Here is a 144,179-nt window from a genome sequence, read left to right on the forward strand (position 1 = left end):
CCCAGATGTGGGTCCTGTGTACACTGTGTTACTGGGACCAAACTGTACCTGGCTGATGAGCCCATAAATAGGGCAAAACCAGTCCTGGGTTGCTGGATTAAACTGATGTAGCATGGTGTGCAAAATGTGATGGATTGGGATGCGGCCTGAGTAAATACCAGTGTCTGAGTTCAATTCAAGCATTCCACCCATCACTGTTTTGTATACTTATTACACAAACTCAGCAACATGCACAAGATAAATTAAAAGAATAGTAGTAGAAAAAATAAAACATGCTAGCACCCAGAAATGTCAGACATGTGCTTGCATTAACAAAATAAAAAAAATTAAACAAACTGCAAATAAGATTTGGAGAATACTAAGGAGAATGTTTGGTATAGAAACAATGTCTTGGTATGCACCATTGACATCTCCTATATTCTTGCCAATTGACCAATGGGATCGAGTGGTGCATATATGGGGGCAAAAAGGACTAAGGCTGGTGGGGGGTTTCTATAGCGATGGCTGTTTGAAATCCTTTGAGCAACTTCATGGACAATACCAACCTCCAAGGGAGAATTTTGCGAAGTACTTGCATATTAGGAATTTTCTGTCTCAGAAAGGAATAATTTTTTAAGCTAACCCCTTGATAGAAGATAACATAAAAGCTGCAAAGATAGGAGTGTTATATAGTCGCATGTTAGGCACTAAGGTGAATGATTTAGAGCAACAAAATTCTAAATGGGGGAATAAATTGGGGAGGCAGGATATACGGTTAGAAATTTCTCTGGAGATGGCCATAAATTTATTTCTGTCTGCAAAGTTATCGGCACAGCATTTCAAAACAATTTTTAATCTATATTATACACCCGATAAAATCTCCAAATGGCAGGGGGATATTATAGGGAAATGTTTTCGGTGTGGATATCCATCTGCGGATGACCTTCATATTTTTTTTGGGTGTCCGCGACTGACATCTCTATTAACACAGGTGGAGAAATGCTTATCGGCCATTGTGGGTATCCCAGTACAACTAAGTACTACGCAGATATTATTAGGGGTAGAAATGGGGCCGGTAGCGCCAGGTTTATTACAACAACATGTAAAGCTGATATTCTTAGTTACAGCTGTATATCGGCTTGTAATTGCCTCCTGGTGGTTGCAGCAGGAACCGCCTTCTTTTGAATTATGGAGGGCACGTTTTTTTGCAGTATATAATATGGAGTATAGTTTATATGCCCTTAAGGGGCATAGGAAAAAGAAGCTGGGTCAACAAATTTGGGGTAGTGTTACTAATTATTTAGAGTCTGCAATTTGATTATTTGTTTCATTCTATGCTCTTTCGTGCAGTTTTATTGTCATCTATTGCATTTAGGACTAGTCAATATCATGGCTAATTCAAATTTCTTTTCATTTTTTTTTATGGCATATGTATGTTGTACTGCAACTGGTTTACCAGTGCTGAATTTACTTTGCTCCTGGTCTATCTTTGCTAAGATTTTTATCAGTGTATATGTGTTGTGTAATTATGACTCTTTACCGACTAACTCATGTATTTTGCACACAAAAAAAAAATAATTAAACAAAGCGGCAAGTGACTGTATTGCAATGGTACTGTACATAGCGTATTGTTATTTTATAGTTCTATCTGACTGCCACTTTAGAACCAACATGTTGGCCATCTTGAAGTGGTAAAAATAAAACCCTGTGGACAATATCCTTCCATGGTGTTCAGGTGTTTTAGTTGCTGTGGCTGTACATGTTGCAGTACATTGCAGATGAGTGAATAGCAAGAAAACAGCCAGTTAACACTGTCTTTGCAGGTGCAGCATGCTTTAATCATCAAAATAAAAAGAGCAAAATGAAAAAGTGAATGGGGACCTGTCACTATAAAGTGGAAAACTTAAGTACTAGCCCACCAGTATTGGCACTGCTGTGCACTCCTTTTCGGGTGGCTGGATACATGTGATCAGACAAATGTCACTCACAGTATGAGATAGTCAATGACTGAAGTCGTATATACATTACTGGTTTATATAACATTGGTATATATGTTGTTTATTACAGAGTCTTGGCAAAAACTAAGCCCGTCAGGCCTTTCGAAAAGATTCTTGGAAGAATATTGCAGTCCAAATCCTATACCCCTAATGTTTTCCAAAGGGGTAAACACAAAATATTACTTACCTAAAAACTAATCTGTGAGATTTCAAGTAACAAAATATGTCTGCAGCCTTTAACAGGGTGTAATAACAATCTACCCTTGAAGACCTATTGGCTTTATCAGTTCTGTTTTATAATAAAACATAATAAAAAAAATCAGGTGTAACGCCTGTGGCAGAATTTGACATAGCGATCAGACCTATGAAATCATTTTTCCAAATCAACCAATCAGATCTGTAGCTTTGTGATTGGCTCTTCACTTTAATAGTGGCAGGTACAACTGCATTGGGCACACACTTTCCTACAGGCCACATTCAATAAAATTACAAAATACATACAATGTTATGGTTGTCTCAAAAAATCCCCCCTAAGAAGGCCTAACAAAGGTTATCATAGTGCAAATATACAATCTCCTAAATTTGTTGAGGACAGTCAGCAGCACCAAATCCATTGCCTTCAATGGTAATCTGTGAAATTCCCTGTAAGTAAATGCCTGGCTACAGGCTTTTGCACAGTAGTATAGCAATCCCGCATTATAGGCCTATTGCTTTAACAAATGATTTTCACAACAATCATGCCATGCCTACTGTCTTCTGAGTCAGTTAGTCAATAAACTTTATTCAGCCTATTAATATTAAAGCCACAAAAGCACACAATAAAAAGCATCAATCATCAGCATAAATCATAAAACTTTACAGTCACCTGCAAAATCTAAAAACTAATCATAAGAAGTTGTATAGTATAATAAATAATACACCAGGAGATCAAAATACAGAATGATTTAAATTGTCCCACATCTGTTTCTGATTTCTAAGGCACAATGAACACAATTTGCCACAGCAACACTCAGATCCATATTACACAATTGTTGCAAGAAGACTAAGGGGACCATATGAGATTTAATTTAAGATGAGCATCTTATAGGGATCAGAAAACATACGCAAAAAAAAAGAAAAGGTGCAGGGACAGCAGTTCGTGAGAGGAGCATCGTCCGTTGGGTATCGCTCGACTGAAGTGAGTGTCACCTACAGCAAATCCTTACGGATTGCTCTGGCAAGATTACTTCATTTGGCTTGGAAATTCAGCCATCATTCCGGTGTTAGCTACCTGGAAGTTTTTAATCTTTGTGATTCGCCTGGTTCACAAACGTATTGATTGACCAGCCATAAGGGTAAATTATAACTCTTTAGTCATCGTCCTGAAGATGGTCTAACGGACATTTTTGCCACCAGAACCGAAACGTCGGCCAGCTTATCTACTTCAACAGTGATTCATTTTCTTAGGAATTGTTTCTCAACTTTTGTACAACATCTAGCTACCTCAGTCATTGTGTGTTGTTATATTGCTTTGCACCCTTTTTATTTGTTCACATTAAATAGCTTTATTTGTTGAAAAAAGCACACAGTGTTTACATTGTTCATTTTAGATTCATAATGATATGAATGAGCCAATTTGAGTATTGATTGTTCATCAGTTAGCCACCTTTAGGGGCCTGACAACAGAGTTAATCAGTGCATTGGTGCATAGGCAGATGTGCGTGAACCAGCACAGTCACAGAGCAGGAATGCACCTTCCAATGTTAAATATGGCACATTCCTGTCCTCTCCATTTCTCGCAGTGCAGCATAGCAAGGTGCTATGTTGCATTGCGTGAATAGTTGATAAATATAGCTTATAATTTGGTCCATCCCGACCACAAAAAGTCAGTGTTCTTGACTATAAAGAAATAGGAAAATGATACTTCTCTATTTAACCTATCCTTTACTTTGGATAGAAGACCCTGAACAGAGAATTACCTAAGTAATAGGACTGTGAGGATTCATTATACTGATTATTTTTGAAGCTATTAAAATCTGCAACTGTGAAAAAAAGGTTTTGAATCAAACTTTAACTTAGGAGCCAACCCACCAGATGGTACCCTACAGACCTGGGCCCTGGCACCACTGCACCTGCTGCACAATTTCTAGTCATGTCTCACTTTAAAACAAGAGAAGTTCCAGCAGTGAAAATACAGAGACCAGTCCGCTGGTGGGTTTTAAAACTATTAAGTCCAAAAAGGATGGCTCTTATTTAGTTACAAAGTTTCAACCTTGGGTATGTTACTAGTGGTTGACACCTGAATGGTGAAAATGTGCTACAACTACCAAATTATGTTAATGTCTGAGAACTGCCACAATTCCTGAAGCATATTGCAGATTGGACTCTTGGCTGCAGTGAAAGCTTTGGGGCTGTTCTCCTGCGGCTTCAAGACTGTCCTTCAACTCAGGTGTTTATACTTCCTAGAATAGCATTTTTAAAGACAAAAACATGTCTTTAAAATTTCATTTAGCAGTACAGCTTCATCCCCATGGCAGCATTTTAAAGGCACCAATTAAGCATCTTATACAGGGAGATATATTTTGTGGTGGGCTGCGCTTGGAGGTCTCTGCGCAGAGAGAAACCTAAGTATGCGCACAGTTTGGAGGGAACTAAATCTTGCACACCTCTGGGTGATTCAAAGACTACAATATTGGCAAAAATATATAAGACATGATACAAAGACTAGCCCTTACAAATAAAAACCAGTTGGATCACTCCTCACTAGATTTACAGGACTAGCCCACCAGATTTACTGGATTTACCTCAGGCATTCTCTATGGAGATCTCAAACTGCGTGATGTCCTTGACCAAGACATAGTGACTGACAAAACTGGGACCCTTTCTCTATTGTCCGTCAATATACGGAAGGCTCTACAACTTTGATGCATACATCATAGTGTCTATGTAGTAGTGTAGTAAAGCATGGGATGCATGTATTGTGCATGCACCTTAGGTTTTACTGTTTCTGTAGAAATATAGAGTGAACATTCTGTGTGACTGTTGTCATGTTACTAAGTGTGCCCATAGAATGGTTTAGTGTTCTGAGAATGTTGTGCCTTGAAATTAGATTATACTGTTGTTCATGAGTTGTTGTTGTTAGAGGTTAGATTAGCTGTGTGCCTCCACAACCATGTAGCATTGGGAGTAAAACGTACCTGAATAAATGCTTTGCCTTCTGAGTTTTTACTATAAAATTTGTGGTGACAATTTGGCTACATGGTAAAACCTTAGGCATTCTGATTCCAGGTGCCTGTGGATGCCCTGTTGCCCCGGGTTCCTGTACCCAGCTGCAGCAGAAGTTTCTTTGTGTGGTTTTGTGCTGGGTTTGCTGTTGTCAGATATCTTGAAGGTAGACCGCAGTGACTGAATGTTATGGTCTAGTCGCTGAGACTGCCATCTTGGATGTAGCGCCTGACCATAATCAGTCATGCGTCCGATGCTCAATGGCAATTTCAAGGAGGCATCATCCGTTTCCTTTCCAGCGTTGAATGACCGCCATCTTAGATGTAGGTGTCAGGACCGATGTCGGAGACACAATCAATGTAATGCAGCCATTTTAATGGAAAGCCGCTGTTGTTTTATCTACAGATGCTCGACACGCTATCAGCTATTCCAGTGCTTGTGTGGCTGTCTATACAGTTTCACAATTAATTAAGGGCTCAGTTGGATGTGTGCATCAACTATTTGTGTTTTACACTGAATAGACCACAATGATATGCACACTGTGTAATTTTACTTGGAGATGTTTCCCGCTCTTCATTGAGTTGGGGTGTAGTATTCCAACATTTTGCTTCTTTATCCTTCCACTGCAAATGCATTAATGGTGATACACACACCTATTGCACACTTGTGATGTGCACACCATCTAATGCTAATTATACAGCATTTAATTTGTGCAACTTGGTTTAGCTTTCATCTTCTATCAGAGTATATTTCTTTTATTTTTGTTGCCTGACACTCTGTGGTGCGAACACCATTTTAAAACAGTGCACACTTAGTTGACTATAACTTTAACACAATTTTTTTTCTATAGGATTTTTTACGTGTGCTCATATAGGGCCCAATGTAGGTAGGACTTATTTACCGATTTTTAATTACCGAATTTTACCGATTCGGTAATTAAGAATCGGTAAATAAGAAGGGGGGGTATGTAGGAACATCCAGATGTTCCATTTACCGAATCGATAAATATCTGTATTTACCGACCGGTAATGCTCCATTCATTCCTATGGGCTTTGAAGCCCATAGGAATGAATGGGGCATTACCGGTCGGTATTTACCGAATCGGTAAATACCGATTTTGACAAGGGTGCAGGGGGTGTCACTTTGACACCCTCTAGCACCCCCAAAAAAGGTTCGGGGGCCATGTGGCAGGCATACCTGCCCTAAGGGCAGGTCTGCCTGTCATATGGCACAGGTGTGCATGCACACATGTGCATGCACACCTGAATCGGTATTTTAACATCAAATTGAATTTGATGCTAAAATACCGAATCGGTAAGGCTTGTGGGACTCAGAAGAGTCCCACCTACATACCAAATTTACCTAATCGGTAGAAATACCGATTCGGTATTTTACAGAATCGGTAAATTTACCGATCGGTAAATTTACCGATTCTGTAAAATATGTGTCCCTACATACCAAAGCTCAAATACCGGTCGGTAACGGCCGAAAATACCGATTTTAGGCCGTTACCGACCGACCTACATCGGGCCCATAGTGTTCTAGGTTAATAGATACATTGCATATTGTAAGGCTATACTGTAAGAGTTTTTTTGTCAACATTTGTGTATGTTGGACTATATGCTGTACTGGTTATACATTTGCAAACAACATGTTTACCAAGAAAGCTGTGTACCCCCTCCTCCTTTTTTACATACCTCAGGTAGGACATTTGATTCAAAGCATTTGTAACTGATATGGTAGCTTTGAAATTTGCCACAGAGAGGAAGAAATGATTGCTTCTTAATTTGATGGGGTTCAAGGGGAGGTCCATAGTCAAACATTTGCTAGAGTTACCTTACAGGATGCAGATAATGCTGATGAGTATCGGGAAACTATTTAAACTTAAGAACAGATTCGACAAACAGTCTAGTTTTAGGGTTTTGAAAACTATGTTTTTCAAGAGGAAGCATGTTGAAGGGGAGATGTACATATCAGTATTATGCAGGTTAACAACTGATTGTCAGTTCAAATGATTCACTGATCAATTGATCAGAGACCAATTGGTGTCATTGTGAAGATTAACAAATTAGGTACAAATGATTGAGTATGGAGAATCCAATGTTGGAGGAGAACAAAAAAGCAGCCAAGAACATTCAGATCTATTAAGTCTCCTTAAAGGAGCTAAAGCGCCAAGCAGTGTGGTAATGCTCCGCATGCTGGGGGGGAGGATGTACTGCAGCTAATGTTAAGTGAAACCATCGCTAAGAGTGGGACATTAGCCAAAGTCTGTTTAATAAAAGTTCTTACAAGAAACCTGTAGCGTGTGCATGAAGTCAGTATGGAGTCAGAGGCAGAGTGAGACACTGAGGTTATTTCGGCAGTGGGGGATGAACAGGGACTTAAGGTGGTGGGAACTCCAATAACAAACCCATAGTGGGTGACCCATCATGTTGTGTAGACCCCATAGCAGAAGTGAGTGTGGGAGGTAAAGCTCTGAAACTGTTGGTGGATTTGGGTGATAGGATCATTATGATAACACAACAATTGTTTGTAGAGACATTGGTGATAGACATTTGTTGCCTGACTGTTCCCCGGTCTCGTATCAAGGTCGCAAGATTGAACTGTTTGGCTATATAGAGGAAGAAATGTGTTCAAGGGAAGAAAGATCAAAGGCAATATCTATGTGGTTGTTAAGTTCCTTAACATCCTGGGGTGGTTTCACCAAGGGCTCTTTAGTATGCTAATAAGGTCGGGTGCCAGAGAGCAGGTCTTAGCAGTTGATGACGTGGGGCAAAAAAAAAGTTTCCCTTCTGTGTTTAGTGATGGATTGGGCAACATTTGTAGCTTTAAATACAAGATCATAATAAAGAAGGGTGTGGTCCTTATAAAGCATAAACTCAGGGGGGATGCCTTTTAGTTTGAGGGATGTCCTTCAAGAGGAGTTCAAGCGTCTGTGTGACAAGGCCATCATACAGCTGACTGAATCCTCTTTGTCTCCATTTCCTTTGTGGTTGCAGTTATGAGTCTTTGTGGACCTGGGGTCATTGAATAAGGAAATGTTGGTTGATTGGACCATTGGCAAAGATTAATGATTTTTTTGCCTGCATCAGATGGGATAACGTTTTTCCAAACTTGATTTGGCCAGCACCTACCATCAGACGGAACTGCATCCTGAGTCACAACATTTTACTGCATTTAGTTCAGCTCTCTGTATCTTTCAATACAGTTGCATGCCTTTTGGCCTGGCCTCTGCAGCCTCGGTATTTCACAGAATGGTGTACAACTTGCTTAAGGAGGAAGAGGTTGTCTTGGTGTTTCAAGATGATGTGTTAATTTTTGCCAAGGATGCCACATCCTATATAATATTCTCCATAGATTACTAGGCCTACCCATATACAAACGGTAGTCTTGAAGATAGAAAAATATACGTTCTTGCGAAGTGCATTTGAATTCCTAGGTCATATGATCTTGCAGAAAGGGATCAGACCTCGATCTGGTCTGATGGAAGTAATTTTGAATGCTTCACCCCACCTACTGATCAGATTGGTGTGAAGTCGCTTCTAGCTTTGTGTGAGTATTATTCTAGGTTCATCTCTGATTTAGCTACCAAGGTGCGTCCTATTACCAATTTACTAAATAAGGGTGTCAAATAGTTGTGGTGTGAGGAATGCATTACAGCTTTTGGTCAGATCAAGTTGATGTTGGGGAGAAGCAATGTTCTTAAGCCTTTTGATCCATGTTTTTTGTGTTGTATTACAGGTGATGCCAGCCAGGTGGCGCTGCGTGCTACACAGATGCAAGGAGTTGGTGAGGTTGAAAATACTGAGGTGTTTGTATCCAGAGTTTTGAGGGAAGCAGAGCTCCAGTACTTGCTTTGTGGGCCATCAAGAAATTTTGACCATATGTATGGGTAAGACATTTCATGTTACAAATGGATTACAAGGCCCTAGTTAGTATTCTGGGGAGTTGGGGGAGCAATTGTTGAGGTCCAAGGATTTTGAGTATGGTCACCAAGCTATAACATTTTCCAGTTTGATGTCAATCATAATTTGGGTGGTAAGAATGGTAGAACAGAATTCCTTTCCCACTTTCCATGCAACATGGATGACTACGAAGATATAAAATTTTTTGATCTATTTGATGACGATTGTTTGGTTGCAGCCTTGAACATACCTGAGTTGAGGACGTGTCCTGAAGATGAATGGATGGCTCCTTTGAGGTGTGACCAGTTGTTACAACTGGTGCATGAACATGCGAGAAAGGGTTGACCCAGTAAAAGGTCTTAACTCTGTTATTGTAACCTTAATATAAGGTTGAGAATTAAATCTCCATTGAAGATGGTATGCTGCTGCGGTCTGACAAGCGCATTCCACCTCATACTGTTTGGAGCAATATTATCAGACATTTAGGGTCATCTCTCACCAAGCGCTATATTCGGAAGATCTTTTGGTGGCCAGGTATGGATGCGGCGATTGATGAGGAGGTGGGTAGTTGTTGTGTGTGTGGTTCTGCTGATAAAAGTCTTAAGGTTGTAACGCCTTCCCTCATGCCTATTGAGTGTCCCGCTGGTCCATGTGTTAAGTTAGGTATTGCCGTCATGGGGCGTTACGATTCCCTACCTGGTGGCACCAGATACATCTTGTTACTTATGGACTATGCATCAAAATGGCTGTAGATCAAGATGGTAAGGGAGCTGAATGGCAGAAACGTTGTGGAAATTCTGAGAGAAGTCTGTATGAGAGTAGTGTTCCTCAGGGTTTTGGACCACAAATACGCAATTCATAAGTGGTTAATTACAAACTAATGGCCTTGTGGAGAGAATGAACTCTGTGGAGGGTGAGTGTGACAAGTGGGCCAAAGCTGGGAACCATGATGTTGCTAAGTCTTTGAGAAGTATGATATGGTTCTACATAACAACACCTCATTCATCCGCGAGTTGTCTCCATATCAACTTTTGAGAGGAAAAGGGGACACACTACTTTTACACTTGGGAGGATGGCAATGTGGCTAAAATCACACTCTGATGTGACTAAATTGATATCTATGAGAAAAGAAAACATGGCCCTGACACAGGAAAACCAAAATGTTTGGTGTGATTAGAAAACGGGTGTAAAAGTGGTTCAACTTGTGGTTGGAGACATGGTTCGAATAAAATCTCCTGTACATTTCAAGAAGGGAAAGAACAAGTTTGGAGAGGTGATCATAGTGGAGAAGATCAGAGGTAACGCTGTTCAAGTGGAAGGGGGCCATTGGTGGAATTTTGCCACTGTTGTGAAAGTTAGGGTGAGTCCTGATGACAACTGTGTGAGGCTCAAAGTAGGCAAGAAACCCCTGTCAACTAAAATCTACTGGGATAACTCAATGACAAAAAATGGACGAGATGAATGATCAAGAGAAAATCAGTTTAGTATGTGAGGGAAAAACACAGTTAAAAATAATTTTTACCTCTAAATATCAATCAAGAGGAAGACGTGATATCCTGAACAGAGGTATTATCATCCAACATCTGCAGGCAGTGCCCTCCCAAATGGAAACTACCTCAGCTGACATAGATTTGATTGAATTTATCGAACCATCAGATAAAAAGACTCCTGAATCACCCTTGTCACTTGGGCACGTAGCGCTACAGCTAAAATGGTACTTCAGGTAAAAGATCATTTACAGTCCAGGGGTATCCAAGACAAAATGGTCCCTCTTCCTGCTTATCAAGCACCATTTGCTTCCATAAAGACGGTACAAATGAAAAAAAATAACTTGAATGTCAGACAACCTTACTCAATGTTGACAAATCCGGTGGAGACTACCTAAAGCATTTTATTCCTGCATCAAAAAACTAAGATAACATCAGATAAAATGGGGAAGATAAAATAATGTATAGGTTGGAGAACTGATGCCCTGCATGGGAACAGTGGTTCATGATACCACAAGGCCATCGAATTAGAAGGATCTAAAATTGCTAATGAAAAAGGTGTTTTAATAATTTGCTCTTGGAATATCAAAATGGATTACCCAAAAATCATGAAAGTAATTTTATGCAACTACTGGAAAATAATCATATAATATGCCTTCAAGAAACTTGGACATTACAATCATTTCCAATCAAAGGCTACGTCGGTATTTTGAATAGAACCAATTAATACGTATGATGAAAACATCTTAATAATAAAGATCACAGAGTTGCTAAAAGATGCAAAAAAATCCTCTTTTTCTGGAAAATTTCTCTCTGTCATCAAGTTCAAGGACAAGGTCACCAATGCTTACTGAGCTACAGAAAATAATTCTTGAAAGCCTCCAGATAATCTAATAACAGAGGATTTCAATATGAACTTATTAAAATCATTTCCACAAGATGAGCAGATAACCCAGCAGGACTATATGTGAACAGTATCTACACAGGTCACGAGACACACAAACAAACGTGTGATTCAATCATGTGATTCAAAGGCAATTTCACACATAAAAGACTTAGAATCCCATGGCCTACAAATTCTCATCAGGAGATATCAGCAAGATTCCCCTCCAGAATGGACTCATTACACCACGTCCTGGAACTCCATCCTAGATTAGACGTTAGTAACCCTTTCACTTTCGCCCATTGTTTAGAATTCTGAAGACAACCAAAAGCAATCATGGTCAACAGATAATAGAAATGTGTGTCAAAACCATTTTCATTGGAAAGCCCATCTTTACCTGGAGAACAAACAACAATCAACTACCGGAAGCTGATATGGTCAGAACACACACAATTAGGAACAGAAGATATAGCCGAAACTATAGCAAACAATTGTTTTAGTAAAGATTGGTTAAAACCAATAGTAAAGTGGTCTCATTTCATTAAAAAAATAACTGACAATCATTAGATTGCCAAGTGTGCAACCCAAACAAACCCAACTCGTTCGAACAAAGGAAAATTAAAATATCGGCATGCTGTCGTGTAATCAGAATTGAGTGCAATCGCTTGAGGAGAATAATTAAGATATTTCCAGGAAATCAAGAGCTTCACCTTACTTTCAGTACCATAAACAAAAGTTACAGAAGAAGAGTGCAGGAAGAAAAATCAAAGGTAAAACAATTTTCTGGTGCAAAAGTCGTATTTCTCGCCAATAAAAAAACCTCAAGAGACTTCTAGCAATTAGTTAATGGCTTAAATCGAGTACCAGCCCCAATAATGAGAGCGGATCTAACTGAAGAGACTTCTTAAAAACTCTCTGTTAAACCAACCACAATGTATTCACAATTACTGAATCTACTTCTTACAAACTTACTTCTGTCAACTGAGAAAGGGGAGACCTCTTTTTTGCCCATGCAGAAGCTTGCAAGAAGGAGTTCTAGAGTTAATGTCTCTCCAAGAAGGTAACATACATAACTTTGTTATTGCTGGAAGGGCAATTACTAGTGATTTTCTTGCTGAGTTCTTGTGTTTTTTTTAATGCTTTTTGGTTGTTGCTTTGTTTTTTTTGGAAGAAAGGAAGATGTTCAATAGTGTAGTAAAGTGTGGGATACATATATTGTGCATCAACCTTATGTTTTCCGGTCTAGTAAAATTATAGAGTGAACATTCTTTTTGAGTGTTCTCATGTCGCTAAGGGCCCAATTACAATGACAACAGCCTGTCAGTGGCGATCTCACTAACATTGTTTGTATGTTTTCCACCTGCCATATTATAGTGACGGGCAGAAGGATGGTGGTTGGTCTTCTGACCGCCACGCATTCGATTGGTTCCTTGAGCCCGGCGGTGTGGTGGAGGGCCTCGCATTCCCTACAATGCTGGCAGTGCCAACCAGGCACTGCAATAGAATTTACAATGTCCCTTTTTGCACGCCTGTTCATGGCGGTTCACCAGCCATGACAAGGTTGCCAGAAAGGGACATTGGGGGCCCGCAGTGGGACCTAATTTCCCCTTCAACCTTGAATTTGATATCCCTGCACCATGTGGCAGCCACTGCATGGTGCCTGCCACGTAGAACAGGGATAGGACCATGGTACATTTTTTGCATTGTGGCGGGTGCTGCAGCCAGCAGCACCCACCGCACTGCAAAGAATGCACACTGCGACCACCTTGCAGGCAGTTGCATCATAATCCCTCTGACGGGAACACCGACGGCTGGTCAGTCGGTCCCGGATTACGATAGGGTGGCGGGCGGACGAAGTCGGCCCACCATCCAAATCAGTCCCTTAGTGTGCCCATTGAATGGTTTAGTATTCTGAGAATGTTGTGCTTTAAAATACTATTGTTCTTCATGAGTTGTTTCTAGTTGAGGTAACGTAAGCCACATGCCTCCACAACTGTGTAGCCTCAGGAATAAAACATACCTGAATAAATGGTTTGCCTCCAGTTTTTTTTTACTACAGTCTACTTGTTTAATAGAAGTCCAGACTGCAGATATTTGAAGAGAGGTAAAATATATAAGGATTCTCATCTCCATGTATTATAACAGAATGGATGAAGACTCAAAGAGTCCCTACAGTGAAAAGCAACTCACACCTACAATTGACTGGGAGAAGAAGATGTGAAATATACATTGAAAGAGCAATTGTCTGGTAGAGCGAACAGAGAAGGAAAATGTAAAGTTCTTTAAAATACTTGAGAAGGAGGAAGAAGGTATTCAATTGCATGTCCTTGAAATCTCTAGATAGTAAACTATTGCAGGAAACTAAACTCAACCTTGAAAAAATCAGAAAAGGGACTGGGTAGCTACTCTTTAACAAATGCTTATTGGACAAGGTGTAGAAAACCAAGATGATGCAGAATTATGATATGCTCTTAATAACAAGAACATTTATGACATAAAATTCCATCTGTTCCCTAAAAAGGAATAACACAGCTGTCTTCACTATGTTTTATGGAAATGGACAGACTGCTGATTGTTACCCTGACCCTGATTCATGACCCTTACACAAGTTCTACTCCATTACATTGCTCCAAAAACAGCACGCAGGCAATTTTAAACCTTCTCTGAAAGACAAGACAAGATAATGTTAAAAAAAAGGTGGAGCTCTCTATGGATACAGACACATCGTTTAATCACATTGTCTATTTAGAATGCTAGAAACTAAAGTCATAGGTAATAATTCCACTATTAAAGATAAGCTTCTGTACTGTCTACAAAATAAATTGCGAGACCTGCAATCAAAACCATTCAATAACTAAAAAGGTAGAAGACATGGTCGCTTAATATTCCCACTGCTTTTCAGAAGAGAAAAGAACCATTGCACACAGCCAATAGCTACAGTGCCTCGATCACGGTTATTGACACTAAATTGGAGGAATTGAAGAACAAGAATCGTAAGGATTACATAATTCACAATTTACAAGACCTATAAGCATTTATCCCAGAACCTAGTAGAACCATAGTGCAATCATTCAAATGGTCAGGTTATGTGGTTGACATTGAAATAAAACCTGCACAAGGAGCCAACTATGAGGAAAGAATTAATTTATCATCTAACGCCCCTCATGAAATCTTCTGGATAGCGAAGCATCTTTTACAACTACCTGTCTCTGATGCTCCCCATGAGGGCTCTCCCCTCTATTGTAATGAACTGGCAGAGTTTTTTTACAACAAATTTCAAGATATTTACAATACCTTCTCTCATTCTACCTTCTCTAATAACCCCCTTCTAAGAAGGCTACCCGGTCCAGCAAGCATTCCCTTGAGGAAATTCTCCCGATGGATCTGGACACTTTAGTAAAGATCCTTGCCTCTGTAAAAGTAGGCTCTCCCAGGGATCCCACATCGCCTCAATCTCTGAGTATGGCTGGGGAAATAGTCCTTCCTGCGATATTGAAGCTGATCAACTCATCCATTTCCACTGGACTAGTGCCACCACCACCATGGAAACACGCCATGGTGAAGGCACTGTTGAGAAAACCCAACCTAAATCTTGATATCCTGGGGAAACTACCATTCCATCTCCCTTCTTGCTGGGATCAGTAAAATATTAGAAAAACATATTAGTTAGGTTCTCTTTACAGTCCTGGAATCCCACAATGTACTACATCCCTCGCAAACCGGATTCTGCCCCCAACATGGGAAAGAAACTGCCTTACTGGCAGTAGTAGAAGAGTCTTGACTAAGAAGTAAAGGCAGTTATCATCCTCCTGGACCTCAGTGCCACCTTTGACACCATTAACTATGACATCCTGATCAGCAGGCTGAGGGATGTCGGAATCTCGGGTGGTGTCATCACCTGGCTACAGTCCATCCTGGAGGGTAGGACCTTCCAGGTTTTTGAAGGAGGTAACATTTCAAAATGTATGTCACTCAGTTGTGGCATCCCTCACGGCTCGTCTCTGAGTTCAACACGATTTAATGTTTATTTGAGTCCCCTGGCATAGATTGTCATTCCTTTTGGTATTGAGATAGTCGTGTACGCCGATGACACCAAACTAGTCGTGGCCTTAAACCAGGCGGGAAACTCCTCGCCCTGCCTAGGTTCCTGTTTCGAACAAATAGTTTAATGTATGGAATCCTCCTACCTTAAACGTACTGAAGTGAAAACAGAGCTTATGTTGTTGGGTAATCCACCCGTCTCTAATTTTGGATTAATATGGCCACGCTGTCTCGCCCCCCCCACCGGTGTCAAAAAAACTGGTCAAATGTCTGGGCATGTTGGATCTGTCACTCAAATTTGATTATCAGGCAACGAAACAGGCTTCTTGCTGCTACGGCATTCTACGAATGATCCTCAAAATCCTTCTGCCACTTCCCTTTTCGGAAAGAAGACTCATGATCCAGACACTAACCCTCTTCTGTCTCGACTATGGAAACGCTCTATATCTAGGAGCCCCTCAGACATACACATACAAACTGCAGATTATTCAGAATTGCGCAGCATGTATGCTTCTTAAGATCCCAAACAGCCAATCTGCAAGGCCTGCATTGAAGACCTTGCACTGGCTCCCCATCATGTAAAGAATAAAATTGAAGTCCTCATGTATGGCTCACAAGTCCTTCAAGAAGAAAGGACCTCCCATCATCTGGACCATCATCTCCCTGTATCGTTCAAACAGATGCCTCCGATCTACCAACCTCTACCTAGCATCCGTCCCCTCAGTTAAAAGGGCGAGAAGTGGCGGTCTGTCCTTCCACTGCAACGCTGCCAAGTTGTGGAATGTTCTCCCCCTTCATCTGTGCTCAGAACCTAAAGTCCTGCCCTACCGTAAACTTCTGAATACATGGCTCTTCCAAAATCCCACTCAGCTGCTCTCAACTGTCTGTTTCCTCCATTAGCGCTTGGACACATACCGGTAACTATGTGCTTTGTAAATATTCCTAACATAACATAATATAACATAACATGATTGAACATGGGGATGAACGAGGTGCTAACTAAGACAAATGGTATTAACAATAGGGCCCTGAACTTCTACCGAATCACGTGAATTTGAAAAACAAGAAACTGCATCAGCACTTACTTTAGCATGGGCTTTGAAAATAGAATACTAGGGCAACCTAAAACTTCATCTGGAAAACATGTTGAGTGATCCATTATAATGGTTCCAATAACTTTTCCCTTAGGTGTAGAGTTTTAAACACATTTTGGAACACTGCAATTTACTGTAGGTGCTTCAGAAATGAAGGAATTACACATAGGCACACACACAAATATATATGTCAACATTGTAATGAATGTCTGGAAAGAAAGAAAACCAAGAATTAAAACCTTAATTAATATATAAATGCCATGGCCAAAAGGTGCTAAAGGCCACAACAAAATGTCACAATTGGCATGTCTATTTTTAAATCTGTAGCTAGTCTAATCTAACTCACCCTTAGGAAACACCAGGCAGATGGCATGTTAGGATTCAACATTTTGTACAACAAGGAAAGTAATATTCATGACCAAAAACTAGGATATTCACCCCAGGCTGCTATAGCATTCCTCACAAGACAAACCTAGAATCAACAGGTTACTGAAAGTTGGAGCCTCTTTATGAAAGAACTCAGGATTTTTCAATCTAAGTAAGAACAATGCTTGGCCATAAGTGGTCATCAATGGCAATCCAAATGGATTTCCAAGTAAGCAATATTTTAAATGATACTCAATATATTAGGTTTGAAAAGCCCATTCCTGCAAAGCACTCATTGCATACTATATTAGGTTAGCAGTATGTGGCTAAATAGACACCGTTTATATTCACGTTATGCAACCCACTGAGTATTATCCCTTCAATGTGCAGGCTTCAGTTTGCTAGTATGACTCCATTTTGTATTGAGTAATCCCTATTAGACTGTGCCTGAACTAGGCCTCATTACTCGTATTGCTTGCCTCAGCAGAACACTGTATTCGTTATTATTTTCTCTTCTGTTCAAGGCTGTTTCTCGACTTACTAATGATTATGCCATTCTGCCCTCGCATACTTATCTGAGTGTGTAGTTCTGCTCCCACTTTAGAGACGCTAAGGCTCAGCGCAGTAAGCTTGAGTTGCCGATACCATGTACCCATCTGGCAGGTGGTAACTCATCCCTCTGCGCCCTCTTTTTTCATGTTCAGCCCAGGTCTGTAACTTTCCACTGTGGGCGTAGTTGGAGGCTTTTGGCAATAATCATTACGTATTGTAGACTGTTGGGGGTCAGTCCCTTGGCAGACATTTTAGGATTTAGGTCAGATTGGACTCCTCTGCAGAGTATTGCTATTAAAAATATGGTTGTTTTCCCTACTGTCTAATCGACTCTTCAGTACTTGGGAAGGCATAGCAGGTGGTTGTAAGTAACCTGGGTGGCCCCTAAGGGCCATTTCCCTCAGTTGGCGCCCAAACAATGGACCCTACAAGGTGACCTGACTCACCCGAAAATGGGTTGCGGGGTCAGGGTTGCCTCCGATCGGACGGGTGGATTGGGGTACCCCACACGATCAATCTTGAATCTCGCAGCTTCCCCGCCCGTCTGATTGAGCAACGCCTCGTCTAGTGGTTACCAGCTGGGGTCCTGAGAGGCGGAACCTTGGAAGAGTCGGCAGTGGAGAATAATTTGACACTCGATCTGAGTACACCAGGTGAGTGATTTGATTCTTGGAAAAATGGTGCCATTTTTGAATGGCAAGAGCCTGCAGGCTGTGTCTTGATACCGTCTCCTGACTGTGTTGGTGCAGTTTTCGAACTTCCTTGCTTGAACAGCACGAGCTGATGAGCTGTGTCTTGGTACGGTCTTTTGGGCTGTCTTGGTCTGAACTTGGTGAGTTTGGGAACCTTTTAAAAGACACACAGTGTTTGCAAACAATTTGCCAGGCCAGCTGGTAATTTGGTCTTCTCTCGAAAAGGTCTGGGTCTAGAGCCTGTCTTCTTGAACTTGGTATAGTCTCCGGACTGCAGTGGGCGATTTTTGGACCATTTTGGTTTCGGTTTTGAACAATTTTTCTCTTCTTTATTCTTCCTATTATTATTTTTGTTGGTGTTATACTTGTCTGTTGGAGACAGCGTATATGTCTTATATTAAGATGACTTGTTTATGTAAGTTAGGGTGCTTTGGATGTTGAAGTTGTTTCACTGATGCTCGTTTGGAAGAGAGCCAGCCTGCGCCTCCTGAGGGTTCCCCAAATTTTGACTTATACATCAAGCACGACATTGGCCCTATTATGTTAAGCATGTTGTGGCATAAAAATATGAGGGACAAGGCTGATTTACAGTTGCCACTTACTGGCTTATTTGATGAACAAAAATTGAATTTCTTGCAGGACAAATTGTTCGCCAAAAAGAGCAGGCAGTCGATGTTTGATTCTCTAAGAGTGTGGCATAATGCAGCAAAGCATTGGTGTATGAGAGCAGAGAAAGAGGCCCGGAAAATACAGACGCAAATGATACCGCAGAAAGCAGTGGCCTATGAAAGGGAAAAGATAGAGAGAGGCATAGAATGTGCAGATAGGAAGTTCCAATTACATAATGAAAAATGGTATGTCGCCAGAGAGGAGGAAGATGTTTTGTTGAAGAGTTATTAGATTCTCGCCCCCACCTCCTTAAGCCCCTGAACAGATATACCTGACAGTTAAAACGTCCCAGTCTTTGTCCCCTTGTGCCGCTCTCTCTAGTGTTTCTGTTTCTAGCACAACTGACTCATCCCCGGCCCCACTTGCTTCTCATCTACCCGCGACAGCCACAGGTACAGGAACTGTTAGTTCTCCTGTCCTGTCTATTGGTTCTGTTTCGACTGCTACGCCCCCTTTCACCCCTACAACACTGTCTCCCTACATGATATTACCTGTTTCTGCATCTGCTCTATCCCCCTTGAGCGTGACATCTCAAACACTGTCAAATGCGAATCGCCTGAGCAAGGGATGCATGAAGCGAATTGGGCAGCAGCGTGAGACCGTATGGAGAGAGTGTTGTTGCTTTCTGCTGTGGGTGATGAGGAAAAGCAAATGGTTGCAAATCAAGCAGCCCAATGGGCCCGGAATGCGATCTACAGTGTGGGAGATGTGTAGAGTGTGATGAAAGATCATGAGCATTTCATACAGCAGCATGCTCTTAAGCACATTTTGGCCACGCTAATAGGACTGTGGGAACAGTGTTTTCAGGGTGTTGCGCTGGCGATTATCTATGATTCAGAAAAGGGGGTGGTGATGAACAGAGTGTCTGAATTAAGCAGACCACTCTTACCCAGTCCAAAGATCAGGGCTTGATCCATCACCGTTTTTTAGCTCACTGCACCATCCCAGCTCAGAACCTGGCTATATGCAAATTAGTCTGTTCCTGTCCCAGTGCATGATGGGAACAGGGCAAACCAAACTACCAAGCTAATTCTTATACTGGGAAGGAAACAAGCTTTCGGGGACCGGTTTCTGGCATTTCAGCCGTCGTTGGCCCGACTTGCTTGAATCCTGATGGTGCAATGAGCAAGGGACTCACATCTGAGTATACCCTTCCACGCTTATGGTGGACAAAATGATTCAGAAAAGGGGGTGGTGATGAACAGAGTGTCTGAATTAAGCAGACCACTCTTACCCAGTCCAAAGATCAGGGCTTGATCCATCACCGTTTTTTAGCTCACTGCACCATCCCGGCTCAGAACCTGGCTATATGCAAATTAGTCTGTTCCTGTCCCAGTGCATGATGGGAACAGGGCAAACCAAACTACCAAGCCAATTCTTATACTGGGAAGGAAACAAGCTTCCGGGGACCGGTTTCTGGCATTTCAGCCGTCGTCGGCCCGGCTTGCTTGAATCCTGATGGTGCAATGAGCAAGGGACTCACATCTGAGTATACCCTTCCACGCTTATGGTGGAAAAAATGATTCAGACAAGGGGGTGGTGATGAACAGAGTGTCTGAATTAAGCAGACCACTCTTACCCAGTCCAAAGATCAGGGCTTGATCCATCACCGTTTTTTAGCTCACTGCACCATCCCAGCTCAGAACCTGGCTATATGCAAATTAGTCTGTTCCTGTCCCAGTGCATGATGGGAACAGGGCAAACCAAACTACCAAGCCAATTCTTATACTGGGAAGGAAACAAGCTTCCGGGGACCGGTTTCTAGCATTTAAGCCGTCTTCGGCCCGGCTTGCTTGAATCCTGATGGTGCAATGAGCAAGGGACTCACATCTGAGTATACCCTTCCACGCTTATGGTGGACAAAATGATTCAGAAAAGGGGGTGGGGATGAACAGAGTGTCTGAATTAAGCAGACCACTCTTACCCAGTCCAAAGATCAGGGCTTGATCCATCACCGTTTTTTAGCTCACTGCACCATCCCAGCTCAGAACCTGGCTATATGCAAATTAGTCTGTTCCTGTCCCAGTGCATGATGGGAACAGGGCAAACCAAACTACCAAGCCAATTCTTATACTGGGAAGGAAACAAGCTTCCGGGGACCGGTTTCTGGCATTTCAGCCGTCGTCGGCCCGGCTTGCTTGAATCCTGATGGTGCAATGAGCAAGGGACTCACATCTGAGTATACCCTTCCACGCTTATGGTGGACAAAATGATTCAGAAAAGGGGGTGGTGATGAACAGAGTGTCTGAATTAAGCAGACCACTCTTACCCAGTCCAAAGATCAGGGCTTGATCCATCACCGTTTTTTAGCTCACTGCACCATCCCGGCTCAGAACCTGGCTATATGCAAATTAGTCTGTTCCTGTCCCAGTGCATGATGGGAACAGGGCAAACCAAACTACCAAGCCAATTCTTATACTGGGAAGGAAACAAGCTTCCGGGGACCGGTTTCTGGCATTTCAGCCGTCCTCGGCCCGGCTTGCTTGAATCCTGATGGTGCAATGAGCAAGGGACTCACATCTGAGTATACCCTTCCACGCTTATGGTGGAAAAAATGATTCAGACAAGGGGGTGGTGATGAACAGAGTGTCTGAATTAAGCAGACCACTCTTACCCAGTCCAAAGATCAGGGCTTGATCCATCACCGTTTTTTAGCTCACTGCACCATCCGAGCTCAGAACCTGGCTATATGCAAATTAGTCTGTTCCTGTCCCAGTGCATGATGGGAACAGGGCAAACCAAACTACCAAGCCAATTCTTATACTGGGAAGGAAACAAGCTTCCGGGGACCGGTTTCTAGCATTTCAGCCGTCTTCGGCCCGGCTTGCTTGAATCCTGATGGTGCAATGAGCAAGGGACTCACATCTGAGTATACCCTTCCACGCTTATGGTGGACAAAATGATTCAGAAAAGGGGGTGGTGATGAACAGAGTGTCTGAATTAAGCAGACCACTCTTACCCAGTCCAAAGATCAGGGCTTGATCCATCACCGTTTTTTAGCTCACTGCACCATCCCAGCTCAGAACCTGGCTATATGCAAATTAGTCTGTTCCTGTCCCAGTGCATGATGGGAACAGGGCAAACCAAACTACCAAGCCAATTCTTATACTGGGAAGGAAACAAGCTTCCGGGGACCGGTTTCTGGCATTTCAGCCATCGTCGGCCCGGCTTGCTTGAATCCTGATGGTGCAATGAGCAAGGGACTCACATCTGAGTATACCCTTCCACGCTTATGGTGGACAAAATGATTCAGAAAAGGGGGTGGTGATGAACAGAGTGTCTGAATTAAGCAGACCACTCTTACCCAGTCCAAAGATCAGGGCTTGATCCATCACCGTTTTTTAGCTCACTGCACCATCCCGGCTCAGAACCTGGCTATATGCAAATTAGTCTGTTCCTGTCCCAGTGCATGATGGGAACAGGGCAAACCAAACTACCAAGCCAATTCTTATACTGGGAAGGAAACAAGCTTCCGGGGACCGGTTTCTGGCATTTCAGCCGTCGTCGGCCCGGCTTGCTTGAATCCTGATGGTGCAATGAGCAAGGGACTCACATCTGAGTATACCCTTCCACGCTTATGGTGGAAAAAATGATTCAGACAAGGGGGTGGTGATGAACAGAGTGTCTGAATTAAGCAGACCACTCTTACCCAGTCCAAAGATCAGGGCTTGATCCATCACCGTTTTTTAGCTCACTGCACCATCCCAGCTCAGAACCTGGCTATATGCAAATTAGTCTGTTCCTGTCCCAGTGCATGATGGGAACAGGGCAAACCAAACTACCAAGCCAATTCTTATACTGGGAAGGAAACAAGCTTCCGGGGACCGGTTTCTAGCATTTCAGCCGTCTTCGGCCCGGCTTGCTTGAATCCTGATGGTGCAATGAGCAAGGGACTCACTTCTGAGTATACCCTTCCACGCTTATGGTGGACAAAATGATTCAGACAAGGGGGTGGTGATGAACAGAGTGTCTGAATTAAGCAGACCACTCTCACCCAGTCCAAAGATCAGGGCTTGATCCATCACCGTTTTTTAGCTCACTGCACCATCCCAGCTCAGAACCTGGCTATATGCAAATTAGTCTGTTCCTGTCCCAGTGCATGATGGGAACAGGGCAAACCAAACTACCAAGCCAATTCTTATACTGGGAAGGAAACAAGCTTCCGGGGACCGGTTTCTAGCATTTCAGCCGTCTTCGGCCCGGCTTGCTTGAATCCTGATGGTGCAATGAGCAAGGGACTCACATCTGAGTATACCCTTCCACGCTTATGGTGGACAAAATGATTCAGAAAAGGGGGTGGTGATGAACAGAGTGTCTGAATTAAGCAGACCACTCTTACCCAGTCCAAAGATCAGGGCTTGATCCATCACCGTTTTTTAGCTCACTGCACCATCCCAGCTCAGAACCTGGCTATATGCAAATTAGTCTGTTCCTGTCCCAGTGCATGATGGGAACAGGGCAAACCAAACTACCAAGCCAATTCTTATACTGGGAAGGAAACAAGCTTCCGGGGACCGGTTTCTGGCATTTCAGCCGTCGTCGGCCCGGCTTGCTTGAATCCTGATGGTGCAATGAGCAAGGGACTCACATCTGAGTATACCCTTCCACGCTTATGGTGGACAAAATGATTCAGACAAGGGGGTGGTGATGAACAGAGTGTCTGAATTAAGCAGACCACTCTTACCCAGTCCAAAGATCAGGGCTTGATCCATCACCGTTTTTTAGCTCACTGCACCATCCCAGCTCAGAACCTGGCTATATGCAAATTAGTCTGTTCCTGTCCCAGTGCATGATGGGAACAGGGCAAACCAAACTACCAAGCCAATTCTTATACTGGGAAGGAAACAAGCTTCCGGGGACCGGTTTCTAGCATTTCAGCCGTCTTCGGCCCGGCTTGCTTGAATCCTGATGGTGCAATGAGCAAGGGACTCACATCTGAGTATACCCTTCCACGCTTATGGTGGACAAAATGATTCAGAAAAGGGGGTGGTGATGAACAGAGTGTCTGAATTAAGCAGACCACTCTTACCCAGTCCAAAGATCAGGGCTTGATCCATCACCGTTTTTTAGCTCACTGCACCATCCCAGCTCAGAACCTGGCTATATGCAAATTAGTCTGTTCCTGTCCCAGTGCATGATGGGAACAGGGCAAACCAAACTACCAAGCTAATTCTTATACTGGGAAGGAAACAAGCTTCCGGGGACCGGTTTCTGGCATTTCAGCCGTCGTCGGCCCGGCTTGCTTGAATCCTGATGGTGCAATGAGCAAGGGACTCACATCTGAGTATACCCTTCCACGCTTATGGTGGACAAAATGATTCAGACAAGGGGGTGGTGATGAACAGAGTGTCTGAATTAAGCAGACCACTCTCACCCAGTCCAAAGATCAGGGCTTGATCCATCACCGTTTTTTAGCTCACTGCACCATCCCAGCTCAGAACCTGGCTATATGCAAATTAGTCTGTTCCTGTCCCAGTGCATGATGGGAACAGGGCAAACCAAACTACCAAGCCAATTCTTATACTGGGAAGGAAACAAGCTTCCGGGGACCGGTTTCCAGCATTTCAGCCGTCGTCGGCCCGGCTTGCTTGAATCCTGATGGTGCAATGAGCAAGGGAGTCACATCTGAATATACCCTTCCACGCTTATGGTGGACAAAATGATTCAGAAAAGGGGGTGGTGATGAACAGAGTGTCTGAATTAAGCAGACCACTCTTACCCAGTCCAAAGATCAGGGCTTGATCCATCACCATTTTTTAGCTCACTGCACCATCCCAGCTCAGAACCTGGCTATAGGCGATTATCTATGACATATGGGACAGGGTATACACTAAGGGCCCGATTCACAGAACTTAGACAAAATCCTAAACTTACTACCATTTTGGTATTCACAGAAGGCACTTACTCATTTCAGTATTCACAGAAGTTAGGAGTCCTAACTTTAGGACTCCTAAATGCCTTCTGTGAACATCAAAAGTCTTAAAGTTAGGATTTTTCTCAGTTTAGGAGTCGTAAAGTTAGGACTCCTAAACTGAGAAAAATCCTAACTTTTAGACTTTTGGTTTTTACAGAAGGCATTTAGGAGTCAGTCAGTCAGTCAATTGAGCTTTATTTCGATTTAAAATATAAATCATAAAAAGCATACACCAATCAATTACATCAAGTTTGAAATATATAAAAATCTATATATACAGTTTAAAAAATAGCAGATCCAACCTCACAAGTATATAGCTCAATTGTAAATAGGAAACATTTCTTTTTCCCTTTTAAAGTCAGCATAAAAAGCTTTTCCTATTACATCTTTATTTTACTTTATAGAAACATGTTTATAGAGTGGTAAGAAAAGCTAAACAGTGTTTATCTATAGTTAGTTTAAAATAAATTAAAAGATCGTAAAATAGCAATAACTTTTATAGGATGATAAATTAATTTAAGGTCAATCGATGTCTGACAATGCATTTAAGAAAATTCGCTATTAGATAGACTATCTTCTCTCCCTCCAATAACTGCAAAAAGAGGAAAGCTGGACGAAATTGTCTATAACCAATTTGCTGTAACAATGGAGCTAACCACTTTTTACTGAAACCATGGTAAAATTTACAAAAAAGAATGATGTGTAGGGTAGATTGCGAAGAAGAGTCATCACAAGGACAGAGCGGAAGATCTTTAGCCCAGTTGTTTCGGGTGGGGAATGTGACCAAACGATGAAAGAAATTCATCCTAAACCTTACCAGGAGGTACCTCTCATAACTTGTGATCTTGAATGTAAGGTAGGGTTGAATTGTAGCTACAGTCTGTATTAGCAGACTGTGGGCTACAGTTGGTTTCGTAGCCTCATTTGTTAGTCTCAATTCCTCAAAGTGGGCTAGGCATTTGACTTTTAATGTCTTCCTTGATACCTCGCAAATTAGGGAGGGATCATGAAAGTATCTCTCCCAACCCAAATCTTGCAAAGACTTTTTGATATAACACAACCACCTGGAATTGAGGGCATTATCCAAAGCTAGGCAATCGGAGAGGATGGACTGGGTGAGAGTAGCTTTATCAGAAGTCCAGATTCTACGCCATAATAAGATGGGTTCAACCTTCGCTAAATCCGTTACATATGATAGACCCAACTCCATGTGGCAAGCCATGGTACCCGTACTCCTAGGAACCGCCAAGAGGTACCTCAGAAAGGAGTTTTCCACTGTTTGTATTTCTTCTCTGGGCACAAAACCCCAAAGCCCTGCCCCATACAGGGCCACAGATAGACATTTGGCGTTATAAATTTTAAGAAGTTCAAGGGGGGCTCTCTTACTCAACTTTCTGGAAAAATTAACAAGAGCTGCAGTAGTTCTTAAGAAAAGTAGTTTTCTGGTTTCTACAGTCGGTTTCCAGGATAGTTTGTGATCTATCGCTATGCCCAGATAGGAATAGTTTTGTGTGGTCGCTAGTTTTTGCTCGTCTAAACAGATATCCCTCATTCTCGTTTATGGCAGGAACCTGCCCTCGTCACAAAAGTTTTGCTGGTGTTAATTTTCAGGTCGAGACCTGCCATGAAGGTGGAATATCTGTTCAGGCTCTTTTGGAGTTCTAGGGGGGTACGAGCTAATATGACGGCATCATCTGCCTAGAGCAGCGCCGGTATTGGCCGTTCATTTACCATAGGAAGGTCCCGGCATCCCTTGATCATCACTCCCTCCAGACCATTGGTGTATAAAGTGAAGAGCAAGGGTGCCAGGACACAACCCTGCCTGACCCCTTTTTCTACTGCAAATTCCCCCGTCAGCTCCCCCCCACCCCATAGCGAACCCTAGCTGTGGCATTGGAATAGAGCGCCCTCAGAAACTTAATCAGGTTCGTTGGTACTCCCATGTCCCCCAGTAAGGTCCAAAGTTTTGAGTGGGAGACACAATCGAAAGCGGACGAAAGGTTCAGGTAAACCATATACAAATCACCCCTTTTAAAGTGCACATACTTGTCTATTAAGAGTGTCAAATTAAGTGCCTGCTCAGTGGTCCCCAACCCTTGACGAAACCCATACTGGAGGTCTGAGATAATCCTGCCATCGTCCGCCCAGTCCTGTAATTGCTCAAGAATAAGTCGACCCGCCACCTTTCCCAGCGAGTCCAGGAGTGAGATAGGGCGATAGCAGGTTACCAACCCCCTTTCCCCCTTTGGTACTAGTATGGATTTGGACCAAGAGTCCAATAGGCCTATATTGCATGTTGCATTCAACACTCTGGTTAGAAGGGGAGTCCAAATGTCCGTCTGTGCTTTAAAGAGATCGATGGGGACACCATCTGGGCCCGGTGCCTTACCACTTTTACTTGCACGCAAGGCCAGGTCCACTTGGTTCAGTGAGAACTGAAGGTCGATGGGGAAAGGGCCTTCAGATCTATCACTGATAATGGCATTCTGGGGGATATCGTCATGAGATATAGGGTCCTCTGAGGAGGACTTAAAGATCTTAGAAAAGTGATGGACCCAGTCCTTTTCCTCTATCACTACGTCTAGTTTTGGGTGGTCAGTGTTATTTGCTAGAAAAGGAGACTTGACCACTTGCCAGAAAGCGGCAGAGTTTTTATGGGCACAGCTTTCTTGAAGTTGGGCCCAAAGGTGGCTCTTTAGTTCTTTTTTCCTATTCTTTAAGGTGGTATTATATTTTTTCCTCAGAGTTCTTATTTCGAGTAGAATCCTATCCGCTTTCCTTAATGCAGATTTTAAATTTAGGTAAGCGGTCGTGCATTCATGATTAAACCATCCCTTCCTCGGTTTGGGTTTGTGTTTAATTTCTATCTATAAAGCTTTGTTTATGGTTTTAATAATCCTACCAAAATTAGAAATAAGTTCCTCATCTGCCGTGTCAAGGTCGAGGCATTTCATGATAGAAGGGAGAGCCCCTGTTATCACTGCCTTTGTTGTTACCATTGGGTCGACTTTCCCCCATTTCAGCGCATATCCGTTTAGTCTGTTCAACGTCAAATTATTTTGATCTAGGATGGAACCAAGATTATTTTTTAGATTACAGGATAATGGGAGAGAAATGCTCAGTGGATAGTGGTCACTCAGCGCGATTGAATGCTTGGAAAATAATGTTTCCCTTATCCTTTCCCCATTTGATACCAAGATGTAATCTATTGTTGTTTGATGACCCTGTCCATGAAATGTAGGGGCCAGTGATGATGCCTTGTTTTCCAGATTGTTTGCTTGGACAAGATCTAATTCAAACAAAATTTCGTTTAAATGGCTTCCAAGAATGGAATGTCTAAAATGAGAGATTGGGTTATCCCTTTCGTCAAGGATGCCGCAGATGTTATTATTGCCAGCTGGGCAGGGACCCAAGTTGAAATCCCCCCCCAAATTATTACTTCTTCTTTTGTGGATTTCCTTGAATATGATGACAGGATAGAGCGGATCGAAGATACCAGGTTTGCTGCCTCTTTCTCTGGGAGATTGTTATAATAGTTCACTATGAGGAAATTGTCCCTGTTATTTAGAGTTAGGCCAAGAATCTTGAAATTAGGCTCTAGTTTTATAATGACTACTTCCATTGCTTTCAGGAGGTTGGAGACGTAGATGGTCAGACCTCCCTTAGCTCTACCTGAGGTCGACGGTTGGGCTGGTGAAAAGTAGGTTTTAAACCCTTCTATGTGTATTGCGTCGAGTAACCATGTCTCCTGGAGGGCTATGACATCGAAGTTGGAAATGAAAGTCATCCACTCTTCAATTGTAACTTTTGAACGTTGCCCTGCTATGTTCCAGAACAAAGCAAAAATGGAAGGCCTGGTTCCCCTCTCTTTAGATCCCCCAGTCCCTATGTTTATTGCATTGATGTTTGAGTCCTGTACAGGAACAAAAACGGAAAGAGGTTGATCGGGCCCAGTAGTTCTGGCCACCAAGTCAGTGAGTGTAACCTGGGACTCGATGTGTTTTAACTGGGGCTCGAGGGAATTGTGGATACGATTTGACTCAGTGTTTTTAACGGACACGGCCGACATACTGCCGACAGTGTTGTATGATGTGGAGTTATAATGGAGTCAATCCACTCCCTCCAGACCCGAAAGAGCCGCATAACAGTTTTGAAGGGGTATAAAGTGATTAACCTGAGAGTAAAGTTTGGCCCTAGGATTGGGTGTAGGAACCAATAAAGATCTAGGATAAAAATAGGTCAATTCACAGGCTGTGATGGAATTATTACCATTTTCTGGGAACCAGTTTAGGATATAACTAACTGCTCTGTGATCCCTGAAATTGATGACAATTATATCTCCCTTTTTATCCTTTATTCTACTTCCAAGCCATGAAAGACGGCGGTTTTGAGGTCCTGACTGGACTTTTTCTGACCTGCTTATTTTGTGCAGTTCCTGAGTCGGGTAGTTTTTCTCCCATCTGTGCCTCCCTAGCAGTATATTGTTTAGTTTGATGCGTTAGCTTGTGAGTAACTATCCTTGGGGATTTTGGTTTATTTGACTCAGGGATTTTTAGTTCTTTTTGGGCAGTGATGTTTAAAGATGGTACCATGGGCGGAGTTGCCAGTACAGGCGTCACGGTGTATTTAGTTAGCCCTGTATTTGTAGCTAATGCCTCCTCTAAAAATCTAAGCCGATCTTCTATTCTTGTCAGTCTCTCTATTAACAGCAATGTCAAGGATCTAATTAGTTGTTCCATTATTCCCGTTAAATCCATACCAGGAGTTTCTAATATCGAACGTTGTGGTGGAGTTCCTGGAACTGGTATAGTGGTTGTATTTGATAAGGGGCCTTTGGAAGATTTACCAAAGTCAGTGTGGCTAATCTTTTTTCTCTGGGGTTCAATCCCTCTTTTCCTTCTTTTTCTTGGCGGTGAACCTTGTACTCGGGGTTGCTTTACATTTCTAGACTTTTTTCGCGTAACCACTACCACTGGTAAGGGCGTGTCAGGTATAACTTCTATTTCTGGTAACGATTTGCAAGGAGAAGGTAAAGCTAGTCCATGCAGTACGTTAACCGTATCAGGAGTAGAAGTTACATCGCGCAGGAGGATTGGAATGCTATTATTTGTTGTATCAGGGTCCTCATTATCAACGGGATAACTGATGTGTAGTGAGGTGTCTAACTGTGACCGACCAAGGGAGGAGTGTTTGTTTTTAATCGATTCCACTGAGCGTCGTCGCTCGGCACGTCGCTCTGCAAGTATGCTTTCCCTTTCGGTATCAGAAGTGATCCTAATTACATAGTTGTCCAATGTTCCTTTATTAGCGCCACCTGCCAATGGCAGTAAACCTTTCGTAGTGCTCGAACTCATGGTGCGTTACAATTTTTATCAGAAACAATATTAAGCACACCCGGGTGTAGAAGTGAATTTAAGGTAATAGGAGCACAACCAAGGAATCTGGCAGGTCTTTAACTACAATATGAGGAATATAGACTTACTAACATACAAAACAGTTTATCTTGGGTGAGATGTCAACAAATAGGCCCAGCCCGGCCTCCTTCGGCTCCTGAGGGCTACGGAGGGCCCGCCCTTTGCCCGGGCTTCGCCCGGCGTCCCGCGAGGCGGGGCTGATGCAGTTTTTATGCGCCTCCTGGCGCGGTTTCCTATGTCGCTGCCCGCATGGGCTGATGGGATTCGTAGTTCCCGCTCTCCACTCGGCGGCAACACTCGAAAGATGCGAGTGGGCGGCGGGAGGCAGGCAACTCCGGCGACTAGCTGGCGCACAAACGGGTAGTTCCCAAAGTCAGTTCAAAGTCAAACGGTGTGGCAGCTCGGCAATTTCAATAAGGCAAAGGTTTCCCCATTTAGGAGTCTTAAAGTTAGGAGTCCAAACTTTGCTACTCCTAAAATTAGGACTCCTAACTTTTGTGAATATCGGAATGAGTAAATGCCTTCTGTGAATACCAAAATGAGTAAGTGCCTTCTGTGAATACCAAAATGATAGAAAGTTTAGGGTTTTATCTTAAGTTTGTTCTGTGAACCGGGCCCTACAGGTATGGCTTTCAATGAGGTTTTTGGCAATGTAATGACATTAGTGGGTTATCAAGGCAGATTGCTCCAAAAGGTCCCGCCGAAAGGGACACAGCACCCCATGAGGGAGATCCATCCCATTTACCTTCCTGAATTACCAGAACGGCGTGACTGCACAAACACAGTAATGAGGCCATGATTCGACGCTCGGTTTCAGGAACAGTGGGTCTATACTCCTTGGAAGAGGAGTGAGGTCCTATCCTAAAGAGACAGCTGCCAGACCCTCGGAAAAACCCTACTGCATAATATGAAGAATTGACAAGGGCGGCCACCTCCACAGTGATGACATTAGCAGATATTGAGTTGTGCTTTTGGCTGCTGGTACCGGTGGATATATGGAGGCAGGTTCATACGCAGGATAATGCACTGGAGTTGGGTGGCACGTGGGATGAGATCAAAGCTTGAGATAAAGAGCGAGAAGCAAAAGGCAGTGCTCCTAGCTTTGCCGGGGCATATTATCACTTACATGCACTTCCTTATCCCGTCGAGGAGAGTGACTTGGGATAACTTGACTGTGTGTCTTCAGAAGAAGGATGAAAGTTTGTCTGATTTCTTTACTAGATTTGAAGGGGCGTTTTTAGTCTTTATTGGTCAGGACTTGTCACAAGACGGTAGTGTTGTTTGTTTGTTAACAGGTTTGTCACTAACTTGCTTCCAGAGATTGCAAATAGGTTGGGCGCTTCCGAAAGTACTTGGACAATATCATCTCCAGCAGTGATTTTGAGTATGGCACAGTACTACAAGCATAGAGAGAATGAGGACAAAGACAAGATGGAGAAAAAGTCAAAGGATTTGAAGACGAGGGTATTGATGCAGCAAGTTGCGAAGGGGAGAGGCAGAGGTTTGGGTTGGGCCCAGCGGCTACCGCGGTCTAATAGGGGTGGTGCTCCATGTGCGCCCATTGGGCTTAACCAATGCTTTGCAAAAGATGCTCCTCTCACCGTGGAGTTCAAGAACGTGCCACACACATTATGGGCTACAGGGGACATGGATGTGGGGTTGCTCCAGATCCCCAGTACAAGATCTCGCAGGCAGGAGAAAAGGCTTTATTGCAAATAATTCAGGATTTGATTAAGTCTGGTGTGGTTAAAGAGACAGTGGCAAATGTGTGTCATAGCCCTAGTCTACCTTTTCTTGAAAGGACACCCATGGATTCTTCTGATGCCCACCCTGATGTTTACTGCTTTGTAATTCACCTTAGAGATAAACAAAGTGGGTGGTTCCCCAGCCCCCTGTGGTTCCAGACATTACCACGATCTTGACAATGATTCCCCCAATGATTTTCGTGAATGATCTGAAGAATGCTTTCTTCAGCATACCAATCAAGATAGCATATAGCTTTTTGGATTTACAATAGCCGGTCGGAGCTTTAGATTCTGCTGTGCTCCACAAGGATATACAGAAAGTCCTAGTCCTTATAGCCAAGCTTTGAAAGCTCAATTGGGTTCTTTGGCGCTTACTTCCCGTGGTAATGTGCTGTTGGAGTACGTTGATGACATCCTTGTGGCATTGGACACTGAGGATGGTTGCAAATAAGCCACAGTTAAATTATTGTTGCATTTAGCATACCATGGACACAAGGTGTCATTTTCTAAATTTCAATATTATCGACAGGAGGTCACCTATTTAGGACACCTACTGTGGAAGAAGGGTCGCAGTCTAACACCTGAATGCATAGCTGCTATTACTAATATGCCTGCTCCTAAGACTGAACGCGAGGTGCGCACTTTCATTGGCATAGCTTTGTATTGTCGCCACTGGATCCCTAACTATTCCCTACTTACAAAACCCCTTCTTTACCTCACTACCAAAGATGTTCATGAACCCCTGCCTTGGACATCTGCATGCAAGCAAGCTTTAGAGCAATTAAAGGTTGCGCTTTGCTCTGCTCCTGTGCTTGGTACTCCTGATTACCAGAAGCCTTTTGTGCTCTATGTACATGAGGTGGATGGTTGCGCGCTTTCTGTCCTAACACAGGGTTTCGGTGGTAAACAGATACCCTGTGTTTATTTCACTGCCATTCTTGATAACGTCACCAGAGCTCTCCCGAGCTGCCTGAGAGCTGCTGCAGTGGTGGCAGTTTCTATCAGACAATCAGCAGGGCTCATCCTTGATACTGATTTCACAGTAATAGTACCTCATGCGATGGATACACTATTGAATAATACAAAGACACAGCACCTTACTAGTACGCATCTGACTGGATATGAATTACCTTGTTTGCTTTGCATATTACCATCAAACTATGTGCCACTCTGAACCCAGCCACATTACTACACATCCCTTCTGAAGAAAAGGACAATGATGTCCATGATTGTTTATTTTGTACTGAGGAAGAAACGAAAGGAAGGGGTAGACCTGACTGATGTTCCCTTATCTGACCCCCAAGGGGAACTATATGTCGATGGCTCTTGTTTCAAACTACCGGATGGCACTACCACTGCAGCTTATGTAATCACAACGTTACACACTGTAGTTGAGACATCCTATACCAATTGGCTCAAGCTGCAGAGTTGGTTGCCCTCCTTAGGGCTTGAGAGTTGAGTGAGGGACTGGGTGTTCATGTCTACACTGATAGCCAGTATGCCTTTGGGGTGGCTTAAAATTTTGAGAGCCTCTGGGTGGAGAGAGGGTTCTTGACTTCGCATTGACTGCGAATACAAAACAGCCCATTGATACATAGATTGCTGGCCATATTGACACACCCGATAAGTTAGCAATAATAAAATGTAGCGCTCACAAAGCCATCACAGACGATGTTGGGAGGGGAAATGCGTTCGCAGACCAGACAGCTAAGGAGACAGCTCGATCAAAGATGAAAAAGATGTTTGTGGCAGGTCCCGCTAGGTGGGTCCCAGAGAATGGCATGTTCGAGGGTACATTGGAAAATGTCAGGGAAATTCAGGGTGAGGCAACCCTAGATGAATTGGCAAAGTGGGAGGAGAGTACAGGGTGTTTGGACAAGGATGGGTGCTGGACTGACTAGTCTGGGAAACAGAGATGTTTGTTGCCCAATGCTTACGTGCTCCCTGTTGTTACCATGGTCCACGGTCCAGCACACATTAGTGCCAAAGGAATATGTAAGCTACTGGACCCAGAATGGCAAAACGATAATATCTCTAAGGTAGCCACACACCTAGTGAAGCATTGTATCATATGTTTGAAGTATAATCCTGGGAAAGGTACTCTTACACCCGCAGGTAACTTTGCACCGCCTTCCTTTCCTTTCGAGGTTCTCCAGATGGATTTCATTGAAATGGAACGAGTTAACAATTTGAAGTATGTGCTTGTAGTTATTCGTGCATTCAGCAAATGGATTGATGCGTATACCACCAAAGAGAATACAGCTATGGCGACAGCGAAGCCACTCTTAAAAGAGTTCTTCCCGCGCTATGGATTGACACGTGTGATTTGGAGTGACAACGGAAGTCATTTCAATTCAAAAGTCATTGAATTGGTGTGCAAAGGCTTGCATATTAGGCAGAAGTTCCATGCAGCGAATCACCCACAGTCAGCAGGCTTGGTTGAGAAGTACAATGATACTCTCAAACTGAAGCTAGCAAAGATTCAAGAAAGCAAAGGATTGCGATGGCCAGATGCGTTACATTTGGCTTTATTATCTACCAGAGCATCAGCGCATTCTAGAACAGGTTTGTCCCTGTATGAGGTGGTCTTTGGATGCCCCGCCAACGTCTGGGGTGTCCCAAGACCCAAGTGCTTCTCTGACATAGACTATTGGTATGAGTTAACTAAAGATCTCCGTTCTATCCACCAACAGATTCACGCCATGCTGCAACCAGTGCCAGTGTGGCCATGGCATCAGCTACAGACAAGAGACTTTGTTTTGGTCAAACAACCCCTAAGGGCCACATCCTTCCAATATGAACTTTACATGAATTACCAACAGCCTTCAAAACAGAAGATGTTTAGTTATAGAAATATGCTCAATTATTATTATTATTATGGAGTATTATATAGCGCGTGGTTACCCTAGGGCATCCCAGCGCTCGTACATAACTCAGAGGCAGAGGGGAGAAAAGACAACCTTAGGCGGGGAATAAATGAGTCTTAAGCAGCTTTCGGAATTGCATAATGCTGGTTTCTGTCCGTAAATTCATGGGCAACGCATTCTATAACTTAGACACATTCACAGAAAATCTTCTTCCGCCCGTTCGGGCTCTTTTTACTCTGGCCACTTGTACCAGGCATTTGTGGTCAGAGCGTAGTGCTCTAGTAGCCTTATAGGGGAGCACCAAGTTCTCCAAAATGGGAGGACCTCTCCCACTCAGGATTTTGTGGGCTGTACAAAGGGATTTGAATTTTATCCTCTCCCTCACAGGGAGCCAATGCAAAGCTCTTAGTGCTGGTTCTGCTGACTGTCTCCTGGACACATTCAGCAGGAGCCTTGCTGCTGCATTCTGCACCAGCTGAAGTTTGTTGAGGGTTGCCTCCGGCGCGCCCAGAAAAAGCGCATTGCTGTAATCTAACCTCGAAACAATCAACCCCTGGATAAGGAGTTTCCTAGAGGTCGCGGGGAGCAGAGGTAGTATCTTGCGGGCTGATCGCAGCAAAGAAAAGCAGACTCCAGCAGTTTTCTTTGCGTGGGTCTTGAAAGACAAATCTTGTTCAAGCCACATGCCTAAACTTTTGATCTCTTTTTTGGGAGTTGGAGAGTCGCCAAGGCAACTCGGCCAGCTACCTGGCGGTAAAGAAGGCCCCGAATGTCCTAATAACATCAACTCTGTTTTGGAGCCATTCAATTTTAATGCCGAGTTGCCCATCCAAGCATAGACCTTTGACAAGCAAGAGTGCAGGCGGTCCGGATGGTCTCCCAGTTGGGAGAGGACCACTACCAACTGGGTATCATCAGCATAGCTGATGATTTTGATACCCAGTGGTGCCACCACATCCTCTAATGGTGCCATATAAACATTAAACAATGTGGGGCTCAGGGAAGAACCCTGAGGCACACCACATTGCAGGGGGATGGGGGCGGATTGTGCACTCCCTTCCCAAACTTGGTAAGATCGCTGATGGAGAAACGACGCGAGCCACTTCAGGGCCAATCCCGTCAGGCCCACCTCTGACAGTCGTTGGAGTAGCACCTGATGGTTCACAGTGTCAAAAGCCGCACTGAGGTCCAGGAGGATCACTGCCACTGATCCTCCTGAGTCCAAAATGCTCCTGGCTTCTTCCACGACTGCCAGAAGGGCGGTGTCAGTGCCTTGGCCCGGCCTGAATCCCGTTTGGGAGGTCCGCAGCATGCCATTAGACTCCAGAAAGTGTGACAATTGCCGGTTAACCAGTTTCTCCGCAATCTTACCAAACCCGGGTAGCAAGGAGATCGGTCTGAAATTTGCCAGGTCCGATGAGTCTAGACCGGGCTTTTTCAGAAGGGCCTTTATGACCGCTTTTTTCCAGCTCGGTGGAACCAACCCCTGTGCAAAGGATGCATTGATAAGATCTGTTACTGGTTCCACAATGGTAGTTGTTATCTCCTTAAGGTATCTCATCGGGACCGGATCTCTCGGTGAACCACTCTTCATGGCCCCAAGAACCTTACGAACATCAACAGAAGCAGAATTTACAGGCCAAGTTAAGGTCCACTTTGCTAAATGCCTCCTCACCCAGAATGTACTAATTAACTCTGAGTCAATAGTTAGCAAAACAAACTTTTATTTTGTGCACAAAACAATGTTTTTTCAGCATTTAAGGTTTTGTTTGATAATGAATATAATGAACCATGAATATTAATTTGTGCATAATGGTTTGAAACATAATAATATATTATATTGATTTTACAGAAATTGCATCATAGTCCTTCCTTTACTTATTAGCAACAAATCCTGAAAATTCATAAATTGATCGTATAGAAGGGAGAAGTTGCTAATTTGTAAACCAAAGTAGTCAAAGAGACTAAGGTCACGTTAAAAGTATACATATACTGTAAAGAGTAACACAGTGAATGTTGTAGAGTTGATTAATTGTGGTAAAGGGAAATTCGTTATCCTTTTGTAAGTTCAGATGAGGAGCATGGTGAAAAAGAGTCACATTTATAGAATATATACCTAAAGATGGTGTTTGTTTACTTTGTTCCTAATAGAACAGATCCATGAATTTATACCACAAAAGATTACAAGCCCACACACTCACGAAATTCACAGCTGTTTATTTTCCCAGATCCCTTGTAGCATGTTATGCTTTTACCTAAATCAGCCATGAAATAAATTGTCTTTTATTTGACAATGCACAATGGATTAGTTTGGAAAACAGAATTATAATTTTTTTCATTTTCAAACCTTCCATCCTCATGTAGAACTTTATTTGGCAGCAGTGATTGTGTTTTATACCACCTCTGGCTAAAAGTTGTCAAGCGTAATCTTTACTAGGAAGACATTTGAAATTTAAATGGAAATTTATCAAGCAAAGGCTAGGCCCCCATATTCAAATTAAAATGCCTAAGGATTATATAAAACAATCAACATTATTAGCTGCATCAGCAGGAGGTTGTGTCCACGATTCAACAGTTCGTAAAGGACTTCAAACATTTACATTTGAGCATTTTATTTTTTCATGTGTGTCTTCTCTCCTCTGATGCTAATGTCTAATCAGAAAACTTCAAGTGCATGATGTGTTATATTCATTTCATTTTTATAGGTGAGGTGAGATGAAAAAAAAACAGTTTAGAATCCATTACGGCAGTCTTCATGCAAAGCAAATGCTTGCTCAAAAATGAAGAGGCTAATAATTTTCTGTTTAAACTTACATTTTCAGTTCCTCCTGTTGAATGAAGAAACTTTACAGTTTTTCGTAGCATGGGGTGCAAGGTGGCGTGACGTCCAACACTTTAGGGGCCCTAGACCTTTCAGGGGGGCCCCATTCCGTAAAAGTCCAATGAATGAAGGTGACATAAGGGAAATGCACATTCTGAAATGGGGCCCTATCATTCCGTTTTGATTGTAATTGTAGTTTATACACCGTGTACATTTATTCTGCTCAAATATGTTTCCTTTAATTGTATGCGCAGCAGTATCCAAAATGTTGCCACTTTTTGTGACATAACCCTGCTTATTTTGTATGCCTGATATTTCAGTGAAACCAAAGGACCAAGGCAGTAGACCAGGTCAAGCACTACGGATCGTCTAGTTCTCAAATCAGGATGGTGCAATCTCTTCCCACACCCTCTGCCATAGGATGTACAGAATAATGAAAATGCAAGGAACAAAATGGAAGGTGCACTCAAATGAAGTCAATAGAAGTAATAGTTTAAAGTGTCTTCTTCTTTATTCAAAAAGTATTCGTGAAACATAGGCACAGCCAACGCGTTTCGTTCCTCTTGCCTTTTAGGAACTTCGTCAGGGCTGTAAAGGTTACAAACATAAATATACACATAAATATACATTTAACATAGCACATATAGACAGAAATGATCATAAAAGACTAACCCAAAACACAACAAATGACAATAACTAATAGATAAAATCCATAATCAAACAACACGAAGCATTATAATACATCCTGAAGAACAAGCAACAGTTATCCCTAGACATAATAGAAAAATAAGAATGATAAGAACTGTTGTAACACATATTGAAATGTATCTTATTTACAAAAGTTTGTGGTTCGAGAGGACTGATACAGTTAGTTCCAAGTTCAATATCATAAATATTTACACAAAATTTTATAAAAAGATGGGAGGAGGGCAAAATTGCATAGAAAAGGGATGATTACCGTGATGTAGACCTAGACATATATATAGGTCTACATCACGGGATGTATTATAATGCTTCGTGTTGTTTGATTATGGATTTTATCTATTAGTTATTGTCATTTGTTGTGTTTTGGGTTAGTCTTTTATGATCATTTCTGTCTATATGTGCTATGTTAAATGTATATTTATGTGTATATTTATGTTTGTAACCTTTACAGCCCTGACGAAGTTCCTAAAAGGCAAGAGGAACGAAACGCGTTGGCTGTGCCTATGTTTCACGAATACTTTTTGAATAAAGAAGAAGACACTTTAAACTATTACTTCTATTGACTTCATTTGAGTGCACCTTCCATTTTGTTCCTTGCCTGATATTTCAGACTGTGTGGATTAAGCAAAATCACAAGGTGAGAATTTAGGAAGGCACTCTATTGATGCACGAAATAGAAAGGATGCATACCAGAACGAAATGTGAAACATATTGTAAAACAATAGAGAATTTGATCAGGTCTTTCATGTTGTGTATGGAACACAATGATAAAATGTAGTTTGCATCTAAGCTTAATGTAAAAGGAATGTCAAGTAGCCTATACTAAGGGCATGCTATATCGAATTATGTATATCTCTATATTTTTGTTTTTATTGTCATCTTGTTGGGCCAAGATAGACGTTCTGCCTTATCATAGTGAGTTGTAAATATGCAAATATGCTGCATTCAATGGTTGTTTAAAAATATTGGAAATGGACTGATACACCACTTTTTCTGCATTTTGTGCCACTGGGGTACACAAAGGGTCCATCTGAAGACATAAATGTCTATCATTAATCCTTAAAATCAGAATCTGCAGACTTTACAATTACAGATGGACCTGCCTACTTAGGAAATTTTCAAGGATGGGATTTTTTTCTTGAGTTGATATTTAGGAGTAGGAATAGCAAAAAGGGTTCCACCGGGCAGATGGATGGGGTGAACTTTGGTAAGGTGGAGAACATCATAAACGTTGTAACTTTGTCGATTTTTACAAACATTATCACCTGATCTTAATAGCAAGTCTTTGCACATAATTTTTCAGTGGCATTTTTATATTTCAAACATTTTGTAATTTGGGTGTGAAAGCAACTGCCTGTCAATTGACCCTCCTGACCCCCTTTCCGTCTGTCCAAAATGAATTAGCCAAAACAGTAAAGCCCCTTCTCGACTCGTGCAATTCTCATCCATAAAAATAGAATGTCACATTGATTCTATATCAAATATTTTCCCATAGTCTGTACAAATCACTGCTAGTATTTTTTCAGACAAAATTACTAGCTAACGTGTAGATGACACATTTGGTCAATACTTTTGACATCTGTGGCTTTGGGCATTCTATCTCGGATGAAAAATAGACCAACACCCCTAAAAAATTTTTTTTGCATTTTGTCAGATTTGGTGTTATATGTATAATAGCCAAGTAAAAATCAGTGCAACAAATATTTTTAAAAACGTTTCTATTACTAACTCATTCTAATTTCCTTGTAAACCCCTCACACAATGAGGTTTAAACCTGCAAGATAATCAAACGTATTTTCATCTTCCCTTGGATATAATATTCCAAATCAATAAATCGATCAGTCTTGTATAGCACAATTTATGGCCCCAGGAGGTCACTAGGCACTGGAGTTCTGTGAGTCTTGGTCGAAAAGCCATGTCATGAGGTTCTTCCAGTGAGGGGGCAGTTCGCAAGGGGAGGGGGAGGTCGTTCCCGGACTTGGTGGCGAGTTTGGAGAAGGAACAACCTCCGCAGCGGCTCTGATGGATGCGGAGATGCATGGCAAGGCGAGGGAGGCAGAGCAGAGCTTCCTGGTAGGTTGGTGGAGTATCCTGCGCTGGTTGATGTAGGCGGGACTGGAGATGTGGAGGGCTTTGTAGGTGTATGTCAGAAGTTTGAAGAGGCATCTTGTCCAGACGGAGAGCTAGTGTAGGGTTTTGAGTTGGGAGTAGCACTGGTTTTTCTGGGGAGGTTGAGGATGAATCTTTCTGCAAGGTTCACTCTGGAGGCAGTTGAGGAGCTGTTTGGTGGCTCCGATGCAGAGTGTTTTGCCTGAGTCAAGGTGACTGGATACGAGGACATGGGTGACAGTTTTCCTTGTTGAGGTGGGGAGCCATCGGAAAAATCTGCAGAGAATGTGGAGTGTATGGAAGCAGGAAGAGGATACAGCATTTACCTATTGCTTCGTGGTCATTTGTCTGGATGATTCTGAGGTTACGTGCGTGGTCGGTGGGGGTTGGTGTGGGGCCGAGCTTGATAGGTCATCCCAGGGAGAGGACTTGTTCCCCAAAGGTAAATACTTCAGTTTTGTCAGAGTTAATCTTTAGGCAGTTGGACGTCATCCAGGTGGTGATGTTGAACATGGTGTTCTGGAATTTAACTCTGAAGTTGTCGGGATCTTCTGTGAGGGATAGGATGAGCTGCTTATTGTCGTTGATGATGTTGAGTCCGTGGGTGCAGGCGATGTCTTCTTGCTCTGTCATGTAGGTGTTGAAGAGGGTGGGGCTGAGAGAACAGCTCTGGGCTATGCAGCAGATTAGGTTTTGTGCATGGAGAAGAAGGGAGTTAGATGGATCGTCTGAGTTTGACCAGAGAGGAAGGAGGAGATCCAGTTGAGAGCATTGCCTTGGATGCTGATGTGGTGAAGTCTGGTGAGGAGGGTGTATTGAGATACAGTGTCGAAGGCCGCTGAGAGGTCGTGGAGGATGAGTGCTGCTGTTTCCCCTTGGTCTAGGAGGCATCTGACGTCATCATTTTCTGCGATCTGGGTTATTTCGGTTCTGTGGTTGGATCGGAAGGCAGATTAGGAGGAGTCAAGCAGGTTGTTTTTTTCGAGGTACTCTGTGAACTTGCAGTTGATTGTTTTCTCCAGGACCTTGGCAGGAAAAGGTAGTAGTGGGATAGGCTGGTGGTTCTTGAGCTCCGTGGGGTCGGTGGTGGGTTTCTCCAGGAGCGGCTTGACTTCTGCGTGCTTCCATGTGTCGGAGATGGTGATTGTGATGATGGAAGAGTTGAGGATCTCTGTGAGCTGCTGCTCATCTCTTTCCTTCCTAGGTTGTAGATATGGTACTGTCAGGGGTCCTTGGAAGCCTCAGAGTTGACTGAATTCATTATGGTGGTGGTGTCTTGGATTGAGATCTGTTTCCAGTTGGTGAGTTGGTAACTGAGAGTAGTGACAGCAGGTGTGAGGAGGTGGATGAGGTCTGTGGGTTGTGGGTTGAAGTTGCTGGAGATGTCTGTGTTCTTCAGGGGGAAGTAGTCTGCCAGGCTGCCGCCGGGGGACTGGAAGGGGTGGATTGTGTTCTCGATGGCAGTGTGGGGAGGGAAACTCTCTGACAATGCTGAAGAGTTCCATGGCATGGCTTGTGCTCACCTTGATGCAGTTGGTGAGGGAGTCCATCTAGGCCTCCCTGAGGTGGTGGTGGTAGTTGTTGAGGATGGACCTGAAGGTGCGGAGTTTGGTTAAGTTTCTGTTGGAGCGCCATTATCATTTCAGTTGTGTTTGAGGGTCAGAAGCTTGGGAGTTAACCACCTGCATTCTTGATGGGTCCACAACTGTTGGTGTTCCTCTTGGGGGCGATGGAGTCAGTGGTGAAGGAGTTCCAATTTGAGAAGCTCTGGATGTTGCATTTGAGGGTGTTGTAGAGGTTGAGCTTTGTTTCTTTGAGGACGGAGCTCCAGATGGCTTCCTTGAATCAGCTACAGTTTCTGCAAGGCTGGTAGGTCAGATTGGGTGGTGGTCCTGGAGAGCCAGTGATGGTGAAGTTTGTAATGTTGCAGTCCATCCAGGTTAGCTCAGTTGTATGGGAGACCGTGATCCTGTCACTGGAGGAGAAGTTTGGGTCCAGTGTGTGTCCTGAAATGTGCGTGGGGATGGTGACCAGCTGCGAGAGGCAGAGTTTGCTCATGTTCTACAGGACAATTGAGGAGTTGGTGCCGTTGGGGTCTTTAAGGTGGAAGTTTAGGTTTCCCAGGAAAATGTAGTGTTTAGAGTCATTCTTCATGAAGGTAATGAAGTCCGGGATAGTGTTGCAGAAACTTGGCCAGGGGCCCAGGGGTCTGTAGGCGAGGGTTCCCCTGATGGTAGTTGTATTGTCTATTCTGAAATGAAACCTGAGGTGTTCCATGATTGGCATACTATGGTCCTTTGTGGTGGTGCATTGGAGGGTGTCCTTGTGGATGATGGTGATGTGTCCACCGTGTATGCCAGGGTGGTTGTGGTAGAGCATCTTGTAACCGGGGGCATTGCAGTGGCGATGCCGTGAGCAGATGAGGGTGTGAGACACATTTCTGTGATAAAAATCATGTTGGGGTGAGGGTGGTGATGGTGTCCCAGATTTCTGTAGCATGCTTGCCCAACATTGAGCAGTGTGCAGTGGAGAATTGATCTGTGAATGGGTGTCTGCTGGGTCATAATCGCAGGGCTCATGACATTGCAAGTGAGGCAGCAGGCGAAAGGTTCTTCGGTGGTTCTCGTTGAGGTGCTGCAGCAGTTGGTGTTTCTCCTGGGGTTGAAAGACCGCAGTTCATTGTCAGGGTACAGGTGGAGGGACCAGGGTTCCTAGTGGTGGGTGTGGTCCAGGCATGCAAAGAAACAGATGGGCTTGCCTTTGCCACACCTTCAGTGCACTTTTGCTGCAGCTGTGCTGCAGCCTCCATTAAGTAGGACCTGAGGGTGGTAGGGGCTCTGGGAATTGGGAGGTGTAATTGGAAAACAGCAGAAAAAAGTGTTGCAAAAAGGGGGCTAAACTAGAACTGACCTGTGGGGGAAAGCATGACATATACACACACATGCGCACACACTCATATATATGTCTGCGTGTGCACTGCAATTATTTTTCATGAGAAGGGCTAACGCAGTGAATCTGCAAGACAGGATAGGTATGCCCTCACATACCCCAACAGTGTTTGCAGAGGAGATGGGGAGAGGTATAGAAAGCATCTCCAAGAGAGTCTTAAATATTGTTCATTAGTAGCAAAACACACCTGGACAATCTCAAGATTGGTGAAACTAGTGTGTAAGGAGGTTGGTGCATTACGGGCATGCAGCATCATCCAAAAGTCCCCAAGCCTTAAAGCGACTGGATGTGTAGTGTGTGCATTGTTTAAATTTGAAGTGGAGGAGCCTATTCCTACTGTTTAAGGATTCTTTCTTCATTTGTAAATAGTAGTAATCTCTTCGGTCAGTGTTTGTTAGTCCTGTCAACTTTAGGGTGGTATTCCCCAAAACCTTTTTCCTGCTTCCCTTCATTTTCCTGAAATTTTATTTTTTGTTGGCCTTAGGACTCGGTGCACTTTACAACTGTTAACCAGTGTTAACATGCTTGTGCTCATTCCCCTAAACACTGTAAAATTGGTTTGCACCAGGGTGACATATATAATTTACTTATAAGTAACTTGTAGAGTAATATACCATATAACCAGGGCTTGTAATTTAAATGATACTAGTGGGCTTGCAGCACTTATTGAACCAACCATTTAGGTAGCTCCATAAAACATGTCTCAGGCATGTCATTGGAGTCTGAAATCAGTTTTAAACTGCCATTTGGACATAACAATATAACCCCCTTGCCAAACCTTAAAGTCCCCTTTTCATACATAAAAGTTACCTTTAAGGTAGGCCCTAGATAGCCAATAGGGCTGGGTACATTGTACTTTAAAGTTGGACATGTACTTTTAAGGTATACATGTCCAGGTAGTAAAAAACTCCCACATTTGTTTTTCAGTACTGCAAGGCCTATCTCCCCCTCAGGATAACATTGGGTTGCCCTACTACATTTATTAAGTGCTATCATTTGATTGGAGACAGATGAGCATTTCATGTTTGATATCTATGAAACTGTAATAAAAAATCCTTTTCAGTAGTAAAGATGAATTTAGATTACAAATCTGAAAATTCCCTTTTAGAAAGTTGGAATTTTCCTGCCCTTTATCATTTTGTGCCTGCAGCCTGTCCTAGGTCACATGACTGGGTGCAGTGGGCAGTTAGACTTTTTGAATTCCTCCCAGACACCCACACAATAGATGGACTAAGTGTGCCAGAATGGCAGTGAGACTCCTGACAGCTTCTTTGCCTCTGTGCCCACGTCAATAATACAGCACGCGTGCTTAGGCAAAGGGATTCCCTCATTTGCATGGCACCACACCCCCATGCAAATTAGGGAACACATAGCGCTGGCACTATATGAGCATCAGTGCTATCTATATTACAGAAGGTGCCGCACAGGCGCCTGCAGTCCCCGGGGGTTTGAAAAGTGGGAGCTAACACCATTTGCACCCTGGGGAAATTAACTTAATACGGCCCCTGAAGGTGATGGAAAAGGTAGCAACATAGCCAAAATCCAATAGATAGGACTTAGAACATTTTTGCTAAAAACTACTCTGAGAACTTAGAGAAAACATCGATCAACCTGCACGTCTATCTGCCCAAGGTGCAATGCCAGTCAGCCTGACTTTGCAGCAGCTCCCACTATGTTCTTCTCTGCAACACCAAATCTTGCTTAGTGGTTCTTCACCAAGTGGGTTCCGATCTCCTTGAACTCTCATCGGCTACAGCCTCCTGCCTTATCTCTTTGGAGATTTTCAGCCTCCAAAAAAGTGACTAAGCCAGAACATAGAAATCTTCACTATGATTTTGTACAGGGGCATCCTGACAACAGCGCTCCCTTCTCTGACACTGTTTGCAGCCTTTCCCTGATGAACTTTACCATCTCAGAGCATTTTTCTCAAGAATTTCTTTTAAGTCCAAAGGTGAGCTCCGACAGGGCCAAGTCCACTTCTTGTCTCTGACTCTCCTTTGCGGTTGGCCATATTTTTCCACTCAGACCCAATCTCATTCAACTAGGTTTCCGTGGTTGGTGCTTTGATCATTTAGGCACTAATTTTTTTATAAAAACGTAAACAATTCACAACTCTCGTTCTATTGATTGGATTTTTGGCATTTTGGGGTTAATTTACTACATTTTATAATATTTCTGGAGGATTTTTTTGTGCTTTGTTTCCACTTTATTACTGCTTGTATGCTGCCTAAATATATTATTGTGTATCAATGGGGATACTGGAAGGACTACCAGACCTGGGTCAATAGTACAGTACAATAAAGAAATCGTCAAGTAGTACACAACAATTAAAAGACGAACAATAAGTCCTACCCACAGTACCAATTTGCAAAGTCAAATTCGCAAGTAATGCAATTTATTTCCAAGAAAGTTATGACTTTAAGTTGTTGGCAACGCAGTTGCTCAATACTCCTACTATGGTACAAATATTCACAAATATTTACACTAAATGGTGCTCAGGGTTGGGTAATGGGAAAAGAAGAGTGACAGTGAGCAATGTGGAGACATGAGAGTAGTGGACAAGGACAGGGTAGTGTGACATATATCCATCAAATTCCCATGGTGATACTGATCTGGCTTTAACAAAGGTCAGTTGTTCCAAATATATTACAAAGCTGTGCATGAACATTGTCAGTAAATTATAGTTGTCCTGGCTTGTAATCTCGTTATTGTCAACGTTTTGACCCCTATAAACTAAACTATCACTCCTCTCTTCCTCTTACCCAACCCTGAGCACCAATTAGTGTAAATATTTGTGAATATTTGTACCATCGTAGGACTATTGAGCAACTTAAAGTCATAATTTTATTGCAAATAAATTGCATTACTTGCGAATTTGACTTTGCAAATCGGTACTGTGGATGCCACTTATTGTTTGTCTTTTAATTGGTGTGTACTACTTGGCCTAAATACTTTACACATTGTCTCTAAGATAAACCTGACCGCTTTTTGTTGCAAAACTACCAAGGGTTAAGCACTAGTTAATTTAGGGACCTTGGTGAGTCAATCTGACAAATTGTGGCTGTTGCTTGAACAGGACAAACACTAGGAGATGATGAACGAGCACTGAAGCTTTTCAGACACTCACCCCCAGTCACAGATCTGGGTTGAATCCATCATCGCTCCTTAGGTCACTTCGCCACCCCATTACAGACCCAGCCATAGGCAAATCAGTTTTGACCCTGTCCCTCATGGAACAGTCCAGCCGAAACTGCCAAGCCAGGACTTCCCTAGACCAGAAACAAGTATCCTGGGACCAGTTTTGGGGTAACACCCCACATCAGCCAGGCTAGCTTGAATAAAAAAAATATTACTTCTAACTCACTTTTACCAAAAAGAAATCTTTAACATATTGATTATTTTTCCATTAAATAAAAAATAATATGCATACAATTTAGCAATGAAACAAACTATAAATACCACAATTAAACATCAAAGTGTATATGAAGCAAATTTATTTCGAAATGTAAAAAATTATTTATATTCAAAATAAAACAATTTTTAACACACAACTTATTAAAAATGTAAATAAAAATTCCAAAATAAAAAACAGAAAAATAATAATAGACTTAAGTTTACTAAAATATTTTTATCAATTGTGTTTTAAAATAAATAGTTGAGTAGTAAGTAGTTATCAGGTGCTTATGTGTGACATTTCCACAGTTTCAGGCCTTAGTGGCATGGGTTCTAAAGTGTGACATTTCCACAGTTTCTGGCCTCAGTGGCCTGGGTACTTATGCGTGACATTACCATGCTTACTGGCCTGAGCGCTCATGTGTGACATTTCATTGCTTAATGTGTGACAATGTGAGTGACAATTTATTGAAAATACAAAAAAGAATATCAGAATGTAGTTCTTATGCTGTAAAGTTATGGCATTGAGACAGTCTCAAAAAGAGCCTAAAATGCATAGCACTTTCGAATGAAAGAGACATGAGTGGCCCGAAGGGTGTTGTTTGTCTTGAACATTTTTTCCTCTAAACTTTGCACAATTGTTTGTTGAAAGGTGCACCAAAGGCAAGCCCGTCTTCGCCCATCCGCGCTCAGCCGCGACCAGGGGCCAGGAACCCTGCACAATTTCCACAGATTACCTACACGAGGGAGGAATTGTACAGGTATAATAATAAAGCAAGTAGTGATCGGGAGAAACCCAAAGAGCATACCATCACTGCAAGCTTAGGCATATCAGGGAAGTATGAAATACACACACTTAGGCAAATAACCAACTGGAACACAGAAAGGAAAACCAATCCATCTTCAAAGAGCACTATACATGGTTGGAACTTATCATTACCAAAACATACAAAAGAAATTTGAATTTTATTAGAGGAAACTAAACTTGATGCACTATTTATAAAGCTGGCTAAAAGAAGACTCTCTGCCTAATATAGTCATGGCCCTCCCGCCAGAGTGTGAAATCCATGGTCTAGACAGAATTGGACAGTTAGGGGGGGGAGTCGCCATTGAGACAAAAAGGGCTATAAGTGCATCACAGAACCTTTGGCAGTGGTAGGATGTGAATGTCTGTCCTTTTTAATCTCCCTCTCTCCAAATCTAACATTATAAGGTCTGCTAATATATTGTCCAACTGGCCCATGCGGGGAATTCCTAGAGGAATTGCCTGATGTTTTGACTAGTCTTTTACTTAAAAAAAGCCATATCTTGGTTCTTGGAGACCTGAATCTGCATTTAGATAATAAGGAACTTACTAGCTCAAAACGCCTCCTTTCAGACCTGGAAAGTCTACAATTTACTCAATTAGTAACAACAGCCACCCACAATAAAGGACATACCCTAGATCTGGTAATCACAAATAATCCAGATTTGAAAGTAGCCTCAACACCAGTCCCCTGGTCAGATCATTCTTTATCCCAATAGAATTAAGAAAGCCAGGAAGACACAATGAGGAAAGCTTAGTCCCAAAAAAAACAGAAAAAAAATGCTGGGCAAAGATTAATCAGCCAGAATGGGAAAGAGTACTAACATACACAGCTAGATATAGATGAACTAGGATCAGTGGAAGAAGGGTATTTAAGATGGGAAGCATGGATCGACAAATCTCTGGACTGAGTAGCTCCTAAATTAATGACAAAACTCAATACTAGAACAAGAGCCGAGGGATGGTTCAACACTCAGTTCCTTGAATTAAAAAAGCAGTGCAAAAGGCTTGAAAGGGAATGGAGGAAAACCTACGATCCATCACTAAAAGTTGAATACAAAAAGGCCATCAGAAACTATCACCAGAATATTAAACTTAGTCAAGCAAGATTGTTCGAGGAAAAAAAAAATAACGCCCATAATTCTTCAAAAGAACTATCCTGAGTAATTAAATTACTATCTAATATAAATCCCACCTCTAGTCCCACTGAAAGATCGGTAGAGAGATGTAATGAGCTGGCTACATACTTTCTCTCGAAAATAACAAACATATATAGTAATTTCAAGAACATGGGAGACACAGCCTCAGAGGAGGATGAAGACATACAGTCAACACAGTTCCCTCCTATGGAACTGCAGGAGGTTATGGCACTGATGGAAAAGGTGAAATCTGGGTCTCTGCTAGACCCAGCCCCACCAAAATTTCTGAAGGCCGTCACACCCATCATCACACCGAACCTATTGAGAATACTGAATCAATCCTTAGAGTCAGGTGAAGTTCCATGAATGTGGAAACATGCAGGAATAATAGCCCTACTAAAGAAAGATAATGCAGATCCGGGACAGTTGGGACATTTTTGACCAATATCTTAATTACTATATGCAGGCAAACTGCTAGAAAAACACGTGAACAGGCACTTGTCTGATTTTCTGGAGAGCAATCAATGTCTGCATCCAACCCAAATGGGCTTACGAGCATAGCACAGTAAGGAATCTGCACTCTTCGTAGTGGTAGAGGAACCGAGACTAACTTTGGACCAGGGAAAATCCGCGGTGCTCCTCCTGTTGGATTTGAGCACCACCTTTGATACGGTTGATCATCACATACTAAGTAGAAGGTTAGCCAATATCGGGGTACAGGATAATGCTCTTAAGTGGCTGTGATCATTCCTGAACAAAATAACTTTCCAAGTTCAGGAACATTTTGCCCTCTTGGAAACCATGAGCCTAGAGTGGGGGGTGCCTCAGGGATCGGCCCTGAGCCCTACCCTTTTTAATGTGTATATGGAACCCTGGCAGAGATCGTACTAGAGTTCAACATATCCATGACCTTATACACCGATGATACCCAATTAGTAACAGCAAGGGGTGGTGATGGACAGAGTCTCTGAATTAAGCAGAGTACTCTCACCCAGTCAAGAGATCAGGGCTAGATCCAACACCGTTTTTTAGCTCATTGCACCATCCCAGTTTCAGAACCTGGATATATGCAAATTAGTCTGTCCCTGGCCCAGTGCATCATGGGAACAGGGCAGACCAGACTACAAAAGCCAATTCTTACACTGGGAAGGAAACAAGCTACCGGGGACCGGTTTCTGCCATTTCAGGCGTCTTCGGCCCGGCTTGCTTGAATCCTGATGGTGCAATGAGCAAGGGACTCACATCTGAGTATACCCTTCCACGCTTAGGGTGGACAAAATTATTAACAAAAAGGGGTGGTGATGGACAGAGTCTCTGAATTAAGCAGAGTACTCTCACCCAGTCAAGAGATCAGGGCTAGGTCCAACACCGTTTTTTAGCTCATTGCACCATCCCAGTTTCAGAACCTGGCTGTATGCAAATGAGTCTGTCCCTGGCCCAGTGCATCATGGGAACAGGGCAGACCAGACTACAAAAGCCAATTCTTAAACTGGGAAGGGAACAAGCTTCCGGGGACCGGTTTCTGCCATTTCAGGCGTCTTCGGCCCGGCTTGCTTGAATCCTGATGGTGCAATGAGCAAGGGACTCACATCTGAGTATACCCTTCCACGCTTAGGGTGGACAAAATTATTAACAACAAGGGGTGGTGATGGACAGAGTCTCTGAATTAAGCAGAGTACTCTCACCCAGTCAAGAGATCAGGGCTAGATCCAACACCGTTTTTTAGCTCATTGCACCATCCCAGTTTCAGAACCTGGCTGTATGCAAATTAGTCTGTCCCTGGCCCAGTGCATCATGGGAACAGGGCAGACCAGACTACAAAAGCCAATTCTTACACTGGGAAGGAAACAAGCTTCCGGGGACCGGTTTCTGCCATTTCAGGTGTCTTCGGCCCGGCTTGCTTGAATCCTGATGGTGCAATGAGACTCTGTCCCTCACCACCCCTTGTTGTAAATATGTTTGTCCACCCTAAGCGTGGAAGGGTATACTCAGACATGAGTCCCTTGCTCATTGCACCATCAGGATTCAAGCAAGCCGGGCCGAAGACGGCTGAAATGCTAGAAACCGGTCCCCGGAAGCTTGTTTCCTTCCCAGTGTAAGAATTGGCTTTTGTAGTTTGGTTTGCCCTGTTCCCATCATGCACTGGGACAGGAACAGACTAATTTGCATACAGCCAGGTTCTGAAACTGGGATGGTGCAGTGAGCTAAAAAACGGTGTTGGATCTAGCCCTGATCTCTTGACTGGGTGAGAGTATTCTGCTTAATTCAGAGACTCTGTCCCTCACCACCCCTTGTTGTAAATATGTTTGTCCACCCTAAGCGTGGAAGGGTATACTCAGACATGAGTCCCTTGCTCATTGCACCATCAGGATTCAAGCAAGCCGGGCCGAAGACGGCTGAAATGCTAGAAACCGGTCCCCGGAAGGTTGTTTCCTTCCCAGTGTAAGAATTGGCTTTTGTAGTTTGGTTTGCCCTGTTCCCATCATGCACTGGGACAGGAACAGACTAATTTGCATACAGCCAGGTTCTGAAACTGGGATGGTGCAGTGAGCTAAAAAACGGTGTTGGATCTAGCCCTGATCTCTTGACTGGGTGAGAGTATTCTGCTTAATTCATAGACTCTGTCCCTCACCACCCCTTGTTGTAAATATGTTTGTCCACCCTAAGCGTGGAAGGGTATACTCAGACATGAGTCCCTTGCTCATTGCACCATCAGGATTCAAGCAAGCCGGGCCGAAGATGGCTGAAATGCTAGAAACCGGTCCCCGGAAGCTTGTTTCCTTCCCAGTGTAAGAATTGGCTTTTGTAGTTTGGTTTGCCCTGTTCCCATCATGCACTGGGACAGGAACAGACTAATTTGCATACAGCCAGGTTCTGAAACTGGGATGGTGCAGTGAGCTAAAAAACGGTGTTGGATCTAGCCCTGATCTCTTGACTGGGTGAGAGTATTCTGCTTAATTCAGAGACTCTGTCCCTCACCACCCCTTGTTGTAAATATGTTTGTCCACCCTAAGCGTGGAAGGGTATACTCAGACATGAGTCCCTTGCTCATTGCACCATCAGGATTCAAGCAAGCCGGGCCGAAGACGGCTGAAATGCTAGAAACCGGTCCCCGGAAGCTTGTTTCCTTCCCAGTGTAAGAATTGGCTTTTGTAGTTTGGTTTGCCCTGTTCCCATCATGCACTGGGACAGGAACAGACTAATTTGCATACAGCCAGGTTCTGAAACTGGGATGGTGCAGTGAGCTAAAAAACGGTGTTGGATCTAGCCCTGATCTCTTGACTGGGTGAGAGTATTCTGCTTAATTCAGAGACTCTGTCCCTCACCACCCCTTGTTGTAAATATGTTTGTCCACCCTAAGCGTGGAAGGGTATACTCAGACATGAGTCCCTTGCTCATTGCACCATCAGGATTCAAGCAAGCCGGGCCGAAGACGGCTGAAATGCTAGAAACCGGTCCCCGGAAGGTTGTTTCCTTCCCAGTGTAAGAATTGGCTTTTGTAGTTTGGTTTGCCCTGTTCCCATCATGCACTGGGACAGGAACAGACTAATTTGCATACAGCCAGGTTCTGAAACTGGGATGGTGCAGTGAGCTAAAAAACGGTGTTGGATCTAGCCCTGATCTCTTGACTGGGTGAGAGTATTCTGCTTAATTCATAGACTCTGTCCCTCACCACCCTTTGTTGTAAATATGTTTGTCCACCCTAAGCGTGGAAGGGTATACTCAGACATGAGTCCCTTGCTCATTGCACCATCAGGATTCAAGCAAGCCGGGCCGAAGATGGCTGAAATGCTAGAAACCGGTCCCCGGAAGCTTGTTTCCTTCCCAGTGTAAGAATTGGCTTTTGTAGTTTGGTTTGCCCTGTTCCCATCATGCACTGGGACAGGAACAGACTAATTTGCATACAGCCAGGTTCTGAAACTGGGATGGTGCAGTGAGCTAAAAAACGGTGTTGGATCTAGCCCTGATCTCTTGACTGGGTGAGAGTATTCTGCTTAATTCAGAGACTCTGTCCCTCACCACCCCTTGTTGTAAATATGTTTGTCCACCCTAAGCGTGGAAGGGTATACTCAGACATGAGTCCCTTGCTCATTGCACCATCAGGATTCAAGCAAGCCGGGCCGAAGACGGCTGAAATGCTAGAAACCGGTCCCCGGAAGCTTGTTTCCTTCCCAGTGTAAGAATTGGCTTTTGTAGTTTGGTTTGCCCTGTTCCCATCATGCACTGGGACAGGAACAGACTAATTTGCATACAGCCAGGTTCTGAAACTGGGATGGTGCAGTGAGCTAAAAAACGGTGTTGGATCTAGCCCTGATCTCTTGACTGGGTGAGAGTATTCTGCTTAATTCAGAGACTCTGTCCCTCACCACCCCTTGTTGTAAATATGTTTGTCCACCCTAAGCGTGGAAGGGTATACTCAGACATGAGTCCCTTGCTCATTGCACCATCAGGATTCAAGCAAGCCGGGCCGAAGACGGCTGAAATGCTAGAAACTGGTCCCCGGAAGCTTGTTTCCTTCCCAGTGTAAGAATTGGCTTTTGTAGTTTGGTTTGCCCTGTTCCCATCATGCACTGGGACAGGAACAGACTAATTTGCATACAGCCAGGTTCTGAAACTGGGATGGTGCAGTGAGCTAAAAAACGGTGTTGGATCTAGCCCTGATCTCTTGACTGGGTGAGAGTATTCTGCTTACTTCAGAGACTCTGTCCCTCACCACCCCTTGTTGTAAATATGTTTGTCCACCCTAAGCGTGGAAGGGTATACTCAGACATGAGTCCCTTGCTCATTGCACCATCAGGATTCAAGCAAGCCGGGCCGAAGACGGCTGAAATGCTAGAAACCGGTCCCCGGAAGCTTGTTTCCTTCCCAGTGTAAGAATTGGCTTTTGTAGTTTGGTTTGCCCTGTTCCCATCATGCACTGGGACAGGAACAGACTAATTTGCATACAGCCAGGTTCTGAAACTGGGATGGTGCAGTGAGCTAAAAAACGGTGTTGGATCTAGCCCTGATCTCTTGACTGGGTGAGAGTATTCTGCTTACTTCAGAGACTCTGTCCCTCACCACCCCTTGTTGTAAATATGTTTGTCCACCCTAAGCGTGGAAGGGTATACTCAGACATGAGTCCCTTGCTCATTGCACCATCAGGATTCAAGCAAGCCGGGCCGAAGACGGCTGAAATGCTAGAAACCGGTCCCCGGAAGCTTGTTTCCTTCCCAGTGTAAGAATTGGCTTTTGTAGTTTGGTTTGCCCTGTTCCCATCATGCACTTGGACAGGAACAGACTAATTTGCATACAGCCAGGTTCTGAAACTGGGATGGTGCAGTGAGCTAAAAAACGGTGTTGGATCTAGCCCTGATCTCTTGACTGGGTGAGAGTATTCTGCTTAATTCAGAGACTCTGTCCCTCACCACCCCTTGTTGTAAATATGTTTGTCCACCCTAAGCGTGGAAGGGTATACTCAGACATGAGTCCCTTGCTCATTGCACCATCAGGATTCAAGCAAGCCGGGCCGAAGACGGCTGAAATGCTAGAAACCGGTCCCCGGAAGCTTGTTTCCTTCCCAGTGTAAGAATTGGCTTTTGTAGTTTGGTTTGCCCTGTTCCCATCATGCACTGGGACAGGAACAGACTAATTTGCATACAGCCAGGTTCTGAAACTGGGATGGTGCAGTGAGCTAAAAAACGGTGTTGGATCTAGCCCTGATCTCTTGACTGGGTGAGAGTATTCTGCTTAATTCAGAGACTCTGTCCCTCACCACCCCTTGTTGTAAATACCCAATTAGTGATATCATTAGACCAAAAAAACAAAAAACATCACAGACGGAGAGAAGCTGTATCCCTGCTTAATAAAAGTCAAAGTGTGGATGACAAAAAGCTGTTTGAAGCTAAATGGGGAAAAACAGAGATAATATATCTTGGGAATAAATTAACACCCTGCCCCATGTTAGCCTGGCCAAAAAGCTTAGGTAGGACACCCACGCCAAAAGATACAATCAAAAGCCTAGGCTTCTGGTTGGAACCCGATCTATCTATGAGGACAAAAGCTACATAGTAAGCTGCAATCTGTTCAGGCCTACTAAGAAGTATCAGGAAAATCCTGGATAGAGTACCAACCCACTCAAGGAAGACAGTGATCCATTCTCTAGTCACCTCCCGACTGGACTATGGAAACTCATTATTCCTTGGTGCACCCAAAGAGGATACACAAAAGCTGCAGACCACGTAGAATGCAGCGGTTAGACTGTTCTGTAACATTCCCCTTCGGCAACCGGTAAAAAAACATCTAGCAAATTTGCAATGGCTCTCGATAGAAGCAAGGATAAAATTCAAAACGCAAATTATCACACACAGAGCACGTCACGATAAAAGACCAAGGAAGATCAAGAAGCTTATTTCGCCATATATACCACGCAGACAGCGACAGTCCAGTACAGCAGGCCATCTAACACAAACAAAGGTCAAAAGAGAAAGATGGGAGGGTAGAGCTTTTTCACATCTAGCTCCCAAACTTTGGAACTCCATTCCATCAGAATGTAGAAAACTAGATAATGAACTGCAATTTCGGAAGCGAATCAAAACATGGCTGTTTAGGCAATATCTCTGAACCATCTACTCTGCTCTTGTAACTGATCAGATAGCACTGGGAAGCTTTAGGCCAGCCATGCGCTTTACAAATCCGCCATAAAAATATTAAGAATACATCTTTTATATTTAAATTCATGTTTTCGTGCTCGACATTTCATTTTCTTTTGGTCTTCTCAGTAGGCATGTCTGTGATTTACGACTGGGTGTCCTGGTGCACCATAAGGTCATCATTTACTATGCTTTAAAAGTTAATGCAATAAAATATGTAAATGTATTGTTTTGGCCTTTCTGTCTCAAACATTTCCTTGGGGGAGAACCCCCCAAACCCTCCCTAGTAGTGGTCAGGCTCTCTCACTGCGCTCGCTTACTACACACCGTATGGGGGCTGGTCTCACTTTTCTCTCTGATTCACTACTCTTGTGTCAATTTTTGTTGCTCTCTGTAAGAATGTCTATGGGTACATATGACTGGGTGACTCTTTTAGGTCAATCATCTACTATTTACTGTGCTGTGAACGTTAATACAATTAAATATTAAATGAAAAAGGTGCTGTAAAATGCACCATTTTGGTCTTTCTTTTTCCAAACTTTTCTTGGGAGGAAAGCCCCCCAAAGCCCCCGAGTAGTAGTCAGGCATGCGCGCTGTGGTCGCTCGCTGCGCGCCGGGCGGGGGCTGGTCCAGCTAAATTTGCCAGGGCTGCTTTCAGTTCCCAGTCTGGCCCTGGGTCTTGCCTTTGAAAACTAAAGGTTGAAGTTCAGGGACAGCCAGAAGCTGTTGAGCTTGTCCTGGGTAGATATCATGGATTACTTCAAGAAAGCAAAAGATGGCTGGGTGAAGGGTAGTAATGTGAGTGATTACAATAATCTGTACAATATTTTTCTCACACAGCACATGTTCAGTCATTGAATTTTAGAGCTGCGCCAACACCTCATTGTTTCCAAACTCACTTTGTAAAATAGGTTGCAAAGGAAGCAGATCTTTGGCTCAGTACCAAGGTTTATAATACCATACATGGAAGTGACTTCAAGAAGAGTTCTACAGGGTACCCCAGCAGATGGAAGGGGAAAACAAGGATAAAACCAAAGAGTTCTCTCAAGGCCCACAAGAGTTCTCAAGGAAAGGAGTCCCAGTCTCATCCTGAAACAAAGAAAGGTAATTTCAATGAGAAGAAGCCTGTTGTAATGAATATCTGGTAGCCAAGTTGTAGCTTAAAGATGATTTATTCGTCTTAAATGCAGATAAAACCATCCATAGCTAGGTCCAGGATAGTCATGAGGATAGATCCTAGAACCGCTCCACCGAGAGCAGCCTCCCTGCTGCTCAGTTTGTGCTCCAACTGACACTCCTCACCTCATAGGTACCCAAACATTCCAAAGCATTACCACCACTCCAACATGCCACAAAGCAAATTCATATTGGCTGAACAGCAAGGGCCAAAGCACTGGGGAAGATGCATAGATAAATACAAAAGATATGATAAAGCCCCCTGGTGACATTAAGCTCAAATGCATTGAGTGTTACCCTTTGTGGACACTTTAAGGGAGATGCTGCCAAATTCTCACATGCCTAATAATACTGAGAAGTATAGGCAGGGGTCTCCATCAATGGGCAGAGAGTGGAAGCTGGAGGCTTTGAAAGACATGGGAGCCAGAATGACTGAGAGCAGGTAGTCCATAATGAAGTACACCAAGTTGTGACAACTGACAAAAGTGAGAGTCACTACCCTTTAGCTCTGATTCCCTGTCAGTGAGGTGGGAATTTGTCAGGTTCCTTAAAGTTAACTCGAAGTCTGGCCATGTTGGTTGATTGTCTGCTTGAAAATGACATGGAGCACACCGTCTGGTAGGAGATGGAGCTCGAGTCACACTTGGAGATGTTAGGGTTGCCTGGTGCTTGAGTACATGGTCCATGTTGGCCAGGGAGGAGATTCTAGAGTACCTGAAGTCTTAAACTAAGGCCCGGGTGCCTGTCAAAAAGTAGACGAGCAGGGGGCGGGAATCCTGCCCCAAAATTTCCCACTTCCTGGGAGTAAGCTGATCCCAAGGGTGACGGCCCAGATCCTACATGGGAATACATTGCTGCCCTGGGAGACCTATATGAGTTAGCCTTGTGGAAAGCAGAAGGGGGGCCCTCCCTGGCAGAGTTATGCCAACCTCAGAAGGAGTGGCCTCGAGTAACAGGCTAATGCCCAGGCAAAAAGAAACACCTCTGGTTATCTCCACATCTACTGGAAGAATGATCTCTTGTATAGCGGGAATGGGGCAACTTATTTGTTGGTGGTTCTTCCAGCGCTACTGGTCTTCTTACTATGACTGATCATGATATACTCCTGGCAGGACATTTGGGGCAGGCAAAAACCTTCACAAGGCTGACATCCACTTTTGCTGAAGGAAATTGACTTCAGATGCATTCAGCAGGTCCTGTCCCACCTACCAGGCCAGTGGGAAGTCAGGGAAAAAGCAGAAGGCTCGGAGAATTCTTCTTCCTGTTGTAGGCACCCTCTGTGAAAGGGTGGGCATTTATATTGTGGGGCCTCTGGACTCCCTAGACAAACCTGGACAACAGATTTATCATGGTCTTGGTGGACCATGCCACCTGGTACCCGGGGGCCATACCTGTGAGGACAGTGACAGTGCCTGCAGTGCAAGGGCACTGATGGTGATACACCCAGGTGGGTTTTTCCAATTAGATGGTGTCGACTGGGGCACGAACTTCATGTCAGTATATAAGAAGACAATGTGGGACCGGGACCCCAAATTCATGTCAGTGTACATGAAGACAATGTGGGATGAGTGTGGGGTAACCTACACGTTCTCAACACCTTAACACTCAAGATCAACTGGTTTGTTGAGAGGATCAACAAGACTCTTAAAGACATGATATTGGGCCTGTCACAGCCCCTGAGGTGGACCTGGGAGGTTCTCTTAACTTGTTGTTGTTTGATTACCGGGTGGTAGCTCAGAAGGGAGTAGGTTTCAGTTCCTTCAAACTTCTGTATGGCCACTGTGACAGAGGGCCTCTCGGCTTTGTGAATGAGGAATGGGAACAAGTTCTCAGGAACCCTCCTCAAGATGCAGTCAGCTACATGTTGGCTCTCAGGATTCAGGTGAAGCACTTTTGGAAAATGCCAATGAGAATCTTGAAGTCAACAAGGAAGATATGAAACACTGGCATGACCGGAAGGCCACTCCTTTCAAGTTTCTATCTGGCCAGAAAGTGTGGGTAATGGAGCCAGTGGAACACCGAGCCATGCAGGACAGGTGGACTAGACCCGTTGAGGTCAAGGAATGCAAAGGGGAGGTCACCTACCTGGTGGACCTCAAGCACCTCAGGAACCCTTTGATGCTCCTTCATGTCACTTGCCTCATACCTCACTTTGAGCGGTCCGAAGTCACCAAGCTCTTGGTGACAATTTGGGGTGAGAAGGAGGAGAGTGAAACTTTTCCAGATCTCCTCTCCTCTAAAGTGCAAGCTGGTTCAGTAGAGGATGTCAACACCCCCCATTGACTTCCCAACAGGAGAGAGAATGCAATCAGTCGCTGGAGCAATTATACTAGTTCTCACTTGTTCCACCTGGTCTATATACAAATTCTGGGCCCGTCCATGGGCCCCAGTCAGCTGTGTTTTGGATCGAATGTCAAAACTTTGATGTGGCTGTACAGGAAAATGTTTCCTTTCAGATCAAGGGGATCTTCGCTTTTTCTCCACTTATTTACAGCATGCGCATGGACACAAATAGGCACCTTCAACAGCACTCAGTGTGAAACAGGGAAATATGCCCTCTAGCCAACTCCCAGCATCCTAAAGGCAGAGAGTATCTGTACCTGACCAAAACCAGTTATGTCCTCACTGGTGCAGATTCCTGGCAGGAGGTGGAGACAGCATTGTTGAAAGTAGACCTGGCTCTGATGACTGAAAGGAAATCTCCTCCACCTACTCTCTATTCAGCCATGGTCCTATTCAGCCCAGCTCTGACTCATCAGACTACTGAAGCCCAAGCTCTCCTGTCACTCACAAACAAGACATGCAATACACAACCTAGCAGAGGGAGGCTGGATGGTTAGGTAAGAAAATACCTACTTTCTGAAAGTGGTATTCTCAAACACAGAATGTAAAAATCACCTTCACTAAAAGATATATTTTAACATTCTGAGTTCAGGCATACTAAATGTGTTTGTCTACCATGTTCCCTGGGTCAGTTAGGATTATAAGATGTTATATTCAAACTGCCCATTCCGGCATACAGAGACAGGTAGTCTTGCAATAGTGAAAAACAAAACTGGCTGTAATTCACTATCAGGACACGCCACACACACCAGGGCATGTCCTACCTTTTACTTACAATGCACCCTGCCCTTGGGCCTACGATAGGGGTGGCTCACATGTTATAAAGAGAAGGGGTAGGGACTGGTAAGTGGGTGAACTTACCAAGTCGACATGGCAGTAATAGACTGCACACAGGCTCTGCAATGGCAGGCCTGAGACACCCTTAACAAGCTGTTTCTGTGGGTGACACAATCAGTGCTGCAAGCCCACTAGCAGCATTTCATCTATAGGCCCTGGGAACACATGGTGGACTGTACTAGGGTCTGACAGGTAAATCAAATAGGCCATTCATGGAGTCACTACTCCATTACAACAAGTTACAATGGGAAGGACTTGCAGTGTGGCACTGAATAGCAGTGGCACAGTGCCCAAAGCAGGTAAACCAGCAAAAACATATCAAAAACAGAGGAGACAACAGTGAAAAATGTAAGGGAGTCTCACGCCAACTGTACCAGGTCTAACAGTTTTATTTTTTTAAACATTGTACATTAAAAACCCGTCCCTATGATGAAGAATTGTTCCCATTTATTCTTGATCTAATGTGCCAAATTGAACATAAATACTTTGAGATTGAGTATTATGTGCTGCTCCTAGTGTCTGACTTGCAGATTCTTGCTTACCTTTTTTGTGCATGTGTAGCAAATAAGCATGAGCGCTAAATCCGCTCCGCTCGCGGATTTTGCGGATTTTCGGTAAATCCGCGATCCGCGAACTCTCGCGAATTTACTGAAAATTCGCAATCCGCGAGCGGCGGATTCCTCGGTCAAAAGTTCAAGCCTTGCTGGTCTGTTGTAACTAATTTACGATGGCGCCGGCAAGCTGCCAGCGCCATCCTAAAATAGTTACTTAATTAGCTTCAACAGGAAGCTCTAATAGATAAGATAAAGCAGGGGCTCGAGCGCCTGCTTTATTTTATCAATTAGAGCTTCCTGTTGAAGCTAATTTAGAAACTATTTTAGGATGGCGCTGGCAGCTTGCCGGCGCCATCGTAAATTAGTTACAACAGGCACAAAACGGTGGCGTCTTCTTGAATAAATATGAAGGGCAGGGTTCATTCTGGCACGACGGTCCTGGCACAAAAATTAAACCTCAACCGCAAGCACTTACAGATATCAGTTAAGCATGTGCCCTAGTTGAAGCTTAAATTCAGTGACTCATTCATTGGCCCAAAAACAATCGTGAGAGTTGACAAGGCTAGGCAGATGTGCCTTCTTCCCTAATATACCATAGCAAATCAGCTGTGATGCTGGACAGAGGCCTTTGCATCCTTGACTTTCACGAGCGCAATCCTCGTGCTGTTCCTGTGGCCAGGAGCTTCTGTATCTTTATCTGCGGCTCTGATCGGTCTCTCACCTTTAATGCACACAAGAGGCATGTGCACTCGCATGGAAGCCCCGTCCGTTTGGCCCCGCCCACACACTCGTGGTGTGCACCGTCTTCCCGCCATTTACCCACTATGACAGCTCACTCACGGGACCCCTGCGCCCTTCGGCGCGATTGCATAGTAACACACACCTGGTCGCTGTAGACAACTCTCTGGCACTTTAGGCAGCTGTAGTGTAGTAAAAGCACTATACATCTACCCAACGAGGTAGCACTTACTGATTATCTAGTAGGAAGTACTCCAGTTGAGTAGAGGTATGGCACAGAACGGTGGCGTCTTCTTGAATAAATATGAAGGGCAGGGTTCAATCTGGCACGATGATCCTGGCACGGAAGCCCCGCCCCAAATCCGCCGATTCGCAAAATCCGCGGATTTTGCGGATCCACGATTCGTGAATACGCAAATCCGCAAATCGTGGATCCGCAAAATCCGCCCATGCTTAGTAGCAAACAAATAGTAAATCGTCTTCATTTTCCACAGTGTGACAGCCTATGGAACATAAATTAGTAGACTTATCAATTTTTGTTCCATTAACAGGTGAAGGATGCAATTGGAAGAATCCCTACCCTAAGTTTAATAAAGTGGGTTTTTGAGAATTGGACATTCATGTAGTCCGTAAATTCTTCAAATTGTGGGCCTCATTTAAAGGACAGATAGGAGTCTCTGAGACTGCCTGAGGATACAGTCAAGATTCTGGTACAAAAGACACCATTCCTGTTTGACTTGGCCCTTTTGCAGGTTTACCCCCATACTTTTGCTTCCTCCTCCTATGTTTCCAGACCTGTTGTTGCTGGCTATAGGACTGTGGGCACTTTACCACTGCTAATTAGTGCTAAAGTGCATTTACTCTCTGTGTAAATTGTTGTTATAATTGGTTCTGCCTGATTGGCCGATTTGATTTACTGGTACGTCACTAGTAAAGTGCACTGAAGTGTGCCGGGCCTGTAAATTAAATGCTACAGGTGGGCCTGCAGCGCTGAATGTGCCACTCACATGAGTAGCCCAGAAAAGTATCTCAGACCTCCCACTGCAGTGTCTGTGCGCAATTTGGTAACTGCCATGCCGACTTGGCAAGAGCACCCACTTACCAGGACCTAACCTTCCCTTTTCTTACATGTAAAACACCCTGATGGTAGGCTCAAGGTACCCCCATGGGCAGGGTACAGTGTATGGGAAAGATAGGAAATGTGCTGGTGTGTGTGACATGTCCTGATAGTGATATCAGTGCCCTATAGGATAGAATGGGAAATGATTTGTACCATCTTACAACTTCCCAATAGGACAAGATAGAGAAATAAAGTTTAGGCTCTCTGAACTCAGAATTTAATAACACATCTTTTAGTAAAGATAGGTTTTAAATTGTGTGTTTGAAAATGCCACGTTAAGAAAGAAGGCATTTTCTTGTTTAACCATTCTGTGTGCCTCTGCCTTTTATTATTTATTATTTATTTTTTATTTGTGTGTTTTATATAGCGCGCAGCTACCCCAACGGTGTGTCCCGGCGCTCCTGCTCAGATACTGGATCTTGTCCAAGGGTGGTTAACAAAAGAGGAAAGTTTTCAACGCTTTGCGGAAAGGTAACTCATCCTGAATCATTCGGATGGAGATAGAAAGATTGTTCCACTGTGAGGAAGCACATACCTGAAAAGTTTCCCCCCCAGATCGGGCTTTTTTAAATCTGGGGGTCGACAATAGGCATTTCAAATTGGATCGGAGATGTCTGGCATTACTATAGGGGCGGAGGCAGGAAGAGAGATAGGCGGATCCCTTTCCCTTGATTGCTCGATGAGCCAGGGTGAGTGCTTTAAACTTTGTGGACTGGCAGCCAGTGTAATTTCCGACGATGGGGCGTTTCCCCATCGTCCGACCCATGGATCTTAGACACACCACAGACCTCCTTCAGTTCCGGCAAAAACTCAAAACTCACCTTTTCCCTAAAAACTAACTCCCCCCGCATAATTTCAGCAGTCCCCTTTTTTCTTTTCAGCGCCGTGATATCCCTTGGGATGAGTGTCGCGCTCTACAAATACCAGAAATAAAATAAATATGTGCTCTCGAAGAGAAATACCGCAAATCAGCCGGACTGCCGCATTTTGAACCATCTGTAACCTATAACATAAGCCAGATGAGAGAGCCAGGTAAAGACCATTAGCATAGTCAAGGTGAGATGTTATTAGTGCCTGCACAATGGTTTTCCTGGTGTTACTGGTCATGTAGTTGATGAATTTTTTAATCGTCCTTATTTTTGAAAAACAGGCAGCAGAGACGGTCTGAACCTGTTTGTCAAAGGATAGATTGGGGTCCCATCTAACCCCCAGATTTCTTACGTAATCTTTGGGGGAGGGGGCCGCACTCAGGTCCAATGGCCACCAGAGGCTCGACTCCAAAGGAGAGGGTTGATGAAAAAAGAGAACCTCCGTCTTACTTGCGTTCAGTCTGAGAAAGTTATTGTCCATCCAACTGGCGATGTTACGGAGGCAGTCTTTCAGAGGATCAAAGGTGGTCGGAATGGGGTCATCAAAGGAGAACAGAAGCTGAATATCGTCAGCATAAGAGGTGACCTTGATTCCCATCTGAGAGATGAGCTCGGCCAGAGGAGAAAAATAAACATTAAACAAAAGGGGGCTCAGGGAAGAGCCCTGGGGGACTGCCTGTTTGTGTATTGACTGACTAGTTTTGAAGTGACAGGGGATGGGGATGTGCATTCACTGTAGACATCCATTGGGTAGGTTGAGGTGTCCCCGGCCCTTATGGATGACTCAGAGCTGAGCTGAATGGGGCTTGGCTGCATTTAGAGTAGTCAGAGGAGATTGCCTTGCAACTGAATAAGGCCTGTCTCCCTTGTACAATGTTGTCTCTACCCCCTGTGGTCACACTGCACCAGTGAGGACAAACCTTGTGTGGAATGGGCTCAGAGATCCTTGCACAAGGAGAACAAAGACATTTTGGGGTATAAGTATTATAGCTGAAACCCCACCACTTACGTTTACTTCTGGAATCAAGCGGAACCTTAGCCAAGAAGAGGAGCTGAATAGCTCTGAGGAGGACTACTGCCCCTTTACTATGTGCTGTGTTGGGTTGGCCTGCAGTTGCTGCTTCGGGTAAGGAAGGGACAAAGGACTGGACTTTGCTGTGTATCCTGCTTGTGAAGTTTCTCCCAGGGCTTATGTGTGTTTGCCTCCTGTTAAGAAGTCTCAGGGTCCCAAAAGACTTCCTGCAAATCTGCTGGTGCTGCTGGACTCCGCCATCTGTGAGTCATACTCTTGCCTGAGGTGCCTCCTTCCAGTTACAGGGCCTCAGAGGTGGGTTTTGCAGCTAATCTCTGCCAAAACCGGTGGAAAGCATATCAAGCTGTGCAAAGACTCTCGGATCTGACACCGGACGACGTGAAGCCTCATCGAGTCCCGCCAGGCAATGCAAAGTCTTGCCGTGCAGCCACCAGCACAGATGCCGGACAGCGCAAAAACTTGCCAAGCGACGCATCACCTCCGGTGTGTCACACATTGTACCTGTTCACCAAGATTTTCCACGCATCACCCGCAGACCAGAATTGTCTTGGATTTTGAAACCTCACTTCCCCCTACAGTCTGGATTCGGCGCATCACTCTTCCTGTGTGCAGCAGAAGTCACCTCACCTCCTCAAGGACTCAGTAACTGGCGCATCGCTGTGTTTTCCAATGCTTCGTTTCTCTGCGGCAGTATGTTGGATTTTTGTCGGTTTGATCTTGCTGAAGTTTAGATAAAGATATATTTTTCCTAAACTGGTGTAGTGTCCATTTGTAGTGTTATCACTATATTACTGTGTGTTTTGAGTACAAATACTTTACACATTGCCTTTGGGGTAAGTCTGTATGCTCGTGTCAAGCTACCCAGGGGGTGAGCAGGGGTTATCTAAAGTGTGTATCCCCTTTACCCTGACTAGAAGCAAGGGTCTCTATTTGGACAAAGGTACCTACCTCTGCCAACTAGAGACCCCCATTTCTACTATTCCAATAACAAAGATGAACAGATTGTCTGGCAAATTTTGGTATTGATGTATGATACAGTCGATATTCGGTCAATCCTAGTCTTGTTATCCATGTTTTTAGAGGGGATCATATGTGCAAGGTGTTTGGCCTCTATCTCCCTAAGGCAGTCTATAAGGGGCCAGTGCCTCTGCCTGACCCAAAATAAGATAGGTTTAGGACAAGCTATAGATGGGATTTTTCTGAGATTTAGGTCAAAACTTAACAGGAGTGAGGGGACACTTTTCGGAGCGTCAACAAAGATATTTGATGAAAGGGTTTCCACTTATTTCTAGTGGGTCGAGATTGCAGTAACAACACAAGTCAGCCCTATATAGAGCTGCCAGCAAACTTGGGCTTTGTGCATCTCCAGTGCTCATAAAATGGAGCATGAAAAAGCTGTGTTAGTGAACCTAACAATAGTCCCAGCTGTATGTTAAAGAGACAGTGAACTTTTTCAATTTCAGTTGCCCATCTGTGGGTGTCAAGTCTCACACCTAGATAGTCAAATTTAGAGACGCTGTCTTGACTAGCTCCCTCTAAAACCACATTACTTCATACTATTTTACGATGGCTAAAGACCATACATTTAGTTTTGCTATTGTTTATTACTAGGCCGTCGTCTTTGCAGAACAGGATAAGCTTCCTCAGAAGGGTATTTAAACCCTAAGAAGTTTTGGCGAGAAGTGTGTCATCTGCAAATAACAGACTTGTCACTTTGGACCCTGCAATACTCAGGGAGTCATTCATGCAGTCCTGAAGGCAAGTGATATATTCATTGATGAATAATAAAAATAGTGTATGTGCCTGGACACATCCCTCATAGACAGCTCGCCTGCTGGGAATGTCTCCAGTAGTTTTCTCACCCAGTCCCCAACTGACTCTAGCAAAGTGGGGCATCCTAATTGCAGTGGTGGCACCACTACATGTCTGGTGGGCGGTCACAAACACCGCAACGATGGCGGGAGGACTCAAGTCTCCCACCATCGTAATGAGCCCCATAGTGTGGTCACATTCTCCCATTTCTCTATGGCAGCTTGGGTTTATGGCTGTAAACTGGCCATAACACAAGATCCCCTGGAGGAATGGGAGATTGTCTTAATCCCTGCACCACATTGCAGGCACCACCATAGGTACCCCTCTGTCCCGAAACGGAGGCTGAAAGGCAAAGGTAGCCCTGCTAGGGGCCCCAAACACACTCTCAGGCAGTGTTTCCATGTTGGAAAGGTCAGCTTGGAAACCCTGCTGGAAACCGTGCATCGTAATCCGGCCATCGTAACACACCCTCCATATGGATTATGGGCGGGTTCTGACTGGCTGACGGGCTCCTTGAGCCCATCGAAAGCCAGCCAGAATGACGACCCATTTCAATTCCGACCGGCAGTATCGTAATCAGCTAGTCGAAATTGAAACCAACGATGTCGATCGTAAAGCCTCCGACCTGAGGTCGGAGGCTTTATGACTAACAACCTAAGTGGGCCTTTTTGTAAGCAGAGATTAACTGAGCCCAGCAGTCGCTGGCGGTGAGTCGAATATTTTGGTTCCATGACAAAATATTGAGTCAAAAAACATCTACATATAAAAATATTGAGTAAAATATATCGACTTCCTATACTTATAATGAAAATGACAAAAAATAGAAAAAATATATAGGTTTCAATAATATAGTTGTCTGAAACATTTAAATAATAAACATTGATTCAGCAAAATATTAATATTAATATCATGAAAATAAAATATATTTAATAATTGTTTTGAAAAAAATAACAATTTTCATTATTTAAAATCATAAAATAAACATATACATTAATATACATATTTTCATTTATATATATCTAATTTAAAAATACAACTACATTCATATTTCTAATTTATATTATTTTTAATGTTTTAATATAATAACATAACACAATATAAATACAAATATCCAATAAGATAAAATGTTTAACAAACAAACCTTTTTAATTACAAAAGCAAAAAAAGATTTACAAAAAATAAATAAATTATTAAAAACATTATTAATTATAAATATTTTATAATTTAAATACCCAAAACATATTAATATACCTTTAAACATTATTAAGTAATCTACAAAAATTTAAAATTATTACATATCTATACTCACTACAATTTATAAATAGTAGACAAAGTTGCAAACTCAGGAGGTGTAAAATTTACAAATCCCAGTACAGTCAATGCAACAGTAGGTAAAGTGTTAGATATTGGAGAGTAAAATGTACTATTCTCACTCTAATGAGTGCAAGAATAGAGAAAGGGTTAGATTGCAGAGGGGAAAAATTTACTATTCCCACTCCATTCATTGCAACAGTAGGGAATGTGCTAGATTGCGGAGGGGTAAAGTTTACTATTCCCACTCCATTCAATGCAACCGTAGGGAAAGTGTTGGATTGCGGAGGGGTCAAATTTAGTATTCCCACTCCAGTCAGTGCAACAGTAGGGAAAGTGTTGGATTGCAAAAAGTTAAAGTTTACTATTCACACTCCACTAAGTTAAAAGTAGGGAAAGTATTGGATGTCAACCGGGTAGAAATTACTGCTTCCACTTCAATGAGTGCAACATTAGTGAAGTATTTGATTTGCGGAGGGGACAAATGTACTATTTCCACTCCAGTCTGCGCAACAGTAGGGAAAGTATTAGATTGCGGTGGAGAAAAATATACTATTCCCACTCCAGTCAGTGCAATAGTAGGGAAAATGTTGTATTGTGGAGGGGTAAAATGTACTATTACCGCTCCAGTCATATTATAAATTAATACAAATATTATTTTGATCAAAATACCTAAATCTATTATCAAAATAACAACAAACAATAAATACAATATTATTTTCAATTAGAAAGCATAGCACAATTAGCACATACAATAATAAAGTGACAATAAAATAAATATTACTTACATAACTTTCTACCTTATATCCCTACAAAATACACACAAAAATCTAAAATATAAATTAAAATGTATAGTATTTACACATTTTACATAATCAAATGTCTATTAAAATATGAATGGTAATTATCAACCACTATAAAATACATTTAATTACCTTTCCACCCTTTATCCATACAAAAGAAACAACCCACACCTAATATATGAATGTAAAAAAAATAATTAAAGAAGTTTGCCTTAAAAAGTCAATTAAATTGTTCTTACTCGACCACAGTTAATGCTTGCTTCTGATCTTGGCTGTGATGTTGTAGAAACACACGCTGAACCGTTTACATAAAGCTGGCAAAAAATAACTATAAAATGGGACAAATTCTTCCATTGAAGTCAATGGAAAATTGTGGGAACATGTTTCGATTAGGTTCATAAACATGTTTTAACTTTTTTAAAAATATTATTTATATATTTTTGAAAATTAAAGCATCTTTATAATAAAATATTTATTACAGATAAGCTTGTTGTCTTTTTACAATCTACATGTACATATTATATATTAACTTTGATATTCTTTTTTTAGAAAAATAATATTCTTATTCCTCTATTAAAAAAAAAAATTGTTAATCAATTTTTGTAACTTTTTTACATTTTAATAATAACATTTTATGTAAACTTAATTTGCATTAATTACCTAAATTAATACTGAGCTGTCATATTTGATATTTGAGCATTTATACACCTCCCCACTTATTACATATTGCATTAAATGCAGTGCAACATTAATACTCAGGTATCATATTTGATGCCTGAGTATTAATACACTTCCCCACCCATTATCTCTATATCCCTTATATTCTGCTCCTAAAACGTTATTTTGATCATTTTAATTTGTATAAAGTATTTTAAATATAATATATTATTTTAAAATGTATTACATATTTAATTCTTAGGTATCATTGTTGATAACCGAGTATTAATATGCTTCCCCACCCATTCCCTTACTTCCTGCTCTTGAACCTTTATTTTGATATTTTTTAAATGAATGTGCATACAGTATTTTAAACATATTAAATTATTTTTAATTGTATTATATATTTAATACTCAAGTATCATAGTTGATACTTAAGGATCAATTAAAATCCTAACCCATTATCTATATATTCTTGACATCCCACTTCTTAACCTTTATTTTGACATGTTTAATTAATTTGCATACATTATTTAAACAGTATTACATTATTTTTAATTGTATTACATTTTTAATACTCTGGTATCCTAGTGGTAAAGGCACCTGTCGGACACTTACTCACGAAAAAAGACAAAAAACAGGTAGTAAATTAAGCAAAAAAAACTGAGGTGATGAAATGTGTGAGAAAGCATTTCTCACATCTGTTATCATCCTCTTATATGTAAAACCCCCAATATTGGCCTGCTTTCTTGTGTACAGCATATTATTCTGTGAGGAGAGATAGAGAAATTATCTGCCAAGTAAACAACAGGCCAAGTGGGCAGTCAGGCCTTTACCCCAGGGCTGATAAGAAGAACAACTGTTATCAAAGACCTCTTCTGTAATGTCAAGTGGTTAAGAAACAGGCAGGACATGTCTCCAACTCTGTCAAGGACACCAATAAGTCACTAGTAAAAAACAGAAAAGTGGGAAAAAAACAAGAATAACACAAACCACAAACAACAGAGTATGTAAGAATGGACCAGGGGAAAACAATAAAAATGCATAGAGGAGAATAGGCTGGATTGGGACTGCATGAGATCAAGGCAAGCCTACCATCTTAGAGGCACAGAGTAAAAGGAACTGTGCTTCTTATACTCCCATAACCACGTATGCCCTGAAAGAGGAAGTAGGAGCAAATTATGGCAATATTGGATCAGAGACAATGATCTGCAATATCTATATAGCATGTGTGAGATCCTCATGTTTCCTTTGGCCACCTGGGTCTCCAACCCCCCAGTACTCCTCAATCTTCCAGTAAATATATTGCCCACAGTACTCCAGGTAAGTGGTTATGTATGATAACATGACGAAAAGGCATGTTACAGGAAAACGGGACCTATTTTTCCTAACCCTGTTGATTTGGACTGTGAAATGTTAGTGACTTATTCCTCCCTGTATTGATTACACTGGTGGCTCAGTAAACTAATGGGAAAATGCTTGCAACTGTTGATCCAAACCGGACACTTGTTGCACTCCATTGTATTAACCTCTCCAGCTAAATGCTATTCAGGCACTTTATGGAAGTCCGTCAATGAAGAGACTAAGGGGTCTATGACGATGGCGGGCGGACTTTGTCCGCCTGTAATTGCCCCGGGGAATGGGACCACCCGCTATGTGCGCGGCAGTCCCGCATGTGTAATTAGGAAGCACCCGCCACACTGGCGGGCGCATTCTGCATTTTTTGCATTGCGGCGGGCGGTGCTGTCTGCAGCACCCGCTGCAATACAAAAAAGGCATGTGTGCATTTGCATGCACAACATAGTAGGCACTGCACGGTGCCTGCCACGTCGTCCATGCAAATGCAGGGGGGTACCATAGGAACCCCCCATGTGCCCCCCTCACCCCCAACATTCTGGGGGCCGCAACGGGCCCCCAACTGTGGAATCCGCATGCCGTTCCGTGGCGGCATTGCCGTCATGTAAAGGCAGCTTCCCCCTGCAATTGTAATATGGATGGTGGTGTCTAGCAAACACCGCCACCATATTCAACCCTTTTCCACCCCGTCAACTCGTCGACCAGGCAGAAAAGCGGCGGACGGTCTTCCTGTCCGCCGCTGTACCCCTGTCATCATATTCTGGCGGGAAATTGAGAGGCGGGCGTGGGATGATATTGGGCAGATCGACACTGCCATGTGGGCGGTGCCGATCTGCCTGACATCATAATAGACCCCTAAATGTATTTATTTATTTATTTTGATATTTGTAAAGCGCACTGTAACTCTGCGGGCATCCTGGTGCTGAGACTTAAGGAGAGAGCCGGTGAGGGAAACAGCTGATATGAGTAGAAGGCACCTAAATGTAAAAGGCTTGCTTTCTCATCTCCTACTGTCCCTTTGGCCCCCAGTTTGTGCGCACCTCATACCCCTTGGTACTATACTTGCCCATGCAGCGCTTACATTATCACCATTAACCTCAGTATCCTACTCTACCCTTGACTTTCAAAATCTCACCCTGTCACCTAGGCTCAAATCTCTGACATTCCGTCCTGTCCCCTCCACAACCATTAGCAGTGTCAGCTACTTCTTTTCTTTGAACTTGCATCTTTTCCCATATTATATTCTTTACAGCAAAATTCCTCTTGTTGCTGCATCTGCTTACAGGACATCTTACAAACTTCAACCTCCTAGAGTTTTTTCCCCTTCATTCACAAAATCAAATAGACCAACAATTAATGTACAACTAGTGAGTGAATCTGAAAGAACACAATGAAAATAACATTTCCCTACCATTTTACCCTCCTAACAAACCAGCAAAAAGACAAGCAGTGGCGGCTCCTCTGCTAAGACGAATGAGCGTCATCTCACTACTCTTCACAGTGAAAAAAAAGGAAAAATAAAATGATGATAACTGGTGTTATCAACATTTTATTTTTTCCTGCTGTGGCATCCTGGCGGGGCACATCTGTTCTGCTCTCAGAGCAGGGAGAGGAGTGGTGGGCACAATTTAAGTGCACATGAATGTTTGACTGGCCTCTTGGTGCATGTTATCCATGTAGGCTGAATTATAGCCTGCAAGGAGAAAATGCCCAGGCTTCCACTGCGTCTGTGTGCGCAGAACTACAGCACTCAGACCAATCACAGCACTGCATTGCTGCGTATTGAATGTCTATGTGGAGCATGGGAGTCTGGGTGCTTCCTGCTTCCTGTTTCCACAGAAGAATCCAGGAAGAGGACAGACAAACAGCTGGCTGGCAGGTAGGTGATTTTTTTTTTAACCCTCCTCCCCCTCTCCCCTCTTCCCGCCCTACTGCTGCTTTCCGGGAGCAGCTGCCACTGGAGACAAGGCAACCCTTAAAATCTTACATGCAACAAAAACAATCAAACAGAAAAAAGTTACAATTTGAATAAAATAGCAAAAAAAGTCAACCTGACTTTAGAGGAAAAGAAAGTAAACCTTAATAAAAAACTTTCTCTTTCCAAAACGCTTGCACATCAAATCCCCTAAAACACACCATAAAAGGATTTCCATACTGATGGGTAATATCTCTGGGGCTGTGTGTTAAGCAGTCCTTGTGATAAGTACGCCGACTGTCCTTGGGATCCCCGGAATCAGATGCAACCTGATTTCCAAAGTTAAACATTTAGAGATTGCAATTGCAGGATTGAGTCAAACAGACGCTCTTGTTCAGGCAGCACATGGATCACTGAGTACAGTTAAAATGTCCAAGCACAGTTATTATTTTGGAACATATACAAGACTTGTACACCTATTAAGGTAATATATTCTGTCACTTTAGTAGGTTTTACGGCATTAGCACCTCTTCTGAAGCTTTTCTGAAGTTACTTTGTAACTAGGATGTGACTCAGACTTATATACACTAATAAAGGTAAACAATTAGGCCATAATTAGGATGTCGTTCGGCGTTGTCTCCGACTGACATCCCTGCAGTTTCAAAACCGACTGACCTCGGGTCAGCATTCCGAAACTGCAAATAACCATGTGCGGTCGTAAAACTCCCATTTCCCTATGGGAGCTTGTGAGGCGGTCGGAAACTGGTTGTAGTACAAGATCACTTAGAGCAATGGGAGCTACTGTAAATTCCTGCATCGTGTGGCACGGTGCAGGGATTTACAGGGGGCACATAGGTACCATCCCGGGCTCACAATTGTAGGTTGCAGAGAGAAGGGGGCCGTACTAGGGGTCCCCAAAGTCACTTTCTGACAAGGAAAGCCTGTCGGAACCGACATCATAATCCCTATGGTGGAACGCCATCCATAGGGGATTATGTTAGGTTTCCGACTGGCGGATTGACTGAATAGCGGTCATAGGCTTGTTGACCGACATCCTAATTAGGCCCTTAATGTCCTAACCCTGATTTTAAAGCCTGGAGTGGCATTAGCTTCTTAAAAATCTTTAGTGCACAGCACAAAACCTAATTTAGCAGCAGTGGTGGATAAAAAGGACCCACCCATTGGTGCTTTCTCTTTATGGGAGCAAGAGAAGAGCTCTCCAGCAGAAGGTGTACTGTGCAATTCTTGGACTCAAAAGGATCGTAGATGTGGAAGAACAGTGGCAATTCAAGATGTAGCACATAAACTCAAACAATCATCAGTCTCAGAAAAAGTGGAGCGTCTAGTAGTCATTCTTACACAGGAACATCAATAAGGAGCAATGAACTGTACAGCACACTCACTCGCATGAAAATTAGTCTCATATAGCAACATCACTGTGATGTAAAGAAGCTTTAGGAACAGCATAGCACACAAGAAAAAGACAGGTCGGGCTGCAAGCTCTTTGTATCAGGAAACTCATCATCAACAACTTCCTCATTGCAAGATTGCGAATGCTAAACATGGGCCCAGGTTGAATAGTTATTAGTGTAATGACATGATAATAGGTCCAGTTACCACCCACATTAAAGGAGTAACACATTCAGTGGAGTCCGGTTACTAGAGCCTAGCACACTTGTGTTCATCAACTCACTTTAATCATATAAAGCACTTGTCAGGAGTCGTGTGACAATTCTCTTGCACAATAAAACATACAGAACACGCCAGAAATTTATAATGATGAGTAGACTGGCACATGAACCTGGCACCAAGTATTTGCAACACTACCACTACCAAAGGATTGACACCAAAATGTGCTCCCTAAAGCAACATACCGAAGTAAACTCAATCCAACAGACATCAACATGAAACCCAAAAATGTATTCAGCAAAGGCCTTCTGCACAGAATTTTTTCTAAAACTCAATTAGTGGATTTGCCATGGTCTCCTTTATATAGGGAGACATTGACATTTTTGTAACACACTTTTTTTGTTCAAGCACAAACACAGCTGGCTTGCACCAAGTCTAGAGAAACAGTTTCATTTCACTCAATGAATATCTGTTATTCATACCAAATTACAACAAAATATAATCTTAATTTCACTTAAGTAAAGGTTTCTTTCAACAGCCCATATTCCACCAAAAATAGACACAAGCGACAGAAAATCTTTAAGAAACTTACTAGACCACTTAGTCTTTACTCCTCGGGCATCTGTGCAGCACATCCCAATCTGTGACAACATGAAACTATATTCATCTTTGTCATATGGACCTCCATATCTGACATCACACAAGCTACCAGTAAGGCCTTTGTTATACATTATTCCTACCTTTGTTTCCTGTATTTTCTTACCTCACTGTATTCCAGAATGTGCATGATTCTGTTCTCCTCTGGAGATTCTGAGTTGAGTCAGTTGTTCCTGACCAGCTCCTTGATGAAGATGCTTAACCTATTATCTGAGCAATAAACCCAGCTTACTTCATGACAGACTCCAGAGTATTTACTACAATTTATGGCGACGATTTGTAGCTGGTCAGAGATACTCTTGGTGATCTCCAACAGACCGTGAGAATTTTGGTCGTCATTGGAAAAGCGCAGTGCTAACTACGAACAGAAGACTTCATCAAGGAAAATAAAGAACTCTACGTGTGCAGCCTCTCTGCCCTGCCAACGTTTGCTAAATTTCTGATATTTGCGGAAGAACCGTGAGTAAAATTTACCTGTAGCGCGAGCGCTCTCCAACCGGTAGCGTTGCTAGGCGCGCTGTCCTCGCGAGGAGCAGTAAGAAGCCCTGCGCGCGTGCGCACTCAATGTGACGCCGGTGCTGTTGCTAGGCGCACTGTCCTACGCTATCACTGGAATCAAGGAAGCCCTACGCACAAGCGCACAGTGAGGTCTTTGCGGTTCACGCCTCCTTCTCAAATAATCCAAGCCTCGTTTTGGCCTGGCGGCCATTTTATCGTGCGTTTACACTTTTAAAGCACATTTTCTTCGTTTTCATGATCGACTGTCGGGGAGAGATTTCTTCATCAACAACTTGACTACCAATAAAACGAAACAAGTTCTCCTATGTACAATACTAATCCAGAGGTACGTTTTCTTACTACATTAACAAATTTAACAATTTTCCATATTGACACTCAAGGTCTTAATTTAATAAATTGAACTAACCAATATGGCACAACAAATCCTAGTTACATTACCTCCACAATTCCTACCTGAACCTGGTACACCTGAGATACCATGGGAGGATTGGTACATTATGTTCGACAACTACCTCGAGGCACTTGACGGTCAAGAATTTTCGGCCAAAAGAAAAAAAGCCATCCTTTTGAGCACGCTAGGCAAAGAAGGGCAGAGAGTTTTCCGATTTTTACCCATAGCTTTAAGAGCTAATGGACAAGACATGGATGATGAGTTCAAGGAAGCTGTAGCAAGGTTAGAAGTAAGATTTTCCAAGGAGGAGAATCTAGTCATGAACCGATATAAGTTCTACACTCAAAGACAAAAAGATTCTGAGTCCATAGATGACTTTGTGGCCCGACTCAGAGAGCTGTCTATCAAATGTAAATTCGGTATCATGAATGAGGAACTTATAAGGGACCAACTTATAGTACAGTGTTCGAATAAGAAAATTCAGGAGAGATTGTGGGCGGCAAAGAATCCTTCGCTCAAGGATGCCATAGATCTAGCAAAGGTCATTGAGGAATCGAGCAAGTGTATGAAGACACTGGATTCCCACAAAGCGAGTCCACAACAGGAAGTTTCAGTAGTTTCTGATAAGAATAATTCTACTGAATGTGAGAACCAACAGAAGCATCAGCCTGGGTTTCCCCTGTGGTCATTTCTAAGAAGGCTGATGACAAACTCAGGTTTTGTGTGGACCTTAGGGCCTTAAATAAGTGTGTTGTTGCCGACACTTTTCCCCTACCGAATATTTCAGAGATGGTGTCTACCCTTCAGGGAGCAAAATACTTCTCAAAGATGGACCTGAGGAGTGCCTATCATCAGGTCAAGCTTCACGAATCTTCGAAACACCTCACCGCATTTATCACTCCGGAAGGTATTTTCCAATTTACTCACCTTCCCTTTGGTTTGATATCGGCGGCAAGTGTGTTTCAAAGGTTAGTTACGGAAATTTTCAAGGGGTTGAGAAATGTGGTGTTTTTCCAAGATGACATCTTGGTATTTGGAGAATCGATTGCTGAACACAATCTAGTTCTGAAGAATGTATTACATAGGATTTGGGATACAGGACTTACCTTGCGGAAAGAGAAATGTTCTTTTCTTGTTCAGGACATCGAATATTTAGGCCATGAAATATCCGCCAAGGGAGTGAAGCCTAAAAAAGATCTCTTGGAGGCCATACGCTCTGCTCCTTGTCCAGCCGACAAGGATCAATTACGGTCCTTCATGGGATTAATTGAATATTATTCTAAATTCGTAGAAAATTTTTCTAAAAAAAACATTACCTTTGAGAGCATTACTTAAAAAAGGTTGTAAATTTGTTTGGGGGCAGGAGTTGGACACATGTTTCAACAATATCAAAGATGCCATTTGCTGTGCAAAGGTATTGGCACCGTTTGATACCAAGAAAGTCTCTACTTTGTTAGTTGATGCGAGCGCGTGTGGTCTTGGCGCTGTTCTAGTACAAGCACATAAGGATGGTGAGAGGCCCATTGCGTTTGCTTCCCGCACCCTTTCTCAAAGTGAACGGAATTATTCCGTTATTGAGAAAGAGGCTTTGGCTGCCGCCTGGGGCGCACACCATTTCCGCACTTATTTGTGGGGTACACGTTTTAACTTAAAGACCGACCATAAGCCACTTATAAGAATACTTTCTCCTGGAGGTGCAGTCTGTGGTTCCCCAAGGCTAGCAAGATTGGCCTCTAAACTGCAAGAGTATCATTTTGATATCTCTCACATACAAGGCTGGAAAAATTTTCAGGCTGATTGTCTGTCTAGATTAGCAGTCCCGACTAGACATCTGTCTGATGATGAGTTCCATCTTGAGAGTGTGGAAGAAAACATTGCTTGGATTAACGATGTTGTCTCTCTTGGTGCAAGTTCTTTCACGCATAAGGATTGGGTAGAGGCCATGTCCAATGATTGTGTGTTACAAGAAGTCATTCAATTGATCAAGTTAGGTTCACGAAGGGAAAGTTGTGTGCATGTTTCAGTTCGTCCTTTCTTGAAGATTATTGACGAATTGTCTGTGTGTGAAGAAAATATTATAATACGCGGAGACAAATTTGTTCCCCCTGCTGACTTAAGAACTAAACTTATTGCCATAGCACATGAGGGGCATCTGGGACAAACATTGACACAACAAAGGCTTAAATTAAACTTTTGGTGGCCAGGTATAGACTCCTCTGTTACTTCCTGGGTTGAAGATTGTCCTACTTGTAAAGTAGGTGAAAAGCGGTCGAAAGTTTCAGCAGGGTCTCAAGTTGGAGGGTTAATTTTTCCTGAAGTTCCATGGCATACTATATGCCTGGATTTTATAGGTCCTATGAACGAGTTACCGATCTCTCAGAGGTTTGCCATAGTTGTAGTGGACTGTTTTTCAAAATGGTTGTCTGTTGAATTTTTGAAAGACATTACTACTGAAACGACTATAAAGTACCTAAGATCTTTATTCTTTGTGGAGGGTTTCCCTAACGTCATCATCACTGACAATGGAACGCAGTTAGTTTCTCACGAGATGCGTTCCTTTCTTAGTGCCTCTGGTATTTCTCATCACAGAACGTCCCTCTACAACCCGCAAGAGAATGGACTCTGTGAGCGCCTGAATAGATTAGTCAAAGGGACCATTCAGATGGCTTTATCTAAGAGTTCGTCTGTCTCTGTTTTGGTTAGCGAGATGGTCTATGCCTATTGCACTACACTTCATGGTTCTCAGAACAAATCTCCTTTTGAGATTATGAGAGGTAGGGTTGCCAGCACGAAGTTGACCCCTTCTTGGCTCAAGAATTTAGTTTCTCAATCGGGCTTGGTAAAAGATGATTCTGTGCCTGGGTCTTCTCCTTCATCGACACATGTAATTTCTGCTAGGAGACTAACGGAATCTGCTTCGAGCAAAATCAATAAGGGTGATCTTGTGAAAGTGAAGTCCGGGAGGGTTTCTGGGGGTTTGTCCAAATTTAGAGGCCCTTTTCTCGTGAAGATGGTTTACCCTCACTTTGTTGTACTTTCCAATGGAGTAAAATGGAATTTGAGAAGGGTGGCTTTGTATCAGAAAGCTGGTTTCATCAGCTCTCATGGTTCAAGGTCTGATTCTTCTCAGGTTCAACATGAAGCTGATGATGATTCTTCAGGTTATATGTTTATTCCTTCCCATGTTTCTTCTAGTTCTGTAGGAGGGTTAAGTGGAAGGGGGGGTGATTCCCACACTCTTTCTCCAATTGGTGATAATTCCCAGTGTAGGAGGGGTGGTGGTGGTGATACTCTTGAAGCTCAGTCCAGTGGTGAGGCTTCAGATGAATTCCAGCCATCCTCAAGGTGTCTACGGTCTCGCAGACCACCTTTGTATCTTAATGAATACTGTTGTGATTGATTGATTGGTTAAATGAATCAAAAGCATGTTCCTTATAATGACTGCAAAATGTGTTCTCTGTGTCATGTACTTTCCTTGTATTACATATAGATTGTTTCCTGTTACTAATAGATATTTTCTTAGATATTTTCTTTCTTTAATTATCCTAGTACTTTTGTATTCAGCGAGAGGAGATGTGTTATACATTATTCCTACCTTTGTTTCCTGTATTTTCTTACCTCACTGTATTCCAGAATGTGCATGATTCTGTTCTCCTCTGGAGATTCTGAGTTGAGTCAGTTGTTCCTGACCAGCTCCTTGATGAAGATGCTTAACCTATTATCTGCGCAATAAACCCAGCTTACTTCATGACAGACTCCAGAGTATTTACTACAGCCTTCTGTTTGGCCTAACAACATGTGGAAGCTTCAGGAAAATTCCTGTGCCCGGGATTTTCACATTCCGGAGGAGTCGCATGCATACATTAACGCTATTAGCAACACTAGAGAAGTCCCTTGTTGAAACATTGTCCTCTCCTCTAGTCTTTATATACGTCTTATAACCAAATTAGGTACATTTCACTTAAATTTCTCTATACTTATTAGATGTTATCCCACCCCCACTGCACAGCAAGCAAGGCCACTGGTATGGCACCCGTGCATGGGCCAACTGCCATTTTAAACAGTTTACCATTTTCCATCTATAAAAACATGCAATATCTTCCATTCCTCTTTTTGAATCGGGGTGCCTTTTGTCCACACTCAAGTCTGATTTTGATATGATGAATCTTCTACCTATGGGTGAAACATTAGTGTGTTTTCTCACAGTGTTTCCAACGTGAAGAACAAAACCTATGGGCCTGATTCACAAAGAAAAACTTACACTTTTGTGTAAGTTTACAATTGATTGCTATTCACAAATGTATTTTATTAGTAGTATATTTACATCAACAGAGTCTTCACACATAAGAAATTGGATAGCCCTATCTTTTATGTGCAGATACATCACAGTTGTAAAGATATTGCTAGTAAAATACCTTTGTAAATAGTAAAAAATCATTAACCTAAACAGAAGTATTAAGTTTACCATTTTGAATCATGTCCTATGGGTGTAATTTTACTATCAGGAATCTTACTAAAATAACACAGTTTGTGAATATCACAAAGAAGTAAAGTTACTACAATAAGTGTTAACTTACACAAAAGGGCAAGTTTACCTTGTGAATCAGACCCAAACATTTTTTAATTTACATCCAGCCTAAAGATGCTGTTATTTGAACCAAACTACGATTTACTCTGGTGAACTGATTTGTTGGTGTTTTGACACTAGTAATACAAATCCTTGAGCTGCAGTGGATTTTGTTGCTTGACTCCCAGATAAGTAAAAGCGCACCTTCTGTGTTCAGGGTTGTTGAAAGTCGCTTTAACAGTATATGCTTGGAGGCAGACAATTACATCCCACCTCACTGCACCTCATCTCTTGTTAATTTTGATTCAGTATGTACAGAGTACCCTGTAGAGACAGAAAAGCATCTTGATGTCGCAAAGAGCAATTCACAGATTTAAAATATCACCAGACTAAGGGTGGACAAATTGAAATTAGCAAAACAAAATGTCTTTCAAGGTTTTCTAGCTGCTACATGGTTATAATGTTGTTGGCACTGAATCAGAACATAATTTCAAAGTTTGGAACCATATCAATTGAGGACCCCTGGGTGAGCGCTTTATTCAAGGAATGATTTTGGAGCAACATAACCTATCAACCAACTATAAAATAGGCAGCAAGTGCTGAAAGAGGAAAATATTTTATTTGTATGCAACAGTCAAAAAACACATCTTCCCCACTTTTTTTTAAGTTTAAAAAGCTTTATTGAGTGAAATTAAACAACGTAAAACATCATTACAACTGCAAGTAATATCAAAGAAAGAAAGGGCATCAAATAAAAGAGAGCAAATGTAAAACATACCCCAATAAAGGGGAAAACCTTACACCAATGAACAATGCTTTTTGGGGTTTTTCGAAGAGGGGAAAAAGAGAGGAAAGGGGGGGAAGAGGGAAAAGAAGGAAGGGAGATGACAACAAATATTACAATAACACCTAATCTAAAGGTAACTTAAAATCACTAAAGAGGCGGTAAGGGCAACAGAATATTCAGGGAGCATGTCTAGATAGATAATCAGTTAAAGGAGACCATAATAAGTCTCTTTTGATTAATAAAGGTACCGATGTAGCATAAGCACGATCAAGTCTGTGGTGATGACATAACAAATTCCACCAAGCATTATAAGCAATTTTTGTGGTATCCTTCCAATTTGTAGTAATTATTTGAAATGAAATTGCTATGAAAAGATCAATAAATTTACGAACATGACATTGAACATTCCATATGGGAGCCAACCCACCTAGAAAAATATAAACAATTTCAAATGGAACATCAGTGGATAACATATTATTAAGTGTAGACCAAATACGAGACCAAAGTAATTTAACATTAGGACAATAAAAAAACATATGTAACAAGCCACTATTATCGTATGAACATGACGAACACTTTTTAAAATCTAATAATTTAAATTTTTAAATTTACACAAATCAGAGGGGGTATAATAAAGCCTATTGTAAAAAAAATAAAAGGTCTGTGTGTTGCTAGCTGAGCGAGAGATTGTATGTATTTTAGACCAAATGGAGTCCCAGGTTTGTGGAGCGAAGACTTGGCCTAGATCCAATTCCCACACGAGTTTCAATTTGGACTTGAGCCTATCGATAGGTGAAGGTGATAATAGTTTGTAAATAGCTGATGCTCTAAAGGGAGTAGTAAAATCTGGTGGAGAAGAAAGGGGGAGGTATCAGAGGAAGATAGAATGTCCTGTAAGATAGTGGAAGACAGGGTAGGAAAAAGCAGTTGGAAGTGTGAAGAGTGTTTGCTAGATATACCAAAGGAATCGCATAGGTCCTGAAAGGTGCTTAAGGAGTCACCAATGAGTAAGTGTTCGTACGTAATAATGCCTTTATCAATCCACTCCTTCCAGAAAAGCGCTCTGTAGTTGATCTTAAGGAATTTGTTGTACCAAATCAGAGTACGCAAGTGGATATTAGAAGGAGAAGAAAAAGAACGAAAAAGTAGAAGTGTTAGAGCTTTGGAGTGCTTGAAAATGGGGGATAGAAATCTTGTAGGAGGGTTAGATAAGCGGGTTGCTGTAAGGAAAGAGAAGGGAGTAAGTTGAGCTAATTCCAAAGAGCTCCAAGCCGTTAAAGGAGGGAAGGACGAATCTGAAAGAAAAGGCCAGGTCTGTTTAAGAGTAAAAGCAGAGTGGAAACGTGAAGTATTAGGGAAATTGACACCGCCTAAGTTCTTAGGTTGTTGAAGACGGAAAAGCGAGACCCTAGCTTTACGATTATTCCATAAGAATTTTACAAGAAGGCGATTAATGGATTAAAAAAAATTGTGGGGAAGAGAGACAGGAAGCAAGGAAAGATAAAAATTAACAATAGGAAGTTACATCATTTTAATAGTTGATAAACGGCCCCACCATGAAAGAAAAAGAGGGGACCAGCAATCTATGAGAGAAGAAATTTTCTTAAGAATATCAGAATGATTAATTTTTGATGGTCTCTCTAATGGTATTAGCATACAAAACATTCAAACATTTGATAAATCCAGAATTCCATTCAAATCCGGAACCCTCGAACATAGGGGAAGGCAAAACTTATTAAGTGGAAGGACCTCTGATTTATCAATATTTAGTTTGTAGCCAGAGACCAAAGAATAATCGTTAAGTAAGGAAAAGAATGCAGGGAGTGCAACAATGGGATTCGAGATATAAAGTAAAATATCATCGGCGTAAGCAGTAAATTTGATATCAACGTCTTTGTAGATAAAGCCAGAATAAGAGGGAGACTGTCTAATTTTTTCCAAAAAGTGTTCTAGAGCCAAAATAAAAAGGAGAGGGGAAAGAGGGCATCCCTGTCTGGTTCCTCTATGAAGAGAGAAGTAATCTGATTGAGTACCATTAACCCAAATAGAAGTTTTGGGATCAGTATAAAGTAATTGAATGTATCTAAGAACAGTGGGGCTGAAACCATGCCAGCGAAGCGCTCCAAACATAAAGTCCCAGTTAACTCGATCGAAAGCTTTCTCAGCATCTAAAGTAATCGTGGCAATAGGGGAATCCATTTTGGCGGCTAAGTGAATGATATTGGGAAGGGTTCTCGAATTATCAGTGATGGACCTACCTTTAACAAACCCAGATTGATAGATATTAACCAGATCAGGAATAACAGCATTGAGACGAATAGCCAAGATATTTGCATACATTTTGCAGTCGGTATTTATAAGGGAAATTGGTCAATAATTTTTACACAGGGAGGGATCTTTGTCTTTTTTAGGAAGAAGACAGAGCATTGCCTGTGCAAAAGAACCTTTGGATTCGCCCGTAGCAAGAAAGTGGTTAATTAAATGGAGCAAATGTGGCACTAAAACTGTCTTAAAATGAAGGAAAAATCGCACTGTAAATCCATCCGGACCAGGGGTTTTATCCTTAGGGAGAAGAGAAAGCGCAGCGAGAATGTCTTTTTCTGAAATAGGGACATTGAGGGAAGAAAGATCAACCAGGGTATCAGAGGATTTAAGGATAGAATGAAAAAATAATCTATTTGCTCAGGAGAAGGATTGGATTCAGGCGTGTAAAGGGAAGAGTAATATTGAACGAAGCATTCAAGAATTTTAGCGTCCGAGGAATGGAGGGATCCTTGAGAATCCTTAATAACAACAATCTTGGATCTCTTTTTTTTATTTTAAGGTAATTCGCTAGCGATTTACCGTGCTTATTACGTCCACCGTGCATTTTGGCATTAAATTTGAGAAGCTGGTTAGAAGCAGAATCCCTAGAATGGCTGTTAAATTGCATCTTGGCTTTGATAAGGGAGGATAGAGAATCAGGAGAATTAGTAGTGAAATAAAGATGTTCAAGGTCTTTAATTTGTTTGAGAAAATGAGATGTTTGAGTGAGGGCCTTTTTCTTCTTTCAGGATACAAAGTCTATAACACAACCATGTGCAGCAGCCTTGAATGCATCCCAGATAAAGTGAAAATCGGAAGTTGTGTCTAAATTATCATGAAAAAAGTCATCCATGAATTGTGTAAAATGGTCAGTGAAATGGGGGTCAAGCAGTAGTGAGTTATTGGAACGCCACCGGCGAGATGCAGGGAATGGGGAAGGATAGTCCATATCTAAAATGACGGGTGCGTGATCTGAGATGAGAATAAAGCCTATTTCACAATTAGTCATAAATTGAAAGGCATGGTGTGAAAGAAAAATGTAATCAATTTGGGAATGTGAGGCATGCACTGAAGAAAAAAAGAAAATTCTAAAGAATCAGGATGGGATATTCTCCACAAATCAATTAGGCCTCTAGAGAAGATGGACTTATGGAATGACTTTTGCATTTTATTAGGGACATATCGTACTTGAGATTTGCGGTCCAAAAAAGGATCCATTCATTGGTTACAATCCCCCCCAACAATCAGATCATCACTTACATTGGAAGAAAGAAGAGAGGAAAACTCATTCCAGAGGGATATGTCAACACCATTGCGGCCATATACATTGCAAAAGGAAAGATGAACATCATTAACAATACTATCCAAAAATAGCCATCTACCATTAGAATCAGAAAATTCATTTTGTATTTGAACAGATAACGATTTATGAAATAAAATGATAACACCATTTTTGTTATTAACAGCCGGAGAACAATAGGCTTTACTCCAACCCATTGTTTACGCAATGAGGATAAATCCTGTAAAGAAAGATGCGTTTCTTGCAATAAAGCAATTTGACATTTCAAACGAGCAAGATGAGATAAAATACGTTGCTTTTTAATAGGATTACGGAGATCCTTAATATTCCAGGAAATTATTCGAAGACCATTCATGATAGGAAAAGAGGAGAAGATAAGAGAGAAAGCATATACCAGTTAAGAAAGAAGGAAGTGAAAAAGAAAAAGATACAATAGATAGTGAAGAAGAAAAGAATACATTGTAGCTTGATGAGATGAATGAAAATGGGAAGAAGCCACCACCAATATGAGATCAAATAAACAGCGGAGAAACAATGCGTTACCGCAATAGAGAGTATCAGGAAAAAGCAGAAAAGAAATTAGTGCCAAGGAGAGAGAAATGGAGGAAAGTAGAAAGAGAAACACAGAGAGTGAGAGAATCAATGGAAAGAAAAGAGGAAGAAAAAAGGAAGAAGAGAGGACACTGGAAAGGGGAAGAAGGAAAGGAATGGGAGAAATTAACTCCCAAGAGATGGAATAAGAGAGAGAAGATGACAAAAAGCCAGAGGACTTTAGCAATAAAAGAAAACAAAATGAAGGACAAGGAAGTGGGAGGGGGAGCAGCGAAAACAAGACAACCGCACGAGCAGAAGAGAAGAAGAAATATATGGTTACATAAAACAATAGTAAAAGAAGAAAGACAGAAAGGTCATAAAAATCACTAGTAACCAATTAAGACAAATGAAGGGAACTTACCAAACAAATGGGAAGGAGGGGCAGCGAAACGAAAAGAACAGTACAGATACCAGAGCAGCACAAAAATGAGTTGTTCAACAAGGACTACAGAGGAGAAACCTGTAAAACAAGAAAAGACAAGACAGGGATAAAGTCAACAATACAACAGGGAATTAAATACCGAATAACATTGAATTAACAAACATGAAAACAATAAATTTAGGGTTTGCTGAGTTCCATGGATTCCTCTTTATGAGTGTGGATGAATTTGCGAAGGTCAGCCGGATCTTCAAAGCTGAAAGTTCTTTCCTTGTAAGTTACTTTGAAAAAAACAGGGGTGAATGAGGCCATAACGAGCATTCATCGATCGAAGAGCAGGTCGCAGATCTAAAAACTCCTTACGTCTTGCCGCTGTTGATTTTGAGACATCCTGTGTGATAAAAACGTTATGTCCAGACCAAAGCATCTGCTTATGCTGTTTGGCAGAATGAAGGATGGCCATGAGGTCTGAATAAAGAAGGAAATAAGCAATGATGCCCCTGGGCTTTGAAGTAGAAGAGGAATTCTTCGGTCCAAGACGATGCGCCCTTTGAATATTGACATCCAGGTGCTTAGGATGGCCAGTAATGGGAAGGACCTGAGTCTTCAAGAACTGGATAATGTCAGACCCCTCTGAGCCTTCCGGAATACCATAAAGGCGCAAATTGTTACGCCTAGTGCGATTTTCCAATTCCTCGGAGGTCCTTTAAGCAGGTCGACTTCCTTGGTAAGACTGGCAACCTTGGATAAGATGTCCTGAGCGTCACTGACCTTTTGCTCTACATCAGTTAGTCTCAAATCCAAACTGGACCATTTATCGTCAAGTCTCTGGAGAGTTGTAGTAGTATCAGTCATAAAGGGGCGTATGAGACGCAATTCCTCCATAATGTCCTCCAACATAACAGGAAGTGGGGACTTAGAAGGAGATGGAGGATCTTTTTTAAGGCGTTTAACAGTGGCGGCAGCATCCTTGCGTATAGCAGAGGCGTTACCGTGGGCCATAGAAGTATGCGGAGGATCCATTGTGGTACAAAGGTGTGAGATTCCAGCCAGACCAGAAGATAAGTGCAACAGAGAGTCGTGAGGAGGCCACCAATATGCGAGCTGAAAACAAGCGAACCAATGAGGCAGCGACCGTTGAGTTAAGGAATCGCTAAGAGCGAAACAAGGAGTGAAGCCCAGCAGGAAAAAGTGGTAAATACCCTTATTGTAGTCCTGAAAGCTTGCAGCGGCACCTGGAAAGCATATCAGCAAAGTTGAAAAGCCATGGTGCAGGTTAAAGCATGAAGTAAATGAGGCAACATAATCAGCAATCTGGGGCATTAAATCTATGAAAAAGACACTCAAAAGGCAGGCAAGAAGTGATGTAGCAGCAGAAAGGGGAAAAAAACCGCTGCGAAAATCAGGCAGAAAAAAAACCAAAATGTCGGCCGTGACCAAAGAAAGAACATTTCGGCCCAGAATTAGCATAACATCATCTTGTTGGACGCTAAAAGCATACCCATGTGGTGGGGGTGCTTCCGAAATAAAAATCCGCTGTTTAAATGCCGAAACGCTACCACGAAACGGACCCTTCAAAAACGAGCGCTGCTCGTCAGCGCGGAGCTCCTCAGGGTGCGGCCATCTTGGTTGCCGCGTCGCGCGCTCTCACATCTTCCCCACTTGACTGACACCAACCGAATAATCTGCCTCCCATTTTAAACCACCATAGATTCCACATCTATTATCTCATAAAGGATTCTGCTTGAGACAATAGGACTATACAACAGTTCCTCTTAAAACAACTTAGTTATACCTACATTGAGCAAAAACATATTCCTAATAAAGTAATGTAAAACTCAAACTGTAAAATAACATATTAGCACCACACATTTACACATTAGCCCTTAATAAAACCCTTGAATTTCCCCTTGTTGTACCACCTTCGTACTACACTTTGTAACTCTTGAAGATGAAACATTGTTTCAATGGCACCCTTCACATCTCCTGCAAGTCCATCCAACTCAAAATGATCACTATCAGCTTCCAAGTCTGATTCTCCAGACAGATTCATTCCCTCACATCCATCTTCCTCACCATCCAAAGCCATTTTCTTGCTACACTCAACTTCATACCACCATCCAGAATCAACTGTAACAGCACTATTGTCTTTCTTCCATAAAAGAACCTTGTTACACTTCACTAACCTGCTAAAATGCCCAAACTTTCTACTACTCAATCCAGCTGCATTCGAGAATTTGTTCACCACTCGAAGTGGTTCACTGTACTTACTCATACCCTTCTTAGCCCCAACACAATGTTTGATGCGTACCCAATCATCCACTTCAAGTTAACACTCTTCACACCATGTCTATGGTCATAATATTTCTTGTAAGCATTTTGTGCTTTCTTGATATTTTCCCTTACCACCTCTCATGACCACTCTTTCTTTCTTCCACTCCTAGCCACTTTAATAACAAATCAATCAACAACACCACAAACCTAGGGGAGCAATACAATCGGTCTTATAACATCAATAGCCAGATATTCACATGGACCTTCATGACAATCAATTGGACATAGCTGAGGCCTCATGGCTTTTTGACTTTTGTCAGCATCAATAGGAACCTTTCACTGTTACTTTAGACTTACAATTAACAAAATTACCCATCTGCATGCGATTTTAAATTTAACCCTCAAGGTACTGGGTGGAATTATCATACACACTCTTAACAAAAACCCACATTCATTAATGTAAAGTTCAATCCTCACTTCATTCATTACACATTTGTTTGGCCACCCAATTTGAATGCATTCCTTAATATTGTTCAAAGGTTATCATTACCATACTCTTTGTTCCACTCTTCTGAGATGGTTCATAAGTCTGCATATTCGCAACTGAAGCTACACAGCACCCGTCCCACTCATTCTGCACATGATCATCCAAGGTATTGGAGATCTACTAAGAAGGTCTGCAAATTTGCCCAGCATTCCTAGTACATATTCTAATTGATTGTACTCAACCACTCTTAAAGATAGCCTAGCCAGATATGTTGTTACTCCTAACATTCCAGATGTGGTAAGAACCTTAGTTAATGGTTTATGGTCCGTGCAAAGTATGAATTGAAATCCCCACACATGCTGCCTGAATGTTTCCATCCCCCACACACATGCATGCATTTCATGCTCAAAGACCGAAACTTTTTCTTCTGATGGTGACAAATAATGAGATGCAAAAGACAAAATACAGTCCGCATCCCCCAAAATTTGCTAGAGCATGGCTCCTAATCCGATCCCACTGGCATCAGTAGTAATCAGTAATCAAATCTAATTCCTGTAAGGGAATAGCATTGCAAATTGAATTCTTGATGCACTCGAGCTCTTCCTGTAACTTCTCATTCCAATGGAACTCACAATGATGTTTAAGCAACTGTCTTAATTCATACGTCCTATTAGCAAACCCCTTTACAAAAGTGGAATACAATTCCACTAACCCAAGAAGGATCTCACTTCATCCTTACATGTGGGGGAAGAGACCTCCCTAATAGCATCTAAGATGTATTTGTTCAGTTTTATCCCTACCCCATTGACCTTATGACCAAGGTACATAACACAATTTACTGAAAATTATCACTTTCTTTATTCAGCAGTAAGGCCTCTTTCCTTCAAACTGCTCAAAACTTTCATCAGCTTATCATCATGATCTTCCTTATTCTTCTACATGACAAGTATGTCATTCTGGAAGAACACAACTCCAGTGACTCCCTTAAATATTTGGAACATTAACCTCTGAAATATGGCAGCCACAGAGGCTAACCCAAACAACATTCTTACAATTCTCAAGCAGCCAAAAGAGGTCACAAAGGCAGTAACGTCCCTGCTCTCAGGATAAAAAGTCACTTGATGGAAAGATGAGATCAAGTTGATAATGCAAGTAATTCATTTACCTTTGGAAAATGGAATTTATTCACAACAGTATTCCTATTGAGAACCCTCAGTGAACACATACACACACCTGGCTAGAGGCCTTACGTGCCACAACTAAGGAGTCAACCATTCAGTACTCTCCACTGATTCTATAATACTAATCTTCAGTAACATGTTTAACTCAACCTGTGCATCATCTCTCACAATGAATGGTATGTTCCTAACTTTATGACACACTGGTTTTGCTCTTCCCTTCAATACAATCTTGTGAAAAAATCCCTCGAGTTTACCAATGGTGTACAAAAACACACGAGATAACTCTCTTCCCAATTGCACACTCTTCCTTGCGTCCTCACTGTCAACCAACATGACAGGCTCATTGCTATTGGGATTCAAGGTTATACCTAATATTTTCTGATCCATCTCACCTAATACAGAGGGCCCATACTGAGAGGCAGCCAAATTTTACTTTGCATGTCTACATTTCTATAGCGAACTTGTTGTCTGAAAAAGCCTTGTTCATGATTGTGTAAGTTGAGTCTGAATCTGCAACTAATATGGATGGCGAATGGAAGTGGTAATAACTGGAGTTTAAGGCCTCTCACTTGCTAGAGTTAAGCACATGGAAACATTGGAATGTGTACCATAAGGTTTATAAATTTTACTTCACTCCATTCTGACCAAATATACTCCAATATTATACATTTTAAAGTCACCTGAAATCCATAGGAAATGATCCTGAAGTTTAGGTGCACCCTACTACCGAGCTCGGCTTCTCTGTATACATCTAAGATGGCCACCATGTTTGATATGCACATCATGACCTCATAACTTAAGGTCAAGTATACTGCTTCACTGAGTTTGAATGCTTGGCAGACGTGGTATCTCAGAGCATCCAATACCACACATGCTATCACCCCCACCGATCCAATGAAGTGCAAGGGGCCTCCACACACTATAGAAGGAGTTCTGATTCACCATGGTGTCCAGCCCCAACGTGAGAAGCAAGCCTATGGCAACACAGACTCCAGCAGTGTCCCTGACAGTCTTTGCCATTCTCCAAATGCTGGCCTATGATGTGAACACTTCATAGACCCTCCATCGGCTCAATTGATTCTGTGGTAAGTTCCATAGTCCACTTGTCACCAATAAGAAGTAGGCAACAAGCAGTGGAAGAAGCAAATTCTTTATTTGCATGCAGCATGTATAAAACACATCCTCCCCGAATGACTGCCTCCAAATGAGAAACCCGCCTCACGTTCCAAGCCACTCCACTTTCTACACCGATTATCTCGTGCAGGATTCTGAACAAGACAATAGAGCCATACCACACCAACCACTAATAGGTAAGCACACTATTCAAAGAAAGATTTGGGAGCCAAAAACCTATGAACTACCCACCACTAGGATAGCGATTTATTCAAGGAATGGTTTGGGAGGCAAATACCCTATCAACTGACCACCACTAGGTGATCCTTTTATTCATAGGATACTTTGGGACCCACATACGCTATCAAGCAACCCCCACTAGGTGAGCACTTTAGTCAAGGGACGTTTTTGGAGCCAACAACCATATTTAGCAACTACCACTAGTTGAACGCTTTATTCAAGGGATTGTTTGATAGCCAAATGCCCTATTAAGTGAACACCACTTTTTGAGTGCTCTATTAAAGGGATGGTTTGGAACCCAAATCTAATGTCAAGCAATCACCACTAAGTGAGCACTTTATTCAAGGGCTTCTTTGGGAATAACATTTCCTATCAACCGACCACCGCTAGGTGACCGGCTTGAGTGCTTTATTATAGGGCTGCTTTGGCAGCCATATATACTATCAAGAGACCAAGAATTTGGTATGTGCTTTAATCGAAGGATACACAACAGAGAGTTTTCCTTAATGCAATGGTCGAGTTCCTGTACAGAGAGAACTGCACTCATAGGGAAAAGAGCCATGCATATTATGTGTTATGCTTTTGACAGAGAACCCTCAGAATGACGCTCTGCTTCACTACAAGCCAGCTAAGAATGCTAAGAGCTTAGTAGTTAATGTATTTAGGTGTGCAACCTTTCAGATCCTAAAGTTTTAAATCCTCCCAGATTCGCAAGTCCGAAGTCGCGAATGCCCAGAGACATCCTACTTCATAAATCAATATAAAGAAGCCCCCAGGAGGAAACCACCCGTGAAAGGACTTCTTCAGACAAGAGCAGTAAGATAATTCCCAGTACGTAAAGAATGTTTAAACAAGAAAAGAACACTGATTTTATGTGAGCCTAGAAGTGAGATCTTCGTCTGTAGAGACTTACAAGAATGTATCATAGCCTAAGGAAGACTTGCCAATAGCTAATTCGCTTACCAAGTCATATATTTTCCATATTACTTTATTGAGTAGATATGGAATCGAATCTGTATAAATGGTAGGAGTGAGAGTAATACCTCTATAGGAGCTAAAGAAACCACACTCACACACGCACACACAAACACACACACACCACATTTATACACACTTCCTAGCATCGCTCACGTGCAGTGACGATCACACAGTACAACGTTGTTGCAGGACTCAGAATATCTCAGGTAGCATAGCTAGGCCTGACCATGTCAACTCCAAGTGGCAGTTTACTTTTTGGTAAGATTTGCCGATTCAACGTGTGGTCTGATATTATTTTTGTAAATTGTATTCATATCACTCATGCCTAAGAAGCTTGCATACCAGGGACACCAAACGACTGCATTAACAGACATACCGCTTTTTACCGGACACAGAAATCAGAAATAACTAACACAAACCCCACCATGTACGTAGATTTTGACAAAGGCGAGTGATTGGTGGATATAGCTGCCCTTCTTGATTAAGGTGTCAGCAATTACAACAATGAACTTTGCATGGCAACCAACACACCTGTAATCTGGTCAATTGTCCAACGAGCGTTGCATAGAAAATGAAGATTTATAAGACTTTTAACTTACTTTCAACATTCTGCATAAAAGCCCTTAAAGAAATGGAGATGTAAAATGTCTCTGAAATTGCACATTTTAGAAAGTAAAGTTAATTTTCCCATGGAAGGCCGCAGCACTAGAATTTTTAGATGAATATTATGATTTAGAGTGTCATTCCTTTCCCATAATGGTTTTTGCTATTCAGGTAAATGCTCAGTTACAGATGCAGGGTGTGGAATTTATGGCACGAACTACACCATTGAAATTGCAAATTTCAAGAAGGCAGTAATATCTCTCCTCAAAGTCTTAGTGCTTGGTGGATTTAAGGAACCTTTTTAAATTGCCATTTAGAGCACAATTCCTTTGAGTGCACACGCAACAGGAATATGAATATAGCTGCAAGATAGCATAGCTTGCACTGCCGCATTAGCTTTTTTTAGTCCACAATCATGAAACAAATCTGTGCTAAAATCATTTAGAGAGTTACTACTGCATAACCTTTGGGATTAAGTCAATATTGCTCTACTTTTCCACGTATGCTGTATGTATATGAATTGGTTAATGTCATGTTTCATCGGATACAACCAAGGCTTGAATAACACAGACTTCCATTTTGTAGGGACCACACACTTTATGTCTCATTTTCTATAGCAGTCGGTCACCATGGGTATCATAAGGCCAATACAGAATATAGAAGAGTTTATATCACTGACACCTTTCTAATGATTCTTTTTAAGCTATTCTTTTTACAAACTAAGGGGCATATTTACAAGGAAAGTGGCAAAACGTGTTGTTAAACCAAGAAGGCTAATGATGCTCTCTGTCACTTTAGAAAAGCAGAAATGCACCATATGTGTGAAGCTTAATGCGACACACATAGAAGTTGCAAAACGATATTTGTTTTTGAATGATTATTTTTTTGCAGGAAGAGGCACCTTCCTGCTCATAAACAATCAAAGGCGTTTTGATGTTTCCGTGTGTGCTGCACAACGCAGCACACGTGGAAACACAAAACAACAATGAGAAATAAACCATTTCTCCTTGTTTCACCAGGGTAAGACAAGGTTTTCCCTGGTCTTAATTTTGGTGCTGCACCATATTTACACTACACTTGTAAATATGGGGAAGTGTCAAAAATTCAAGCGAAGCAGCGAAGCAGAATTCAAAAAGGGGAAATCTCAATGCAACATCTGAGCGTTCCATAGCAAATGTATTGGATACAGCTCGACATGCAGTCGGGGATCTTTTTGCCGGTCCGATGTCTGACGGAAACTGCACGTCGAGTTGTATCCAATAAATTTGCTATGGAACGCTCGGATGTTGCATTGAGATTTCCCCTTTTTGAATTCTGCTTCGCTGGCTTTTGTCTCTGATGTCCGCATTTGATGACTTGCGTAAGAGTCTCGTATTTACAGTTCCAGTACTCCTGTGTTTCATAATTTAAAATAAACCTTTCTCGTTGGATACAAGGAGGAGTCTTATGCTGAATAGTCCTTAAAGAACGTGTGTCAAGTGGACGCTTCCCACTCCTGAAGCTTCTAGTCCTGATGATGACCCTGAAAACAACTTGCGGTTCAAACGCTGCCGACGCTTCCAACATGGCCTAAATCACAGAGGACATTATTGTTTGATTGTATACTGTGTTGATTGTTGTTGATATATTTTCCTTTGCCATTGTGTGTTTTTCTATATTCTCTACATGTGATGTGCTTTATATTGTTTTAGTGTATTTTGTCTATGATTAAATCTATTTATACATTGTACATGGCCCTTTTTGATATTATGTTCTTTTCAGGCCTTTCTTTTTTTTTTCTTAAAATTTTCTTGCTTGTATGATTTACACTTATGGGTATCTAATCACGCAGTGTATGAGTATTGTTCAAGAGCCACTGTTTGGACAATTGTTATTATTGCCCCTGGCTCTTGTTCTAGGGTTGCCCTTGTGTTTTGAAAATGAGCTTTAATGGAAAGGGGAAGGATGGGGGCGTGGCTAAGGGCATGGTTGGGAGACAAACATTTATGATTCTGTTGGTGTGCAACCCTGCACAGTAAATCAGCAACTGTGCTGCCATCTGTAGAGCTTTCTTTGTGTCTCTGCTTGTACAAAAGGGTAATTTTAACAGTAACTTTCAAATTTTCTGTGTGCAATTTGACTCTGCGCTTATGAAAGCTTTTAGTATTGTCACATTATGGACAATTATGGACACTGTGGGCAATTTGTGAAATCAACATGTGCAATAATAAACTATGATACCGTTAGGAGATTGACAAATTTTGAGAGCAAAAGAGAAGTTGCCTCACTGCAACTTTGTATAAGGAGTGATAGTTCAGAAGAGAGAAAGAAGCATTACATATGGGGTGGTATGTTGGAAAACATTTTTGAGTTCACTCTTCTATAAGATTCTGACTGAGGTCAAGTGGGGCCCTATGAGACTCAACCTTTGAAGGATGTAAAATAGATGTATCTTTCCTTCATTACAGATTTGGTTGTGGCCTCAAGTCGAAGCCCTACCCTCTTGCCCAGTTATGCACACAGTCAAGAGCATGGGGATAGAGGCACATCCCGACAGGTACGCATGTGTATACTGAAGGGACAGGGCAATGTGCTCTTCAAATAATCATAGTACAGGGTCAGCTGTTTTTTTTTGTTTAATAAATTTGTATTGAAAATTTTTGCAAGTAAAACAGAGTACAAGCCATACATTGGAAACATATGAACGAAAATAGGGAGATACTATCAGGCATAACATTATGTGCTGAAATACAGTAAAACGGGGGATGCAAAGGAAGGGTAAGAGGAAAATAGAAGGAAAGAAAGAAAGAAGAAAAGAAAGAAAGAAAAAAGAGAAAGGAAAGAAGAGGAAAAAAAGAGAAGAGATGAGGAAAAGACAGACAGTGTTCAGTAGGATATAGCAGTAGAGGAAAGATAGGAAACAAAGGGTAGCCATAGAAGATCAGATTTTATTTTTTGAGGAATAGAGGAGGAGGATACATTGGCAATTCTATGTTCGTCACAAATAAAATTCCACCACATGGGTAAAGATATTTTGGAATTATCTTTCCAGGACGATAGAACAACCTTAATAGCTAGAGCAATAAAGAGGTCAAACAACTTAGAAGCAGATGAGGTTATATCAATATCAGAGGAAAGGGAACCTAGAAAAACATGCAGAAAAGATACATCATTATTAAACTTAAAAATTGACACGCAAATCTTCCAGACTGAACTCCAAAAGGAATAAACCTTAGGACATTCAAATAACAAATGGATTAATGTACCTGGAGCACTAGAACATGACCAACATAAGGAAGAGGAAGTGAGAGAAAATGTACAAATGCTATTGGGATTAATAACTGCTCTACAATATACAAAATATAGAGATTGAGTCACACGGGCAGCTGCAGAGACTTTAAATAACTTTGCCCAAATTTTCTCCCACAAATGAATGGAGAAAGAGACAGATAAGTCATTTTTCCAAGTAAGTTCAACAGGATATTTAGGACGGGGTTGGGTAGCAGATAGCAATATGTTGTAAACCAGGGCAGCTTTAGGGGTTTGGGTAGAGAACAAAGGATATAAGGGAGATGGTGGGGTAACAACAGGAGATTCAGTTGGAAGTGTAAAAGTAGCTAAGTGTGTTGAAATAGCAGTAACAATAATAGTGTATTCACCTAAAAGAGTATCAGGTAAATGGTAACGCAGTTGCAAATCTTAAAAGGGGACAATATTGAAGTTATGAAGGAATTGATATACAAAGGAAACATTCTTCTCCTTCCAATATTTTTAGTAAAAGGATTTACCCTTGTATTTGAGAAATTGATTGTACCAAACAATGGAAGACAAAAAACATTGCAGAGGGTTTACATCCTTAGAAAAAGTACTATTAATAAGAGTTTGCGAATATTTCAAAATGGGGTATTGAGATATAAAGGAACATTTGGACATAAAAGCAACATGTTCAAAAGGAAAATCCCTCAAAAGTGAACGTTCAAAAAGAACCCATTTGGGGACTGGTCTAGTTTGAAAATCATAAGCTAAGGAAAATGATTGTTTAAGTAGAAAAGCAGAGTGGTAAGATTTAAACAAAGGGAAACGGACACCTCCTTCAGTCTTTGGACGAGTGAGTTTGAGTAAGCCAATACGAGGGTGTTTATTATTCCATAGAAATTTTGTACATAAAGAGTTTATACGTGAGAAATATAAATTAGGAATTTTGAAAGGAAGCATGGAGACTGTATATAACACATGGGGAGTAACCATCATTTTAATAGTGTCAAGCCTGCCCCACCAGGAAAGAAAAAGCGGGGACCACAGGAGAAGCAGAGCTTGCAGTTTCTGGATCAAATTACTAAAGGTATATTTGAGGATATCTCTAAGGGAGGACGAAAACCAAATACCTAAATATTTAATTTTGGTGGGACACCATGTAAATTCAGTATCACTGAACATGTATTGGGAACAATCAGGGTTTAAAGGCAGGACTTCAGTTTTGGACAGAGTTAGTTTATAGCCAGAGACAGATGAGTAAAGATGGACTTCAGACATAAAATGGGGCAGCGAAGCAACAGGGTTAGACATGTAGACCAAGATATCATCTGCATACGCAGAAAGTTTGGCGTGAACAGAGGAAAACTTAAAACCTGTAATCATATCGTTATTGCGAATACGCTCAAGGAAAGGTTCAAGGCAAAGAATAAATAATAAGGGAGAGAGGGAGCAACCTTGCCTCGTTCCACGGGATAAGGAAAAGTATTTAGAAAATTGATTGTTGACAAAGATGCTGGCACGGGGACAGGAATACAACAACTTAACATATGAAATAAAGGAAGGCCCAAAACCAAACCATTGGAGAGTCTTAAACATAAATTGCCAATTGATGCGGTCAAAGGCCTTTTCCGCGTCTAGAGAAAGAGCGGCAAGAGGGTCTTTATATTTTTTACTCAGAGAGATAATGTTAGCAAACATACGTGCATTATCCGAAGCAAGCCTACCCTTTACAAAGCCAACTTGATCTGTTTTAATCAAAAGGGGAATAATATTGTCAAGTTGGGAGGCAAAGAGTTTGGCAAAAATTTTACAATCATAGTTAATCAGGGAAATAGGGCGGACATTTTTACAGTGGGAGTGGTCTTTATCTGGCTTGGGGATAATAATAATTAACGCGTCCATGAAGGAGCCTGAGGCCCTGGCTTGAGCAATAAAAGAATTAAAAAGTTGTAATAACTTAGGGGCAAAAATCGAGGAGAACGTAGAATAAAATTCGACAGGGAGGCCATCTGGGCCAGGGGCTTTAGAGCGTTTCAGGGCTTGGATGGCAGAGAGTACTTCCTGGAGGGTAATATCCTTCTCTAAAGAAGCAAACTCGTCTGGGAGATTGGGAGGGGAGGGAAGGCCTGAAAATAAGAGTCAAGGTTCTGAGTGGAGGGGAAAGTATCATCTGAGTAAAGGGATTGATAGTAATTATGAAAGACCTCAGCAATATCTTCATCAGACGACACCAGTTTGTTAGTGGAGTCATTGAGAATGGGTCCAATGGTTTTACGTTCTGCTTTAATTTTCAGGTAATTAGCCAACATCTTACCCGCTTTGTTTTGACCCCCGTGGTATTTGGATTTGATTTTAAGTAAAACGTTACAGGCTTCAACAGTGGCCAATTTATTGAGTTCTGTCTTCGCCGCAATGAGGGCAGTAAGGGCAGCGGAATCCTTAGAGGTAAAATATGTGTGTTCTAATTGTTTGAGATTGTGTAATTGAGCCTCATAGTTAGCTTTAGCAACTCTCTTCTTTTGTGAGACAAAGGATAAAACAAAAGCACGCAGGTCGGCTTTAAAAGCATCCCACGTGTTGGGAATGGAGGTATCCGAGGGATCATTGAAAGTAAAAAATTCATTAATGAAGGTAGTAACATTTTTGATAAAAAGAGGGTCGGATAAAAGGAACGTATTTAATTTCCAACGGCTAAATGTCGAGGAGGTGAGCAAAAAGTCAAGTGTGGCAAAAACAGGGGCATGGTCCGAAATAAATATGGAGCCAATTTCCGATTTCTGAATAGAGGGGAGCAAGGATTTGCTGACCAAAATGTAATCTATCCTAGATCTAGTATGATGCATGTTAGAAAAAAAAGTATATTCAAAAGTGTCAGGGTTACAAGTTTTCCATACATCATAAAATGGACGACAGGCAATGGCTGATTGGAAAGCTTTGTGAGTTTTGTCAGGTTGAAATTTACATTTGGATAGTCTGTCAGAGTAAGGGTCCAACCATTGGTTAAAATCCCCGGCAACCACCAGGTTAGGGCAATCAGTAGAGGACAGGAGAACTTTAATATCTGACCAAAATTTGGGATCAGGGCGAACAGGGCCATAAATATTCAACAAGACTAACGTCTTGTTCTGGACTATAACTTTCACCATTACCCATCGTCCATCATCATCATGTTCAGTTGAAACAATTTGAACTGACAAAGCCTTATGAAATAATATAGCGACACCCCCTTTCTTATCAGTAGGTGAAAAGACAACTTGACCCACCCAATGACGTTTTAGCTTTAACGACTCCACCTCAGAACAATGAGTTTCTTGTAAAAATGCAATTTGAGATTGAAGTTTAGACAAATGTGACAATACCTTTTGACGTTTAACAGGATTTCCAAGACCACGGACATTCCACGACATGAGATTACACATGATGAAGGAGTTGAGGAACGGGAAACAAATGAAGGGTAGACACTGCAGGCAAGGGAACACAAATGAAAACACAAAAATCAGGAATATTGGAGAAGGGCAAATCCACATAAGGAAATACATAAGAAGGACAAGCAAACTGCGACGAAAGCATCAATACCGAAAAAAAATACCCAGAGGACGAAAATGACCAGGAAGAAAGAATACAAAAAGAAAGAAAGAAAGAAAGAGAAGAGAGAAACAAGAAGAGAGTAGGAAAGTATAGAGGAAGAAACAGATCAGGGCAACAAAGCCAGATCTGTAAAGAAGCGAGAAAGTAATGAAGATGGAGCATGGTGACATGCGACAAGGCAGAGCACAGGCATTTTAAACAAGAAAAGAGTAGCATAGGCTATACAGGAAGAAGAAAAGAGCAACTCAAGGAAGAATTAGCCAGAATAAGAAGTTATATGCGACAGGAGACAGCAGAGAACATAATGAATAAGAAGAGGAGATTAATAAAATGATAGGTAGAAGTCTAGGAATAGACATACTTTGAGAAAACATAAGAAAAAAGAAACAGAAGAGAAACACTTAAACCGTTGTATCCATTCCTGTAGAGGGAAAACTTTGCAAGAATATCTTCAGCTTCGCTGGATCATCGAAAGTACGTGAACGTCCATCATGGGTGACCTTGCAGAGGCAGGGATGGAGGATTCCATATTGAAGATGAAGGTGCCTCATGAGAGGACGTAACTCCAAGAATTCTTTACGTCGAGCGTTCATTGCATTGGAGACGTCCTGTGAAATGAAAATGTTATGTCCCGACCAAGTAAGATGTCGTTTGAGTTTTGCAGCTTTCAGGACAGTCATGAGTTCGGTGAATTCCAGAAAGAGCATGATGACGCCTCTGGGTCTAACGGAGTTAGAAGCAGCTCGACCCAATCGATGTGCTCTTCGAATGTTTAGAGGAGTAGAAGATGGCGGTAGACCTAAGAGCTCTGGCAGAAATTTTTGCAGAAAAACAACCATGTTAGGCCCCTCAACATTTTCCGGCAGACCAAAAAGACGTAGGTTATTTCTACGATTTCTATTTTCAAGGTCCTCTGTGTGTAATTTCAGCTTATGAATTTCCTGCTCAAGTAATGGGATTTTAGTAGAGACATCCTGAAGAGAACTGACACGTTGTTCTAGATCCAGAACCTTACTCTCCATAGTGATCCATCTCTCCTCCATCTGCTTCAATTTCTCATTAGTTGAAGACATAAATGGCTGAAGACCACGAACTTCATCCAAAATAGAGTCTAAAACTGGGTTTGGTGAAGCATGGATAGGCGAAGGAGGGTCACCTTTCAGTCTCTTGGGTTTGGTGCCAGTGACAGAGGAACGGGCTGAGTGAGAGTCATTAGCCATTGCAAACAATAGAGAAAAAACACTCCAACCAGAGAGTAAGTTGCAGGAGCAGAGGAGGATCCACAAAGAAAAATAAAATAGTAACACAAGTCAATATAGGTGCACTGCCAGTAAAGAGGAAACTATGCACTCAGTGGTTGAAGAAAAAGCAGTCACACACAGTTCCAATCAAAGAGACGGACAAACTGGAGATGGCAATATTCCCGCATCGATCAGTCACTGTGGAGAGGAGCCATGAGAGTGAACAGCATAGCAGGAGGCCGTCAAATGAAGGAGTAGACACCAAAAATAGTTGTAAGAAATCCCATGGAGGCAGTAGAGCCATCCGGAGAAAGAAGAGGGAAGCGCGCGAAAAAAAATCCTCAATGAAGGAATACGAGGTGCGCACCTTTTAGGAAAAATAAAATAAAATAATGAAAAGGAATGGCAGGTGAAGAAGCACTGTCATAGCGCTGTTGAAAGGGCATATGACGTTAGTTGCTTGAATTCATGCTGGTAGCAAGAGCGAGTAACAGGCTTACCGTGAGGTAGAAGCAGCCTAAAATGGCGGCCGCTCTCATCCGCGTTGAGGTGGAAACGTCACCGGCACGAACTCGCTCGCCAGCGGGACAGAGACGAAGAAAAGGCTGTCCCTCGGTTCACCGCATGATCCGGTAGCGGTACCGTCAGGTGGGGAAGAAATAGCGGTGCAGAAACGGCAATTATGAGAAGAAGAGCTCCGCCGTTTCACGGAGCTCACGCCAGGTCCGCCATGTTGCCGCGGTGTCCAAGCCACACCCCCAGGGTCAGCTGTTTTGAAGATTGAATCTGTGGCACAGATATTGATAGGAATAAAACTCTCTAAAAAAAGTATGTTTCCATTTCAAGCTGATTTTATAATTACATCTATATCCTTGATATTTGTTTATAGATCAGCATTTAAATGGGAGCTGCAAAGCGTATGAGGTGTATACATTAAAATAGATTGCTCACACCCCTACGGAATTCTTGCAGGACTCTTATTCAAACACTTAAAGGTTATGTTAGAGTTGCCAGATAACCAAGCAAAGAAAAAAAAGAGCCTTTCTAGATTCCCTTGGTGATGCGTTGCTACATGGTGTCCACCAGCATTTTCCCCTTTCTTTCTTCCTGATGTCTCTCCTCCTCCTACCCATTAAACACCTATTTTCCATTCCCACCCATGTATTCTCACCCCTTGACTTTTGTCTATCTCACATGACTAAACCTTTCCCATGCTAGTTCCTACTTTCTGTCCCTCGTGTCTTGCACATGTTTTTTCCTTCCTTGTATTCGTCTATCCACACTTCTCCTTTCTCTCCTTTGCCTTGTCTGTCTTACTTTTCCTTGCCAAGTCTCTTTCTCTTCTATGTTTCTCTGGTCCTTCACTCAGTTGCCTTACTTCATTCTCTTTCTCTTGTCTTTCTAGAGCTCTTCATCTCTTTTCCCTGTCTTTACCAATCACTCTGTCCTCTTTAGGCATCACTCTATCTCCCTACCTCTCTTCCCTTTTCGCTCTCTAATCCAAGAAGTTGTGGAGAAGTGCAGGCCCACCTCTTTCCCCTCTGTACATAGTGAGAAGGAAGATAAAGCTCAATGCAGGTTAGTGTTGGTCAGAGCCCCAGCCAGAACACTTATGTCTGCTAAAATGCACCCGGTGGCCAGGCACACAATCGGCCCACTCCAAAGCGTACCAGAACAGACTAGGACGGGCAGACCGATTGTGCATACATCAGCCTGCACAACAAGACTAGTCTTAACATAATCGGCACTGAGAATGCGTGGTTGTGTGCAAGATGGCGATGCATGCAAGACACGATTAGTGCGCACACGTTGTTCATTCATTCAATCAAGTGAAGATTCTGCTCTCTACTGATTGCAGTGAAGCTCTGCTGCCTGATCACATGCCACAACCAGCCAATCAGGTGCTCTGTGATTCACTGACAGTCTGTGAATAGCAAAGAACTGCGTGGTGCTAAGCTCCTGTGAGTACCAGTACTCTCCTCAAATGAAAAGTTCCGGTACTCAAGGGAAGAAAATTGAAACGTGCCGGAACTAAGTACCAGTGAGTACCGCCTCATTTAAAGCACTGGGCTTAATACTGCCTTGAAAATAAAACTAAGCCTGTATCGCCATCACAACGTCTTTAAAAGTGAAAGATAGTAGCCTGTAAATATGCCCCTGTATATGTTGTAATTTTCCTGCAGAAACTTGATTAATGGGAGTTCTTGATTCAATCCGAGCAACCAGCGTCAGGGCCGGCATGTGTGAGCTGGACTCATGCCCAGGGCTAAAACCTTTAGAGGGGCACATAAGCTGCCTGCAGCAGTGTTTTAATGACATGGCATCCAAAAAAGTGCAGGTAAACACTGTTTGTGGCAGTTGCTGGTACTCGTGTGTGCATTTTGACTGTTTTATTGTCATGGCTCTACTTTCTCTCAACCCACCCCCACCTCCCCCTCCCAATTTTTTTAACACACAGCTAAAGAAAACAAAAAGATAGGAGCACCAAATTTGGTTTTGTCTAAGGTGTTTCAGCCGCTCGGGTGTCATCAGTGAGATGCAGCTTGAGAAATATAAGGGCACAGGGAGCTTTGTCACAAGTCGAGGATGACCGACCACAGTAAAAACACTGTGAACAGACCTTTTTGACCAGTCCTTAATTTGTAAAAATATAAGTACCAGGATCCTTGTTAGGAGGCCACTGCATCTCGCCAGAGGCTCCAATGGTGGTACCAACACAACTACTAATCATCACACAACTACAAGTGTGACACTCACACTATTCCAGGCCCCAAAGCTGTAAGAATGGTTCAATCACAGGAAACATTTTTTGCTTACAGGCCTGAGCAGTGATTTTACTTGGTCATCATATCAAATGATATAATCCACAAGACAGATGAGTATTCTATTTAAGCAAACTTATTTGCAGGCCCATACAAGTATAAAACACTTCACAAAATAACTGCCAGCATACACTGAAATTAACCTTAGAAATGATGAAGACAGACATGTAGATGGTAATCCTTGGCCTAGTTTGGTGAAAATGGGAAATCATATAAACACCAAAGCCCACAGTCTACTGCTCATATCACTTTCTTTGCAGAGGAGACCGAGTAGAAGAAGGGCAAATTGCTGCTTAGCAGGATATCACATCAGGGATCACTGTGGGTGGTTTGCAAAGAGAAATACACAAGTGAAGAAGCAGATCTTTTCATAGTGTGGTGTGAACCAGAACATTTAAACAGGTAATAGTTGTCTGTCTTCCAGAAGAAGAAAAATGAATTTGTAATAGCATCAATACCACTTTAGGAACTCTAATTAAATCTTCAGCCATCACAAAGCCACCACTGTGGAGACCTCAAACTGTAGATATTCTACTGGCTGATCTATATTCTCAGAATCTCTGAGCACCTTGCATTTGGGCTGAGTTTTACAGCCCTGCTAACAGCAGTTATGCAGGAAAGATTGTACATATTGCCGAGTGAATTGAAACAAACCTAAATGCTAATGTAAATTTTTGTGGCGGGTCTGGCAGTCTATTATGTCATAGGCTGCATGTAGATGAAGTATGAGTGAGCTTGTAGGTGATTCGCCTTTGTGGTAAGGCATCTCTGGGGATGTCTGCTAGCACAAATTCCATTTCCAGTTATATCTAAAGACAGACTAGGGATCTTGCATCTGGTTCTCTAATTAGATATAATACTATTGTTTGGAGGAAAAATCCATGTCAGAACCTGTTAGATGTATATAGTGCACCAAACCTGTGGCTTCACTCTGTTACTAGGTTTATGCATTTATATTCTCCTATTTGATAGTTTTTCCTCCATGGCTACACTCTCTTACTAGGTTTATGTATTTCAATGTTCCTGTTTGATAGTTCTTACTCCATTTTTATCCCCCTCTCACCTGAGAGGGGAAGTCTTCTAGTCCTAACAAGAGATAGAAACAAGAGAAAAAGTGATAGTAGATTATTAGTGGTTATTAATGGTTAGAAGGGAATTACCTCCCTTCTAACATCTGCAGTGCCCATTCCCTCATCACCTTCAGACATAAATTCAAAGCACATATCATACAACCCTTGCTCTAATGTTACCACTCATAATACTTGTCAATGTTTTTCCTACAGTACATCTTGAAGATAATTGTGAAAATGTTAAAACATTCTCAGACAGCTACCTTTATTTATTATGCTGTTGTTACCACCCCTACCCATACATGTACCTGCTGCATATATCTGCTACATTCTCTCTAGCATCTATATGCAATTCAGTTGTGCAAAGTGCAGCATAGAAATGTATGAATATAAAAATAAACTTTCTTTCTAAATTTCTTTTTACATTAGGATATCCACCTACTTGCATACTAATATGGATGTGTAGTTGTTCCTCAATAGGACCCTATATGTATTGCTCTTTCCCGTTCCTCAATACCCTTCTCATATCACTTAATTAACCTTCTAATGATCTTTTTTTAAATCTATTTTTTGAGGTTTTGGCATCCGAAAAACCACTGCTGTGGTAGCAGCAAACAAAAAATCGATCTATAAAAAGACAGCTGTCTTTGTTCAGTCACTGTCACAACATTTCCAATTCCCGAGACATGTATAAATAAACACCTGAATATGTAAATGTCATTATAATTCAGCAGGTACATTCCCCAGCTGGAATATCCTTTAGAAAGACCCATTCTACTCCTTGTCCCTAACGTTCCCTGCACAGCAGTCGACACCCTCTGGCAGGGCTCCCCGAAGAGTCTCATAAAATCATGACCTCTGCCACTCGCCATGGGGCACAGTTTCTATAAATGCTTTTGAGGCATCTCCACACCTGGTACACCAGTTGCTCAGCCCTCATGCACCAGGCCAGACCATTCACCCATTCCTGTACTGTCAGGAGCAAGTCACTTCCTCATCTCTGGATCAGGTAACGCTGCACCACTATCAGGGCCACATTTGAGAAGAGGAGCATGCAGCGATCCACAGTGTGTTCCCCAAGGCCACTAGTCATGGTCTTGGGGAACACACTCTGAATCGTGGGTTGAAGTCTATTCCTATGTCCAGAGTTGACAAGATGTTGTCCCCCATCCCCTCCCAAAAACCTGTATCTTCTGGCATTCGCAGATCATGAGTAGTAGTGTACCTCTTTATCTGCATCCCAGCACACAGAGGTTTGCCTTCTATCTACTGATATGAAACAATCTGGTACTGGTGAAGTACACTCAGTGTAATAAGTTCAATTGTATCAGCTGAAATCCAGCTTGTATTGCCACCTCACGGGGGGTGTGGCTTACCGCATCCCAGTCATCATCCTCCAAATTCCTCAGGCCTTTCTCCCATCTACCCCAAAGGCAGTCAAGCGGGGGCAGACTGTTAGGCAGCAATGTGGACTACATTTGTGACACCACATGGTTGGTCTGTGAGGTCCCAAGGACTCTAGGGGGCATATTATCAAGACTCAGCGATAAAATTATCGCCGCTTTATCAACAGGAAACTGCCGATAAAGTGGCGATAATGGTCTTTATAATATGCTCTATGGAATTCCAATCGAAGCTCATGTTAGATGTGAAGGACATTTAACATGAGCTTCGATTGGAATTCCATACAGCATTTTATCAAGCACATTATCGCCACTTTATCGGCAGTTTCCTGCCGATAAAGCAGCGATAATTTTATCGCCGAGTCTTGATAATATGCCCCCAGATTCCAGTGGTGTCTTGTCCAGGATCTCTCTAGGAACTCCTCATAACTTTGTAAGATATATGGCAGTTGTAGGTATCAGAGGTATTGGCTACCCCCATTTCATATTGTTCTTGCAATTTGGAAAATGGTGTAATTTTACCATCGCCCCATCTTTGATATATCCAGTAGATCCCAATTCTTGTGCCCTTCTATTGCTCTTACCTTGGGGGGGGGCAGGATATTGGAGTCCCATAACAGGGTTGCCACTACTACTTTACCCTTCCATCCCAGGGCATTTGTTGCCCTTTTCCAAATTTGGGCCATCAACGCTGGTGGCAATGGTAGTGATTGTTTAGTCACATAGCGACAGCGGATGAAGCTCTCAGGGTCTATCACAAGCCAGTCGGCATGCAGCGATGGCTCCTGCTGGATTTAAATAGCCCAATCATTGATCACTTGGAGCTGGGTTGCCCAGTAATACGGACAAACGTTTGGGAGTACGGTTCCACCCACTCAGGGTTTCCTAGTCAGAGTGGGTAGGGTCATCCTCGGGGAGCCCCCATCCCATAACAGGGTCCTAGTCACTTCATCTACCATTTTAAAGAAACCAACTGGAACTTCAAAAGGGGTGTTTTGTAGTGTATACAGGAATTTCAGCGGCTATATCATTTTGTATATTAGGCCCTTCCGATTAGCGACAATTGGAATTTCTGCCATTGTCCAACGTCTCTTCTATAATTATCCAGGACCCTGGGGGAGGTTTTCCCAGATAAAGAGCTCCTTGTCTGTGGTCACAAAGATGCCCAAGTATTTGAACCCAGTCAGTTCTCATCTAGGGGGATAGCTACAGTCCTCAAGCAGCCCAGAATGGGATTGAGGAAGGGTATTGATTTACTCCGGTTAACACGAAGTCTTGAATAATATCCAAACAATGCTAAAATCCTGTAGGATTGTGGATATGGATTTTTATGGGTTTGCCACGTAAAGCAGGAGTACTCTGTACAGAGAGGTATGACATCCTCCCACCCAGGGTCCAACCTCAGTCTCTAGGGGAGCGCATCCTGGCAATTCCATGCAGCTAGTGGTTTGACGGCTACCACGAGTAGCAGGGGGAACTGCGGGCAATCCTGACTGGTGCCCCTTCCCAAGCCAAACTCTGTGTAGAATGCCCCATTAAACTTTACTCTGTCAATCAAATCAGTACAAAAGCAGCCCCACCCAGGACTAAGACCTGGGAAGAAACCCAACTTCTGCAAAATTGCCCACATGTAAGGCCATTCTGGGGAGTAACATGCTTTTTGTTGGTGTCCAAGATAAGCAAGATCGCCTGCTCAGCTATTCGATCCCTGGGGCCAGACACTCCTCCAGCTGTCTTAAGTTGTGTCTTGTCGCCTGATGGAGCAACATCCTGACTGGTTAGGCTTCATCAGGGAGCCTATCACCCGCATTAGGAAATTCACCAAAACCTCAGCGAGGCACTTGGTCTTAAAGTTGAACAAGACAATTGGTTTGCAGGAAGTACACTCCTAGAGGGTCTTTTCTTACCTATGGATCATTACTATTGTTACCCTCCTGAGACCCCGTGGAAGGACTCCATTCCACAGAGTCCTGTAGAACATGTTCTGCATTGGGCTAACCACACAAGGCTAAATACACTTGAAAAACTAAGGGGGGAGACTTCTAGGGCTGGGGTATCACCACCCTTTCATTTGGCCTATTGCCTCATAGCTCTCCATCTCTGTTATCTCCAAGTCTAGACCTCTACTTGCTTCTCTACAAAGAGTTGGGCTGGGATATCTGCCACAAAATCTCACAGGTCCTTCACTTCCCCTCCAACCCAGGATTGGTATAACTCCTCCAGTACCAGCAGAGAGTCTAGCCTGGACAAAGAGTGCATCTTGTTAGCCACAAAAGAGTACTGATGTCTCCCTGAGTGCTCCTCACTCTACAAGTCAGCCAGCCCCAATGCCTCTAGGAACTGTGACAGGCAAGGTCTTTTCACATGGCAGTCACCCTGTTCATCTCAACCCTCGCAATTATTTCTTAGTCCCCTCTGATGAAGAGGAGGTTCTCCATAGCCCCCCTAACCTGTTTTCTAGTCTGTTCAGCCCCAGCAATTGTAGGCCTGGGGGCAGATAGCAAAATACCAGCACCAGATCTTCCTCATTCCATCTCCTCTTCACTGCTGCCAGGCAACCCAAACTTGTGTGACTTGTAGAGGTAGGGATTTAAGAGCCAGGATTCCCACTCTTCTTGAACCCCTTGAGAACACCGCGTGAGCTAGAAGTTTTTACCTGCCTGTGCCCATCTATCCACAACATTTAACCACATGGTGGGTTTCTTGTAAAATAATTATGCCCAGGTTGCGTCTAGACAGATACTTCCATACCATCCATCTCCTGGGTATATTGCCCTGCACATTATCGTTACAAGAAAGTATTTTCAGGGTCAACCCCAGGGCAACCTGTTCAACTGTGTGTCCCGCCATTCCATAGCTATGGTCCATGTCAGGCTGTTTATTTCAGCTCCTGTGAATATGTCTCCTGAAATAGTATGCCTCATGCAAACTTCCCATCACCTTCCCCAATCCCTTGTGCTACAGAATCTGAACTTTCGGCCACGCCAATGACTGAGGAGTGTGTTGCCCCAAACACATAAACATAAAAATGTGCTGCTTGTCAGCGAATACAGAAATCCACTATAGCAACATGTACAGATATTCAAATATCAAAGTAGCAAAGTAAAGGGAAAACATGTCCCCACGAAGCAGGTGCATACATCTATTTACACCAAATCCTTCCCTGTGACACTCAGCAGGGAGCATTCCCTAGTTCATGATCTCCCAACTCTTCAGCTCAGAGTGTACTCCGTCATTGGGGTGACCACTGGGGGGCCTCCTCTCACAAGTCTCTAATTGAGAGTTCTGAGTTCTCTGGCAATGTGCTGGGCAGCCCAACAGTTGCTAGAGTGTAAGGATTGATGCTATTACGTTTTCGCTACTATTCTGCCCATTATATGTTTGCCTGGTCCTCCAAGGAGACCTCCTGCAGCTGTCACAGTAATCTTCATTTTGGCTTTTGTCCCTGCCATCCCTCTCACTTCCTGTCATGCTGTTCTGGGGTCGGGTAACCCCTCACCTCCAGCCAGTCCCACACCCCGGTGGCTACATTAAAGAAATGAGATCCATCTTTGCGATTATTCTCTATTTCGCTGGGCAGAACACTGCACATTTCAGATTCAGTGCTCTGAAATGGCATTGCACAGCAAGGACAGTCTAACTCTGGCATTGCACTGCATTGGTATAATATAGATATATGCTCACCCCTAAGTTCCCAGGGGCCATGTACATGGTCAACTTGTAGGCTGTGTTCCTGATCTCGGAGGTTTAAGAATCTGGCCACATCCGGACAGGGTGGTTCTCCCTGCACCGGTGGGCTACCTGGCACCCGTGAGCCCATTCCAATCGGAAGAGGTTAGAAAAATTGTCCCCCAGGATGGTAGGCTGTAACTAGTCATCCAGGAACAGCTCCAAGCTGGAGCCCTCTGCATCCTCTGGGAGCCTCTCCAGCTTTACTTGATAGCGTCCTGACCTGCTGTCTAGATGCTCCAACTCTTTCCAAAAGCTGGTAGATCATTTTCTGCATTGCGTGCACCTTTGTGTCAGCATCCAACTAAGCAGGTTGCATTTGGGTTATTGAAGATTCCATTTGAGCCATCTGGCCCACCAGCATTTTATGATCTGCTTTAAGGAGACCCAGGCAGATGGCAACCTCATCAATTTTAATTTCCAGCGCCGATTTGGTATTGCGGATCACCTCCAGGATTGTTGAAGTGTGAGCCTCAGGCCTGAGATCCTCTACCATAAGGGAACCTTCACCACCCCCACCATCAGTGAGCCTGATTGTGACTTTGGATCATTTCCTCTGAGGTATCCATGCCTCCTCTCTAATGCACCCCGCTACCATGATGGGGGAGGCTAGTGCCATGTCACTGGTATGTCTGGGCCCCAGTGGGGCCATGAGGACTCCTCCACCAAGTCTGGCTAGATCGCGGTTGCTGCTCCATCTTTGCTCCCTCCTTAGGCCACCGAGCTGAGATGGCTGCATGCCCCAAACTCTGCCATCCAGTGCTCTTCAGGCTCCTGTGCGCTCCCTCCAAGGTCCAGGCAGCCCTGCCAGACAGTGCCCGCTCCCGGGCCGAGGCTAAGTGTCACTAGAGAAAGGTCTCCATGGGGTCCATCACCAGAGTTCTACACCAATGCCACCAGCTCCATAAGTTGCTGACCACACCCCTAATATCTTCTTTGTTGACGGGTTGAGATAATACTAAATACTTCAGACCTCATTTACAAAAAAAGATGCAGCGGCATGCCGCAAGCCATTTTGCTGCGCCGAGCTGCATCATTTTAAAAGTACAGCAATGTGTCGTATTAATATTACGATGCATCTGTGAGCTTAACCCTGCACTGGTGCACAATTTGCTGTCATGCACCAGTGCGAGGACCCTTTCGTCATGTTGCAAGGGTGCGGGCGTTGTGGGCATTTTCCTCTTTCTGTGCATGCTGTAGAATGTAGCACACATAGAAAGAGGAAATCCATGGGAGCCTTAGGATTCCGATGCATTCCTAAGTTTATGACATTTTGTAAATCTGGGGATGTGTCAGAGTGCATGGATGAACGTGACAACACCCACAGCAACACCCATGCATTGCCCCTTTCACGCAGAGTAATGCATGCTGAGGGCCCATATTTCAAGGGCATGAAAAGTCATGTAAGGTGACTTTACGTGGCCTTGTAAATATGGGCAGGCACCCTCAAAAACAGTGAAGCGCCAGGGGCACAATGGCCTTGTGAATGAAGCCCTTCATTTGGAAACAGCAAGATCAGCCTGGAGTCTCCTAATTCAAAGGTCTTACCACAGCTGGAGAGTTAGGTGTGAATCACAATATTCAATTTCCTTTACCCCCTCTATTGTCAACTTAATAGCTATTTATTCATATATCTGTCACATCCTTATCTTCTCCCTATGGGGTCAACGTATATGGAAAATCTACAAAAAGATCAAATTACTGTATTTCTACATTTTTTAAAATGAATACAGGCAGGGGAATAGATTGTTGTCTGTCTGCATTTACGTGAAAAAACATAAGTAAAAATACAAACTGGGAGCTTTAAGTGTAATCCACCTATTGCACTTTTAAAAGTACTACTTTGTTTCTGATATTGATCAGCAGCTATCTAAATGATTTACCAATCAGCAATTGATAGAAAAATAAAATATTATTTAAATAAGTGTCTCTCTATGGTAAGTAAAAGTAGTTGGGAACAATCATGGTGACAAAATATCTCCCCTACCCCCTCACAGACACAGTAAGTTTATCTTACTTGCCATAAGCTTCACTTCTCAACTGCAGGAGCTGTAAGGCAAGATTTCCATTAAATGGCACTGACAATGAGCTATGGCTGTAACAAAACTGCAAAGTAAGATGAAATGTCCTAATCCGCCAACTCATTGCGAGAGCCTTTGTTGTCTGAGCTTGTCTGTCTCATTTAAAGCATTCTCAGAAAGTGCTTATAGCAAAAAAAACAAGTAACAAAGAAGATTCGAATCTGTGATCCGCAGCTCCCGAATGTATTTGCCTGATAAGATTCTGATTTGGGATTCACAGCCAGCTGTAAACGTTACCATTAATGTATCCCCCTAAACACACCAAATTAGTTGAGAACACTGAAATCTAAAATAATGATTTCAACAATTGCTTTTTTTCTGTCCAAACATGAAGTTGGGAACTTTGATCTTCTACCTCATTTTCCATAGCCCCTTACAGAGTTTCATTTACTCTATTGGATGAGCATCTTCTAATGGAAGCATGGATCTGAGTTCTAAGACAAACAAAGGGAATTTTGTAGATCCAGTTTTATGTTTGTTGTTTCTCCCAGAGTTTCATCAGGGTTGACCTTTCTACTGTGGGCAGATCAAAACACTGGGGGGGCTAATCACAAACTGCATTTACAAAGTATATGAAGTTGGCAATGCAAAATGCTATTTACAAATCTACGTGCACAGTCCTTTTTCTCTGTATCTTCTATCTTTTCTATCAATCAATCAATCAATCAATCATAGCATTTGTAAAGCGCACACCATACACGTGAGGGTCTCAAGGCGTTGGGGTGTGGGGGATGCTGCTACCGCTACTGCTCGAAGAGCCAGGTCTTGAGGAGCCTTCTGGAGGTCAGCAGGTCTTGGGGTCTGCCGTAGGTGGATGGGGAGGGTGATCCAGGTCTTGGCGGCGAAGTGGGATTATGATCCGCCCCTGGAGGTCGTTCTTCGGATGCGGGGGACTGTGGTGAGGGCGAGGTTGGCGGAGCGAAATGGGTGGGTGGGGGTTTAGAAGCTGAGTCTGCTGTTGAGGTACGCTGGTCCGGTGTTGTGGAGTGCCTTGTGTGCATGGGTGAGGAGCTTGAAGGTTATACTCTTGTTGATGGAGAGCCAGTGCAGGTCTCTCAGGTGGGGTGTGATGTGGCTACAGCGGGGTATGTGGAGGATCAGGCGTGCAGAGGCGTTCTGGATGCGTTGAAGCTGTTTCAGGAGTTTGACCGGGGCTCCTGCGTAGAGGGAGTTACTGTAGTCCAACCTGCTGCTGACGAGGCCCTGGGTGACCGCTCTTCTCGTTTCGGTGGGGATCCACTTGTAGATCTTGGGGGCATGCAGAGGGTGTTGAAGCAGGAGGAAGAGACGGCGTGGCATGCTTAGTCATGGAGAGGGTGGAGTCGAGGATGAACCCTAGGTTGCGTGCATGGTCAGTGGGTTTTGGAGCTTTTCCCAGTGCGGTCGGCCACCAGGAGTCGTTCCAGGCCGAAGGGGTGGATCCGAGGATGAGGACCTCCTTCTTGTCCGAGTTCAGCTTTAGTCGGCTGTTCCTCATCCATTCGGCGACGGCCTTCATTCCTTCGTGAAGGTTGGTATTGGCAGTGTGGGGGTCCTTGGTGAGGGAGAGGATCAGCTGAGTGTCATCGGCGTAGGAGATGATGTTAAGGTTGTGCAGTCGGGTGATGTGGGCGAGTGGTGCCATGTAGATGTTGAACAGCGTTGGGCTGAGGGATGAGCCCTGGGGTACGCCACAGATGATATCGGTGGCTCCTGAGCGGAAGGGGGGGAGGAGGACACTCTGTGTTCTGCCGGAGAGAAAGGAGGTGGTCAAGTCCAGGGCCTTCTCTTCAATCCTGGCATCGTGGAGACGTGTTCACAGTGTGTGGTGATAGACAGTGTCGAAGGCGGCTGACAGGTCCAGGAGGATGAGGGCCGCGGTTTCTCCGTTGTCTAGCAGGGTCCTGATGCCATCGGTGGCGGCGATGAGGGCAGTCTCGGTACTGTGGTTGCTGCGTAACCCAGACTGGGACAGGTCCAAGATGCTGTTCTCCTTGAGGTAGCATGTCAGTTGTTTGTTGATGGTCTTTTTGATGACCTTCGCCAGGAATGGAAGCAGGGAGACGGGCCGGAAGTTCTTGAGATCCTTTGGGTCTGCCTTGGGTTTCTTGAGTAAGGCGATGATCTCGACGTGCTTTCAGACTCCGGGAAGGTTGCTATCTCAAAGGAGATGTTGATGGCTTTCTGGAGGTGGGGTGTGATGGCGGTGCTGGCTTTGTTGAAGATGTGGTGTGGGCATGGGTCTGATGGAGATCTTGAGCGGATGGTGTTCATGGTCTTGATGGTGTTGTCATCGTTGATGTTGGTCCAGGAGAGAAGGGCGTTGGTGCGGATTGTAGTCATGGGGGCGGCGGTATGAGTGGTTGTCAGGGCGGTCATGGCATTAAAGCTGTTGTGGATGTCTGCGATCTTGTAATGGAAGAAGGTGGCGAGCGAGTCGCACAGGTCTTGCAAAGGTGGGATGTCGTTGGTGTTGGAGCTGGGGTTGGAGAGTTCCTTCATGATGTTGAAGAGCTCTTTGCTGTAGTGTGTGTTGTTGTCTAGTCGGTCTTTGAAGGAAGCCATTTTGGCTGATCTGATGAGGTGATGGTGTCTGCGGGTGGCGTTTTACTGGGCTGCGTAGCTGTCCGGTGTTCGTTCACAGAGCCACTTCTTCTCCAGCTTTCAACAGGTTTGATTGGAGGCCTGGAGGTCTTCATTGAACCAGCTGGCTTTCTTGCTGGTGTGATTGTTGGAGGGTTTTTTGAGTGGGACGAGACTGTTGGCGCAGTCGTCGATCCACTGTCTGAAGTTGCAGACGGCGGTGTCAGGGTTGGTGGGGTCTGCGGGTGGGCTCTGGGAGAGGGTGGCGGTTAGCTGGTCTTCGGTGATTTTGCTCCAGCAGCGACGGGGCATCAGGTGGGTGCAGTGGTGCGTGGTGGGCTTCCTGAAAGGGAAGTGGATGCAGTGATGGTCAGTCCCGAGGGGTTCGGTCGTGTGATTGATGGAAACTTGGGGGCTTGCGGAGAAGATGGGGTCACGCCTGTGACCGGCGGCGTGGGTGGGTGATGTCATGAGCTGTCTGAGTCTGAGGTTGGCGATGTTGTCGATCAGGGTGGTGGAGTTGGTGTCGTTGTTGTTATCAAGGTGGAAGTTCCGGTCCCCGAGGAGGATGTAGTCCATGGAGGCGAGGGCGTATGTGCTGATGAAGTTGGCAATAGAGTCGCTGAACTGTGGTCGGGGTCCGGGGGGGTCTGTAGACGAGGGTTCCTCTGAGGGTGGTGTTAGGGTCGGTGTGGATCTGGAAGTGCAGGGGTTCGGCGGTGCTGAGGGTGTCATCGGTGTTGGTCGAGACTCTGAAGGTGTTCTTGTGGATGATGGCGATTCCTCCTCCTACTCCATTTGTGCGGTCCCTGAGGGTGATCTTGTAGCCTTCCAGGATAGCTATGGCGATGTCGGGATCTGAGGCGGGGTTCAGCCAGCTCTCCGTCGGGAAGGCGATGTCCGGGGAGGTTGAGTCGAGAAGGTCCCAGAGTTCAGCGGCGTGTTTGCGGGCGGAGTGGGTGTTGAGGAGGATGCATCTGAGGAAGTTGGGTTCTTTACTGGCGCGGAGGTTTGGCGGGGCAGATACTGGTGAAGCTGCAGTTTGGCAGGTGAAGGGTCCTTGGGTGCGCTTCTGGGTGGCCTGGTAGCAGGTGTGTTCTCGTCCGGGATTGAGTGCATGGAGGGTGCAGGCATCATACCGCAGTCGGGCATCATGGTGTTCGTGGGGGCCAGGGGTTCTGGCACTGGGCACGGACTAGGCACGGACGGGCGCAGACTGGCACACCAACGACACACCCGCTGCACGCGGCTGCACAGTGGCCGCCATAAGAAGGGGAGGTGGGAGGGGGGATCAGCTGGGAGGGGGAGCAGACTAATGGGAGTGGGGGGCGGGCCGCAGGGGACACAGCGGCAGGAAGCGGGACCGGTGAGGGAACACATGTCAAGCAGGCACAAATGGACAACAAGGGCAATACAGGTACAATAAATACAATATTAGCACAACCAGAAGGGCCCAAAAACAAGCACAATAAACGGGCAAAAATCAAATACAGAAGCGGAAAAGCAAACCTAAGGCCTACCACTGGCCACCAGGGATGAGGCGCCGATAGTAACCTGCGGGTAGAGGCGGGCCTGGAACTAGGCAGCAGCTGGGCTGGTGCACGGGCGCAGTCCAGTGAAGCTACGCTGCTTGGGGAGCGACCTACCTGGCCACAGGGTCAAGGGTCGCTCTCACTGCAGCGCAGCGGCCGCCATAAGAAGGGGAGGTGGGAGAGAGGATCAGCTGGGAGGGGGTGCGGACTAATGGGAGCTGGGGCGGGGCTGCAGGGGACACAGTGGCGGGAAGCAGGAACGGGTGAGGGAACACAAGGCAAGCGGGTACACAGGGACAACGAGGGCAATACAGGTACAATAAATACAGTATTAGACAACCAGAAGGGTACAAAAACACGGGCAAAAAACCAATACAGAAGCAGAAAAGCAAACCTAAGGCCTGCCACTGGCCACCAGGGATGAGGCGACGATAGTAACCTGCGGGTGGAGGTGGGCCTGGAACTAGACAGCAGCTGGGCTGGTGCACGGGCGCAGTCTGGTGGAGCTACCTGGCGTGGGGAGCGACCTGCCTGGCCAATGCAAAGATCTCCACCACAAATGCAGAGATTGCTGCGCATGCATACCAATATTTTTATGTAATAAATGTGGGTGGGAGAGAGAGCAGTGGCTGAAAACAGGAGAATTCTTGCTACTAATTAGAAGGGGTTTTGGGAGTGACGAAGATTTACCCTCAAAAGAGTAAGATAAATTCTACATATAAACTGCACTTCTAAAATTACTACAGTCAAAAAGGAGCCAAATCAATAGTAAATATACTCCTGCTCAGTGTGGGAGAATGTCCAGAGCCTCACATGGCCAGGCACTGATACTGCAACACTCTTCGATAGAAAATAATAGAGCAATTAAATATCTATAGGACAAAATAAAAAATAAAGTATTTTTAGTTTCAGATCCAATATATTTTTTACAATGTTTAAGTAACTCCACTGTAATTCTATATCTTTAAAGCTAAACCTGTTGAATTTTATAACAAGGTTTACCTACTTCCAAATCACCTAGAAATGGAAGTAGGGATATTTTCGACCTCCAGCACCTACAAACAGCTGAAGTACATTACAGTACCAACCAATGTCATCCAGGCTGACCACATAAGAAAGGAACTCACAGACCAAAGAACTTGTTCTGCTTTCACTATGTCAATGAATGTGTTTGTTGCTTTGCGACTCATTTTGAGAAATAATTATCTGAGGAGGAGAGAAAGGGTTTATTGGAAAGGGATCAACATCTTTGGGATGTCCAGGAAAGCACTCATTACCAGTTATTACATTTCATCTGATGTGATCCTTGAAATGGTTGCAGACTGAGAGCAAGATCTTGATTGGCGTATAGGCTAATCCAGGCTATCCTAGTCTTTGTCAAATTGGTAGCTACAATCCATTTCTGGGTCACTGGGTCACTCCATCTTTCCAGAAAGTCAGTTCTGATGATACAAGCATCTTGATGCTTGATTTAGGTAATTAGCTAAATCATAAGGAAGTGCACCAATTGATTGCCATGCCACTGTCTCAGTCACTGGCCGAAAGGGAAAGAGTGTCCAGGGAATTTTATGCCATTTGCTAGTTCACTTGTATTTCAGGTGCCATTGACTGTACCCATGTGGCTCTTCGGTGAATGCATCATACAGCACAATGTTTCCACAACAGAAACCACAGACAGTCAATCAACATGCAAGGTGTCTGTGATGCCTGGGGCTCCTTCACTAATGTGTATGTTGCCTTTCCTGAACCACAGATGACAGCTATACCTTCCATAATTCACCTCTTGCACTTTGCTTGGTTGCTGGTGATTTCAGTGACATGCCTTATTGATAAGTAACAAGACCTTATACTGGGGCTACATATACCTCTGGGAATGGCATCTCAAACATACTCCTTAATCACTACAATACAATTCCACACAATACCCTGACACAAACTGCATGAACGTAGCAATGATGTATTACATTTAGAACAGAGGCCGCTTTTTAAACATTTCATATGTCTGTTGCAAATGAAGCTGGGTACGCTCTCCCTCTCTCTCTCCATCTCCTGACAACCTACAGACATCCAATCACACTACCACAGCAGAAGTGCAATAGGACACACATTTATACACAAGCCATTATTGAACACACTTTTCTGATCCGTATTTTGTGATTCAGATTTCTTGAATATACACAACTGGTTGTGTACTTTCCAGAAGTTGCATGGAAGACTGTTGTACCTTATTGTGAGTTGCACATCAGAGCCATATGACATGGCTTACATATACATCTTGATCCTGATCTACACCCACATCCAGGTAACTGGGGTGAGATACAGAACGGAGGTCCGAGAATTCAATTGTGTATCATCAGGTAAACACCAAACACTTTAGTTTGTCACTGACTATGCCATTTACTTTAACATTTAGCTATCCCAGCACCCATTTATTTCATTTTTTTTTTCTGTAGCTGCTAGTTTGGTTGAGGAACATTGTGGTTGGACGGTTTCTTGTCAATGATAAATGATGTACTACCACATTGTCCATGTATACCATCCTGAAAAAACTGTTTAATCTACTCAATTACATTATGAAACGTGCTCTCTTCTAGTTAAATATAATGTTCTATTCATTTGCTACAACATCCAAACAATTTTCATTAACAACACTTCACTGTAAATTCTTACATCGTACACTCATGTTTTGGAAGTAATATTGTAAAAACCTTTCTTTCTGCACATACGTTGCATACACAAATAATCCTGTGATGTTTTTGTTATCCTACAAATTGTTTTTAGTTTTCACAACTTTCAAGGGCTTCTTCTTCCTCTATGCAGATGTATCTTCTCTGCATGCAGAGGGTCACCTCCTTTATGTGGAGTCTTCGCATAGCTTGTTGGGCAGCGATATCTGCATTCAGGATGGAGGTCTCTGTCTAAATAAACAAACAGGAAATTGCATACATTAAGAGGATATCTCCCATCGTAATTTCTTTCTGAGCAATCCTCTCAACACTGCACCACATTCCTCCTCAATCAAGGCTTCGTTCTTTTATTTAACATCCAACATGGCTGAGGTATAAGAGGAGAGGGACCCATGTTTAAGAATGAAGAATTGGAGATAGTTTCTGGGAAGAACCTCCAAAGGTGCCCCCAGCTTTATGTGGATTGTCAGACCCAGCTGTCCATTGCAGGGTGGCCCCAAATTTGGCAAGACATTGCTATGCTCCGCACTGCAGTTGGTGTCCACACCCATCAGGGGAGGTTTTGCCATAAGCACTGGGAGGACCTTCATCTCTGAACCAGGATTATGCCACGGACATTCTTGATCTATCTTCCAAGATACATACTCAGCATCTCCACATGTCACCACTGTACATGAGGGTATTTAGAGCATCCTGGTCAACTTTTCATGCTCAGCTGGAAGAGTTTGAGCCACAAACAAGTGGTAAGTGTGCTTTTACTATAGTTACTTAGAGGCACATGCATTTTGTGTTGTCAAGTTGTGTGTTTAGTCTGAGTTTTATTCTAACATTCCACCTTGTAATTAATCTATGTAATAGAAAGAAATGAAAGATTACAAATACTAAGATGCATGTATTGCATTTTTGCTTGGATTCTCAAATAATTTTATCTGGGCATGATGGAAATGCTTTTCAAATTGTACATTGTAAGGCAACATAACAGTTCAAAAATGACTTCAACATTTGGAAACTATCAGGGGCATGCATCAAACAAAAATCTTCTTGCAAGATTTGCGAATCACAAAATAAGCCCATTTTCGATCGCAATATAGCCCAATACAATGCATGAACACAAAATCTGCAAAAATACAAGAAATCGCAAAAATAAGAAATCGCAAATTATTCTGAAACATACTTTGCGATTCTTTAGTAGCTAATAAAATGTTTCCGAATCCTAAAGAATGATTTGCAAGTAAAGAATTGCAATCAAATGCATAAAAATCCGCATTTTTGCAAGTGCAATTTAAGAGGAGCACAACCAGGCGGGAATCATGAGTGAAAATTCCATCCAGCAGAAGTTCAACAGAAACCTATTTAAACACACCCAGAATGCCTCTGAACATTTCACAATGGCAGCGCTTTACCTGATGGCGAGGAGGATAATGCTCCAGGCAGCAGCACACTGAAGGAGGAGAATACAGGAGCGCATCTTCAGAGTCCGCATTACACTAATGGGACAAACAGATGAGGAAATATACGAGAAGTATAGGCTTAATGGTGCCATGATCCTTGACTTAATAGAAGAATTGGATCCCATTGTGTGGCGTCAGACTCGTTGGACCAATGCAATACCCACCCATGTGCAGGTCCTATGTTGCCTGCACCTACTTGCATCCGTCAGTTTCCAGGGGGTAGTAGCTGTAGCTGGTGGGGTGTCACAAAGCGCACTTTCACGTCTTTTCAAATCATTCCTTAATTCCATGATGTCAGGGATCAACTACCACATCACCTTGCACACAACCAAACATGAACTGAATAAGACCAAACAGGAATTCTGCCAGCTAGCCTGCTTCTCACAAGTATTAGGTTGAATTGATTGTAGCCATGTAGCAATATGTCCACCAGCAGTTAATGAATACATATTTAGGAATCGGAAATGCTTTCATTCGCTAAACATATAGGTAGTTTGCAATGTGAAATATATAATTAATGACATTGTGACTCAATATCCAGGAAGCGCTCATGATTCCTACATATTTTGCAAGAGTGGCATACACACTCGTCTGCTCAGGGGTGAATTCGGAGAGGGACATCTGCTTGGTAAACATGTGTTATGATTTCTCACAGACATTGTATGTATGCCAATGCATTACCATCACTGACACTTTGCTTACTCCCTGTAGGTGACAGTGCATACGCCGTGTGTAACTACATCATGACGCCATACCTCAATCCAACAACCCCCAATGATCAGAGCTACAATGCTGTGCACATTTCCACCCGGAACACCATTGAGCGCATATTTGGGCTGTTAGAGAGCCGCTTCAGATGCCTACACAAGACAGGAGGAGCATTACAATACAAACCTGAACAATGCTGCAGGATTGTGGCCGCATGTGCCATGTTACACAACATTGCCACAAGGAGAGGCATTCCCATTGAGGTGTCTGACAGCGAGTCAGATGACGACAACCAGGAAGGGGCACCACAAAGTGCAGCACATGGGTCAAGCGCAGCAGAAGGATGCAGGAGACGTACAGAAATCACACTAAATTACTTCGGATGTGAGTGATGACGAGACAATACACAGCTTTTTTGAATTAACTATATTTTTCACAAATGAAATATCTTGTAGTGTTGCAGCACACATAGCAGGTGCACAGTAGCACATGGGCAGCATTACTGCCACATTACACAAAGACATACACATTAGACTTAATAGTCGGTCACCAGTATTGTCTTTAGCAATGGTTACATCACCATTGTTGAATGTCTCTGGACATGGCAGTTGATCTCCTCCTCCCACGCACACACCCAGACACCTTTTGCCTTCTTCTTCTCCATCACTCAAGTTGGAGACGGAGAGTGTTGAGCTGCGAGTATTGTGTCTCCTGCTAGTGTTGACAGGCAGTGACAGACTACTGCGGCTTGAGGCCTCCTCACTCCCCTCTTCCCTGTCACGTTGTCAGCCCCAACAGTGGCAGCATGCATTTGTTCAACCGCATTTGTCACCTGGCCCAAAGCCTTGGCCACATGCCCACTACAATGGGACATTTCAATCTGCATGTTGACGGACCAACGGGCCAGCAGTGCAGTGTTAGTGCTCATGAAATTGTTTGCTCGTGTATAGCCGTGCAAGCGCTGCATCAACTGGCGATGGTGTCTCATCTGTGTCACTTGTCATCAACCTGGTCAGCTACTGCATCTGCCTGTTATCCTCAAGCACAGCTGTGGGGAGTTCCCTCACGCAATCAGTCATTCCAGCAATGTTACCTGCCATCATGCTGATTTGTGTCTGCACTAACTGCATGTCTTTTGCCTGCAGGCGCTGCATATGGATCATCTGGGCCTCCAGACCACCCCAGACATCAGTAGATTGTTCCTCCCGCAGTGCGACACTTGACATTGCTCTGCACCTCCAGCTTTGGGGTGTGGCATTCCGGACCTGTGCTTGTGGTGTCCGCGCAGGTGTGCCTTGAGCCTGGCTTGTCTCTTGCATTCTTTGAGACTCACCCTCAGTCTGCAGTGGTGCAACTGTAGCCCTGCATGTGGTGGGAGCACAGGATGTTGTCTGTGGGACCACAAGTGTGTCTACTTCATCCACAGCCATAGTACCCGGGCGTCCATGCAGTCACTGTCCTCAGCCTCGCCTTCTTCTGCATCTGTGATGTTAAACAGTGCAAATCTTATTTATTTCTGTGTGTGATGTCATGTCACAATAAGCATCATTTTACTTTGAATAAATAATGACTGTCGCACATTATTCACTTGTTCTGACTTTTCATTGTGTGTCTGCCTACGAACCTGCCTAACATGCCTGTGTCTCCCATAATGCACTTGGTTGTGGCTGGAAAACCTGGAATGGATTTCCTCTCTATACACTTGTCCTGAACTGGGGTGATGTGCTAATTTAATTATGTCTTTTGTAATGGTCACTTGCATGCATCTTACATTGAGATGTGTTGGCTGCTCCATATGTGTCCAGCTGCATCACTTCCCACCACAGCTTCAGGCTGGAGTGTGGACTCCACCAGGTCCAACACAGGCGTGTTCTCAGGCTGTGTTGATGGTCCCCCTCCGGTACTCTTGGCTTCCTTCAGCCTTTCATCAATCCTTTCTTTTGCCAGGCTGGTAGGTCGTACCACCTCTTCTTCAGGTCATCAGTTGAGCGGTGTGTGACCCCCACAGCATCAACTTTACTCTGGAGTCTCAGACAGATTTTTCTTTTTTGTGCCTCTGGGACTTTCAGTGAAAGTTTTCCAAACAGCTTGTCATGGCTTATTACCACATCCTCTATGAGTGTCTCAATTTCCTTTTCACTGAATTTTAGTTTTATTTTCCTCCCTGAAGTACTCTCCCCTGAGGTTGTTTGATCCATTTTTACCAAGTGGCAGGTCTGCAAACAGAGTGTTTGAAAGTACTGTCCTGCTCCTGCACTCAGCTTCCTCCTCTCCCAGCAACAGAGTACTGAATGAAGCATAGGCTGGCTGACTTCCTCGTTGTGATGTCATCACCATGCATCAAAATGCAACCTCGCAAATTGCAAAATCACTAATAGGAAAATCGCTATTAGCGATTTCTCTATTTGCGAGCACGCAAATAGGTTTTCTTTATTAGCGATTTTTTATGTGCTATCACAATTGCGATTTTTTGCGAATCGCAGTTTATTCGCTAATATTTTCATGCATTGTAGATAGTGATTCTTTATTTGCGATTCGTTAAAAATCGCAAATAAGGAATCGCTATTTTGAAGTTTGATGCATGTGCCTGTAATTCATTTCTACTTTTGCAAACCTTTTTATGTGATACTGACATTTGGAACTTTACATCACTTTCAACGCTCCATATTTATTGGCATTATAAAATAGGTATATTCACCTAATTTCTACAAAATGTGCAAAAGTAATCCACTAAAAGCAGCACTAGGACATAATCATTTAGATTGCTATGTTACCTCGTACAAATGCACTCTAATCTAATGTTATGCAAAAAACATACTCTGTTGACCAAACTTTGCTCGGAAATTGAAAGATTTGTATTGCAAACATTTAGGAAAAGAACATTCCTTAGTGTTTGGAATTTATTTTAAAAAAGTTAAACAAACTTTTTTACATGTTTAGTAAAGACTGCAAAATATTAAGTTCTTGTATTTAGGGATCTAATATACATTTTAAATAAAGTGCATGTGAAATGCATTATTGAACATATGAAATACCCCTCACAGAGCATGTCTCCTCCCCAAATACATTGACAGAATTTTTCTCCACTTGTCATACTGCTGCCCTCTGTTCTCCCATGAGGGTGAATGAAGGCAGTCCCTGTACTTTTGTTTTATTGTTTTACCACAAATGTAACTAGGTACAAGGGCTGTCTCCTTCTCAGTGAAATGTATTTTCCTCTTGAGATTCGGGATTTGCATCCTTCAGGCACAATGTGGTGGATGCAGGGTTAAGAAGAACAAAGAAGAACCTATGGTGTTGGCAGCTGTTATGTTGTTCAAATTGTATGGGTGCCATGAGTTATTTTATGTCAGGAAAACATATAGTATGACGTTACAGCCAGGGGTTCCTTGGTATTGTGACAAACAGGCTCAAAAGGAGAGATGGTTCAAGCTAATCAAAGTGTGCTTAAACAGCCAGACCTTCAAAGGTATCCTGAAACTCAGTAAGTTAGGTTCCAGCCTGACAGAGGAAGGGAGAGACTCCCATAAGATGGGGGCCAGAACAGAGAAGCTCCTGTCCCATGCTCTCTGTCACATGAACCCAAGGATCCTGAATTGATTGTCAAGAGAGGATATGATAGCGTGAGTATAAACTCTTATAATTCTGCTTGCTACAAAGGCTAAAACCTAGTCATGAATGGTCATGAATGGATTTGTAAATAATTTTAACTGTTATAAAAAAAACAGCTCTCTATATAACAAGGAGATAGAGAAGCTTCATTGGGTAGAAAGATGGAGAGATATTCACATGACTATGCAGTGTACAGATTACCCTCAATGCTCTATTCTGAATGATTTGTATTTTGTGTAAAGAAGTTACAGGGGGACCAAAACACAGAGAGTTTGCATAGACCAAGCGAGGCACAATTACAGCTGTAATAGTTGCTTTTAAAGCCTCGGGTGATAGAAGGGCATTGAACTTCTGAATGGATTTGAATAGTCCAAAGCACTTTCACGTGGCTGCCTAGATCTAGGAGATCATGGATAGTTGATTGTCTACCACTATATCCAGGATCCTGTCAGAGCCTGCTAGGACGGTAGACAGTAGACAGTAGAGGTACTGAATTCAGAGGGACAGTTGGTGTTTCCCTAGACACGTGTTCTGTGATTGAGAAAACTAGCTTAGTCTTATCAGGTTCCAAGTGAACTGCAGGGTAGATATAAATTCATGATGGGAATGGGGAGTAAGCTCAAGCCAGAAGATAAATTGAGAGTCATCAGTATAGTTATATAATCTTCATCAATAATGACGATCCAGTGCTGAGATCAATTGGTAGATGTGGCCATTAACCGCAAAGGAGATAATGGTGAGCTCATGGGACTGCACAGATGGCGCAGGTCATCAGCCTCCTAGGAAGGAGGATATCCTGATAGATCAGCAGCCTTCAGATGAATTAACAGAATCACACGATCCACAGCATTGAAGGCAGACAATAGATTGAGGCGACTAGAGCACACACATTTCTCGAATCCAGCTCCCATCGTAGATCATCAAGAACAGAAATCTTCAAGGCGTTTATACTGTGGGCTGGGAGGAAACCGGTCTGTGATGAATGAAGAAAGTTGCAGAATAAAGGAACATGCTTAGCTCCTTAGTAAAAAAACCTTCTAAAATGTTGGCTGCAGAGGGGAGAATAATGGGGTGATTTGTTTCCAGCAAATTAGGATTGTCGCCCGGCTTCTTTAGGAAGAGATGTATCACAGCATCTTTAAACCTGTCAGGGATAATGCCTTAAGTAAGTGACTTATTAAAAAGGGTTTTAGTGTTATGACAGTCTGAGGTTGCATGGTGGTAGGGGGTAGGGATCCAACAGGAAGCCAATTTTTACCTTAAGCATGAGAGGAAAAAAGGTGTCATGCTGGTGCTGGAATACCTGAATCAATGTGTGAGAATTAATGGCATCACAGTCCACATTCTTTCCTAGGTTCTAGAGGCAGAGAAGTGGTTGGAATGCTTTCCTTAATTGATTTCATTTTCTAATGAAAAAAAGTGCTGAGTGTGTCACACAAAGTTTGGGAGGGTTCTATCTCCCAAGTTAGTTGCTTGGGCAAGTGAGGTTGTTTAATATCTTAAAAGTTCCCTTTTTTGTTTGTCAAAAATGAATGTGGTAAGAATAAAATGGGGATTTGGTAGTGAGCAGCAAGCATTTATGCTTCCTCAAACCCTCACTAAAATTTTCTCTTTCTATAGTTCCAAAGCTCTTGCGCCACTGCCTTTCAAGTTGGCTTAGCCTGTGCTATACTACTTGCAATTTATCATTATATCACAGAGCATCTATAGAAGGAGGCCGTATTATTTGGGTACATTTTAGGACATGTACAACACAGGCATGCTGCAGCCAGTTATAAAACCCACAGACATTGTTTAAAAAAAAGGGATAGGGTACTGGGCATGTTTTGTGGAGGGTATTAGTTATTTCCTGGTAATGTACCGTGCTCCAATTGTGGAACTTGTTCGGGCACCTATTACTCAATGCAGTGCCAGTCCTCAGAAATCCTTCAAATGTAATGCGATCCGAAAAAATATTGGGAAGGAATACCAATTCCCAAAAATTTCCTGTAGCAAAGGTGGATATTGGATCTGCTGTGTGAAAGATAAAGAAGACTTGAGATCAAACAACTCTTTGTTCTTGGAATTTGTTATCGTGCCAAAATCCCCAATGACCCACAGATCCTTACATGAGGTACCAAGGCTGCATAATATTTCAAAGAAGAAGTCAGCAAAGTTAGACATGCAGTGCAGTGACCTATATATGACCTTCAACACTAGACAGCAACCGGCAAATTATATTTTTAATGTCATTGTGTCAACTTGTGGAATATTGTTACATATCACAAACAATTAGTTATGGGTCTAGTGGGTGATAATGGATAATGGCAACCCAGCCCCTCTTGTGAGAGCCTCTATTGTTGTTAAAAATGACATACTGATGGTAATTTCTCCAAGATATCTGACAAAGACGACTCTTTCACTGAGGTTTCTGGAAGGCGGAGTATGTCTAGTCAGTTTTCAGGGCCGGCTTTAGGCATGTGCAAAGTGTGCACCTGCACAGGGCCGCCAAACCCCAGGGGCCGCCACGAGGAATCGGATACATACATATTCGTGGCGGCCCCTGGCAGGGATTTGGCGGCCTCCCCGGCTTCCACTATTACTAACTTCCAAAGCCCTGAGTCACCCCCCCTCCCCTCCCCCCTCCTCCCTTTCACTGCCTGGCCTCTGGCTCCGCACCGACCTGTGTTCCTCGTTCCTGATTGACGTCTGAGGACCAGCATGAGCTCGGCTGCATGTGCTACAGTGAAAGCAGTTATTATTTTCGTTTTGGAAAGGTTTCTTTTACACACTTGGGCACGGGCAGTGCCAGTGCTTCTGGATTTTGTGGCCTTGCCTTTGTACTAGTGTGACAGCGCATGTACATTCATTTATGAACATTTTAATTATCATTTAGCTTTAACGGCAAAGGCAATAGTACTGATCTTTCTATAGTGCAAGCAAAAATTCATACCATCCGTGACTTAAAGAAACAGTTATCGTATATGTGCAGTGTCTCTTCTAACAAAGTCGTCAAAGTTAAACTATGCCCAGAATGTTATAAAGGTACTAATTTTAAGATTGCTACATACTCCGCCCCGCCCGGACCCCCTCTTCCGGGGCCCCCTACCTAGGCTCCCTGCACAGGGCCACCATGAGCCTAGAGCCGGCCCTGCAGTCTTCTTCAAGAAAGTTGTAGATTTCAGTGCTATGTTTACTCAGGGACCTGGAACTGAGGACAGCCATGTGTAGGATTGATAAGAGTTGTTAGGGGGGACACACAGAAGAGCAGAGTTTGGTTGATAGGGAAGCCTGCGCCCCATAACTTCTCAAAAGTGTATGATTTTGTTCAGGTGTTAATAATTCTCTTACTTGCTTCCCTGTGGAGGTCTGTCTCTGGCATGTGGAATTCTCTACCTTCATTTTAGTGGTATGCACCTCCTCTGGGGAGGTCTTTGCCAAGTCTGCATAATGTGATATACAGTTGTGAAGCTGTTAAATTTCTCTAGTAAGTTTATGGTTGTGAAATATGTGTATGCAGACTCTGCTCCCTAATCTGCGTGGGATGGAGACATGTAAGCCTACATTTTGTAGTATCCCTACACATCAGAAATGGTGAATAGCCAAAAGTTGTGAAGTTACAATGAAGAAAATGAGTGCATTTACATGTGTACATTTGCTCAATTGTAAATATCCCTTAGTGAATAGCCCTGTGTCCTGTAATAGAGTGGGCCCTGCTCCTCTTGAATTAGATATGGGCTGGACAATGCAGAACAAGTTACCATCTCGCCTAATTGAGGTTTAAAAAATCACCACATTCTTCTGGAATAATTTGTAAAACGTGATATAGGAATATAACATTTATAGTAAACAACTCACTTTCCAGTAATTATTGCATAGCAACATCACAAAATGAAATGATGCACCCCAGTCACAGATCTTGGTTTAATCCCTTGTTATTTTGCTTGTCTCGTTGGCCCAGTTTGAACCCAGCCATATGCAAATCAGTCTAGACCCTACTTCCGATGAGAACTGTCTAGCCTAAACTGCCAAGCCAGGTCTTCTCTGAAACAGAACAGGCATTCTGGGGCCAGTTTCGGGTATCACCCCTCATCAGCCAGGCAAGCTTCAATCCGGTGGTGCAGCAAGCAAGGGACACATGCCTGGGCATACCTTAGTCAATTAGGGTGCACATAGCAACATAACAAAATAAATTATTAGAGTGTTGAAACTTTTCAAACTCTCACCCGCAGACACAGATCTGGGTTTAATCCATCATTACTTTGCTCGCCCATCACCTCAGTTTGGAACTAGCCATGTGCAAATCCGTCTTAACCCTGATTCCCATGGGAACAGTCCAGGCCGAAATGCCAAGCCAGGTCCTCCTTGGAACAGAAACAAGCATCCTGGGACCTGAGACATCTACCCGATGAGATAGTAACATTCACAGGTAACAATAGAAAAACAGAGAGAGAGGAATCGAGCTAGAGAGAGTGAAAGAGAGAGATTGTCAAGCAGGAAGAAAGGGGGAAAGATAGAAATATGAGGGTAAATAGAAGTGCAGAAATAGCTTAGGGACAGACGAGCATAGGCAAAATTATGGAAAGATAGTCAGATGTGCAAACAGACCAACAGATAGATAGATATCACAGGGCTGGATTGTAAACATGCCAATGATTATAGGTACCAATGTGCCCTGCTGGCAATCAACTGGCTTCTACAACTGAAGCAGATGCTGCCCTGTCCTCCATTCAAATGTGCTGGATGTAGTCCATTACAAATGGAAAGGTGGGGTAGCAATAGATACAAACAAACACTGCTTGCCAGTTTGAAGCAGGATGAGCAGCATTACAATGCATAATGCTACTTAACACAGGGCTTTTATTCATGCATATTAGTCATGCAAGAATTTTTTTTTCCTATGTCTTATGCAGTCTTTCACAAGATAGCATCTGCTTGTAAGGCAAAGCTGCATTTTGGCAATATGTTTAATTTAAAACCTATATGGTTGTGTCTTAAAGAATGATTTGGTAAATACTCAAATGTTAAAAAATTAACACATGAATGAGTTTCCAAATTGATGTGAATTACTGTACAGGAAAGATTCTTTTGAATGGCTGTTAGTAAAATAGGAGAGTATGAGAGCAATGAGGGCAAACGAGCTACAAGGTGTGCAACGTTCCCTCTTTCCCCTTACTGCTGCAACACCAAACACTTTAGTTTGTCCCTGGCTATGCTATTTACTTTAACATTTAAATATATAAGCACCCATTTACTCCTAATTTATTTATGTCTTAGCTTTATTTAGTGTGAAGGAGATTAGGGTGGAGACAGAGCCCTTTATTTACAAGCCCCTTATGCCGTGCATCACTTTTAATATGGTGAAAAGTGACGCACCAGGGGAGCAAGGGGCTTGTAAATAAGACCCATTACACGTAAAAAGTACTGCATTGACAATATAGAGACACTACATGTGATGCAGCGGAAACGGTGTAATTTTTATAATCATCTATGTTATTTGATTTTATAGCGCGCACAGCTACTCCAAGGAGTGTCCAGGCGCGCTCCGATAGGAGTCAGCAGGAGAGCACTAGACAACAGATAGGTCTTGAGTTTTTCTTTAAGGACCACAGGATCCTTGGTACTCTGAAGCTCAAAGGGAAGGGCATTCCAAGATTGAGTCGCTTTAACGGAGAGCAAGCTGCCGCCCAACCTGTTGCAAAGAAGTGAGGAACTTGTGCAAAAAGCTGTTCTGATGAGCGTAATTGTCTCAGCGGGACATAAAAAAGAGCCACTTCCTCAGATACAAGGGGACCTGATCATATAGGGCACGATGAGCAATCACCAAATATTTAAACTTGACCCGCTCCACCATTGGAAGCCAATGTAGAGTGCGCAGATGATAGTGCACACTCAACCAGATGGGAGTTTCAAAGACGAGTCTAGCTGCTACATTCTGGATAACCTGCAACCTGTTCAACTGGTATCCAGGGATGCCCAGATAGAGAGCATTAGCATAATCCAGGCGTGACAAAATAAGCGCACAAATGACTGTTTCTTTAGCGGGTCTGGGAAGAAGAAGAAGGAATTTCCATAGAGTTTTAAGCAGGCCAAAACAGCTGCCCACCAGCCTCTTAATCTGGGTGGGGAAGGAGAGATTATCCTCAAAGCACACTCCCCAGTTCTTTGCAGGGTTCCCAGAAGATGTGGGTAGCGGGAACCCAGGCAGCCAGAGCATATCTTTGAAGTTGGAGGGAGATTTACAGTAGAGATTGATCTCTGACTTGCCCTCATTACACTTCAGCTGCGCCGCAGCCAGCCACTTGAAAACCGAGGACAGGCAGTGCTGGGCCGAAGTGACTGAAAGCTCATCCTTTCCCCATGTAAAAAGAAGCTTGGTGTCATCTGCGTAAGCGATCACCTAAGCCCCCAGCTTCTCGGCCAAAATTACCAAAAGAGTGACCTAGATGTTAAAAAGAAGGGGGGTAAGAGAAGACCACTGTGGAACCCCAGTGGTAACTGGCTGAGGGGCAGACGCAGCTGGCGGCCGCCAGACCTTCTGCACCGGTCCTTTCAAGAAGGACCTAAACCAGCCCCCATATATATATATTATCACAAATTTAAATTTTTATACTGATTCTTTATAATCAAGCGTTCGGGCCCATAAGAGCACAACAATCATTTACAATTATCAGGTCCTCTGATGGACCTTTAAGTAGAGCTAATCGGGACTTGATAATGAAAAGACGGATAATATTCCCTTCACGAGGACCTTTAATTAAGGAAATACCTAACTACCAACATTAGTCATAATATTTGTAAAACTGTCAATAACTCATTAATAAAGACAAACTCTGATAACTTATCAAGTCACTTTTTTTTAATATTTCAGAATATGATTGGTCAACACATGAACACAATAGGAAACATTATAAATGTCTTCATTTGTTTGAAATGTTACAGGTACATTACAAGTGAGAGAAATTAGTTTATAATAAATTCATCACAAATCACTCACAGGCATGAGTGGAGAGAGAAAGAGACAAAAAGGAAAATAGTTCATTGTAATTATCAATATGCAATTCGATTTCCTACAAACCTAGAGAATAATGCACTACGTGCAATAGGGAAGAAGAGCTAACCTTTCGGTCAAAAAGGTATAGCTTAAAGAAACATCACCATCCGATTAAGTGCTTAGGTAATCAGGTCAGTCTCAGTTAGGTTTAGCAAAGGCAGCAGCCAGCCAGAGTAGCACAGAGAAACAGCACCAAGGGCTCTCCTCTAATAGGAGCAGCTACTACTAAATTATTTTTTTGCAGAAATATTTATACCCTAAATGTTAAATGTCCAATCTCATAAAAGTATCATTCACAACTTCTTCATGGTTCTATTGGTTTTCAAAATTAGGTGATCATTAGTTCATTTCGACTCATCAACGTCCTTTCAGACAGTCCATTGTTAATTCTAAAGATGTCCTCCTTCCGAGAAATCATCCACATCCTTCAGCACACTCCACATTAGTTTGTAACTATTGTCGAAAAATTAATTCACGAAAGAATATTATTTCGCTCAAAAAGGAAATTCCTAGATATTACTTTGTGCACAACTAAACAGAATTTTAGAACTAATGAAGGACAGAATACATTTCTTCCAAGGCCTGCATTTTAAAGGAAAGAAAATCACTTGAGCAGAATTTTGAGGCCTTCATAGGAAATTGTCAAGCATCTTTTTCTAGGAAAATAAAACACGTTTCAGTTAAATGTTCACAAAAGAAAAGTCATTATGGCAAATGATCCATTATTCTGATTAGATTCACAGACATAATCTAATTAAACTCATTATTAATTATTATGTCTCTCTTATGTTATATGGAAAAGAAATACGCATTTTCTTTTTTTCTTTTTTCTTTTTTTATTGATCAGCTTGACGACATAATAGAGAACAAAAATAGCAAACAATTTGATCATGGCAATTGAACCAGAAGAGACGAGAATACATAATCCATTTACAATAGAAATTATGAAAAGAAAGACAGAGGCATAGGTCAGGTAAATTATACATAACGATAATTAGTGTGTCCTGTAGCTTGAAAAAGAAAACTGTAGGTCAGGCACACATAGATTTAATTGCTCAGCCAATTCCTAAATGGCGCCCATATTTCAATTTCGGAGCCCGTTATTACTAACTCGGAGGAGAGTACCACCGGGATCTTTAGAGAACTGTTAATAAATGCCTGGACATCTTGAAGGAATACCTCTAATTTGACACAAGAAAAGAACATGTGTACATCATTGGCTGCCGGTAGGCCACATCTTGGACAGCCCTGAACCCCACTACCTCCCCATTTAGATATTTTGGCGGGAGTATAGTACAGATCAAACAGGGCCATATAACTGTGGGAGCGTATGCTCCCAGAGATTAAAACCGAGTTTGAAAGGTCCAGTGCCAAGGCAATATCTATACCGACCTTGCTGAATTTAACGTCTAATTTTATATTCTGAGAGGAAAGATCACCGGAAAGGCCCGATAATAGGTTTTGATAAAGGGCCCCATTCGAGCCTTCCTCAGGATCAAATCCATGAGTGTGTTTTTAACAAGTGCGGTAGGGGAATTGTGAAGAAGTTTGTCTATATAGCTGCGTATCTGTAGGTATTTAAAGAATTCATGTGTGTCCAAACCAAACTTATCTTTTAGAAATAAAAAAGAAGCTATATTGCCCTCATAAACTAGGTCCCCCAAAGTAAAAATACCATGGGATCTCCTCCTGATTGTAACCAAATCTTGCAAAATAGAGGGTAGTAGCCTAGCAGCAGGCAAAGGTGTGTAAAAGTTAATATTGGGAATTAGCCATTTCCGACGGACCTTCCTCCAGACTGAATGCATTGCTAAAATAACCTTAAACTTAGTTTGTTTGTAATAACTGGGTTCTAAAACCGACAAAAGAATCCCCTTAGCCTCCTCCCCTAAGCCAATCTAAAAAATAGAAGGACTACATGATGGTGGGAGTGAGGCTCTCAGACCAAAGAGTGGCTGAGCTAGATGTTGAAGTAGAACAGCCCAATTATACAACAGCAAATTAGGGACTGACCACCCGCCCCTGTCCAATGGCAAGTGCATCCATTTAGCAGCCCTGCATGGAAGGCGGTAACTCCACAAAAACCTGTTACAATATCTTTCTGCGCTACTAAGACTAGACTGAGCAAATTCCAAAGGGATGGTCCTAAAAATATACAAACATTTTGGCAAAATCAACATTTTTAATACATACCTCCTACCAAATAAAGACAGATGTAAGTTATCCAACCTACGCAGAGTGGAATTAACTGTATCTATAATAGGTAGAATGTTCATTTCAGGTAGCTGCTCTACAGCAGCTGTAATTTTGACCCCCAAATAAGTTGCGCTTTGGACAACTGGTGCATCCGAAGGACCCATAGTAGACGATTGGATAACCTGAGTTTTCTGAACATTAAGTCTATACCCTGAAAGTCGGCCAAAACGTTCTGTCAAGTTCCTAATGGCCGAAAATGAAGATTACACATTACTGGTTAAAACAATGATAACATCGGCGTACGCCAGAACTTTAAATTCTAACGAATTGACCATAACAGGTAGAATATTATGAGAAAGCTCTATTTTATTTATGAATGGATCGATATAGAGAGCAAACAACAGTGGCGAACAGGGACAACCCTGTCTTGTGCCCCTGTTAATATCAAACGGCCTTGAGAGCAGCCCTGAAATTAAAAGAGTTGCTTGGGGGGCAATATAGAGAGACTGTAGAGCGTGTATAAAGTTTGGACAAAACCCCTTTCCACAAAAAGCGCCAAGCAACCCTGTCAAACGCCTTTTTGGCGTCCTCCAGGATTGCACCGAGGGGGCATCGCGTGGCTTGGGCCCAATCCAGAAGAGCTATAATGCGGTGGACTGGTCCGCCGTGTTCCTTCCAGGAATACATTTATGTTGCCGGATAGAAACTAATGGGGATATCACCGTTGCTAGTCTAGATGCTAAAAAAGTTTACAAGATTTTACTGTCCGTATTGATCAGTGAGATTGGACGAAATGAAGCAGGATCCATCTCCGGCTTATCTTTTTGTTTAACAGAATGATAGTTGAAGAGCGCCAGGAGTCTGGAATCCTGCCAAGCTGGGCGTCTCTAAGAGTTATTAAAAAGTCATCCCTGATCTCCGACCGGAATGTGCTGTAAAATTCCAAAGGGATAGAGTCAGGACCAGCTGCCTTGCCGCTAGCCAATGAGTTTAATGCTGATTCTACTTCCTCCCACACAATAGGTGCGGCAAGAACCGCATTCTGATGATCCGAGATTTTTGAAGTGTTAAGCTCATCAGTAAAAGGGCCAAACTCGAAATCAACAGTATGATCAATAACTTCCTCAGTATATAGAGATCGGTAAAATTCCAAAAAAAACTTCAAAACCCCTTCAGGGGTATCGTGAATAAACCCCTGAGAGTCCTGGATCCTAATGATACGGTTAGCTAAACCTCGCTGCTGAGGTCGCTTGGCGAGGACCCTGACAGATTTTTCGCCGTACTTGAACATCGTCGAGCGGTACTGTAGATATTTAGCGGCAAGATCCTGGCCAAAGAACTCAAGCAGGGAGGCTTTAATGCGTGCGACCTGTTGCTGAATAAGGAGTGTGTCCCAACCGTCCTTAATCGCAGTTGTAAGCTGGACCTCTGCACAGCGTAATTCGTCAATGCGCATCTAAGTTTGTTCCTGAATTCGCTTCTGGCAAAAAAATGAGAAACTTTTGGTCTCGCCACGGACTGCATCCTTAAGTCAATCCCAAACTAAGGGGCCTATTATGATTGCGGTTTTCCCGCATCCTCCGGGCCGGCGGAAGCCATCGCCGGCCCGGAGGATGCGTGAAAACCGCCGCGGAGCCTAGAAAGACCCACCGCCATATTAGGATGGCTGGTGGGTCTTACATTCCGTCCGCAGCTTTTCCGCCGCGGTCGCCTTCCGACCGCGGCGGAAAAGCTTTAACATGGCTGGCGGTGTCTATCAGAAACCGCCAGCCATATTAGGATGGTGTAGAATTGTATGCTTTTCCCCGGCGGCTTTTCCGCCGTGGAAAAGCATACGGACTTTCACTTCGGGGGCATGTTGCGGGCCCCCTGGGTGAAGGGGGAGTGGGGGGTGCAGATGGGGGTACCTATGGTACCCCCCTGCATTTGCGTGAACAAAGCAGCAGGCACCGCGCGGTGCCTGCCGCTTTGTGCACGCAAATGCAATGCAGGGATTTTTAACATTGCGGCGGGTGCAGCTTGAAGCTGCACCCGCCGCAATGGTAAAGATAGAGGATGTGACCGCCACCCTGGCGGTCACATCCTAATCTGCACGGAGGGAACACCGCAGCCCATGTGGACGTTCCCTCCTACTCTGGGGTCGCGGACGGACTCAAGTCCGTCCGCGATCCTAATCGACCCCTATGTTACTGGGGGCTGAGCCTCTATTAATGTTCAGAAATTCAGTAACCCAAGGTCTCATATGGTCTAGATAGGATGGTTCTAATAACAATTTTCTCTCAAAGGTCCAAGGTCTAAGGATTCTTGCCGTACCAATTAAAGTACAATTAATAGTCAAAGATTAGCCAGACCATTTTTTATGGGGGGCAGAAAAATATGTGGAGCCATCTATATTCTTACAGTGATGGAACCAAAGATCAAACATAAAGTGTTCTTGAACTAGAGCTTGTAAGGCTCTATAAACTCTAGGTTTCTGGCCCACATAATTCTGCCCTACTACTACATTGTAATTAGCAGGTAAGTTAATGTTAAAATCACAACAGAGAGAGATAGACTGGGGCCATAAGGCCAATTGTACATTTAAATAATCCAACACAGCAGGGTCATCCAAATTTGAACTACACACTGTACAGACCATCAAAGGTGCACCATTAATCAGAAGCTCAGCGATTACCCATCTCCCCCCGATGTCTTGACTAGTTCTTAAACAGGAGCCTAACCAACGTTTCATTAATATAGCCACTCCTCTTATCATAGAGGTCTGATGGGAGCATACTATTAGGTCAAACCCAGGAATTTTAAGACACTCTCTCTTGTTCCAGGGAACATGGGTTTCCTGCAGACACAATATTTCTAAGTGAAGAGCTTGGATAACACGTGCAAATAGGGCTCGCTTCTTCCCATTGTTCTAGCCACAAACGTTCCATGAGGCAATACATATTTTACCTGACGCCATTAAGAATCTTGACAAAAAAACATCGAAATTAAGAAAGTTCTCTGATTTAATCCATATTTGCCATGATAGAAAGAACATTTTTCAAGCTTTTTTTTAATGCGCCCCAACCCCACCCACCCAAAAAAACCACCCCCACCCCTGCAAGCCACCCACCCCCCCACATACCCCCACCACCCCCAAAACAAGGCAGCAGGACCGAAGTCCCAATGATGAAGGAGCTGGTATGAATGAAGACCCCCCGAAGGTCACTGCCAACTTTGCAGAGAACACCACAAACGGGGATATGCCCTCCAGAGATGTACAAGGGTGAGCGCAGTGCTAAATACAGAAGAGAGAGGAAAAAAAAACATGAACACGTCCCTTAAGAGGGCATCAACCCTACTAATAGCTAAAGAGAAGGGAAAAAATATGTCATTATACACATATAGTTACAAAGAATTACATCTATTACTATGAATCCAAAAAAGGGGCGATCAGCTGACGGAGCTGCCACCTCCGTTCAACCGTGGCTGGACAGAAGTCCTGCCTAACAAAAAACTGACAGCCTTTTCCAGACCTTTGCCTATCAGGCCTGGCTAGATCGTAGATCCTTTCTCTACCTAAGAAATTGTGTAGACAGATTAAAAAGGCACGTGGTCTGTTATCTTTTTGACCTGAGCTTTGTTTTGGTTTGAAGGGGAAACGGTGGGCGCGTTGGATTTCTAACTGCCAGTCCCATTCCTTAACCTCTGGAAACGCCTCTGTGAAGAGGTCGACCACAAACTGACGGGTATCTGACCCTTCCGTGCCCTCGGGAACCCCAAAATTCTTAAGTTATTTGTCCGTGCCCGGTTTTCCATATCAAGAAGTTTTCCTTGAATATCGACTCTATGAGATTGAATTGCATCTATGGTAGATTTTTGGGTGACTAAGTCATCTTCAAGCGGAGAAATCCGGGTTTCTGCCTCCGTAACCCTGGATGCAATATTGGTACAGGTCTTGATTACTCTACGCAAAAGGATTTGGACCCTGCTGAATGCCATCATTGTTTGATATATTATGGCAAGTGTCATCTCACCAGGAGGTGAGCCAGTGTTAGATTCCAGAATATTGGCAGCTAAGTTTAAAGAAGTGCCCTGGGCTACAGGCTGAGCGGAAAATGAATAGTCCCAGGCCAGAGAACCAATATTTGAGGCAGGCTCTTGAGATGCCTTACGGACTGTGGGGAGACCGCTAGAAATGCCAATAGAGTTCAAAGCATCGTTGGTACGCCAATCTCCCATGTCGCTGCCATCCTCGTTGGTCCAGTCCTTGTCCAATCCATTGTCGTCCGCCAAAGAACCCGTATGTTCAGACAGAGAGAAGAAATTATCTCCATCTGTATCAGCATCAGTATTTAGTAGGGCCAAAGGTACAGGAGTCTGCGACAAATCAGTGTGAGAGGCAATAGATACTGCAGTTTGTAAACTAAGAGCTAGGTCTGAGGGGACTACATGTCCCAGCATCCCCCCTGGTGGTAAGACCAAATCCAGAGAAGACTCAGTACCCAGGACAACCCCCGTCAAATTGTCAACAGGCTGCTCCACCTCAAGTTGCACAGTTATGGTTAAAGAAGCGTCCCCATCGACATTTTTGAGCGTGACTGCAGAGGAAGATGACAAGGGAACAACATTTGCCTTACCGGTTAGAGAATCTGTGATGGCGGTGAGAGGAACGGGAGGAGGACAAAAAGATCTCACAACAGCGGGGCTCTGCATAGTTTTGCCTGCTGAACTCACCCGCGCTTTAAACATTGCAGGTACCGGGACCTGAACCAGCTTCGAAGTTTTGCTGACCGCAGTGAGTGCCTGGGTGTTCTTTGCAGTGTGTGGTAATGGCAATGTGGACTAGGCTTCCGAGGGGACCAAAGCTGAAGCAGTAGTCTCTGCCGCCGCCCGAGGGAGAGTCTTTGTTTGGTTCTTTGGAGGCATCCCACCGCTGCCACAAGCCTGATTAGGCTGAACAGGCTGATAGCGCTGAATGAAGCAGAGCGCGAACAGTCTGTAAGTCGGAAAACGCCGTACTGCGGACATCCGAAGTTGCAGATCGCGGCGTGAACAGCAAAGCCGCCAAAGCATCTCCTGTCAGAGAGTAAGGTATTTTCAATGACGGCAGGGACCCTGCGCTATGGAGCAAGTTAGCATCTCCTTCGGGGGGAGAGCGCTGGTACCGGCTCACTCGGCCAGGTTAGTGGCCGCCATCTTGCCTTCTAGAAATAAGCATTTTCACATAATATTTTTCATAAACATTCTTATTATTATTATTTCAAAATCTCTTTTTCCTGTAAAGGTTTTAATTCACATAAAATAACATTTAATTTACTCATGTTTTCTGCATGTCTAATGCTACTTTCATTTACTTTATGTGTTGTGCTTTATCTTGCACTTTTCACGTAAACTTATATAAAGTCACCCATGTCAATAATTTTCACACCATTAGTCATTTGATTTGTTAATAACACAAATATGAGTAGGCTTGATCAAGCAGGATTTATTTGTGCAAAAATCATGCATCATCACATTTTTTATGTATACCTCGTTTATGAGCGTGAAATCCCAGCCACCTCGAAAGAGATTGGAGGATTTAGAAATGGAGATGTTTTTTGAACAGTCATAGTGGAAAGCATCACACATCATCTTATATCACAGTGCTGCAGCACACTGACATCCTCAGTGCAGGAACGCAGCTGGAAGCTGAATGGGTAGTGAGTGATGCAAAGTACACACAAAGACAAATAAAATCAGAGACAGTGACAAGTGCACAGTACTGCAAGAGTGTTTGAACAGTGAATGAACAATCCTTGGGAAAACAGTGATTGCGACTCACTGATTTAAGCAACAGAAATTACTTAAGCTTTGATTTTTTTCATGTTTAGTTTAAGGAGCTTTATAGAAGTAATTAGAAACATAGGTACAGTATACAATGATAGTCATAAAAAGGTAGTCAAGAATTAGCAAACTGAAAAATTAATTTAAATGGATAAATGACCCACGAATTCAGTCATTAAAATAGAAATACTCCAAAAAGGGAAAGGCAATAAAAAAGTGTTGTACCTAATAACAAAATAGCATTTTACATTTTTTGTTTTTCAGAAAAAGGTAAAACCTAAAAAAGAATGAAAGAAGAAAAGAGAAAAAGAGAAAAGAAAGAGGAACAGAGGGGGGAAGAGAAGGAGAAAAGAAAAAGGAAGAGAGAAAATAAAGTGTAGTTATAGTACTATCTCCATCTACTATCATTTGAAAACTTCAATATTGTAGTAAACATAATGGTGCCTAACAACAGGATAATAACTGTACGTTTATCAAATAAAAATTTAAAATAGAAGAAAAGAAGGAGATACTCATGGAGGTTGTTAGACAAATGAAATATCTCGATTACATTATGCTGATGTGGACAAAAAGTTAGTAAGTGGAGTCCAGAAGGCTTCTTTACGAATGAGTTGTTGAGAAGTTTTAGAAGAAGCTCAATCCAGTCTGTGGTGATAGCAAGGAAGATTCCACCAGGCGGAGAAAGCAACCTTAGAGGCGTCTTTCCAGTTAGTGGTGATTACCTGAAAGCCAATAGCGATTAACAAGTCCACAAATATGCCCACCTTGTGAGATCCACACCATTTACAGAGTTACTTGGCCAAAATATGGAGTAAATGTCAAAGGGAAATTCAATAGAACAAATAGAGGAGATTGACTCACATACCTTAGTCCAAAAAATCGAGCTATATTTGTGCAAAGAAAAAAGGAATGCATTAAAGAGCCAAGGGTATCGGAACAGACCCAACATTTCAGGGATAAGTGTGAACTATACTTGGAGAGAGATAATGGAGTTAAAAATAACCTTTGGTAAAAAGAGTAAAGAATCTGAGTAGTGCTGGAGCTACAGGAGATGTGGTGTATACGAGTCCAAATGGAGTTCCAAGTGTGAACAGAGAGAGTATGCTGTAGATCGGATTCCCATAGGAGCTCCACTTTACTTTTAGGGCGACTAGGGGAAGAATAATGGAGGTATTTGTAAACATAAGAGGCCTTAATAAAGGGGACAATGGATAGAGGTTCGAACAGAGGATCTTGAGCAGGAAGGGGGGGTCTAAAAAGTAGAGAAAGCTGATCCACCATAAGCAGACGTGAAGAATCACATCTCAGTAATGAGGAAACAGGTAGATCAAATGTGGACTGAATCTCTTGTGAGGAAAGAACGCGAGAGTCCTGTACTAACTGGTTAACCCGAAATATTTAGTTGAAAGCCCATGTTTTCCAAAAAATAGTACGATTGGACAATATAATACTCTTGTTGTGCCAAATAGATGAGTCTAGAAATATCTGTAAAGGACTAAGGGGCATATTAACAAGGGCTTTATCTATGCTGTTTTGGCTTTAAAAGCCAAAAAAGCAGAGATAAACTAGCGCCCTATCAGCAACAGGTTGCTAACACGCAAATTTGCATGTTAGCACCCTTTTACTCTACGCTTCCCCTTGCATCTCTAATGAGAGTAAAATCCAGAGTAAAATAATCGGAGAAATGTCGCTAAGCGACATTTCTCCTATTATCAAGGATATCGCTAACCCTGTTAGCGATAAAAAAATCTGCGCAAACCACGGTTAACGCTGATTTTTACGTCTGGTATTTTTATCACTTAGCCATGATATCCTATGTAAGGTGGATATCATGGCTAAGTATGTCCATCCTTATCAGCATGCTATTGCCAAACCTTGTGGGATTATCGCTGTATTTCCAGTGGTAATCTCACAATTGGCAGTTTGCGCTCTGAATTTTATCGCTTAGGAGGTAAGCGTTGCTGATAGCTCGCTATCTCAGCGATAAAATTCAGAGTTGGCCAGCGATAATTATCCTAGCGCTAAGTGCGCTTAGCGATAATCATCTCCTGGCCTTGTTAATATGCCCCCAGGAGACTTACGTCTAATAGGATAAATGGTGGAAATGAATTTGGAAATCGTTGGATAGTTAAAAGAACGAGGGGGATGAGTAAAACTGGCTAAGAGAGAGAATGTGAAAGGAGAAATCAGAGATTCTTCCAACTTGTGCCATACCGAGGTAAAAGTTCCATCCGAGGTAGATAAATATGGTGACATTAGGCGAATTAAAAAAGAGGAATGATACTGTTGGAAGTTGGGGAAGTGAACACCACCCTGTTCCTTAGGAGCAGAGAGTAAGGCTAAAGAAATACGGGCCTTCCGACCGTTCCGAAGGAGTTTACTCAAAATTCCATTAAGGGTTTTAAAAAACTTCAATGGAATTTTAACTGGTAACATAGACAGATACAAGTTAATAACAGGGAGTACCATCATTTTAAAGGTGTCCAGTCTGCCCCACCAAGACAAAAAGAGGGGAGACTATCTGTCAGTCATATTATTTACTTTTAATGGAATTTCATCCAAATTATAATGGATTGTATTTGTAAGAGTGGAAGAATATTTTATCCACAGGCAAGTAATATTATTAGTATTTACATTCAATTCCTTCAAACATACTCTTTAGGCGATACTTATTTAAAGGAAGCACTTCAGATTTTGAAAAATTCAGCTTATAACCAGACAGGGCCGCATAGGAAGAGAGAAGTTTGGTAAAAGCAGGTAAAGACATGGAAGGATCCGAAACATATAGCATAATATCATCTGCATTGGCTGTTAACTTAATTTCAACAGTTTTATGCGTAAACCCTCGTAAAGTGGGGGAGTGTCTTGGAGAATGAAGAAAAGGCTCAAGAGAGAGAATAAAAAGTAACAGGGAAAGAGGACATCCCTGAGGGGTACCCATTTGTAAAGGGAAATAAGAGGATTGAGATTCATTACCGAAGACTGAAGTGGTTGGGGAAGAATATAACAAATTAATAAGAGACAGAATATTAGGATCAAACCATGCCATTTAAGGGCCCGCATCATGAAATGCCAATGTACGCAATCAAAAGCTTTTTCCGCATCAAGTGTTATGGCAGCGATAGGGGGGGAGCTTTTAGCTGCAAGATGTATGATGTTGAGGAAAGTTCTAGAATTGTCAGCAATAGTCCTTCCCTTAACAAACCCTGTTTGGTTGTGACTAATTAAATCTGGAAGGACCTGGTTAATACGAAGAGCCAGAACCTAGGCAAATAATTTACAGTCAAGATTATTCAAAGATATAGGATGGTAATTGGCACATCGGGACAGATATGTATCTTTTTTGGGAATGAGACAAATCATAGCTTTAAAAAAAAGCCTCGAGCCTCACCATTGAGGATAAAATATTGAAAAAGAGATAAAAGATGGGGCAAAAGGACAGAAGAAAAGCAAGAATAGAACTCAGCGGTGAGACCATCCGGACCAGGGGCCTTATCTTTAGGCAACATGGACAGGGCTGATTTAATCTCTGAGTGAGATATCTCATTTTCCAGATTAGAAGTGTCAGCAAGAGGGGAAGAGCGGGGGGAAAATGAGTTAAAAAAAATCCGGAGCTGCATCAGAAGGAGAAGATTCAGGAGTATAAAGGGTTTTATAGAAATCTGTAAAACAAGTTAATATTTCTTCATCTTTAAGGCGGAGAATATCACGATCATCTGTGATCTTAACTAGTCTAGATCTTTGAGATTTAACCTTCAAGTATTTCACCAACAGCATACCAGCTCAATTACAACCCCCATAGAATTTAGAGTTAATTTTCAACAACGTCCCCGAAGCCTCTTCTGTAGATCTCCTATTAAAGTCAAGTTTTACTTGGATCAGAGTTTTGACGGTGTTAGCATTTTTAGAAGAAAAATATGCATGTTCCAATTCTTTAATGGAAGAAAGCAAAGAAGCAGACTCTTTGAGATATTTTTTCCTTTTAGTAGCAACATAATCTATAATGAAGCCTCTAGCTGTTGTTTGAAGGAATCCCAGACAAAATGAAAGGGCATGTAGGGACTTACATTAAGAAGAAAGAATTCAGAATCAAATTATTTAAAGCGGCTTAGAAAGGAAGGATCTTTAAAAAGGTAGTTATTGAAACACCAGTGACGAGATTTAGAGGGTAAGGAAGGAAGATCTAAACTAATCAAAACAGGAGCATGATCAGAAATAAGAATGAAGCCAATCTCTGCATGTAGGAGGTTGGAAAGAAGATGAGGGCTTAAGGATATATAATCAATTCTAGAGGTAGAGTTATGAGTAGGGGAATGAAATGTATATTCTAAACTGTCAGAGTTGAAAATTCTCCAAGCATCATCCAGGCCCCTCGCCCGGATGGTCCGAACAAAAGTTTTTTGCATTTTGTTAGGAACGTACCTAGAGGAGGATGTCCTATCTGTAAAAGGGTCCATGACAATTTTGAGTCAATGCCTGTGGGGCCATACATGTAAAGTAGAGACACGTGGGATCCGTTAATGAGAGTATGGAGAAGGAGCCAACATCCATCTTCATCCCTCTCTTCTTTTTTCACCGTAAGGAATAAGGATTTGTGAAAGAGTATTACAACACCATTCTTTCTGTCTTTGGATGGGGAACTGTAAACGTGACCCACCTATTGCTTTTTGAGGGAATTTACATCATTCTCATTAAGGTGCATCTGTTTTAGGATAGCAATTTTACATTGGAGTTTAGAGAGATGGGTAAGTACCTGTTGTTTTTTAACTGGATTACGTAATCCCTTTACATTCCATAAAATAATCCGAACATTATCAGTCATTACAAGGCAGAAAAATCATTAATAATAACACTAATAATATAGAATTCAATGGAGTTATACATTCAATAGAAAGGCAATCAGAAACAGTACAATTAATGCATTGAGGAGAGTGCGAATAAACGTTAAAATGAATATGTAAAAGGTAAAAAATACTGAGTAAAAAGACTGAGAACAGAATAAGAAAAAGCGAAGGTATAATCAAAAAGGAAGATATGAATTCAAAAAGTAAGAAAGAGACAAGGGGAAAAAAGAAAATCTGAACAAAGATGAGAGAGTAACAAAAGAAAAAATGAAAGAGGTGAGTGATAGAAAACAAGCATTTGACAGAAAGCCAAAATACTTCAGTCAAGAGAGATGGAATAAATATCCAAAGGAAGAAAAATAGCATAGGGAGGAGGGAAGCAGCAGAAAGAGAAAGATGGCAGAACCGACACAACACAAACAACCGGGACCAGTGAGAGCAAGTCAAAGAAGCGAAATAGATAGAAGTAGATAGAAAGAAGGGGATAACTTATATAAAGACAGAACCGTGGAAACTATCTATGAACTAAAAATAGAACAGAAGACAACATCAAACAGAATCACCAATTAAATGGATACCATTTACCAAACAACCGGGGTAAGCGCAGACCATGCGATCAGAACAAAGTGGCAAGGCGTAGGAGAACATCCAGGGAATGGATTGATACAATGATATCAACAGCAAAAAAGGAAAAA

This window comes from Lissotriton helveticus, chromosome 4_1 (assembly GCF_964261635.1).
Source record: "Lissotriton helveticus chromosome 4_1, aLisHel1.1, whole genome shotgun sequence".
NCBI classification, from domain to species: Eukaryota; Metazoa; Chordata; class Amphibia; order Caudata; family Salamandridae; genus Lissotriton; species Lissotriton helveticus.